Raw genomic sequence first — 118,362 nt, forward strand, 5'->3', positions numbered from 1 at the left:
ACACTTCCAATTTCGTGCAGTTTTGTCTATGTTAGGTCACAGATATCTTCAATTACAACACCTCATTTTTTTTTTTTGTGTGGCTATACATGAAATGAGTGGTTATGGAATGGGTTGACATGGCCCCTTGAGATCAACATACAAAAAAAAAAATGGTCCTCCTAAACCCCACGGTTTTGAGATATTCACAGAAAACTGTGTCTGCCCTACCCTCCTTTTCGGGGGTCCAGTCCAGCGGGGGCCTACAGATCAAAGCGAAAACGATGGTTCCATGCTATCCATGTGGGGTTACATGCCCACCAAGTTTCGTGTACCCGGTCTTTCAGTGTCCGGGAATCATTGACGGAAATTTGGGCATCGAAAAAAAAAAAAAAAAAAATCTGACTAAACCTATATGACCGCCGGCTTAAGCTCTTGGCGGTCATAATAATTGTACAGCAACTGAATTTATTGTACATGCATAATTTGGTTTAATCCTATCTTTTATTGATTTTGTAGCACATACGTTTTGAGTTTAATGTTAATGTATAACGTTACAAACCAGGGAATGGATTTTTATCAAATTCATGTTAGCTGATGTGATGCTTGGTGTAGCTTACAATGCCTCAGAAAACTGTCATTATGTGATGCATGTAACATGCTCTAAATAGGCAGTGGTTTATCTAACCTAGTCATGTACTTATTATCTGTTTTATTTTCAGAACCACACACACGGCCGAATTGGGGCTGAACCGAGGACTTTTGGAGCTGAACTAGAGAAATGTTAAAAACAGACCACGTAGCATTTGTTTATAGGGTTGCCTAGCAACAGAAGTGACTTTGCTTAATTTGTAAAGCAAAACGATCTACAGATCTACGTCCTTTAGATGTCCCGAACACAGGTACGTGGGACGTCAAGGGAACCCTACACAATGTCGAGGAGGTGACGTTCGCAAGGGGACCTTAAGGGGACGTCGCCGGGACTTTATTTTGTTTACTGGGCTGCTCTAAGTGATGTTGGGTAGTGTCACTTCTATTGACATTCAAATAAAACAGAGAGCTAGCTCACCCCTCCCTCCCCCTCCCATGCAACTGAAACTCTGTCAGACTCTCTGTTTGTAGATTGTCCTCCTAGAGTTTTGTCTATTTTTCCCCCTCTGCAGGAGCTGTTATGTACCACTGCTGTTGGTCTGAGTCTCTGCCCTTCCTCTGTCTGCTCCTGGTTCTCACCTGCTTCCACTGGTGTCTCTGATCTGCCTACCAATCAGCTTCAATCAGCCTGTACCTGTTTGCAATTTCAGCTGGCTTTAAAATCCCCATTACCAGTCTGCAGCCGTCTTGGCTCGTGGCTTTCTGTTTTTGCCTGTGTTTTTTTTGCCTTTTGACTTTTGTGTTTCGCCTGCACCCTCTCTGAAGTGTCCAGTTGCCTGTGCCCTGTTTTTCTCCTGCCGGTGTTTTGCCTTCTACGACTGTTTTTCCTGAATTGTTTTTGTTCATTTTCTAAAGACTTTTTGTCGAAGAATTCTGGGTGTTTGTCTTATCTGAACCTGAGTCCCTTTCTCTGAAAACGTGACACTCTCCTGAACGTGCATCTCATCAGTGATTGGCTGGAACAATTTCTTATGTTTCATGGTCCAGGCTGGACCAGGCTGTTTTTGTTGGCCGTTTTTGGAGCCTGCACTGTCCAGAGACTGCGTTTTTCTTACACAGTGTATTCAGGGGACAGGCAGCTAGCAGATGGTCAGGTGATGTTTGTTGTATGTGACAAAAAAAAATTTCACTTATAAAAATCGCAGAGCACCTTAATTATATTCATGGACAGGGTCAATTGTAGCCTGACTCCGCCCTCCTACGTACTTTCCGCTCAATTTTAATTTCCCTTCAGTACATCATCTGGGTCTGCGGTATTTTCGCGGGTTTCCTCCTGCAAAAATGTGCAGGTCCAATCAGCGAACAGAGGGAGTAGCTGAGAACGATGACGTAGAGGTCGTGCACTAGTTTGAGTTAAAGCTTGGCAATGGAAAGTGGCCAGTCTCCCTGTACAAATGAAATGTACGTACGAGAGTCTGGATATTTCCAGGCTAGGTCAATTGTAATATATGCTTACTTTCTTTTATATTCATGTTTTTAAAAATATATATATATATATCTTTTCTGTCGCTCCAGCCTGCAACAGATATAGCCGGCCTTCTAAAATCCAAGAATGAGGAATGCATAAAACAAGGAACAACTCAGCAGTGCATGTGAACGTGTTTACCTGTGTGTGTATGAGTGTGCATGTGAGGGTATGCGTGTGAGTATGTTCATGTATGTGTGTGGGAGTGGTGGGTGTGTGTGTGTACAACTTGTGCTCTGATTGTGCAACAGTTTGCTTATGGTTAGTGTTAGCCTGTACACTTTTTGTTTTGTTTTAGGTGGGTGAATATTTATGTGTATGGGTGTGTGCTGTAATGTATGTGTTTGTGTGTAAATCCGTTGAGTTTATATCAGATGAGGGCAACACTATGCCAGTTTGCTCATGGTTATGCGTTTAAATGTATGTGACTACACCTGTTTGTATGCTTATGTATATTAGCCTGTATGCTTTTTGTTTTGTTTTATCTTTAAGCAGTAGACTTGTTTAAAATACCTAAAGTCATTAGCAAGGGCGCAGAAAGGGGGTGCTGAGGGTGCTGCAGCACCCCCTGCTGGCAGGAGAAAGATTTTTAAAAATTATTATATATATTTTTAAATAATTACTAATTCCCTGTCTGACATTATTTATATTTTTGTATGTGAAATGATGAGTCAAATAGCAAAAAAGGGTTATGGATAGGTTCGAATATAGGCTACTAAAAATTAACAGTTATAGAGATCAACGTGAACGTGAGTCAGTTACTGTAAGAACCGTAGCGTGGTTTCAGCTATGTGATAGTGATCAAGTTTGTAGGCCTACGGTTGACATAGGCCTACATATTCTATGCGATTTGCACGTTCAAAAAAAGCATGGATAAGCTGAAAGAAACTTTAATTGTGTTTTACAGTTTTGCAAAATTAATAAATGTATAGCTAGTGAAATCATTTCACTATCCTAGTCGCTAAGATAGAAATTATTAGGACACATACTTGCTGTGGAGACAACACACTTTAGGCTATTCAGAAATTGATTACTAGCCTGATTACTAGCCTATATTTAAAGCCTAACATCTCTGGTGTGGTTTTGACGATCAGAAAAGTAATTTTCCTTAGCTATACTGAAATAGGCTAATGATGTCAAGTGCGCTCCTGTGGGGTTAGGGTGGGGTTAGGGCTAAAGTCCAATTTGTGAAGGGTGGGCGCAGTGGACTCGGGAGTGCTGTCGCGGAACATTGGAATTTGTGGCTGCCCAGGACTTTTCTAAAACTTCTCGCTATCACCCGCACACCGCACGGGGGGGGTATCGTCGGACATCCATTATTTTTGTTATTCAGCACCCCTGGTCAAAAATAGGTTCCCGCGCCTGGTAGCCGGTATCACGAGACTCTAATCATGTATATAATGGGCACTGCATTAATCAGCGTCTCCATGGCACACATAGAAAAGGCAGCGCTGTGCACTTTAAGAATTGCATCGCCGGTTTGAATCTGGCCTGATGTACCGGCCGCCGTTACGGCCGTTTTCCCGATCTCACGTAGTTTTACGCGACGCCGCCCGCTGGTCATCGCGTTCCCGATGGCACGCGACATCTTATGAAGCCAAGAACCTGACTGTTTGTAACTGTTTGCGTCCTGTTTTTTTGTGCTTTTTTACTGAGGGCAATCATATTAATCATTGATATCAATTGCAACACCCAGAGGAATAAAAATCAAATTTTACAAAATAGGGGGATGCCGCGAGCGGCGGACTTTGACTTACACCGCAGTAGCCGAGTTATTTGTCAAGAAACTATGTAGTTATCAGTTAGTTGGTTAATAAAGCCTAGTTATATTGGTTAATTTTTCTGAGAAACTAACTGAGAAAAATTGGTTGAAAATGTAACCAATCTGCTTGACTAATATGTTAATCGGACGCATATTACATAATCTAATGGTTAAAACAACCTAGTAAGATTGGTTAATTTGTCAACTGAGAAAAATTGGTTGAAAATGTAACCAATCTACTTGACTATATGTTAGTCGGACACATATTACACGATCTAATGGTTAAAACAACCTAAGTTAGATTGGTTAATTTGTCAACTAATGAAAATTGGTTAACATTTAACTAAGTCAGATCAAAGTCATTTGACTAATATGTTAGTCGGACACTTATTACACAATCTCATTGGTTAGTCGTTAGTGCAACCTAGTTAGATAGGTTAATTTGTCAACTGATGAAAATTGGTTAAAAAACGTAACTAAAGTCCAATTTGTCAATCTAGAGCAATAGAGCAATCAATTTCTTGCAATACTTTTGTGTTCTCTCACAATATTGTTTTTCCGTCGCAATATTTAGGCATTTCCTTGCAATAGTTTTGGGTCCCCTTGCAATAAGTTTTGTGTTCCCTTTCAATAGTTTTATATTCCCACACAATAATTTTGTGCTACCTCGCAATACTTTTGATTTTGGAGGAAAGGCAAAACTATTGGTCTGGAACACTCTCCTTTGCCCCGACCCACTGGCCCCTCCTGCGCTTCAGGTCACCTCCGCCCACCCCGAAAGCACGCCGCAGCAGCCCTGGAAGCCCTGGAAGCCCTGGCAGCGAGGGGGGTGAGGAAGAGAAATAAATGTGGCACATTTTACATGCACATGCACACACACACACACACACACACACATACACATACACACACACACACACCATACAAGCAGACAGACATTATGTACACACACACACACACATATAGATACATACATACATTCATACCTACACACATACATACATACATACATACATACACATGCACCACATATAACCATGTGATGTACAAGCACTGGCACAAAGATAACATGAAATGCACTTTGCCTCTCCGACTCAAATACATTCACACACAGAAACAGTAGCTCCTTAGGTGCGTGCGTGTGTCTTCAAAACTAAAACTCACATATGTATTTATTCCTGTACTGCATGTACAAACTTGACAGATATATTGGATATTGGATATTGAATTCCTTTATATTTACATTTTTAACTATTATTTAAATTATTTAATGTAATATAATTCATATACAGTATGTAATTATCATGTAAAGGTAAGCTGGTTAAAGTCATCATACCTGTTCATTTTTAGTTTCAACATTATCTCAGACATGTCATCAATGAGAAAATGCTTTTCATTCTAGGACTAAAGAATAAAGAATAAAAAACAGAAAAGAATACAAAGCAGAACAGTATGAATGGAATGAAGAGCAACTAATGATTGAAGTATGGTATTACCATGTGCCACACCACACCATCTTGTGTTTTGGAGATTATGACGTGTATGTGCGTTGCAATTTGCAAAGAGGTTACCGGTAAACAGTCAGAGAACTCAGTGTGAGATTTATGACACATTATCTTGTAATGTTGCTATTACACTGAACCTTAGTGATACATGATTTAGATTTCCTTCTGCTTGAGATTTTTTCCATCCTTGTTGAGATATTCAACCTCAATTACATCTTATAATGACCAAGACTGTGAGGAATGCTATCATTGAAGAACACTGACCGATATCCCTGATATCTTATCAACCCTGGTCTGTGGAGGATAGCCTGTTACGTAACTTTCTTACAAGTCAAACCAACAAACACACTACCAACCGCTGTGAGTGGACCATTAAACAATCTTAACAGAGCTGAAGGAGTTTATTGCCCAGTATGAAAAAACATCTTACCATTTTTAAACTTACTTTTACATTTATCTGAAGTGACTCACAACAAACTTACAGTGCAATAGGAGACAATATTTAACCTGACTCTCGCCAGATGAATTTCGTTCTGCCTAGCTCCACTCATCCATCTGGGGTCGCTCCATTGGAGAGGTGTTTCAGAAGGCTGGGCCATATCAACAATCCTTGCATAGGATTGGATAAGCCACTTGTCTGTCTTCTTTATTGACGTGCTACTTCAACCATTCACATCAAAGTCAACCCGTGACGCTGATGACGCTTGCTTCCTCGATGCGAGCCGCAAAACAGTCTCACAGTCGCTTCTCCGCTACGTCACATCTATGAAACTCCCGCCCTGCGTCCTGATTGGCTCTACCATAAAATCTGGTGCCGAAATCACTCAACGGAACCGATCCCAGATGGATGTGAGTGGAGCTAGGCGGAACAAAATTAATCTGGCGAGAGTAAGGTTAGACAATATTACCTTTACTTTGAAATCAATAACCCATTGTATTTACTAAATTGTAATGTGCACATCAGTTTTACATAAATTAAGTGTCTAAAATTGATTCTGCATTTCTCTTTCGGTTTATTAAATTCAAGCCATGATGACCCAATTTGAGCAACTTATTCCAATGCAATTGTTTAAATTACGTTTACATGAAATATACGTGTTACTTTAACATCACTGTGCTATACAGCTTGAGACTCAAGAGATTCAGATGTTGCAATTAATAATAATAGAACACTGAAAAAATAACTCATAGAATTTACTTAAAAAAATCTTAGTAACAATTTGCACTCAGCCTTGTTGCTGTAACCTTGAGTGCAACTTACTTATGATAATCAAGTAAAATTTACCTTAACATATATATATATATATATATATATATATATATATATATATATATATATATATATATATATATGAGCAATCAGAAATATTGAGTAAATGTTAATGAATTATATTCATATTGGAATATCACTATTAATTAAATAAATAAATATTACTTAACTTCTTACGTAAATATTGCTTAATTCTCTGTGATGAATGTTAATACCACAAATTACAATAAGATTCTTCACCATTTATTTTTTAATAGGTCATCTTCAGCAAATTAAAGTTAATACTGCCAAAATAATCATAATAAAATAAAACAAATAAAACTTGCAGTCAAAAGGGGCAGTCAAAATGTACATTAAAGGAATATGCCACCTTTTGGGCCAATTTACTAATTTTCCACCTCCCCTAGAGTTAAACTGTTGAGTTTTACCTTTCCCCAGTTCATCCAGCCATTGTCTCAGTTTGATGTTAGTGTTTTTAGCTTCTGGTTAGCATAGATCATCGGATCCTTTGTTGCTCTAGCATGTCACCCATTAGCATCCATCATGGGCAAGATGCTAGTTGGCAACAATGATCTATGCTATCCAGAAGCTAAACACTACCGTCAAACTGAGACAACGGCTGGATGAACAGAGGAAAGGCAACTCAAGTGTTTAACTCTGGGAGAGGTGGAAAATGAGTAAACTGACCCAAAACGTGACATATTTATTTAAGATCATGTTAACAATACAACTTGTTCAATAGAGAAAGATAACAGAATGCTCATTTAGAAGCTGTGAGCTGGAAGTATTAACGTAATTTGGGATTTCAATCCCACTATTTTGGGGGACAGCTTCAGGAAATCTAGTTCAAGGAAAACTTTCTGAAATGTCTCAAAAGTATACTGCAGTCTTTTAGGATATGCCAATTCAGGGCATAAATTACCCCCATGACCAAAGCACACACTTTCGCAGGATTCCCGCATCCATGCAAGATCTCCTTGCCTTCTAGGAGGATGGCTACATCCACTGGATCTTCCGCAGGACCACAAGAATTTTCAGGATGTGTTGAGTGACATCACTGCGAAGGTGGTCCTGCATACAATTTACAAGAATAATAATAAAAAAAATAATAAGCATAAGACTCTCAGCCATAAGGACTTTTAAAGATTTTGTTGTTCAAGATCACTATGAGCTAGGAAAAAGCATGGCCGCATTTGCCAAGTAGGCCGAGTTACGAACAGGCAGAGGCTAATCTAATGGGGCATAGTAACTGAAACTACTGTAAATGCTTTATGCCTCAATAGGTTAGCTTTAGCTGCCTATCCATAATACGCTGTTGTTCTTTAACCCTTGTGTTATCCTCAAATCTTACCGACACTCTTTATCCTTGGGGTCAATTTGACCCCAGCTAAATAAACCCTCAGAAAATGATTATAATTAATATTGTTACCCAGTTTTTTTGTGACAGGTACTTAACAAGAGTGTAATAACCAACATCAAAAGCCCTACAAAACAATCCCACACCCCTTTATGAACCTTGGAACCCTGGCTGGCAATATTGCCCATCCAGTGTCAGCAGCCTAAAGGCTTGCTGTTGCTTCCCCTTTTGACTTATACAGTCCTGCCAAAATGACTTATATGTAATATGTACTTGTGTATGTAATAATGATAACAATATGTTCTCATACTATTCAAATAATAATACCCATAATGTGTCAAATATTCAGGCATCCTATGTTTCATACAGCTGGGGTCAAACTGACCCCAAGGAACATCAATGTACAAAATATGTGTACAGGACATTGAAAACAAATTATTGTACAAATTTCATGCTAACTCTGTTGTACCCTTCAATTGAGGAAAAGTCATGAAACATGAAGCAAAAAAACCATATATTTTAAAGAACCATATATTTTATGATGTTAAACGTTGCTTGGGGTCAAATTGAGGGTTAAATCGCGTGCCTCTGCCTCTGCACAACTGTCCCAACACTTTTGTTAAAACTGGCTTTAACTGTGCAGTAGCAAGCAGTGATTTTGCAGAGAAAGGCTTCAGAGTTATACGATATTGATTGAGAGGCAAAATCTGATACTTCAGCAGAAGGCTGGGAAATTATGCTAAATAATTTTTACTCATCTTACCTGGCAATCTTCGAAAAGGTCCTCCTCTTTCTCTCCAAGATACAAAATGAGGCCACGGATGACTGCTTCACGTCTCTCCTCAATGCTTTGATTCTGTGGACAGATTAACAAGAACAAAAATACAAACCCTTATTGTTACAGGAGCACATGGAGTGTTGAAGCCATCAAGTACAAGTAGCAGGGGAGGTAAGACTAAAATAAAATTACAAAATAATAAGCTTAATAATAAAAAAAGTTACACAACACAACAAACCTGAGTCAGTTTGTCCACAAATGGTCTTAGGTTATTACCCACTGCTCCGCCTTTAGCCTTCATCAAGGTGATGAGTTTTGGAGTATAGTAGTTAAGTTTGACCATGAACCTCTGCTCCAGCATAATTCTTGAATTCCTGCATGATCTGCATCAACAAAACCAAATATCAGGAACCGTTAAATGCAAAATGAAATGAGTCAACTGAGAGGATTCATGTTAACATAGGACGTATTGAATTAATCTTAATATTGGATTAAAATTGTATGCTGGATAGTGTATTATAAGTGTCTACAGATTCACTTACCCAATCTTCACAAAACAAGGCAGGCCACCTCTTTCTGAAATCATCTGTAGCTGCTAGGTAGATTCCCACTCACATCCTCAAGCCTTCGGAGAATGTTTTGGGCATTTTTTTTTTCATGAATGACTTTGGTTTTGTTCTTCGTCATTGAGCCTGGATAATGGAAAGACAAAGTCTGAGGCTTTACCCCATACAACAATGTTTACCCCGTAGTGGAACAACGCCATGCCACCACTGATTTTAATGTTTTTACTGAGGTAAATGTAGCAAAGTGGTCCCTGGTGGTCACCTGCTGCGCGTAGACCTTTACGGCACAGGACACGCTGCCTGGAGTGGCCCTTGTCTCCAAAGCCCGTCTCGTCGCAGTTGTATATCTGGGCTGGGGTCCCGCCGAACCAATGCTGCTGGTAAAGGGCCTGGCAGATGTGGAACAGCTCGTCCACCCGTGCCACCGTGGCCCCATGGACCCTCTCCCTATCCAGGGGATCAGGCCTCCGCGAGGCCACGGTGGGGTGGCGAGCTCGGAAGCGAGTCCACCACATCTTGCTCAGGCCCTTCTCCATGTTCACCAATGGTGAAGTCCGTCCCGACGCCTTGCAGATCTCAGTGGCCAATAACAAGGCCACTGAGCGGGTGATGGGGAACCTGTGGGCCGCCATCCAGAAAATGTAGCCCACCAACGCCTCCTCCTCCTCCGGCATGAGGGCCCGGTTGGTGTGGGGCAAGTGGCCATACTTGCCCTTCCTCCAGTCCTGGAAGGTGGTGTGGGGGATTCCGTGAATGAAGCCATTGCTTGAAAAAAATTTTGGTCCTGGATGTAATTCATTTTTTTTGGAAAACTACACCGGTACCGATATACAAGTACACAGAATGTCATTACAAATTACTAGATAGATAAAAATGTCCCTCACACTGGAACCACGTGCTTTGCTGACTCAGGCTCCCAGTAGCATAAAAAGCATCAGTCTCGAGTCAAGGAGGCAGCCCTTCAGAGACACTCTAAAGATCTACAGCTACAGGTGAGTGTTGACTTTTACAAATTGTAGTTTGTCTGTAGAACAAAGACACACATTATATAAATATTGTTACCTTCATGCTTGGTGAGAAAGATGATACTCTATAAGCTTATTTGTGTGTAATTGATCATTACTGTATATGTTATGTATAGAACACGATATAACTATAACCATATTTGTAACTGAGCTGCATTTGATGGTATTTTCATTTTTTGGTTTGGCTGGCTTGGTTCTTTTATTCAGTTGGTGATGTTGCAGTCATATGGCCATTTTGTGTGTTTTTTCTTGTTCTTTTAAATAATGCATTTTCAATTACTTACATAATAAATGTATATAAGCTAGATTGTTTTTTCACACCAAAATGAGAAGAGAAAAACTCAATATGTTAGCTACAGTGTACAGTGCACATTGATTATTATGTTATTTTAATATGTGTTAATTTTACACTGCATTATTTTGGCCCAACAACCTTTAGAATCGGACCGAATTCCCCTTTAATCTGATTTGCGGTTTGAGCAGGTTCACAAAGCCTAGACAATCCAGCTCCGGCACGTCAGAATTTTTTGTTGGTGCATGCTTGCAGTGTGAGCAGTGTGAGCGAGAAGTAGCCTGCTGTATGAGCACATCATCATGAGCAATTATGTGAGGTCATGTGAGTTGCTATGTCCTATGTGACTTAAGAAAAGTGTGTGTCCTGCTTTAGGCTTTATTCTTTGAATTTTCTATTGTAACATTTCGACCCTTTGGTGTGAGTAATAAAGCTTTGTAAGAGAGAAGCACTGTCACATGTTGTTTTCTTTTCTCTTCTGCTGGCCGTTTTCGGTGCACCTGCCTTTTATAATCAGGTCTGTCGGTCTGCCTGTGTGTCTGCTCAATGGTCCAATGTACTGTGTACTGGTCCAATGTACTGTACTCTGATATGATGCAGAGGGTCACCATATCTTTCGATTCCTCCCAAATAATCATGTGTATCTGACTCAGAATGCAGATACTGGAATTTGGTTTCACTTTGGATAATATTGCGAGACGAGGGTGAGGCTCGATAGATCTAACATTTTTGGTACTGAGATATGGTTAGCAGAAGGCAGTAGTGCTACTGTTCTCAACGAGACAGCATCAGCAAATTTCAGTCTTATGAATATAATCCAAACTGGCAAGAGAGGTGGTGTAGGTGCTTCACATGCTGTCCAAAACCTTTAATAAACGGGAAGTACTATGGAGAAACACCATGACGACAGAAGCCATGACAAGAGAATGCAGAACTGAAAGAGAAACTGTCAAAAATGTTTCAGACAGATCTCATGCAGTCTCTATTGAAATACAGTATACAGTATATTACTACACTGCTCCTATACACTGCAAATATCCTAATGATGATGTTTATCTTATTTCAAGAGTATCCGTACACCCCTGCACTAAGGATGAATGACTGTAAATGTAAAATATAATAAAAAGTGAAATACTCAGTTGGAGGATGTTCAGGAGCGTCAATCTAATCGTCAATCTAATCCAAATAATGCAGTCAAAACTTTGACAATCACAAATATCCATGATCACATCCATGCATCAAAAACAGCACAAAGGAGGCAGATAATGTAAACTGCATATTGTGCTGAAAAACACAACAGCAGCATTAGATATTAAACGCTATACACATGATGTGTACTGTATATAACACATACACATGTCAACATAATAGTTTATGTGCCTAAGAATGTTTAAAGTGCAATACAACAACCTCAGTAACATATCCATATTTTTGACTGACACAGCCATTGTTAAATTAGTGTAAACTTCATGAAGCCTCTAAAACTTTGGCATAACAGATTTAAATCTCCACCTTTACATCCACGTGTGCTGTGTTCACAAAAAAAGAAAGAAAAAAAAGTGAGACAAACCAAAAAAAGCCTAGGATGTACTTCCACCAGCATCAGTAAAATAGTATGTAAACAAATATAAGTAAACAAACATTTCCATTATTTTCTGTTGTTGCAGGCATATAGTTCATTGCTACATTCTATGATCATCATTCTGTTTAGACAGCTTAAGTTGTGTTCCTGCATTCAGCAAGCTTCTTTACGGACTCTGCTGGATATGACACCATGGAGACGTATGCGGCCCTCCAAGCCCTTTGTGTAACAAACTGGCAGTGCACATTTCAATCACAAAAATAAATAAATGAATAAATGCTAACACAATCTCTGCTGCCTGGTAAAGTTTATCGGTTTGATTTGTACTTGTGAGGGTCACTGCTCGGGTTGCTCCAGTCATCTGCTTCAGGGCCTGTCTGGTAGTGCCGCCAGGCTGACTTGTTGAAGACCGGAAGACGTTCAAAGGACTCACTTGACAGGGCCTGTGGATTAATTACATCATAATAATGGACAGACGACCATTAGAAAAACAACCAACAGTAAGGATAGAAATACAATGCTAACATTTTATGCCTACTAGATGCCTACTAGTCATAAACAAATTATATTTTGTATTGTAACACTTCTAATAATATGTAACAAACAATATGTGATATTTTAAACCTTTAGGTAAATGACTGCATCAGTCCCCACTCCTTCCATTGAGTATAAGTTGAGGTCTCCTTGGAAGTAGCGTGCATACAGCCTGGAAATGGGCAAACCATAGCCAAATCCTGCCTAAAAAAATATAATTACAATAAAAGTGTATTCAACTGAAAGAAAAAATCATTCTCCATCAATCATTCACACACACAAACACAGAGGTGGAGGTCAGAATTATACATTCAGAAATGTCCCCAACCTTGTGATCATAGATCATGATCATGAATCATGTCAGTATGAAATCTAGCTACCAGAGGGACTGCAGACTGTGAGGAGTCCAGACTCGGCGCAGGTGCAGTTGAATACATGTAGTTAAAGAGCCTGTCCATTTTCCTGAGAGGCACTCCACCACCCATATCACTGATCTTGAGAGAGAATGAGAGAGAGAGAGAGAGAGAGAGACTGTAGCCATATGGACTTTTACTTGTGGATTTGCATAAATATTTAAAATTGTCAAATGATTTGAATAAGTGGCATCATTAACACTAACCCTTCAAAACCTCTCCCTTCTACGTACTAACCTTTATTGAAAGGTCCTCTTTTCCAAGGGTCACCAAAGCTGTGACTGGAGGAAGCCCTTTGTCATTGTCCTCATGCAGCTCCACTGTGGCTCTCATGGAATTCTTTCCACAGAATCAAACACATCAACCAAGGTACATCACACAAAACAACATGACAACACATAGAAGAACTAGCCTATTCAAGATCAATAGAGGTAGCGTTGTCTCTTGTTGGAAATGGTTTATCATACCTTAAACAGTTCAAAGAGCATGTGGAAGAGATGTGAGGGAACATACACCACCTGGATAGGCTTTTCTTTGGATTTAGCTAGGGGACACAGAAGTGGTCATTATGAGTCCAGCACTGAGGTTTGGAGAGTTGTAAGGAATGTAGGAGATCCAAAACATCAAATGAAGAGATACAATGAATGCAAAACAGAAAATCCAATTCCTTACACTCACTGTTGAATTCCTGAATGACAAGATCTGGCGCCATCATGTAGTATTGCTCACAGAGCATCTTGGCTGTGTCGTATGCATCTGGCAAGTTCAAGGCCATGAATAAGGATCCAAGGGAATACACGCTTACATAATAGAATATTAACTGTATGCAATGTAATGTGGACGTAAAATATTAACATCCCATTAGTGCATGTGTAGGTATGTTTTCTGTACCAGCATCATATAATTTTCAACTTGATTTTTAAACTTTAAACTTGGCCTCAAGCCTTGTGCCTATGGTCGAATCACAGCCGTGAGTAGGCTGCATCCTTCCGCAGCCCCACTCTAACTCGTGCCCTATTGCTCAAGCACACACAAGACACTGTCAGTGTAATCCAGTTACCTCTCACCACTTCAGGCACGTTGCAGGCAGGGTCAATGCCTCCTATATGTTTGGGATGGGCAGTGGCATCACCGAAGAGGAGTGCTGCCATAGGATATCACATTTTAAACAACAATGGTTAAACAAGGACAAATGAGCTCATTTCTGATTGCATGCCATAAACACTACTATATTGTAAGGGTATACAAATGTGTCCAATCAATAGTTGTCAGTGTTTAGTCAAAAGTTGTACATTCCATAAGGGGGAAACTGACAGTATCAATTTTATATGGATTTCACAATGAGCAACATTCATAGAAGAAGTAAGACCAGATCATACAGAGCCTGCGAAGGGGGATTTATTTAGAGCAATAGTTTTACGTTCCCTTGCAATACTATTGCGTTTTCTTGCAATATTGTTGTGTTCCCTCGCAATATTTTTGCATTCCCTTGCAATAGTTTTGGGTCCCCTCGCAATAAGTTTTGTGTTCCCTCTCAATAGTTTTACATTCCCTCACAATAATGTTGCATTCCCTTGCAATAGTTTTTTTCCAAGGGAATGCAAAACTATTGGGAGGGAACGCAAAATCACTCAGTGGGAATGCAGAAATGATTGAAAGGGAACGCAAAAACATTGTGAGGGAACATTCAGTTACCTCGATAAACAGAGATCTATATAAAAAATAGCTGGAATTCTCTTTTAACTCTAGATGGTTAGATGGAGGTACACAGCAACCCACATATGTTTATAGCTGGGCAAACAGAATACAAAATGTATGTTAAAATTCACCCACTATGCTGGTTAATAAGCATGCGGAAGGATATTCGGTTGGTATAGAAACGATCCAGGAAGTACTGTACGTTGCTGCTGATGAAGGGGTCAAAGCCATACTTATCCTTGTACTCGATCACCCCCTGGGCCACTGTGGGCACTACATCATTGTGCCGATTGCGTATCTTATTAAGGGTGTCCAGAAAGCTGAAAATTAAAGTTAAAGATACAGTCCACCATTCAATTTCAGCTTTGTGAAAGGTTGTTGATATTTGAGGTCAACAACCAATCATATTTCAACCTTTCAGTGCCCCTGAAGCACCTTTTTGAGCCACGGGGTCTGTTCGAAACGGGTAAAACTGCTGCCTTTTAAGATATCTAACTGGGGAGCAAAGCAGCAAGTGAGTTTTCAGTAATGGCTGCTGAATCTGTTTAAAATGTAATTTTTGTGACATTATTTTGCTTAGATTTGCAGATTTGAGAGGAGAAATAAACAATTTACTATCTGATTATGCCATTGCTGTAACCATTAATAGCGTCTGGTCTGATATATCTGCCGGCTGTAAAACTAATTTATACGGTAACGTAAGCTAATTTAGTTTAATGCCCAGCCTTTGCTAACGTTATAACATACAGTAGTGTTAACCAAAGATTCTAGAGTGCTACGCTCATTTTTAAAAGATGCATTTAATCCAAAGTCATGTCTAGTGAGACAGCTCTCTATATAGGGAGGGAGGCAGCAGGCAGCTGTCTTCTGTTTTGAACAGACCCACTGTCTTTGTTTACCTCTTACAGAAGCAGGACGGCTTACAAGCACAGTGTAAATTCTGAATGGACAGCTAGAGGACCATAACAAGCAATTTATTTAAAAAAAATATATATATATATGGTTATAATTGCGGACTCCACCTTAATAAATTACTTAGTACATTTGTGTTATTACCTCAGAAGCATGATTAAAGATATATATGCATATGTAATTCACACACTCATTCAGTGTACGACCACTCTCTGGGCTTCGGGCTTCAAATTCTAGCAGCTCCTCAAAACTCTGCATATACCTGAGGGGAAGAAGACACAGAAACACACTTGAGAAGCACTGTGCAACCCATGGTTCAAAATAGAATAATAAAAAGACTAAATGAAATAACATACAAATCAATAAATAGTAATACATATAGATAAGATCTTCCGTAATAAATGCACTTTTTACCAAAAGCCTTCAACTATTAGTTTAAAGTGAGTTTAATAACTTGTATTATCACCCCTTTTAAATTAATGCTACTGCCCTGTTAAGACACCTTCCTAGTCACAAGGTAGTTGAGTTGTAAACACTTCGGTACGTGTCCATTATTGCAGCGTGAATACGCTTGCAGACGCCTAGCCCTCTCCCCGTTGCCGCTTGTGGGCGTGTAGTAGGCTAAATTATACTGCTCAAAGAAATTTAGGGAACACTTCAATCATACACTGGATCGGTACTCTGACACTGTTTGGTTCTGAGCACAAGTAAAACTTTTGAGGCGAGTGTTTTATTTTGCAAGAACTGTCAGACATTCTGTGAATGTATCTTGAAAAGACAAAGAGGTCCAGGGTGCTCAGGAAGTTCCAATCAGAAATTTGAAGGTGCTCTTTGGGTTCGGGAATCCAGTAGTAAATAGAAAAAAGGGGGTCCAAGGCACTCTTCTTCAAAAATATAAAAAGCCTTTATTTAACTGGCTAATTCATCATAGAACGTTTAAAAACATAGGGAGAAGCAACCCACGCGTAGCGACACAAGCAGCCTTCTTCAGGGTGTGCTTCACAGACAAACAATTTTGAGTCTTTCTCTAGACTCTGACTTTGTTAGTGTGTTGTCTAAGGGACTTTCTTTCTCTCCCACTTACCATACAAATGAGTTCAATACCAAGATGGATCTATTTAGATTCTACCGCAGTCTTCATCTCAAAGTTTGGCATCACCAATACAATCAGATAAATGAGAACACAGCCAAAAGATCTCCCTTTAGACCGAAATCATACTTAATGCTTCCAGTTTCAAATGTGACGCTGACTGCTTTTACAAAAAAGGTGGACTTCGACATTTAAAGACTGTTCCAATCATCAAACCAAAAAATAAGAGAAAATTTGACCAAAACTCAAAAGCTGGCCATAGATTACTTGGCAAAGAATAAATCCATAATTATCAAACCAGCAGACAAAGGGGGAGCTGTCGTGATATTGGACAAAGACAAATATGTTGAAGAAGCCTTACAGCAATTGAACAATCAAGACTATTATCAACGGCTGTTATCCAATCCAATTGACAACACAAAAGAGCGCTTGAAAAAACTGTTGCTCACAGCTAAGGACATTGGATGGATTTCAAAACAGGAACATAGTTTCCTTTTATGTCAACATCTGAGAAAACCCACCTTCTACATGCTCCCTAAGGTTCATAAGTCTCTTGTATCTCCTCCTGGCAGACCTATCATATCGTCCAATGGATCTCTTACAGAGCCAGCCTCGCAATTCATGACTTTCACATTAAGCCGCTGGCTCAACAGCTTCCTTCCTACATACAAGATACTACTCATGTGTTGAAGGTTGAAGGTTGAAGTGATTTGAATGTTCCAGACAACTGTTTTTAGTCACGTTAGATGTGAAGTCTCTTTACACTAATATTGCTCATGACGATGGACTGAAAGCCCTACAGCATTTTCTGAAGAATAGGCCTACAGACTCTTTGCCTCCCTCTGAATTTATTATCCAGCTCACCGAATGGACATTAAAAAACAATGTTTTCCTTTTCCAAGACCTTTTGTACATTCAGGTTCAGGAGTACAAGAAATGGGTGCGTGCTTTGCCCCTAACTATGCTAACCTGTTTTTAGGTTTATGGGAGAGGGATTTTGTCTATTCAAACAAATACAGTGACAAGATAAAATGGTGGGGGAGGTATATTGATGATATTATTTTGATATGGGGTGGTTCTTATGAAGAACTGTTGCTGTTTTATGATCATCTGAACAACAATAACAGGAATGTAAAATTGTGTATAGAAATATACCAAAACTACCATTAATTTTTTAGATCTAACCATTTCTCATTTTTAGATCTAACCATTTCTAGTGGCAATGATGGTAAGCTCCATACTACTGTATATCGTAAAACTACAGATAGGAACACCATGTTGAAAGGAGATAGCTTCCATCCAAATTGGCTTAAAAATAATATGCCTTTTGGCCAGTTCCAACGTCTTAGACAAATTTGTGATACTGATAATGAATATGAAGTGCAAGCAAAAATAATGTCCAACCGATTTTTACAAAGGGGCTACCACACAGAAACTATACAAAATGCCTATAGGAAAGCTCAGTCCATTCCTAGATCAGAGCTACTCCAGAAAAAGAAAAGGTGGTCCTCTGAAGAAAAAAAAAACAAGCATATTTTGTTACAAAATACAGCTCTTTAGCTAATCCTATAAAAAGTATAATACACTCAAATTGGAATCTCATCGAGAGTGATTTCTGCACCACCAATAATCAGCTTTAGGAGGGCTCCCACACTACGTGATAGGCTAGTACCAAGTCATCTCCCTGCTAAAAAAACCAGGTTACTTGGTTTCATAGACAGTTAAAAGGTACCTACAGATGTGGATCTTGCAATCATTGTTCCAACATTAAAGAATGCAAACAATTCTGTGATTTTAAGACAAACAAGATGCATAATATAAAAACATTCATTAATTGCAACACTACGTTTGTGGTATATAGGCTATCATGCAAATGTGGATGCTTTTACATTGGTCGAACCAAGAGACGCCTTAAAGATAGAGTATGTGAGCACAAAAACGCCATTAGAAAAGCTAATTTGGATTACCCTATGGCAAAACACTTCCAAAATGTGCACACCTGCAATCCAGAAGGCCTTATGGTAGAGGGTTTAGAAACTATTAAAAATAACATTCGGGGTGGTGACCGATTAAAATTACTTTTACAAAGAGAAACATTCTACATATACAATCTACAGGCCACAGTTTACCCTGGGTTGAATGAAGAAATAGATTTCAGTCCTTTTTTGTGATCATCTTTTCTCTGTATGTATTTGCTTAGGCTTAACTGGTAATATTCTTTCTTTATACCTTGTACTCTCTCTGGAGGCTTATATTTACGATGTATAGCCACCTAGTGGATTATTTTTGTCTTCATTTTTTGTCTTTTTTGTATGTGAACATTTATAGCCAGCCACCTAGTGGACTGTTCTGGCATGTTTCATTCAGGTGTTTCCAATTAGCCTACAAAAGGGGAAATTGTTTGTCTGTGAAGCACACCCTGAAGAAGGCTGCTTGTGCCGCTACGCGTGGGTTGCTTCTCCCTATGTTTTTAAACGTTCTATGATGATTTAGCCAGTTAAATAAAGGCTTTTTATATTTTTGAAGAAGAGTGCCTTGGACCCCCTTTTTTCTATTTAATTCTGTGAATGTACTTTGAGAATGGAGAAAAGGGTGGAAGGTTTCAAAAAATGTGTTTTAACAATTGTGGAAAACTTTAAGTGTCCCCTTAATTTTTTTTTGAGCAGTATATATGGTGTAACATTTTATTTTATCTAATTACACAATGCCAGCTAATGTAGGCTACTAAAGTGGAGGTAGCCTACTTAACACATAATACTGTTAACCAATATTGCAAGGAGTTTTGCAAGGAATTTTAATATATTTATTGAAACACTCACAAATATCACTGACATGTTCCTCCAAAGCACCTTCTGTCTTGGTTCAAGTTACCAACAAGGTCTTTTAGATAGGGTGCAGTGGCAAACCTGTTCTAAACTTAATGGCTTAGCCACTATATAACTTAATATATTTTCATTAAACCAAGACGATTATCAGGTGGAACAAATATTTCTGGCAGGCTATTGTTCAGGACCAGTAGACTAGAGCAAAGGAGCAAACTTGTTTACCGAAAATGTACTTTAATTGGCGCCATAGTCGCCTCGCGTTAACTGCTTTCATTTGCATAAAATTCAACATGACCCAACATCTTGACGCACCGCCTCTGCTCAAATGGCTGCGACGCCTTCCTGAGGTGCATTGTGGAAGCGTTAACGAGGGTTATGCATATAACCACAGAGTTTTGGATGACCGCCAGAGGTGGGAGGTGTTGGGGGGGTCTCAACCGGAGTGCCTTTCAGGAAACGGGTCACCAAGGCATGGGAACCTACCGTCCTCCCCTCAATTCTGCTATGCCGCGCTGAGATGGCAGCTGTATACAGCTTGATGGTGGAAGATGTAAGTCCCCTGTCAAAAAGTGACTGAAGGAACTGCAGGATGGTTGGTAGGGATTGCTGACCACTGCTGGTTCACTTCAGCGGCCAAACCCAGAGCTGCAGCCGAGCTGGATCCGGGTGCCAGATCTGGCCACCCAGCTGTGACAGCAGGTCCTTCCTCACTAGAAGGCCCCAGGGTTCTCCGTCCAGTAGCCGCAGCAACTTTGGAAACCAAACTAGCCTGCCGACTCAAAAGGCGTTGATGGGCCCACAGCAAGAGCTGCTGCTACTCCCAAGCACTGGTGTCTCCCTGGCGGTTGGTGTAGTAGGCTACACCGTTGTTGTATTGTCGGTCCTCACCAGTACATGTCGGCCTGCCACTTCCGGGAGGAAGTGTTGTAGGCCGAGCAATACTGCCTGTAGTTCTAACACATTTATGTGCTGCTGCCGCTGCAGCAGACTCCAGCAGCCTTTGACTGTTCAACACTGCCAGGCCACACCCCATCCTTCCCGGGAAGCATCCGTCTATGGGCAGAGGAGCCATCTGCAGCAGTGACCCTCACTAGCCTGTGTCCGTGCTGTGCCGGATGAAGGTGGAGGTTGTTCAGCCACCTCTGAAGTGGGTAGTAGTGGTAAGAGGCCCAGCGGGACCAGGGTAGAGGCAGCAGTGAGCATGCCAACCAACTGTTGGAATGTCCTTAGAGTTAGTGACCTGCCCCTTCTGGAGTGGCCAGTCAGCTGGCGGATATTGTGAACCATCCTCTGGGAGGGGGTTGCCCTCATTGTCCGCGAATCTAATTGCATGCCTAAGAACAAGGTCTCTTGACTGGGTACCAAAGAGCTCTTCCGGTGGTTGATCTTGAGCCCCAGCTCTGAGATATGCGCAACCACTGCAGCAGCATCTATACGGGCCTGTGCCTCCGACTGGGAGCAGGTCAGCCAATCGTCGAGGTAGGGTAGAATACGTATTCCCTGTGCCTGCAATGGTCCCAATGCTGCTGCTATACACCTGGTGAACACACAGGGTGCTAGCGCTATGCCAAATGGTAGGACGCAGAACTGGTACGCCTGTCCCTTGAAGGCAAACCGAAGGAACTGCCTGTGATGTGGTGCAATTGGGACATGAAAGTACGCATTCTTCAGGTCGATGGTTGTGAACCAGTCACTCTCCTGAATGCTCTGGAGAACTTCCACAGTGCACAGCATATGGAATTTCAGGACCTTGAGGTGGGTATCGAGAGGTCTTAGGTCTAGAATCGGGCGGAGACCACTGTCTTTTTTGGGAATTATGAAATATGTTGAATAAACCCACCTTCCTATGTCTGCCTGTCGACTGGTGTAATGGCCCCTTTTTCTAAGAGAGCGTTGATCTCTTGTCTCAGGGCTAGGGCCTTCCCTGGGTGGCAAACGATGGTGTTCTTGACCCCTCTGAATCTTAGTGGTCGGCATCGAAATTGGATGCTGTAGCCCCTTGACAGGGTTGCTAGCACCCAGGGGTCTGGTGTTATCACTTTCCAGCGTTCGAGCTGCTGGCTGGAAAAATGGCCGCCCACCGGTGTGATGCGGTCATCGTCTGCCTGTCTGCCCCCTCTGGTCTCTAGAGAGGCGACGCGCCTAGGTTCGGGTGTCCTGTGCAGAGCCGTGAGTCCGGGAGGTGGTGGGGCGACGAAAGCCATATGTGCGTTGTGACTCCTTGTGGGTAACTGGCCACAATGCAAGTGCTGGCGCTGGCCCCCTTGAGGTTGGAGCCCTGTGCCTGAGCTGGCTCACCTGGCGGAGACTGGCAAACTGTTGTCTTGCCTGTACTACCTAAGCGCTTCTATCTACTGTAGGGCCTGCTGTGCGGCCTGACCAAACAACTCCCCGGGGAGGACAGGGAGAGAGTGAAGTACCCTTCTGTCGGGCTCTGCCAGTGGGAAGTGGGCTAGCCTTATTTGGCGGCTAGCGAGGGTTAAATATGCCATCAGTCTACCGAGTTCTCTAGACATGTAGGCGAGGGCCTGGAGTGACGTGTCACACAGCTCCTGAGACGACGTCTGGTCTGCCCCTTGCAATGTCTGGGCGAGGGCCAGCATCAGGTGGGACATTGAATTCCCAATGCATCCCATATGTGCTGCCGTGTCATAGCTTCTTACGATTAAGTCATCCTTGACACGTCACTATGCACGGGGGCAACTGGCGTAAGGTGTTAAGTTTTCATTGGGTGATAGAACCAGGGCTGTCATTGACGGCTCTATGTTCGGCATGTTCTGAAGACCATAGGTGGATGCGTCCTGCATGGCCGCTAGTGCCCTGCAGTCCCTGGGGAGATGGGAAAGCCGCAGCTAGGCTAGCCCAGGTGGACCACCCAGCATCTCTGCAGCTTTTCAATATATGGGGCTGAGGGTGGCACTACCAATGTGGAGGGCTGCATGGAACCTCTAAAGAAGGCATTCTGCCTAGGCACGGCCGCTGGTGCTGCATCCAGTCCCAAACGGGCTAATGCCGCCTTTAAAGCTGGCTGAATTTATGGTCAAATACTCTGTACGAACTATTGATGGTCGAATACTCTGTACGCTGTACTGACTTGTGGCTTGGGAGCTGGTCTGAGAGCCATGAGAGGCAGATTCATGTGGCTTAGGTTCACCCAGCACCAAGCTCTCTGAAGCCCTGATGGAAAGTTCGTCCTCGCCCTGGGCTTTGACTGCTGGTGACAATGATGGCAGTGGTAGCTCAGCCTGCCAGGCTGATGGGGTTTCAGCGAGAACGCTGCTGCCCTGTACACTCTGTGCTGGTGGCTGCAAATTGGTGAGCAGAGCTAGATTGGATTCGCTTGAACTCCGCGGTCATCTTGTCTACCTTTAGAGCTAGGTCACTCTTCTGTTTCTTCCCTCTAGGGGGCCCGACAGCTGGCACAGGACGAGTACATGTTCAGCATGTAGATTGCTGTTAAAGCTGGAGATGTGATACACTTGGCCCGTCTACTAATCACGTGCCACCGATAACTCTGCTTTAGGCAGCTAGGCGGGAGAATACCAGGCTGGTTAAATAGATAATGCTAATATACTACACTTCTAGTTCTAATATACTACACTTCTGCACAGTCTCTCCACTGGCTATGTCGCATCTACTCACCACTTCTGCACATGTTTGAGAGAGGGTTGACTGAGCAGATTTTCTGGCAACAGAGTGACCTCTCGCATGGTGTTGGCCAATCGGACAACGAGCTCCTTCCTCAGGAACATGTAGGAGGTCTTCTCACATGCATTCTCCCGACCTGCAGAATCACATTGACTTAATGGTTATGGATGGTACAACAACCCATTCATATTGAATCAAGACACTTTTTGTGAATGAATGAAAGAGCAGTGGGGATGGCTTTACTTGCTGAAAAGTGACACTCATTCAGTGTTTTATAAAATCCAAATCCCACACTTGAGTAGAAGTACAATTATTTGATCAGAAAATGACGAGTAAAAGTAATCTATAAGCATACCACTTAAGTAAAAGTCTTAAAGTATCTATTATTTGCAGTATTTAAGTATGACAAGTGCCCTATTATAAAACATACTTAAGTACTGAAAGTAAAAGTACAAAGCATAAGTAAAAGCTTTCAAGGCCAGGTAGGGTGACAACCCCCTCCATTCACTATGCTTTAAATAAAAAAGAAAGCAGTCAGAACTTAAGATAAGCTATTAAGTTCATGCAGCACCTTAAAACGTGGTGCCTACACTTCACACACAGTGTCTTTGAAGCCTTAACACTGGCTGCCATTCACTGTTCACTGCTGCTTCCTTTTATAGGCCTATAATGAAGTTTATCCAACCTGTTTAGAAAGGCAGCGACATCACACTCCATAAACACACTTTGAAAGCCTAAACAAAAGTGCTATTAATGCAAGCAAGTAAGAGTTGTAATTGAATTCAGCTTCTTACAAAAGCCTGCAAAGGCCTTGGTGTGCTATGTCTTAACTATATTTGCTAGGTCTTAACTCTCTGTCACTATGTCTTTATTCATTTCTATGGTACCTTACTGAACAAGGGATTTTCTGTGCATGGATGTTGACCAGTTCTTGGCCCCTCAGTGTATGATGTGGCCCCTGTCTCAGAAAAATCCTAGAACCGCCACTGGTTTATAGGCTAAATAAAACATAATTTTGCCAAAAAGTAAAAAAGTTGACAGTGGATTATGAAAGTTAATAACAATTAAGTTACTCGAACTTGTTTCATTTTCTTTCTCTCCAGACATTTCCCATTATAGAGCAGATGGTTCTGTGCAACCTCTCCTAAAGGTATTCCGCAAGATACAGCATGGAAATAGGAAGAGGCCACTAAATGACTTCTGATAAAAAGGCTTCAAATGGTTGGAGTATTTCATCTTTAGTGTTTTGCTACCCCTTCCGTAATTTTTTCGCTTCCAATTTCCCCATTGTCTGTCTTCAAATCAGAATCAGGCTTTTCTAACTGGAAGCAAGACAGTGCCTTCAAAGACCATTCCAAATCAGACCATTGTAAAAATAATTGTTGAAAACAACATTTGTGTAAATATGATGTAGTTGTTGCTTACATGCTGTGTGTGTGTGTGTGTGTGTGTGTGTGTGTGTGTGTGTTTGTTTATTTAAATGTATGCAAACTGGCAGTGAAAGTGTTTTTTTCTGTGCATGGATGTTGACCGGTTCTTGGCCCCTCAGTGTATGATGTGGCCCCTCTGTGGCCCCTGTTTCAGAAAAATCCTAGAACCGTCACTGGTTTATAGGCTAAATAAAACATAATTTTGCCATAAAGTAGGCCTAGGCTATATAGAGGGAGTGCAGCTTCACAGAAGAGAACTTCTGACAGCAAATTTGAGGAAAAGTTGGTAAACCACCCCTCTTACCTAATTTTAGGGTGCTGATTCTGAATATTTTGTTTACCAAGCTCAATTCTGAGATCTAAGCTGCATAATCAGCATTTTAACATAAAATAGCGATTTTTTTGATTATTTTTCCCTAAATTGGGTTGATTTCAAAAGTAATCACTAAAACCAAATAAAAGTGCTCTCTAAATACATGTTTGAGCATTAAAAAAGCCATACTATAGTTTATTAACATATTTAATGGGAACATGATTACAGTTAACATGTAATAAACTCGGAAATTCTAATCAAAACACAACCATAATTTTTATTGCTAACATAGTGTCACTCATGTGGTGTTAAATGCATTTTATCACAATAACAAGATGCACAGATAACCTTCAACTTCAAACTCAAAGAATGTTAAATGCATTTTATCACAATAACAAGATGCACAGATAACCTTCAACTTCAAACTCAAAGAATATAGCCTACAGTACATATGAACTTAAATAGCGGGAATAAGTCTAATGCAGAACTGCATCTACCATCAGCAACAACCGACAAGTAAAAATTTTTTTTACTTCCAGTAACACTGGATATATATATAAGTATATATACTCTTTTGATCCCGCGAGGGAAATTTGGTCTCTGCATTTATCCCAATCCGTGAATTAGTGAAACACACTCAGCACACAGTGAGGTGAAGCACACACTAATCCCGGCGCAGAGAGCTGCCTGCAACAACAGCGGCACTTGGGGAGCAGTGAGGGGCTAGGTGTCTTGCTCAAGGGCACTTCAGCCGTGCCTACTGGTCGGGGGTTCGAACCGGCAACCCTCTGGTTACAAGTCCAAAGTGCTAACCAGTAGGCCACGGCTGCCTCCATGTGTGCTTGCCTTCATACTAGAGCTTGATAATGTGCTCTTCTAATATGCCATTGAGCAGCATCACTTGTTAGTGGTAGAGCCTCTGATCCTCAACATCTAGAAAACAGAGTGGCTCTGGCATAGTGTTGTCACAATATCAAAAAGTATGACTTCGATACAATGCCTGCCATAAATATCTTGATACTCAATACTGAAACAATATCCAAATCCTAAAATATCTGGAAAAGAAAGTACGCAGGCCTCCTCCAAGTGTATTGAGTCATTTTGGTCAATTCTGGGTTTTAAACGTCTAAACTTTCTACATAATTATTATTTTTGCAGTCAGCAAAATAGTAGTTTGTGTGTGATTAAGTCCTTTATTGTTTGTTATAGCTCATTTATATTGTGTGGTGTTTTGGCAATAAATTACCTTTAAATAGCCAAAGTAGGCTAGATCAAGGTCAGTGTTCAAATTACAGCATGCAAATCACTTAATGCTGCTAATCTTTAGGCCATCTGATCTAGGCTACCCTAGGCCTTCCCGTGTTTATGGGATTTCTTTGACAGTTGCAAAGGGGAAAAAAGTGTCTTCTTTGCTCCCTGTGTAATTTAATAAGTATGTTTCAACCACTCAGGTCTTAATCAGATAGGCCTATACACCATTATCTGTTTTGCTATCATTTGCACACATAACAAATACCAAATAACAATACGAAAGTTTCTCACAAACTTTCCTGCATACCCTTAAATGTGCTGTAGTCAGATGGGTGTCCTAAAGACATACTGTAACTAGATCTTGAGCATCTATTACCAGTGTTGAATGAGCAGTTTTTGCAGTGATCACTACTGGACATTCCACGTTGCTAGACAGCACCTGTGAGGATAGACTTATTTCCACTTCACAAATAACCATCACTATCTGCAATAACTACAGTACAGGGACATTAATCAGTTCATAGCTGAGGATTTGTCCTAGGTCCACTTTCCTTTCAGCATCATATGCAGTAATGATGCACTGGAGAATGTTTCTTTTTGTTGCACTATAAAGGATATCTTGTCTAAATTCTTTGCAAATAATGCAATCTCCATAGCACTCTTCAGCACTCCTCAAACATGCACATTCTTCCATTTTTCTGCAGTGAGATGTTTTAACTAGGCAAGCACATTTCAATTTATATTTTAATTTTAGCTTATTTTCACTTGCTACTTGAGGGTCATTGGGGTAATTCCTGTCCTGTCCTACAACATATATGATACATAAAGAGTATATTAATGCCTTATTTTTTGCAATTCCTATGATATCTGATGGCAAAACCAAAAAGTATGTGAATTATGCTAATTATGCTAATTAGCAAGCTTAAAACTCAAAATTGAGCTTGGTAAACAAAATATTTGAATTCAGCACCCTCAAATTGTGTGAAACAGCTCTTTTACCGACTTTCCCTCAAATTTGCAAACAGGACTTTTTCTGAACGTGTTAGCTATCTGCTCTCCTCTCAGCCTTATCCATTGTGAGCAATAGGCAAAAGGACGTTATGAGAACCGTTTAGACTCTTTTAAAGTGACAATGCACCATTTATCAATACTTATCAAGTATAACATCAAGTTAAACATCAAATTGGCAGCATTTCTTTAAAAACATATTCAATAGACACTAATGCACAGTAATAGTGTAAATTATTGGCCTTTTGTTTTGCTTTCTTTTTTCTTTTTTTTTTTTTTTGAGGGGGCGCCAATATTGTTGTTGCATACCCCTCAAAAAAATGGGTAGCTGCGCCCCTGGCTCTCCCTCTAATAGGCCTAGCGTTACAAGTGTTCGTAGAAAGGCCTGATTTACAGACACTGTTAAAGTGCCATAGGCTGGTTTACCAAAGTTCTGAATAAAACGAATTGGTGCAGTTTTAACATCTTAAACGTGTAACCCCACACAAGCGCACGTAAGCAACGTGGTTGCAGGGATGTCCTATTTTGGAATTTTACCCGGATACAACGAATACTATTTTTTGATTGGATGTCGGTGGCTTTTTATTTTTTTCCAGAGCTATGCGGACTTACTCCTATGTCAAATGAATGACGCACAATATACAGACGGCGCCAGGTGTTAAAAAAGGATAGGCTACAACATTTCATACAAATTATGAAAATAATAATTTCTGCCGAGCTTCAAGCCACTTTTAGCTGAGGCCTGCTGGTAAGTTCACCTTTAAAATAACGTGAGCTCGTGCCAAATTAGGTTTCTGTTTTCGTCCGGTGCCTCATACGTGAAATCAGAGAGCCAGGCGACCTTGAGGCTTGAGTTTAGCCTACTTGTCAGATATTCAAAATATTTTTTTCCCACTCCCACCCACTCGTTACATTAACTCCCTTATCACGTAGAGACATGTAGGCTATGTATCTAGTAGCCTAGGCTACGATATGAATTAACAGCTTCAGCGTTTGAACTGAATCTACTGTTCGAGTAAAACTGCACGAGACACGAGGCTAGAACTTTGCTGTATCCTGAAAGCCTATTGCTGGATGGGCGCGTTTATGTACTTACCGAAATCGAGAAACTGCTGAATTGACATCGGTGAAGGTGAAAATCTGGAGTAGTATTCGATTTTAGTGTTGACATTTTTCATCAAAAAGTTGATTAACCTCATTGCTGCTACAATGCCCTATTAGGAAAACTTGGAAATGAAATCGTTCTCGAGTCAAAGTAGCCTAGAGTGTAAAATTAGCACTCGTCCAAAACATGAAATCTTGAAGATCTCAAACATTAATTCGTAGAAATATGCATGTCGTCATTGTGTTCCCTTTTAATTTATTGTAGTTAATCGTGCATGCATGAGACTCTAATCCTAAACACGTGACATGTTCCAGCAACTGTTTGACGTGCACAGCGCTATTGGGCCAACAACACTCCACCTCACAACAACTTGTCACAAGACCAATTTACATTTTGGTAGTCAGAACCATTTTAAAACGGCAACGTCTTATAAATAGGCCTATAGGCTAGATGTCAACGGTTGACTTTGTCATTAAAGGAACCGTATGTAAGACATGTATTTCAATGAATCATAAAATGGCCCTGATATGTCACTAGACATTAAGAAATCATGTTCATTTCAAATACTTATATCACTGACAACAGTAGTCCGGCCAAGATATTGTCATTTAAAAAGTGAAGTTGCAGCCCTCAACTGATGTTGATGTGTTTTGTCATGTCATGTTGTGTTTTGGCCTGATGCACCACCCTCTACCTATCTACTAATCACAAAGTCAGTAGTGTTTCGGCATCTGGGTGGGCAACCTTGAGTCAGGGGGGAGGGGGAGGGGATACACTGCTCTACAGTAATTTGAAAGTGATTGCAGTACCAGTTTTGGCCACAATTTTACATACGGTTCCTTTAACAAAGGCAACCATCTGGTATTTTTTTTTTTAATTGGGGCCAAGCTGCGAAGGCACCCATTGTGTTTCTATGTTTTCTTCCCTATTATTATTACACTTCTGTCATTGAAGTCAATGGCAGCCCATAGAACCGTCTGGTGAAAAGTTGTGAAATTTGGCACACTGATTAGGGACAGTCCCATGATTAAGTTTCATGTTGGCACCTCCAGGGCTCTAGCGCCACCAACAGGCCAAAGTTGGACGTGCGTTCACGCACGTAACTTTTGACCTGTTGGCCCGATTTTGGAAAATGAGGTACCATTGGAATCCTTGGACCAGGCCGAGTTAAACGCACCCTATGACGTAATTTTCCGCCATGATGGATTTTCCGCCATATTGGATTTTAGTGAAAGTGAAACTAAAACTTCACAGGTCACAAATTTTGTCCAATCGTCACCAAACTTGACATACATGATCTTCAGACCAAGCCTAACAAAAGTTGTAGTGTTTTGTCTTCGGAACTATAACCGTTCACCCGTAATATCCAATCGAAATTTGCGGCGAAGCCGCCAAACAGGAAGTGAGATCATATCTCAGCAACCCATTCATATATCATAACCAAACTAAGTACATGGACTCAGGATCCAATCAGGGGGACGCTCAAAAAAATCTGGTGACCTTTGACCTCTAGGGGGCGCTGTAATTTAGGAACATGCCTTTTGGCCTGTAGCTGCTGTTGTGCTTAGAATTAAAATGCACTAGTTGTGTCTGGTAATACTGTTGGAGGTCCTTAGGCCGACCCAAGCCAACTTGTGATGTCATCGTAATTGATTCGGCCGCCATATTGGATTTAATCAAAACATTACAAGTTTTCGTGAGGTCACAAATTTCAGCGGATCCTCTCCAAAATTGGCAGAGACCATCTTCAGACCATGCCTTATTAGTGCATTGCTTTCTGGAACAATTGACAAAAGCATTGGTCTGTAACAGCCTATCGAAATTTATGGCGAAGCCGTCAAACAGGAAGTGAGCTCATATCTCAGCAAAGTTTTCATGTATCAAAACCAAACTTAGTACATGTACCTCAGACCCCATCGGGAGGACGCTCAAGAAATTTGGTGACCTTTGACCTCCAGGGGGCTCTGTAATTGGCAAAAATGCATTTTGGCCAGTAGTTGCTGATGTGCATTATTCTGCAATGGAAGTCAATGGCAGCCCATAGAACCGTCTGGTAAAAAGGTATACAATTTTGCACACTGATTCGGGACAGTCAAATAATTAATTTCACCAAGTTTCATGGCGGCACCTCAAGCGCTCTAGCGCCACCAACAGGCCAAATTTGGACGTGTGTTCACGGACGTAACTTTTGACTCGTTGACCCGAATGTCAAAATGAGGTATCATTGGAATCCTTGGGTCAAGCCGAGTTCAACACATGACCCTATGACCCTATGACGTCAATCTTTGACCTCTATGTTTAAATCACAGCAAGTGTGATCATATCTCAGTCGATCTTTTATTTTTGATGTGAAACTGATTACAGCAAGTTCTATCGAGTTCATTCTAATGCGCGTGCAAAGGGTGGGGGGGTGGGATGGGCAGGGGCGGTTGTGGCGGTGGGCTGGCTGGGGGAGGGGGCGCCGACACTCAGCCCTGGTTCAGCCCCACAAAATCAGCTATGTTTTGATGTGAAACTTGAACTTGTAACTCAGCCAATCTTGGGTTGTTTGGCATTGAACTTGCTGTGACAGCTTAATGCTATATGTCTGATGCAACGGCCTTGAGTTACATGGCAAATCTGGCCTGCTGAACTGCCTGCTTGGCCCCCTCATTGCTGCTTGCAGCTATATTTTGTAATTTATATCGGGAGTACAAGGACACTTTCCGGTGTCAGAACTCCTGGAGAGAAATAGCACAGACGCTAGGGAAGGATGAACAGGCATGTCGCCAGCGATGGAAAGTTTTGCGCGACAAGTTTGTCAAAGCAAAAAAGAAGGCCAAAGGAAGGAGTGGTGGTGCTGGTGACCGTGTCAGCAGAGCCCCTGTCCTTGCACAGCTTGGCTGGTTATCCAGTTGCGTGAAACACCGCCACACGGAGTCAAACGTGCCACCTTTGGTAAGCGAATTCTTAAAACTTTGGCTGTTTATTTCTTTGTTTACATGGCTCTGTCTGATTATGTTGGAATACAACAAATCGTCAGTTATTAAGATATTTTGTCTCATGCTTTTTTGTATTTTATTTTTAGAACGACAGTGTCACCCTGGACACCAGCACGCTCGACACCACACTCGAGACCACACTCGACCCCGGTCTTTCGATTGCAAGCTCCATCCCTCCCTCTCCTGGTGCCGATGTAGAGCCAGTGTCAAGTCCACTGACACAGTCCACTGACACAGATTCGCCGGCTCCTGCTTCTTCATCCCCATGTCAGCCTGCAGCCGCAGCCACAACAGCGCACAGAAAGAAACGCAGGCGGGAACCACCGATGTCGGCAGTGCAAGTGGCATTAACCAAGCGTCTCGAGAGGCTCGATGCCAGCATGTTGAATGAGGAGAAGTCATTCACAGACGACATTGGCAAGACGCTGTCGAGGATGCCACTGGTGACAAGGGGACAGTGCAAGATAGAGCTGATGCTGTTGGTCCAAAAGTGGTTCGAGCAGTGCCAGCTGGAGCCAGCAGAACAGTAGACCTAGCATAGCCTAGGCTTAATCATCCTTGGACTTTGGACGTTTATATTGTAAAGCATTTTTATTATGGCACTGTTCACATTTATTTTATTAAAAGCATGTTTATATTTCACATCCGTTGTCATGTGTTGGTCCGTGTGAAAGAACAAATAAGCTAGGCGGTTTATAAAGAACATAGGCCTGTGGGATAATTATGAAAAGATAGGTGAATTCCCACCTGTTCCAGAAAGCATCATCGAAAGTCCCCATTAACACTTTGTTGATCGAGGTGCATTCTTGCCTGGCCCGGACATAATGCGTTATCATAATAATAAAGGAAATGTAGCTCAGACTACCTCCGGCTGCAGGTGCAGTCATTATCACCTATTCCTGAACAACGCTGAACTAAAACATCGAAAGTCCCCATTAACACTTTGTTGATCGCGGTGCATTCTTGCCTGGCCCGGACATAATGCGTTATCATATGACATATAATGAACATGTTCTGAAGACAAAGAGTTGCTTCTATACTTTTATTGACACGTCATATTTACAGGTTTTTGCTTCATAGGCCAACTTTTTGGTGTGGCAGGTGTGAAGGCAATATAGGCTACAATCAATTGAGGAGACCTCTGCGCACAACTCTATCTTGCCTGCACCTACAACTGCACCTTGCTGTGTTTGGAAAAATGTCTTAACATTGTCTCGCACCAACATTGCTGCTCGAGCTGCGTTCTCGCTGTACCGAAGTCGCCGCGGCCTCTAGGAGGCCGTTGTCACCAGTAACAACTTGTCGCCACTCTCCCGGCTGCACCTGTCCATCAGGTCGCTCAGTGTCAGCGTAGTTGGGTGGGTTGTACCGACGACCGTTTGAAACATCCGTACGTGTAAGGAAATTGTGTAAAGCAACACATGCCTTAACAATGTGAGTGGCATTGTTTACACTGCAGTCAATGGGCTTGCCCAGGATCCTCCATCGTGAGGCCATGATTCCAAATGCGTTTTCAATGATCCGGGCGAAAGCCTGTGAGTGGCTTATAGTTGTACACACTCTGATCTGCTCGAAGGTTATGGCCTACATAACATAAAAAAACATTAGTGTTAAAACCCATAGACTTTTTCAGCATCCAGTTGAATATACAAATCATGAAGCAGTTGTAATGCACTTACCAGAGTATGGTCGCATCAAATTCAGATGCAGCGGAAAAGCAGCATCCGCCACAAACATGTAGGGGCTTGGAGTGTCTGTGCCAGGCAGTTTGGCTGGAGGTGGTAGACCCAAAGTGCCCTCGAGGATCCTTGCTCCATACTCACTTTCTTTGAAGACACCACCATCGCCTTCCGACCATATGCACCAACATCCACCATTGTAAAGCCGATAATGAGCATCGCGATGTAGCCATCAGAACAATTGAATGTGTCCACTTGTAATTAAAATAATCACTGCCGGGCGCTTGGTGGGGCTTTAATCTGGACATGTTTGCCATCGATGGCACCTACACACAGAGGGAAATTCCAAATTCGCCAGAAATCCTCCGCAATGTTAGCCCATTGTGCTTCAGATGGAAATGGCACGAACTCCGGCTGGAGACCTTTCCATAAGGCCTGACACACCTCGGGAATCAGCTTCGCCACTGCACGTGTTCCCAGCATGTAGTCAGCTGCAACTGCTTTCTGTGACGCTCCCCGCACTCAGGTAGCGAAAGTGACTGCCAGTCTCAGCTATACCAACAGGTGTGCTGTGAGTGTTCTGGTGGACGATAAATGGAGAGATGCGACGAACCAGCTCATCAAACTTTTCAGCAGACATGCGAAAGTATTCGTGGTGCTTCTCCCTCATCTAACAGCCGCGATCTTTTGCACATAAGTGTTGAACATTCCTTCCTGGCTCTTCCTTCGCTCAGTGGTCGCGACATCCCACCTTCTCTTCTTCATGCGTTGCTCTTCTTCCAACAACAGCAACATGCAACACAGCTCCTCTTCTTCTTCTTCATAGGTCGACATGTTGACAGTACCACTGCACACCTGCTAAAATGTGAACTGTCTTCCTGCTTTTAACTTCTTCTTTGGTGGGAGTGTCCTACTTTCAGGCTCAACGTACCGCCCCCCATTGGCGGGGCAGAGTATCACAGTTCATTCGTAGTGCGCATGCGCTAACCTTAACAATTTAACGTGCATTCAGGACAGCAGAAATTGGAGTATGCTTCACGTCCACGGCAAAAATGACGCACGTCTTGGACACGCGCAAATGTGACGCAGGACCATGCCAGAGCCTTTAGACTCGCCATAGAGAATGAATGGGGGAAATTGCGGAGGTTATAGTTTGACGATGTCGTACTCCCGTGTGGGCCAGATGCTATATACCACAGACATGTTTTGGGGGGCCACCCAAAATGAGGTGGCGGGCCGTAGTTTGGGGACCACTGTCCTAGACGATTGATCCGATTCATGTGAAATTTGGCAAATATGATGCCAAGATGTTGCTGATGTTAAATTGCGAAGGGATTTTTGATATGTTGTAATATGTCACGATTTTAATAATTCACCATATAAACAGGAAATGTGTCATAAAGTCACAGTGCATTGAATGAATGGTTTGAAACTTCTCAGGTTAATAGATATTACGATTATGTTGATATCCAGACATCTAATGGGCCTGCCTGGCACAGCGCCACCACCTGGCCAAGTAGGAAATGTGCCAGAAATGGACAATGCCTTAAGTGATTGATCTGAAACTTTATAAAATATTAGATATCATTATTGTGGTGATATTCACACATATAATTCACATGCCTAGCATAGCGCCACCATCTGGCCAAACAGGAAATATGCCAGAAATGCTCTATGCTTTGAATGAATGGTCTGAAACTTCTCAGGTTAATAGATATTATAATTATGATGATATTCAGAGATAGCCTGACGAGCCAGACCCACATTAAAATGTAGGGTCTGGGCACTCGCCATTCGCAGTGCTCAGTCCGAGGGGCGGGATAATCAGTTGTCTTTCAAATTCCCTCTGCACGCAATAGGATAGCGGCAGCGCTATGAGTCCCATGCGTTTCCCACCAGCAGAGCTAGTTGGCTAGTTCAAACGTTTGCCAACTTAATAAAAGCTTAACTCGTGTCACACTGTTCGCCAACAGCAACATCCATCTTATTTGTTTTCAAGTAGCAGGGAATTCAAGCCAAACTGTTGCAACTCTGCCATCAATCATTATGTTAAGCCCACCTAACGACTCTATACACGATTTCATTGGCCTGATTGAGTTTCGATTTCTCTCACAAGCCAACAGAGAGTTGCTAGATTAGCCGCTAGGGGAGCGTCTAGATTTCTAGGCTAATCCAGAGACCCTATGGACCTGCCTGGCATAGCGCCACCACCTGGCCAAGCAGGAAAATGTGCCAGAAATTGGTAATGCTTATATTGGTTGATCTGAAACTTTGCAAAATATTGGATATCATTATTGTGATGATATTCACATGTGTAATTCAAATGCCTAATATAGCGCCACTATCTGGCCAAAAAGTGTATCAGAAATTTTCTTTGCTTAAAATGAATAATCTGAAATTTCTCAGGTTAATTTATATTATGATTATGATGACACACAATTGGCCTGCCTTGCATTGCGCCCCCACCTGGCCAAGCAAGTAAATGTGCCAGAAAATAACATGCAAAAACAAATAGCACACACATCAAATATGTACATTTTACAAATGCACCACGTCGGTGCTTTGTTGGATTCTGAAATGTCACGGATTGCGGGTGCTCGGGCCCGCCATTGCCGCTTGCGACTATATTTCTCAATGATCTTCTGCCTGCTCCGCTATGGCTAGTGCTGTACTGGGCCCTCACAGTTTTTAAATGATCAGTAGTGGGAACTACTGTTGCCTTCATGATTTCCTTTTAAAAGTTTCTTATAAGAAGGAGATATATCAATTATCAACAATGACAAGCCAGCTGGAACCTGCGGCTCTCTCTCCCTCTTGTGAGTGCAGACACGTTCCCAATTAAATGGATCGCATAATGTTCACGTTAGATCTGCTGCAAAAGAGATAACTAAGAGTTAACTTAGTTTAACATGATGTTATCTCTATTAAACATGATGTTTTGACATTGACATAATGTTCTCTAAGGAGAGTGAAAAGCAGTTTGCAGTAAAGCTAACCAACGTCGTTTCTATCGCAGGAAAATAATAGCGAGCAGCCTGATAACCAAATGAAATGCTTGGCGGACCGGATGAAAGTGCTTGGGAAGTAAAAATACTTTTATTTTTTATTTGAAATATCTGCATTGATGGGGGCAGTAGGCAAATGTTAGACCTACTTTCGTTTTGCACTTCAGCTTGTATTCGGTGTAAACAAACAAACATGCGTGGAAGCCTGGAGTTGTCACTAGCGTTCTACCTTTGAATAAAATGGGAGTATTACAGTATTACAGTATTACTTTTGTGCCTGTTTGCTACAGCCAAAGATTGTTAAGGCTCCGCCTTTACAATCTTTGCTACAGCTATATTTTGCATATTGCAGCCAATAAGTCAACTGGGCTAAAAGGCATGTTAGGTTACCTTTCCTTCTCTCACTGCATTCTCAGAATCTCATCCTGTTCCTCCTATATCCGATGACTTCGGTGGATAGAAGAACTAATTTCTTCAATCTTTGCATCTTGGCTGGCTAGTCTAAGGGCTTCTACTTACTCGACCAGAGAATGTCTAATAAGGGGAGAACTGCCACTCTCGGAAAACTTCCGGTTTCTGAACTGGTTGCAGTTCCTTCTGTGGTTCCACATGAGGGCCATTCACGAAAGTGCAGAATGCATGGAGGTCTATGGAGCTGTACCCCTCAAAATCCACTTTATTCGGGATATAATTTTTTTTCAAGTAATTTGAGTATTGTATTCGAAAGGGGAGGCAAAGAAAATACACTTGGTTGAGTATTATATTTTTTAAAGTCACTTAATTGTTCTTAAAAGCCTTTCAAATGTGTCAATGACGTCATTCATTAGCACAATGCTAGCGTGTTATGTGCAACAACAACCCAACCTGTAAGAAATCAAAAGGACATAAGTACTGTTCATTCAACTTTTGACCTATAACCCATGTTGAAGTTATACAAACTACAATCAAATCTGAGATTTGTCAACGACAATCAGGTGAAAGAGACAATTTTAGCCGCCTAGCTCCATTGACTCCCATTCATTCTGCACTCATGGCGACGCCCCCAGTGGAACTCTGGTGGAACTGCATCCAAAATTCGGTACAATGGGACTTAATACGGAGTGGCAAGGCTCTCCGTGAGACGGCTTTGACTCGACGCGACCGACCGGGTAGCGCGACAACGGACGCCAAAATGGCGTGATCTTGCTGGCGCCGCCAGGATTGAAGCCAGGTAGCGCACTCATTTTTTTTTTTTTTTCAGACGAAGCGACAAAGCCGGAAACAGGAAGATGGACTAGTTCGAGGGCAAGTTTAGAGTTGCAGTGTTTTTGTTACAGTGAATTTTTAAAAGTTTGCTGGATAAGTTAACAAAGTTACCAGTGAGAGTTTCAACACATGGAATTAAGAGGAAAGAATAGAAACGATTTATTTTCAAACAGTGGCTATCTATTAAGGCCTGAACAAAATCTCTTTCCACTTCAGGAAATTACACAAACTCAGCCAGCTGCTAGCTAGCTAGCCAGCTAATTAAACTGTTTAAATTATTAAAATTTCCCTCGGGATGACTAAAGTATCTATCTATATATCCATCCATCTATCTATCTATCTATCTATCTATCTATCTATCCTTCTATATATCTATCTACCTGTGCACACACCTTGGAAACTAGATGATGATGATGATGGTAGTTGTGAATAGTAGCAACCAAAGTCTGAAGTACCATCACAGAGGCTAGCTAGGTAGCTACTAGTGTTTCTTACTGCAGCTTCTTCTGCTGTGTAACGTAGTTAGTCTTTTCACAACAGCGACACCTCTGTTCAGGAGAATATTGCAACTAGTGTCGCGACCACCACGCTCGAGTATTATGGTTACGGCGCTTCTGTGACGTCACATTGTCGCGCTACTGGTCGGGTGCGGGTCATTCGCACCAGTGCGCCTAAATATTTTTTTGCACTCGCACGCCATCATTTTTACTCGTATGTGCGAGTGAAATGGGCGACACTGTAGAGCCCTGATCACTAATTAGTATAAAGAAAAACAAGCCTAGACTTTTTTAATGGTTGCTTCTACTCATGATTTAGACACATTTTATTGGTGCTTTATGGTACAATATCAGTATTTTGGTGTTGAACGCAACCAGAGTTTTCACATATTGTGGCATATCTCAAACATTATTTATCAAAATGAATAAATAAATGAATTTAAAAAATCATGCATATGAATGAAATGTTATCTGAACTAATGAACTGCATGCACACATTATGCATATATATGCATTTCCTGTTTTATTTTGCTTAATGTTTACCTGTCCCATGGTTTAGCCGTCATTACCAGCACACTCTACATAAAGGCACTTTGCTACTGTTTTTTCATCAAAAAAATATTTGGTAACCATGGTCACCTAATATCACAGTGCAATACATGGGTGTCAAGCAGAAAGATTGATGCCTTGATGTCCAGAAACATAAGAAAATCTACTCTTTATCCCTCGTTTTGGGCATGTACACTTATTATGTGTCATTACCATACGCATTGTATTTCTGTATTTTTGAATATTCCTGAAATTTTAAAATAACTTTAACAGTTTAAATGGTGTACATTACATGTAGAAAGCTAGCTACACCTGCATGGTGATCATTTTTGCTTCTCAGGGTAGTTTTTCGGTATAAATGTCATCACCAACACAGTCATTACCAGCACATTATAGCTTGAAATATAGTGGTAATGACGACTGTGTTGTTGATGACATTTTTGCCGATACATTTAAAGCAACACCAAAGAACTTTTCCTCTGTCGCACGCACGCTATTTGTTTATCCAGGAACGGCTTTGCAAATAACGATATCCATAGACAAGGTAGAATATGTTGCATGATTTTATGAAAGTACGATGTATTGCGACATCATGCAAGTCAAATTTGTAGTTTCTTATGTCTCATTCCATCGAACTACAAAACCGCTACCCGATCTGGCAAGCTTACATAGTGCGGTTACAACCGCTAGAGGGCCGCGAAGCGAATGCAGAAGTGCCGTTCACCCTTTTACGAGTTGATGAACCACGGAAACAATTTTGGAAACATTATTTTAAGGTACAAACAACTCTTTGGTGTTGCTTTAAAGTACTCTTTTTAAAAGAAATAAGTTTTTTTTTTTTCACAAAGTCAGTTCAACTTGGGTTTCTAAATGATAAACATTTAATTGCAATAGATTACGATCAGTGATTTGTCATCACCTCAACAAATGTCATTACCTGAACTGCAATGTCATCACCATCACCATGCATATTTTTGCCAATAGATTATGTGTAACAATAAATTACAATAAATTACATTAATTAGATATTTTTGACAGTGTTGGACAGTCTAAATTGCCACTGGATGAAAACAAATATGATATATGGCATTTATTTCAAATAAATGAAATTCCAAGCCAGGGTCAAGTGAAAAAAAAAAAAAAAAAGATACTTAAACGACTATAATTCATGTTGTAAGTAAAATTCAACAATTCTAATACAGTACGTTCAAGATAAAATAGACTTCATGTGAAACCATAATTGATGATTGATTGATCGTTTCATCTTTAAAATGTACATATTAGATGATGTAATGGTAATGACATTTACCTGAAAAATTACAAAAAATCATAAATTCCCTTATATTGTGGTCTCAACCAAGCTCACAAGATTACTCCTATCAAAATGACTGATAATTTGATGCATACCAATTAGTCAAATTTTGAATTTTATTTTTCAAAATTTCAGTAACCCAAATAGGCCCGAAATCTGAGAAATACGTTTTAACACGTAGACATTGAGATGGAATCAAACATTACAGCACAAAGTAACGTTAGAAGACTTTCAAGTATGGTGGGTTTAGGATACTAACTTGACTCTCGCCAGATGAATTTCGTTCCGCCTAACTCCACTCATCCATCTGGGATCAATCCATTGGAGTGTTGCTTCAGAAGGCTGGGCCTAATCAAAAAATGCTTGCATATGATAAGCCACTTGTCCGTCATCTATTGACGTGCTACTTCAACCACTCACATCGAAGCCAACCCGTGACGCTGATAACAGTCTCACAGTCGCTTCTACGGCTATGTCACATCTATGAAACTCCCGCCCTGCATCCTGATTGGCTCTACCATACAATCTTGTGCTGAAATCACTCTCAATGGAAGAGGTCCCAGATGGATGTGAATGAAGCTAGGCGGAGCTAAGCGGAACGAAATTCATCTGGCGAGAGTCAGGTTATTAGGATACTGGAACTTCCGAAAATCAGACAGAGAATGTGTTGACAATATTACCGCCAGAGGACGCGAGAGTTTAAGCTTGTGATAACATGTAATGCAGTGAGGCAAATGACAGGAGGCTCATGAAGCTCATGACATCAGAAAAAAGGACATTGTATACATTAAGCAAAAAATATGTATGAGGCCATCCTTAAAAATATTTTCGTTTGCCGTAACCCGACCGACCCTGTCAATTTAGAACCGAATCCAAATATTTACTTTTTTTCCCCTTTTAGTCCGACCGACTTGTCGGTTGTAAACTAGCGTTAATACCGACCGATTTTTTTTTTACTCTAAACAACCAATACAAATGCAATAAAATAATATTTCTTTTAGTAGGCCCAAGTATTGTGAATATAAATTGCCTACATGCAAAGCGTGGCTCACTTAAAAAAAAAACCTGTGGCGTCATCTCTACACCATTGGTTTTACGCGATGTCACACTATGGCTCACGCCGTTTTCATTCACACAAACTGATAACGCTTTTACTTGGCACGGTTCTGGAACAACTGTGGCCAGATCTTTTCTCATCCCTCCTCCCGCTAGTCTAACGGTGACCGTGGTCGGAGTATTGAAATTGGTTGTGGTCTATTCAGCATTTCTCAAAATATGGGTCCATAACATGGAGACTGCTGGTCCGCTGGAGTCGCGGGAGTGAAATTAGGCCCGTGCTTCATCTGATAATTTGCTGCGAGTTGATCAAGAAACCAAGGATCGATCTAAAAAAAAAAAAAAACAGACGTTTCTGCTATCGATGTCATTAAACATGGAGCCCTACAATTAAGTGGTGGTATGAGCATTCATTCAGTGCTTGGCGTCTGCGAGAGAAACTGAAACTAATCGATAGCGTTGGTATCAAAGCTCCGCTTCAACCTGTTGGAAGGCTATTTATTTATTTAACTAAAACTTAATAGAACGGCGTTGTTTTTGGAACTTCCTTAGAAACAGAGCAGAGACTGTATAATACACTGTATAGCATTGAGTATTGTATAGTCAAATTTCAATATAACATGGCCAAGAGCTATTGTAGCCTTCTTTACACAGCACATTATTTCATCAGGAAGCTTCTCCAACACACATATTGCACACTGCCCTCTCCCCACATACACAGCACACTATCCCATCTCCCCGTCATCCCCCCCCAACACACACACCAAGACCCCTGGCAGTTGGGTTAGCCCTTGAGCCGTGGATCTGCCCAAGGTTTCTTCCTTGGTAAGGAGTTTTTCCTTGCCCCTGTTGCTCTTGGGTGCTCCTTGTTGGTGCCCCCCCACCCAATCCCAATCCTCCCCCACCTTTTTTATGCAGCCCTTGCCACTTAATCTACTAAACCCCTCTTCTACTGCACTTTTTACCCCCCCCCCCCCATTAATGCACAAATAGGCTGACACCAGACATAATTTCACTGCATTTCTTACTTCCAGTAACTATATGCATGTGACAATAAACTTCCTTGTATCCTTGTATCCTTGTATCTTTCTGGGTACATGTAGATGAGCCCTATGACCCAAAAGTCTGCCATGACCGGGCCTCAGGTCAAAGAAGTTTGAGAAAGGCTGGTCTATATAACCTGCATCAGAATGAGGTTTGCAATGAATGCGCCCTGAAGGCACGGGTTGAAGACCCAGTCAGTTAAATCAACGATATGCACATTTGTGTAAATTCATTCCTACGTAATCACCATGACCAAAATTGTACTTTTTTTTTTTTTACTTTGAATCTTGAAAAAAAAAATATTGACCTACCGACGACCCATTTTTTTTTTTTTTTTTGGCTGTTACTGCAAACAAAAATATTTTTAAGGATGGCCTGAAAGGATATTTGTATTTTGTATCATTGTGAATAGTAGTGAGTAGTGACAGGAAATGCTACATTATTTATTGCAATGTGTATTGGAATCTTGGTGATTTTGCACAGATTATAAATTGATTCATTTACTAATTGATTAATTGACTGATTGATTTCAACATTATCACTCTTACCCCTCTTAAAATTCAGAGGCATGCATCTCTGATGGCTTCTCCCACACTTCCCATATCTTAGCCCAAACACTACACTGCCATTACAATTTAGAATCTAACCAAACATTATTTTGAACCATAGCCTTCACATTATTTCCTGACTTCTAGTCTGAGTGGTAGTGTCAACAGCAACCTCTACAAATTCTGTCTTCATTTTTTGGCTCTTCTGCTGGAACACTAGGCTTAGGTCTTTTCACTGACGTACCACTAGAGTTGATAGGGATGGACATTCTACCTGAACAGAATTCTCTGTTCTATGTGATGGAAAATAAGTGCATATAACACTTGTTGCACAAGTTCTGTTTATTTCATGAGTGTTACAGCCCTAGTGTGTTTTGGCCGTCTGTCTCCGAGTTTTGCCTATGCCCTTGTTTAGGTCCCACCTACTGCTGATTGCCGGAAAAGGAGTTCCTAATTGGGGTTGATTGGACAGCCCTTAAAAGACCCAAGATGACGTTAGTTCAGTGCCTTTGAGCCCACCAGCATCCACGGTGGTGTGAGCGCCATGGATGGCTGTGTATATTGTGTTTATGTTTTATGATGTGTATTGTCCGGAGCTGTTGTCATGCTGGTCTTGACCAGCTCATTTTAAAGGAATTATCCGGAGTAAAATGCACTTTAGATCATTTTACAGATGATTGGGAGTACATACGTTGAGTTGACATCAAAATCATGTCATTCGGATGTGTTTTGAGAAAGTTCGATTTTACCGTTTTTAGTCAAAACTCGTTAGCCTGTTAGTGACCAGGGGGGTATTCCAGAAAGCAGGTTTACTGGCTTAACCCAGAGTTGGCGGTAAACCTGGGATTTCAGTTCCAGAAAGCTCAAAAATGATCAGGCTATGTAAGTAACTATGGTAACATAGGCTCTGAACTTAACCTGGTAGGGGGTAGGTTTTGTTCAGGTTATGTTCAATTATGTTCGGTTATTTCAGTGCATGTTCAATCAGGCCGCTATTTTTACACTTGTCACACAATGGCGTTTCATTTTGACGAAGGTCCGATTGACAAAGAAGCACAAAATCATGTAATATTCATCCGTGCAATTCACCGTGAGAGGGCGATAAGACCACGACATCACATGATAGCCCATCCATTCTTTTCCAAACAAGTTTTTCAAGAGCGCTAGAGTTTTTCAGCTGAATCCTAAATATAGGCTACTTGAAAAGCAGCATGGTGGATTAGAATAGAATAAAATAAATCTTTAATGTAGGCTAGCTAGCCTACACCATATGGACATTTGTGTTTGGCTCACCAGACAGATGGACAAACAACATCTCAGACACATTGAAGATATAGGCTAATTAAAAACAAGTACAGTACAAAAAAAGGGGAAACATAGCCTATAGAAAATTAATAAATAAGTTTAAATATAGCTGTACAGCTCAGCCGGGTATGCATGTTGTCACTAAGTTTGGTTAAGAATGCTGATGGCATTTGGGATAAAATATTTTTTAATAGGCTACACACGCTCTCCGACTGGGGGAGTTTTTGTAGTGTTGAGACTAGAGCCTATCGGCAAGCTGTCGGTTGGTGCGTAAAAAAGTTTGGCTTTGGCGCTAAAGCAGTTCCTGCGCAACTTCATTCATTTTTCCTGGACACAAACCCACAAGGATCATTAAAGTGTAGTTTCACCAACTGGCAGGTCAGCATCACTTATTAAATTTTCCAAATGTGCACCGAAATGTGTCCAATAGGCTACCCATGCCTTCCGACATTCACCCTTCCGATGATGGAGCGCAAAAGTTTAACTTGGCCCGCAGCTGCAGGACCCACGTTAAAATAGAAAATTACATTTGGGATTCTCAAAGAATTCTATGGCCCACTCAATCTGTGACAACTAGGCTAGTTTAAGAAAGCATCATTCAAAGCAGTCAATACAATACGTGATGTCCAGTGAATTATTTAATTGTTCTTTTGACATTAAATAGGCTATCTTAAACATACGCATTTACATGGTCAGTTAGGCTATTCTCTGCCAAGCAAGGTCTCGGACGCAGGCGCTTAAGTATTGCTCTTTTTTTGTTATTACAGTTCTCTCCTCCTGGTAAGCCTCGACTACTCCGCCTCTAAAAAATACGGTGCTCAATTCCTTTCGCCGGTTTCACTCATGATTTCGACTCTCAATAGATGATGCCTTTATAAGTTCGGCGTGAACGCAAGACAACTCTAGGTTATCTAACACAGGGTTGATTGAACTAACTGGTAACCGGTGTTTTGGAACCGACAGCTCGGGTTTAGTCGCCACAGGTTCAGACAACCCAGAGGTTAAGTTTTATCTCAGTGTTTGTTAAACCTCCTTTCTGGAATACCCCTCTGGGCATGTCACAAAACGCTATTTTTATACCTCTACAGTTCCAAACAACATTACACTTATGTGGTAGTGAGTAGAGGGTCCCTAAAGCCAAACAGAAGTGTCCCGAGGTCTTTATGTGGTCGGATAGAGTCCAGAATGAATTTCATCAAGCCAGTACCTTTCCGGAAATGTTGCTGCTGCAGCTAGCATCTTTAGGGGAAAGTCTGTAGGAGTCGATTGCATCACGTCGTTGCACGACATCACGTCACGTGACATTTCAAAATTCCAACCTGTTAGTAAGCTAGGGTTTGCTGTTGCATACAATATTTCGAAAGAAATACTGGACTATGTTTTAAAAAAAAAAAAAAAAACGGTGACGAAATTGTTTATTTCCAGAGCGTGTTACTCCACACCTACGGACTTTCCCCTAAAGATGCCAGCTGCAGCAGCAACATTTCCGGAAAGGTACTGGCTTGATGAAATTCATTCTGGACTCTCTATACGACCACATAAAGACCTCGGGATACTTGGCTTTGGCTTTAGGGACCCTCTACTCACTACCACGTAAGTGTAATGTTGTTTGGAACTGTAGAAGAGGTATAAAAATAGCGTTTTGTAGCGGCGAAATGACATGCCCTGGTCACTAACAGGCTAACGAGTTTTGACTAAAAACTGTAAAATCGAACTTTCTCAAAACACATCCGAATGACATGATTTTGATGTCAACTCAACGTATGTACTCCCAATCATCCGTAAATTGATCTAAAGTGCATTTACTCCGGATAATTCCTTTAAGCTTAGGCTACTACAGTGGTAGTGTGTGCCGAGTGCGGCAATTACTCCCAGTGGGGAGAGTGACTACGATGTAGCAAAATACTGGCTTAGTGTGGCCAGGGTGTGCCGGGTTCGGCAAAACTACTATCAGTGGGGAGGTAGTTTGTTTGTATGTTTATGTGTTTGTTTGTTACTATCCATTTGTCTTAGACCTAGCTTCATACTTTTAGTGTGATTGTCTGTTTGAACTTTTGATTCATCAATAAACCGGTCATCTCAATCATTTACTTCCTTGTTTGTATTCACTTTTCTCCTTTATTTAAGTTAACTAGTTACGCAGCCACATGCCCCTAGACATTTTAACATCCAGGCACAGAGATACTTGATAAAGATTTACAACAGATTTACACACACATTTACTCTCTCTCTCACACACACACACACCTACACACACGGTGATATGTTGTAGAGGTTGATGTTACTTTCTCAGCATTCTTGCTGTCAGTGCCCATTTGTCAATCAACTGTGAGGTCATCGGCCATGCAGGAACCAACTTTCACTAATGTGTCGCCCTTTACACAGTCCATTTCCTGACGTTGGGCAGTAGCTAACTAGAGACGTCTCCCCACCACTCCTTGCGCCTTTCTCCATGCACACACACACACAAACGTGGTGGTATGTTGTAAAGGCTGATGTCCCCACACCTTTCTCCATGCACACACACATTCCGAGCATCAGTAATGTTCTCGGAATGACTCAGGGTAATTGCAAGGTACTGCTATTAAACACTAAACCATACTTACAGCAGGGATAGCAAACTCAAAGTCCAAAGAACTGCCACAGAGCAAGGAGGTAGTACAATATTTTACTACAGTATAAAGGCAAACTGAACAGACATTTACATTTTATAATACTTATTTTGTCAAACGTTATGTGTGATAACATTTAGATTATACAGTCAATAAGTAAACTTCCTGCACTTTCACACAATCTTTCACACTTACATATATTATGTTCAAAGGTTTGGAGTCACTTAGAAATGCCCTTGTTTTCATCATAAATGTTACCATTGTAGAAAGAAATGGCTGCTCTAATACAATATCTACATTGGCCATTACTAGCAAACATTCATCCAAGGCACATTCTGTTTACTAATCTGATATCATTTTAAAAGGCTAACTGAGAAAACATTGGAGAACCCTTTTGCAATTATGTAAGCACATAATGTAATCTGAAAACGGCTGCCCTGATTAAAAAAACAATGCAACTGATCTTGGCTGGTATTCCGTCTATAATGGAGTGGAATGGAAATGTCTACTGTAAGTGACCCCAAACTTTTGAACGGCAGTGTGTATATCATTATATAATTGCCTATGCACATTACCAATGAAGCCGTGGGCTTTAAAATATATCACTGTTAAATAGAGTTATCATGTACCAAATAATATTATAAGGTAGAATTAATGTAAAAAACAAACCTCTACATTCATGAATAGGTATATTTTAAATCCCATTTGGCCACACATCCACACACACAAGGTGTGCTCTCTCTCTCTCTCTCTCTCTCGCTCGCTCGCTCGCTCTCTCTCTCTCTCGCTCGCTCTCTGTCTCATGCAGCATTCTCCCCTATTGCAGGACTCTGGATCATTTTAGCATTCAGGCCGTTGTCACTCTCATGTTGGTCCAGGACAAGAGGCTCATAGGTCCGACGATAAAACAGCCGGGTCACCAGGGTAACAATGAACATCTCCACAATCATCAGCTGCTGGCTCAGCACTAGAACAGCAGGACATAGTTAGAATCCATGCAGAATAACTCTATCTATTTATCTATCTAACTATCTACAAATTGTTTTAAATTGGTCTAGAATTGTTGGGAGAATTGTTTTAAAATAGCTTTAAACTGTTTACCATGTAATGTAATCTATCTTTCTCATCACTGCCTATGTTGCACATATGCATAAGTTTTTCTCAGTCGCTTTGGTGCTTTTCTCACATCACTATTAACATTTGCACAGCAGGTAGTGCATTTCTCAAAACAATTAGTGCAAACTGCAAAACCTAGTGGATAACCTGAAAAAGCACGTCACTTGCTCAAAATGGATAGTCCATTCCTCAAAAGCAATGAAACTGCCAGTGTCATCAAAATGAGAAGTCTTGACACCATCGTTTATGAACAAGATAGTCAAATGGCTTTGTCATGTTTTCATTATGACAGTTTATTCTCTCAGTGTTTTCCAATGCAAAATTAATCATTGCTGTAGTTAGGGGAGTAAGTGAGTACATTTCTTACACGTTTCACATTTTTACTGTATATGCTCTTTGCAATTCTACCACATTGTGACAGAATTTGATAACTAGTTTTGTATTTAATGCAATACAATTTTGTATGTAATGACTCAAGCAATGGAATGAAGACTATTAGTTTCATTGGGAATGACTATTTAGCATCCATAAGTATAGTTACTTTGCTTATGTCATGTTTTGATTGACATGACATTACATAAGCAAATGATAATGTTATAGAATGTAAGAATTGTACGAAAGCAACTGATACATGTCCAAAAGCATTTGCAATTAGTTGAGGAAGGAGAAATTGCTACTATGATGTGCATAAATGATTAAATGTTGTGGAGGTTGAACTTATAGTTATGAGAATTTTCATTCTGATCTGAGAAAAGCACCAAAGCGACTAAGAAAAACTGTAATTTGCTGTCAACAGGTGCACATCTCTGGTGTGGCATACTTACTGGACCCCCGGGCAATGGATGAAAAGGGTGGAGAGCAAGCGATGGTCCCGTCCAGAGACAGGATGCTGATGATGGCCGCCTGTAGCTGGCTCAACACCAACACCAACTGAACACCCACACAGGAATTAGCCACAGCAGTGTCAGTCTAATGTCTCTTTACACATCACAGTTCACGTATAAGATGGTCTTCAAAAATATTAAAGTTATTCATGCCGTACTGAGGTATGGTAAAGGAAGTCCATTATGTTGATATTATATACCTCTGCTCAGTAATGTTTTGTGTTTTTTTTATATGTTAATGACAAATTGCACTTATGAACAGCAGTCTGATTTCACACACTGGGTGTGAGGATATGAAGGTGTTAAACTCAAGCTGTGCAGTAAGTGACTCAGACAAACCTGGTACATGGCATACTTGGGGATGATCTTGAGACTTTGCAGGGTTTTTACCAGATGCATGAACATAATGGAGACAGGCCACAGGGCTGTTATGGTAAGGACTCCAATGAACGGGTTTATCCAGATCGCAGCTCCTGTAATCTCAAGCTGAATGCAGAGGAACAGATGAAGTGGAGACATCAGTAAGGGAAACTTTGACAGCGGGAAAGAGAAACTCAGTCACCTGGACTGCAGATGGAAATGATCTTATAGCTATAATCTGATACGAGGCATCTTCTCTCACTCCTGAGATTAATGTATGGTCCCTGATACAAATAAACCATATCAACCAATCGATCAGAAACTGAGACTTTTGTATCTGTATGGATGGCTTGAGACTATTACAATAGCAGTATGTTTTGTGTAGTAGTGTGCTTTGTTGGTTCAATTCCTGGCTTGTGGGTTCAATTCCTAGCTTCCAGCATTGTGCCCTTGAGCAAGGCAACCCCAAGCTGCTCCGGGAACAGCGTAATCCCTTGTAATATAATTGACGTACAGTATGTAAATCACTTTGGAATAAAAGTGTCTGCTAAATCAATAAATGTAAATGTAATGTAAATGTTTCACAGAGTGTTGATGGTGTGACAGTACTCACATCAGAGAGATCAAAGTTCCCATTAGTCCAGAGCACAATGGAGAATATGGAAAGGGCAGTCTTCATAATGGCATACTGAAGGGACCCCAGCTTCAGCAGGAAAATTGTACGCCTGTGCAAAAGAAAACCAAGCATCACAAATATCCCTGCTGAAATATTCACAGAAGTGGACTTGTGTTTTCCGATTGACTGAAAATCAGAAAGGTAGGACACTTCAGCTAATAATAATCAAAGAAAACCTGGAGAGCACATATTGTTGAAAATGTTGCACTTCCTCTTCAGAGAGTTCCAATTCAGAACGTTCAGTGAGTGCTACAGTGAGCTGCAGCTGAGTACAAATCAGTCATTGCAAGGAATTGAGTAAATTCATCTAATAGAGTAAACCAAGGGCTCAAAGCAAGGAGAAATTCTGTTCCTGGACCAGACTCAATATGTATTCTAAAATCTTAAACAGCCTGATCCACGTCTGAAATCAGGCACAATATCTGAGAACTTTCAGCCTTGGGTAAACCCGTCTATTCTGTTGTATCATATGGGTCAACCGTGGCCTACTGGTTAGTGCTTCGGACTTCTAACTGGAGGGTTGCCGGTTCGAACCCTGACCAGTAGGCACGGCTGAAGTGCCTTTGAGCAAGGCACCTAACCTCCCCGAGCGCCGCTGTTGTAGCAGGCAGCTCACTGCGCTGGGATTAGTGTGTGCTTCAGCTCACTGTGTGCTGAGTGTGTTTCACTATTTCACGGATTGGGATAAATGCAGAGACCAAATTTCCCTCACGGGATCAAAAGAGTATATATACTATACTATACTATATACTATATATATATATACACAAAATACAATCTAGAATTTATTTATTTACCAGTATTTATTTTTACTGAGATGTAGTTAGAAGAAGGCAGCAGTGCTAAACAGCACCAGTATTTTTTCCTCTGAATATTGTCTCACTGATGTTACACTTTGTAATATTTTTTTTTTTAATACCTTAGCTTTCTCAGGGTGCTCCAAAAATGTACAAAAGCCCTTAAATATTCAGCAAAATGTATTTATATTATATCAATATCTTGGCTGACTTCAACTTTTTATAATATGGGATTAACATCCACAATATCAGGGACAATAACACCAAATAGTATTTTACACTATAACACTTTAACATCAAAGTATGCCATGTCTATGACCACCCAGAAATATGACAATATGATGTCACAACTTAATACAATTGACCAAAAACTGGATTATAGGCTACAGATTGGCAGATGTCTGGACACACTGTCTTCTGGTGTTTTGCACTCGCCCCTGATAGGGGACACGAGCTATTGTAATCAGATCTTTCGTTCATCTGCCTTTATTTGCAGCAAATAATGAGTCACTGCTATCAGGCACTTTCCCAAAGTCAGTAAAAACAGCTTAAGCCATCATGTTATAAATGATTCTTATATACTGTAAGTATTACAGTAAATGATATACTGGTATGTCTGCATGCAAATGTTATAGCAATATATATATATATTAGGGGTGTAAAGATTAACCGATACGTATCGGTATCCGTTTTTAACGTATAAGATACGGCTACATCGATATGTGAAGCCCTGTTAATGTTAAATAATAATTGGGCCCTTGCTGCTAAAACGATGCATAAATTATTAGCCAATGATTTTGTTCATATTCACTCAATGATTTTGTTCATATTCTCTCAGACTTGTGGCATTTTAGGTTTCTGCATTAGGTCTACTGTTGGAACAAAATAAGCTCAGAGAGTTCATTGATTTGTAGGCCTATTTTATTCTTGTAGGGTAGGCTAGGCCTATATGAGAAAAGGCCAAGAGTGTCTTAAGCACTGTTTTATTTTATTTCGGTATTGTCTTACCTCAACAAGGCTACAGCTCCATGAAAACAATCAGATATAACTCTATAAAATCTGTAAAGTCTATAAAAATGTATTTTTATGTTGTATTTGGCTGCTGTGTTTGACTGAAATGTAGACTATTCTTTTTTCATTTCAATACAGTATATGAAACAAACCTCAGTTTAGATAATCATATTCACACATTTTGTTGCCTAATTGACAACCATGACCATGATAATTGATAATATAAAATGAATGTGCACCTTGAGCAAATTATACAAAATCTTTCAGAATGCTTTCCATTCTTGAACTGCATCGAATTGCATCGCATCGAATCGTACTGAATCGTTTTTTATAAACATGTATCCGAATCGTGCCCATGTATCTAGATGCGAATCGTATCGTCTTTTACATGAGAGATTCACACCCTATATATATATATATATATATATATATATATATATATATATATATAAATATTATGAATTTGACTGGCCTGCACCTCAACCCTATAGAACACCTTTGGGATAAATTAGAGCAGAGACTGAGAGCCAGGCCTTCTCGTCCAACATTAGTGTGTGACCTCACAAGTGCGCTTCTGGAAGAATGGTCAAAAATTCCCATAAACACACTCCTAAACCTAGCCTTCCCAGAAGAGTTGAAGCTGCTATAGCTGCAAAAGGTGAATCGACATCATAAACCCTATTGACTAAGAATGGGATGTCAAGTTCATATGCGAGTCAAGACAGGTGACCCAATACAGATTATGACAAAGTTATGACAGCTAGTTTGACACATTTGCAAGTAATTACTCAAGCGATGAAATAAGACAATACGGCAATTTGTTTTATGGGGTAGGACTATTCAGCATAGAACCAGTATAGTGCATTTTAACCAACATAACATTAGCCATTGAAAATGTCAAAACCAGCAGACATTTAACAAAATCAGTTGCATGGACATATCGGTACTAAAGATGTTTGTTGAGGACAAACTGTTATAAAGATGTGCACAAGGGATAAGATGGTATGGAGTTTGTTTGTTGGTGTGTTTAATTGTGCCTGTCTGTCATGAATTTCCTCAGTAACAATAGAGGTTTCTAGAGTATGACTGACTCATGAACATGACAGAGATGATGAACCAGTGACTGATAGGCCAGCAAAAGGCAGAGAAATTCACTCAGAGCACAGGAGTTGGATAATCAGTTATTGTGTTCTATTGTAAATGGCAACACCCAAGGCCAACTATACACACAAAATGTTTGTGTGTGTGTGGGGGGGTGGGGGCACTATCAGACTTTCCCTGAAAGTCCTTTTGTAGCAATGTTCTTACAGTTTCATACCATTAAATGTCCCATCATGGATCCTAAATATATGTGATGGACTGGTGGCTAGTTACATAGGCCTATAGAATTTATTCTAGTTAACAATTTGGGATTAGGCTACAGCTAAGTGATTATTTTGAACAGTGGTGAGTGACAGGCTATTGGCATAACAATTTATGTCTTTATATGGGGGGATATTTTAAGCATAGTTGAATATGGGGGGGTTGGAGAGTTGGACAACTGGTTAGGATTTCCCAGAGCAGTACTTAATTCGTTCAGGGAGACTGTTAAATAGCTGTAGCTCATTCAAATGCTGCTGGTACAGTTTGTTTTACCCAGGACCCAAGCACGCGTTATCTCTGTGTGCACTTCTGTATATTATATGTGTCAGATTTGTCTCTGCGAAACCCTTTTAGAAATGAATGAATGAATGAATGAATGAATGAATAGGTACCTTGTGACTGGCACACGAGGCAGGCAGGGGCAACAGCAGCAGCAGGGCCCGGTGCTGATCCTTAGAGTCTTTTTCCCAGAGTGCTTCAGGAACGCCTCTTCGCCACCGATCTCCTCCAACATCAACTTCAGGAATTTGTAGATCACTACTGCAAAATAACTAAAGGCACACAGAGATATGATCTCTCACTGTCTCTTTCTCTCTCTCACACCCACACACACAGAACATACACCTCATTGGTTATACAGTGTGTGTGTGTTTAGACATTTCTAATGTAATCTGATGCTCTCTGTTACTTACGAATTTGATGTCATGTCTGTAAACATGGTAGACCTTGGAATCCACATTCCAAGGCAGGACATTATGGCAATGACCTGAGGGGCACAGAGAGCATTTCACACACCTTTAAATTTACAGCAATCGATGCGGTTAAGTAATTGTGAATTAGCATGTGATTGGACGTGACTGGCTGGTTAATGATATATCATGGCAATTGGTTGATTTGGAATATTTAACCCTTATTTTTTATTTTATTTCAAATACTCTCGTTACTAGATGAAATAATAGCTGATACTAGTGTTTCATTTAGGATTGGAGCAATATACTGCTGTGCTTACCGGTGCTGCTCCATTCACCCAAATGATAGTCATCTTCTTGGGTGAGGGCACCTTCTTATACACATACACACATTCTTCCAGGTACACCACCAGAGACACTGTGGCCATGAATGTCAGAATGGAATACAGGACCATTCCAAACATATCTAACTCTAGAGAGGGAGAGAGAGATGATGATGATGACGAAGAAGATGCTGGGGATGATGATGATAATGATGATGATGACGGCAGTACCAGTTTAACCTAATGAGTGATTAAATATGACTGGTTCCTTTCTGTTAGCTAAACAATCGTGGAGGGGTACAAAATTGCAAACACTTGAATAATAAAGCGAGCAGAAATCTAGAAAAGGGGGTTCAAGAGAAGTTCGTAAGCTGTGTGCCAAGCTTTTCATGTCAGGCAAAGACAGCAGCATGCAACCCAAGCATTGATCCTTTGATGTCCAATGGGCCATACACACTTAGGTTACATGAATCATTTATCATCAATCATTCACAAACGGTCCCAGCTGCAACAAGACCACTTTCACTATTTCACTCATTCTCACATATATTCCCTCTCTCATAACTTATTCTCAGGCATACACATTAGAGGGAATAAACACACAACATAACACACAATACAAAGCTCACATAGTGTAAACAGAATAAATAAACATTGATAAATAGCAAAATAATTTAAAAGCATTGTAGCAAATTCTAAAATGTCTATAGTTTTGTCTGTACTGTTGTGCATCCTTTTAGCCCCTTGTTTCGAAAATATTAAGATTTTTGTCTTAAAATGTCGCCCTTTCAGATATGTTTCAAAGCAAAAAATAACATGATTTTCCACATATTGTTTAATGAAGCTTAAAACATCTGAGTCACAAAGTTCACTGGTTTGACTAAAATGAAAGCAATAATATCTCACGGGTCTCTTTGCCCTGGCCAAACCTACAGCATAGAATAGGCTATTAAATCTCCCGGTCATATGTAGGCCTATTGCTCGCTGCGTATAAATGAAAACGTTGAATCATTGGCAAATAGACAGATAATAAATATGGGTCACTCACGGTTTATGACATCAATAGCTAGCGGTGGATCCTGTAAACAGCTGGGCTCAATGGTGCCGTTTAAATCTTCCATTTTCAGCCAAAAAAGACGTTCCTAATTAGTACTGGAGTAAAAGTAAGTAGAACAATCTGACCTTTGAAATATCCTCAACGTTAACTTTATTCCGGTTTCAATTATGACAAAGGCTTGAAAGTCACTGCCTTCCTTTCACATGCTCTGCTCAACTGATGGATTGACTGCGGACGAGCTCTTCTGTTTGACCATTGTGCATTCGTACGGTGTTTCATCTGTGGCCAAGACCTTAATTGCGCAAATGCTCGACGAACTTCCCGGTGACCAGATGTCCATGTAGCACTACCCACGCGTGGCTCGGTTTGAAAAATTACAGTGTAGCTTAAATAGGCGTAGGTAGTTTCTTAGCTTAAATAGGCGTAGGCCTATATAGGTAGGTTCTTCGTGAGATGGGTGTTTCATGGGTGTCTTAGGTTAATATTTGAAACCATTTACTCCACAATTGAAGTGAACTTTGCAAGGACCAAGGGAAGTTGTTTTCCTAGTCTGTCCCTTCTGTCCATGTCCTTAAGTGATCCTGGAACATGTTAAAGGTTATGGTCTTCAGTAATAACAGCGGAATCATTAGCTAATATGGTTGAAATATTGCTTTAAACTGTGATAACAATAGTGCATGTGTGTGTGTGTGTGTGTTTTATGTGTAGGCTACTTGAACAAAGTTAAGCTTGTCTTAGAAATGTTGGCAGATGATGTCCATGGCAGAAATAGAACCACCCAATCATTAGTTACCTTTATAGGGATTCAAAGGCAGAAACATAAAAGGAGCAGAACACACACTTTGTACAAATGCCAATCTTTTAATCTTTCTCTCTCTCTCCTCACTCAATCTGTTCCAGGTGTGTACTCTGAGTGCACATCACTGAGACAGTCTTGGACAAGGGCTATTCTTTTACTTTGGACATGCCAAGGCTACACAACATAACAGATGTGTCCTTGTCTGGATTTGTTATTTATGTCAGATCCTAACCTTGGTCATGTTTATCTTGCCACTTTCCCCGTTTGTAAGTACAAGCACTACAAGTACAGTAGAGGCCATTGATGTCTATCCTTTCCAGTTCTGTCCATTAGGCAGTAAGGATGCAAGTAAGGATGACAATGAGACCAGAAACAATAATCAGATAAATTAATAACTAGACACTATTAGAAACATAAAAGGTCCAGATATGTTAACTGTTGGAGATTACCACCAATGTAACCTTTTGTCTGCTCAGATGTGTTTCACGCCTTCACTGCGGCTTGTGTGTAACTCCCAGAGCTTTGTCCGAGAGGTCATTCTCCCCTCAGTGCCATGATGCTCTCTTAGTCCCTCCACGTTCTTTTACAGTCCCTTTTCAGCAGGGATGCCAGCCTTAAAGATACAAATCAAACCTCTGCAACTGTGTCTTTGAGAGAGAGAGAGAGAGAGAGAGAGAGAGATAAGCATCAGAGGCTCTATGGGCAAGGGGTGTAAAACAGACAACCAAGGTCAAAGTCAGCACTGGTCCCCAAGGTTTCAACTTGCCCTCGACACCTCGTTCACTGACCTCAGGGTGTGTATCGAGGAGTCTGTGAATGTCTTTGTGCAATGTGATTTTTATGTGAAAGAGAATAGTAATTCTCTTGATGTCTCACATGTCACTGATTGTGCCATCTTGTCAGATTGTTACTGTTAGGGTTAATGTTTGCCATAGTGGAAGTCCATGACATTCTGACAATGATAGCTTTCTCTCTAAGCACTCATGTCTTTTTATAAGCCCATGAGGTTTAGAAGGGCTGCACTGTATGAGCTTACTGCCTTAGGGTTTTACTGTCTGCACTAAACCAAATGGTTCTCTATTATAAAAGAAAACTATGTGTTCGTACTAAACGTGTAGTGCAATTCTGATCAATTCCATGGACAATTTACGGCAATCGGTATTCTTTTTTAAGTATCTGTAAGAATATATGTAATTCTGACATAAATGCATGTTATATTTTTGTGTTTAATTTAATTTTAAAGACAAAATCAGGAGTGTGCACATAACGTCTCATAATGTCTCATAATTAGGGGATTGGCATCTATTATGTTACCTATTATGTAGATGTTCTGTCATTTACACATATACTGTATATAAATGCTTCAAATGGGCTAGTGCTCAACCCCATTCAATTAGCCCATCTTTAAGACACAATAATGGGTGGCATATCCCTGAACCTATAGAAAATGTATTGAGTACAACCCCATTTCCAAGCAAAGTTGAGACGCTGGGTAAAATGAAAGTAAAAACAGGATATGAAGATTTGCAAATCATGTAAACCATATATCTAATTGAGAATAGTGCAAAGACCACATATCAATTGTTGCAAAAGAAAAATTGTATTCTGGAAATGATGTGTTCTTAGCAACATGTCTCAAAAATGACTGAAGAGGGGTAGGTTTGTCGCTGTGTTGCATCACCTCTTATTGTAGCAACAGTCTCTAAACATTAAGGAACTGAGGAGACCATCTGCTGGTGCTTTGAGAATTAAATGTTGTCCCATTCTTGCCTACTGAAGGATTTCATTTCAGTTATGCAACACGTCAGGGTCTTCTTTGTTATGTTTTTTGTCCTCCAGATGTGATAGGTCTGGACTGCAGGCAGGCCAATTTGTTTTTATTTTCATTAAAGTGACTTATACTGCAGTGTTTCCCATACATTGACTTATTTGTGGCGGCCCACCACAATATCAACATTGACCACCACACAATGATTTTCCAGGTTGTACTAAATTGTGCTTAAATCTGGTTAGTATTATAACCACGCTGCGCTAATTTGTTAAAAACTGTTGCATTCAAGTTAATTCTGCAAATCTACCACCACACATAGAATTCAATTCTGTGGGAAACACTGTACTGTATATGTCAGTTCTATTACAAGAGACTGCATTGTCTCCAGAGCAACTTGGGGTTAAGTGCCTTGCTCAAGCACAACGGTGAAAGCCAGGAATTGAACCCACAATTTTTCAGGCTGCTGCTAGCCCAGCTCCTTCACCGCTATGCTAGCACTTGGACTCTTTTGCTAAGGCACCATGCTGTTGTAATGTATAATGCAGTTTAGCATTGTCTGAAATATTTAAAGCCTTCTCTGAAAAAAGGGGTTCTCTGGATGGCAACCTATGTTGCTCCAAAATATGTATCATCACGGATGCTGGCTTTTGAACTGTGTGCTAATAACAAGTTTGATGGTCCTTCTCGTCTTTAGCATGGAGGATGCAACGTCCTAACCTGACTCTCGCCAGATGAGGACAAGTGGCTTATCCAATCTTATGCAAGGATTTTTTAATAAGGCCCAGCCTTCTGAAGCACCACTCCAATGGATCGATCCCAGATGGATGAGTGGAGCTAGGCGGCACGAAATTCATCTGGCGAGAGTCAGGTTAGCAACGTCCATGATTTTTGGACAAATCTGGATTGGTCTGACCACAAGACAGTTTTCCACTTTGTCTGCGGTCCATCTTATGCATGTCAAGGATGTGGTTGGAACATCAAACTGTGTTCTTAGACAATGCTTATCGGACGTCTTCCTGAGCCCATCCAATCATTTTCATTACAGAAACAGGTCTGTTGTTAATGCAGTCCCATCTAAGGCCCTGAGGATCACAGACAGCCAGCATTGTTTATCTGTCTCTTGCATAGATGTCTCTGGATACAGTGAATATTTTAAAGATATATACTGTAGATGATAAAATCATCAAATTCTTCACAATTTTACCTCGAGGAGCATTATTTTTGTATTGTTGCATTAATTGCCAACACGTGTTTTCACAGAGTGATGACAACCTCTGCATTTTTACTTCTGAAAGAATCTCCTTCTGGGATCCCTTTTTACACCCAATAATGGATAGATAGATAGATAGATAGATAGATAGATAGATAGATACTTTATTGATCCCCATGGGGAAATTCAAGGGTCTCAGTAGCATACAGACATCACACACAGCAGAAATGGTAATCATAAGTATAAGTATAAACATATAACTAAACTCCACTGTACAATAAAGACAGTAGAAGATAAGAAAGATAAAAAAACTAACAAAACTAAATACTAAATACACTATATAAATTAAATTAAGAAAGTCCAATGTGCTTGAGGGTGATCAAGCATAAGACGCTTGTAGTGCCAGGGCCGGGACTGGTAAGGTGCTAAAGGGAGTGAGTGTCATGGTGAAGGTGCAAAAAGTAGTCCAACCATAGTCCTTTAGTTATGTGTGCATGGCAAGGTGCTCAAGAGAGTGAGTGTCATGGTGAAGGTGCAAAAAGTAGTCCAACATTAGTCAAACAGTGCAAGAGTAAGGTCTAGAGACCAGCATAAATAATATGGACAAATAGGAGTAAAGTATAATGTAGACAAGGTAAAATAAAAAAACTATTTCAGTGCAAGAACAGGTTGAGGTAATAGGGTAATAGCCATTCATTCATTCAGTATTGTAGCAGAAGCCTGACCGCAGCCATTGATCATGTGTGCTAATATAGCATGAAAAACAGTGTAGCAGTAAAACAATAGTGAAAACATTAGGCTGTGTACATTAGTAAAACAGTAGTAAAGCAGTAGTAAAACAGTAGTAAAGCAGTAGTAAAGCAGTAGTGGGCAGTCAGTACTCAAACATGGAGAGGGTGGAGAGGCAGACAGACTAAGCAGAGAAGTCTATCTCTCCTCTTCCCTTTAGTGAGGCATTGAAGAGTTCAATGGCCCTAGGAACAAATGACTTCCTCAGCCTTTCAGTTGTGCATGGCAGTGAGCGAAGTCTCCAGCTGATCAAGCTCTTTTGCTTTTTGATAGTGCTGTAGAGCGGATGACATTCATTGTCCAAGATGTTGATCAGTTTGTTTAGGGTCCTTTTGTCAGATATTGAAGTGATGCACTCTAGTTCAGCTCCCACTATAGAGCCAGCCTTCCTTACCAGCCTGTCAAGTCGCCCAGCATCCTTCTTCTTTGTGCTTCCTCCCCAGCATACCACTGCATCAAGGACCGCAGCCTCCTCAGCCAATTAACTAGAAATGTTCACACTCCTTGTATTTTCTTTAGCGTTACAGAACTTTTCCCACCTTTGTTGTCCAAACTCTAAACTTTTGAGATGTGTTGCTGGCATCAAATTTCAAACAAGTGTATATTTTTCATAAAATAGTAGGCTGTTTCAGTCAGTTTCAACATTTGATATGTTGTCTCTGTTCTTTTTGCAAATGTATAAGGGTTTACACGATTGGCAGATGATCATATTCTGTTATTATTTACATTTAACATAGAAACAGGGTGGTACTAATAATGCAAATGAGGATTTTGGTTTATTTCTGTATGATCTATGGTGAGTAAAACTTATTGTGACATTAATTCTACTACAGACTTTTTATTGTCTAAATAACACCATATGTAGGATTTTCAAAGAAATAGTGTACTTGAAGGCGCACATGGTTATTTCAAGGAATACCCACATGATGGCAGTAGCATCCTGCAGTGTATATTTAGAATGCAACTGTCCATCCAAGTTAAGAGTGATATATCTGGACATTTGTGTCTAGACTTTCCTATCTCATAGCCTACAGTTCATGTCACAGTTTTGAACTCTGGGCAGAATTGTGAGTTGGGGTGCTGGGATCATGAATACAGTCAAATAAAATCAAGGGTGTAAGAGGTGTTTTTAGTCATCAAAATACACTACAGCAGTGGTTCTCAAACATTTCACAATGAGTACCACCTCAGAAAACAATTGGCTCTCCAAGTACCACCATTATGACTAACATTAAAATACAGTATAGGCCAATTTCACTACATATTTTACATTGTTGTTTTGTGTCAGGTTTTTCTTTTTCAAGTAAGACGAAAACTAGTTTAAATGTAACTTCAGTGATTGTGTGGTTAAGGATTTTGTATTATATATATTTTGATAAAATTTGACATGATTATTTTGTCTTTATGAAAAAAAAGACATCTCAGAGACTCCCAGAGTACCACTAGGGAGAGTCCACGTACCACAAGTAGTACCCGTACCACAGTTTGAGAACCGCTGCACTATACAGCATGAGCTGCCAAGGACCTCCACCCCACCATCCATTTCTTTGTGGAGTTCATTGGTTAATTGTGGTGACATCAATCTCTATGTCTGTTGCAATTCATTAATTTGAAATTGACACCAATTATTATTGTGCATTCTATAAACCACCCCTACACAGTATATTATATCTTACTGAAATACACAAAATCTGCTGTCTGCTAATAATACCCATTTTATGAATTCTGTTATGTCAGCGATCATGAAGAGACAAAAGATGAGAATCATGTGCAATAAACAAAGCAGCGCTTTCATCAATGTAACACATCGATATAATCCGATGCCATTGATGCACAGTACTGTTGCATCCTCACTCTTATTAATCAGTTGGGTCGGGGGAAACACTCATTTGCAGTCCATCAGTCACGCTTCATAACAAGGGTTGCCATGGACTCCCCCCTCACACCCCATAATTGCTCTCCTGATCAATCAGCTGCTTCCTGGTTTTCTAGCAGCAACACATTGACTTCAACTGACATTGGTCACTGGCGAAGTCAGTTACACTTTCACAGTTTCAAGTATTTCAATAATAAGCCCAAATAATATTTGTTAAATGTAAGTTCTAAAACCTATAACTGTCTATAACTGTTAAAAAAAAAAAACACTGTTTCAGTCACATACTAATATTTCAAATAGTCAAAATGTAATGTAAATGTATACTTGTTGGATAACACAAGTAATTGTACCATTGTCCCCTAAAAGATTTAAGAAATCCACTGTAAATTGTTCAATTAAACATTCAATTGCAGAAGCACAACATATGGGGGTATTCACCACTGAATGAGAGTTTTTCAAATGCAGCCATTTTCTATGCTGTATTTTTCCTCTGCAACAGTGACCAGGAGCACGGTGTATGTGTGTGTGTGTGTGTGTGTGTGTGTGTGTGTGTGTGTGTGTGTGTCTGTGAGAGAGAGAGAGAGAGAGGGAGAGAGAGACCTTTCGTGTTCACCTGAAGCCATCTGCAGGCTTTAAGCCTGAGTAAAAGTGCCACAGTGAGACAATGAATACACCACACCCGATGGCTGAAAGCACAGTGGGCTCTGTCTCCACAAACATCGGCCCCGTGAGCTGAATACCCAATTCAGCAGTGGACCCTTTCTCTTTTTCATAGCCTCTATTTGTGGCACCACAGAAAATGTGGTGTGTGTGTGTGTGTGTGTGTGTGTGTGTGTGTGTGTGTGTGTGTGTGTGTGTGTGAAAAAATGAAATCATATCACATCCACTGCAGCTCCACTCAAGGTTACCGGGCGACATGATGGACATGATGGAGGACTAATGGGGGCAAAATTGCAATTTAAGTGTTTACCTCTGCAGTAATCACACTCAGATAAATACACAGATACACACAGACACTGAGGTGGTGTGAGATAGAAAGAGAAAGGGAGAGGAAGGCAGACAGACAGAGAGAGAGAATGAGAGACATCCGTTGAATCTGAATTAGTTTAAGCAAGCCTTCTTTGTGTCCCAGTCTGCCAGCCAGCAGGTATGAAATTGGCATATGCAATTCCAGATATCCTCAGTTATGTCAATTAAGCTTCATGTTGGAGAGTGATGAGTGGCTAGGGGCTATTTACATCATCACCATATGCCATGGTCTCGCAAGACAAATAATGGTAAACCACTGGCCCTCTGTGAGTATGTGTGTGTGTGTGTTGGGAGGGGGGGAGGGTACACTGTATACAGAATGGAATATTATCTGAAATTAACTGAAGTCCTTTGCTTTTGTCAGGGTCAGAAAGATTTGTTTATTTATATCTGTGTGTGTGTGTGTGTGTGTGTATGTGTGTGTGTGCGTGCGTGTGTGTGTGTGTGTGTGTGCATGTGTCAGATTTTTACCACTTTAGATAGTAGAAAATAATGGACAATAGGGAATTCTGTTAATATGTGGATGCAAAAATGTCTTGAACTTACTAAAATGCCCTGTGATAATTATTATCTGAGTGAGTATCTGACATACAGACACATTGTGTTTCATTAATCTCTGTTTAACCACTCTAACATAACCACTGTAAATGGCTTGTCTATTTCCATAGTTAACACGTTTTTAATCAGCACTAATGAAAATGGAAGCTAAGCTCTTTGACAGAAACTGGAACGATTTCTATTCCTGTCAACATATGTATCGTAAACGTACTAGTTACCAACCATTTTGTATAGAAAATACTTCAAAATAACATTTGATAAATTAACCATACATTTTTCAGTAGCCATAGCGTAGATTTGAACAAAATCTAGTTTGGTTCTTACCGGGGCTTTTACTGCCTGAAATATCCGATTTTGTTTACCACGCTCAGAGTTTAGTGCTGGCCTGGTGGGTGCCTATTCCCAACCTTACTCACGGCACATCAACGGTTAGCCCGAACATTCTCGTCGCAATTGAAAATTCCACTGGAGCTCCAAGCGGATTTGTTTGTTGTTTGTTGTTTGTTTACAGCTCTTCGAGTCACGGTAAAATGTACGTTTTTGTACATAGCTAATTAAGATGGTGTGGGTGCTTACGTTTCTTTAGGAATCTACTGTCTTGGTTTGTATAGGATATACATGAGGTCACGTTGACCTTGACCTTTATGTACTTTATGGAAGATATATGATTTAACCATTTTAGAAAAGCAATAAGTCTCACAAGGCCGTAGGTTACAGTGAATTTAGAACAGCTTAGGGACGTGGTTATGCACTACGCAAAGTGCCTTGTTGCTTACCATATTTTCCGGACTATAAGTCGCACCGGAGTATAAGCCGCACCAGTCAAAAAATGTGTCACGAAGAGGAAAAAAACATATATATATAAATATATATACATGTTGCACCTGAGTCGCAGGACCAGCCAAACTATGAAAAAAAGTACGAAAGTACGACCAGTGTGGAGGCATCGAAGCAGCTAATTCACCTCAAAGGAAGAGAAAGGCATTCAAAATACAACCCAGTCATTATTTGAAAAGATATGCAATTGATTACAGGCCTATAACTGACCAAGCTTTGTAGTCATTGTAATCATTGAGTTTGAAAAAAAAATTCTCATCAAAAGGGAAATGCAAGTATCGTTAAAGACAGCATCATCATAAGACTATGAAAAACGAACAGAAAATGACCCAATTCAGCTTTAATACTAGGAGATTTTAAAGCCTGCTGATGTTGTTGAAACAATAAGCATTATGAAATGTTAATAATTAATTAATTATATTATTCATTATTTAAATGGTCTCAACTCTACAGTCTTTGGAAATGCAAAGAAAAGTGAAAACTCCCACAGGCTCTTGAAGACCATCATTGCATATCAAGGAGAGAAAGACAAAATCTCCTAAACTTACTCCCTAAAGCCGATATCCCTGTAAGCATGCGCAAATTAAATATGAATGAGGAGCAGGCATTTTGCAATTCAAGGCGTTTTATATCCTCTCTGCTCTAAATTATTTATATCGTTTTTTTAATTTATTTTTTACTAATGACTAGTATTTAATTCTGTGCACGTCATGAGGATTTGCAAATCAATATTGAATATAATAATATAATATAAGAATATAATATAAATATATATATATATATATAAATATAAAAATATAATAATATCGCTAGTATAGGGGTTAAGTTTGTAACTTTGGTCTCTCGAGTCTCAGACATGGCAGTAGTGTGTGTGTGAATGTGTGTGTGTGTGTGTGTGTGTGTGTGTGTGTGTGTGTGTGTGTGTGTGTGTGTGTGTGTGGTATAAATCAAAATATGACAAACCCCCCTCCTTTCCAATAATGGGACAGCCTATCAGGGTCTATTCTCATCATGAAACATATATTGGCCATAAATTCAACATTGCAGGTGAGTGGGGTGAACAGGTACAGGAGTTATCCTGTGCCTGCAGGATCGATCTGATCGACTCCTCCCCCCTACCTATAGTCATGAAACTGGAGGCCATTAGAGAAGTAGCCCTGGCAAAGATACAACACCTCTTTGCAAATATTCACATCCCACAAGATGTCCTATGGGACATGAGCAATAAAACCATTGAGGCCGTCAGGAAATGGCTTGGGACTGAACTCTCATACCACCAGGGACATACCAGTGATCCACACTGTCACTATATTTATAATATCAAAGTCAAGTCAAAGTCAAAGTCAGCTTTATTGTCAATTTCTTCACATGTTCCAGACATACAAAGAGATCGAAATTACGTTTCTCACTATCCCACGGTGAAGACAAGACATATTTTACCAATTTTAAGTCCACAGACAAACATAACATTCAAGTAAACAAAAAAGTAAGTAAATAAGTAAATAAGAGGGCACATATAATAATGAAAAAATAAGAGCAGCAAAATTTTGTTGAAATTGTGCATAGACAGTCAATAAAAAACTAGTGCAAAGTCAGGCCAATAAGAGGCTTGGGTAGTTCTGTTTGACCTGAGTAATGAAGAAAGTGGCATAGTGGTGCAAGTTATGTAAGAGCAGCAGAAGTGTTGTGTTTTCAGGACAACAACACCAAGTTGTAAAGTGTACAAGTGTGCAAGTGTTCAAGTGTGCAAGTGGAGTAGTGCAGGCGGCCATTGTGGGTCCAATGTCCAGGATGTTATGTAGCTGAGGGTGGAGGGGGAGAGGAGGGAGAGTTCAGCATCCTTACAGCTTGGTGTATGAAGCTGTTGGTGAGTCTGGTAGTGCGGGAGCGCAGGCTTCTGTACCTCTTCCCAGAGGGCAGTAGATCAAACAGATTGTGAGCGGGGTGACTTGCATCACTCACAATTTTGGTCAGCCTTGGGGGTGAGGTGGGTGGTGTAAATGTCCTTCAGGGAGGGGGAGTGAAGCACCAATGATCCTTCCAGCCAGGTTCACTATGCTGCAGGGCTTTCCTGTTGTATTCAGTGCAGCTTCCCACACACAGCGATACAGCTGGAGAGGATGCTCTCAATGGTGCCTCCTCGGTAGAATGTGGTCATGATGGCTGGTGGAGCACTTGCTCGCCTGAGTTTCCGCAGGAAGTACAGGCGAGTCCGGTGTTGTTGCAGGCCGGAGTAGTCCGAGTTCCTTTAGCGTCTCTGTTGCAAAGTCCAGAACGCTGCAAAACTTGCTTTTGCAGATGTCAATTAAAAAAACTGCCTGCTGTACTTGTAGTAACGTAGTAAGACAAGGCGAACACGTAAAACTTTCGGACAAACACTTTTTAAACGAACAAAACACCATACGGTTGGGACAGAGAGAGGTCGCTGCGTGTGTACGCGCCGCCATCTTGGATCAACCATGGGGGTCATGGGGGTCATATGGTAATATTGGGTATGTTTCTTCATTGTAGACTATATGTTCCTTTGACAGAGTCTAGGTGCACATATATTCTGTTATTGTTGATTTCTGCCAGTGATGTTTTATGATTTCAACTGCAGGTCCTGATTGATTTAGTCTGTGTAGTTGCGCTTGAGGCGCAAAAAGGGGTGTGTGCTCCTGGGTACCCAAATTGGCAGATTAGCCTTACAACCCCTGGCATAAATTATGGAATCACCAGTCTTGGAGGATGTTCATTCAGTTGTTTAATTTTTTAGAAAAAAGCCAGATCACAGACATGACACAAAACTAAGTTCATTTCAAATGGCAACTTTCTGGCTTTAGGAAACATTAAAAGGATTAAAAAAAAAAATATATCAGTAACAGTTGCTTGTTTTAGACCAACCACCACTCAATTCCAAGGCAAAAACTATGGAATCATGAAAAACAAACTGACAAAAGAACACTTCAACGCACCACTAGTACTTTGTTGCACCACCTCTGGCTTTTATAACAGCTTGCAGTCTCTGAGGCATGGACTTAATGAGTGACAAACAGTATTCTTCATCAATCTGGCTCCAACTTTCTCTGATTGCAGTTGCCAGATCAGTTTTGCAGGTTGGACCCTTGGGATGCACCATTTTCTTCAACTTCCACCACAGATTGAGATCCGGACTATTTGCAGGCCATGACATTGACCTATGTGTCTTTCTTCAAGGAATTTTTTCACAATTTTTGCTCTATGACAAGATGCATTATCATCTTGAAAAATGATGTCATGTCATCATCCCCAAACATCCTTTCAATTGATGGGATAAGAAAAGTGTCCAAAATGTCAATATAAACTTGTTCATTTATTGAAGATGTAACAATCGCCATCTCCCCAATGCCTTTACCTGACATGCAGCCCCATATCATTAATGACAGGAAATTTGCATGTTTTCTTCAGGTAGTTGTCTTAAGTTTCAGGCAGTTGTCATAAATCTCATTGGAACGGCACCAAACAAAAGTTCCAGCATCATCACCTTGCCCAATGCAGATACGCGATTCATCACTGAATATGACTTTCATCCAGTCATCCACAGTCCAAGGTTGCTTTTCCTTAGCCCACTGTAACCTTGTTTTTTATGTTTAGGTGTTAATGATGGTTTTCGTTTAGCTTTTCTGTATGGAAATCCCATTTCCTTTAGGCGATTTCGCACAGTTCGGTCACCAACATCTTTTGCAACATTGAGTGATGATTTGCCCTCTTTAAGGAGTTTGATGATCCTCTCCTTTGTTTCAATTGACATCTCTCGTGTTGGAGCCATGATGCATGTCAGTCCACTTGGTGCAACAGCTCTCCTTTTTAACTGCAGATTAACTGGTGATCTAATCTGGTGATAACCAGATCTAATCTGGTGCTGGTGGGAAAGGAAATTGACAGGGTGATTCCATAATTTCTTCCTTGGAATTGAGTGATTCCATATTTTTTTCCCTCTGCTTGGTCTAAAAAAAGCAACTGTTATGGACTAACTCATTTTTTTCTTGATTTCCTTTAATGTTTCCTAAAGCCAAAAAGTTGCCATTTGAAATGAACTTAGTTTTGTGTCATGTCTGTGATGGCTTTTTTCTAAAAAATGAAACAACTTAATGAACATCCTCCAAGACTGGTGATTCCACAATTTATGCCAGGGGTTGTATAAGGAGGTGGCCTGGTTTTTCAATTAGAGAGGTCACCTGATAACTTTAAATCCCTGTGGAGGGAGAAGGTGAGTCCTCTGGATTGCACATGTTGTGCTTACCTGACACTGCTGTGAGTGTTTAGGAAGATTGTGCGGCTTATTATAGTCAATGTGTGACTCCACGTTTCTTTGTACTAGTCTATGTGTCTTTGTTTTTGTAATTAATATTGATTATTTTTCATGGGTGTTTTCGGATTATATCCGCCGAATTTATTTATTAAATAGGTTTTTTATTAAATAGGTTTTAATAAACCTATTTTATACCAAAACCTGTCTGCTTCTCCTGGACCAGAAGGCTACATTATCACAGGTCCCAAATGTGGAATGGACATACTATACACCACTACAAGACTAACACACCTCATCAGCATGCTCAACAGTGATGGTGCTGCAGCCAGAGAACTAGCCAGAGCTTCCCTCCTATTGGACCTCAGGAAGAGAAAGGTCCCTTTGGCCACAGGAAACCAAAACAGCTTCCTAGGCTTTAGGAGGAAAAGCAATGGCAAACTGGGCATACAAGCCGCAGGTTTCGGAGTTCGTTCAGACTGGCCGGACCTAAATGACCTGTGCAACATAATGGCAGTCAAAGTAAAGTGGACACGAGGCAACTCACACACTGCACCAGAGGTATCTGATGCAGTGGTCACAGACCCATCTTTTACTGTGGAGGCTACAGTATCACAAAGAGGCACAACACATACTCAACAACACAACAGCAAGGAGATTCCAACTGAACATCAAACAAATGGACACAAAGCAACACTGGACTGGACTAAGAATGCAGGGAAAGTTGGCATGCCTCGACTTTGCTGATCACTCTGCCTTTTATTCTATGTACACAAATGCTGCGATAGGGGAGGACATTCTCTGTTTCACTGTTAATGCCAGACTACCAACCAGATACAACCTAGCATTATGGTACACTGAAAATCACCATCCACACTGCATAATGCATTCTAACTCTGACCACCTTGAATCAGTTGCTCATATTTGAAACAGTTGTAATATGTACAAAGGCCTCTACACTGCACACCATGACCGTATTGTTGATATTATTGGAAGTTCTTTTAAAGACATATTTCCCAAAAATATGCCTATGTACAAACACTCACGCATAATGCCAGACAGCTGTGATGATGTGAGTGTAACATCCTTAACACCCCTGATGTTGTGCTCTTGGATAGAGATAGAAAGGAGGTGCTAGTCCTGGAAATAGGCTGTGTTTATGATCTGTATGGACATAGCATTTTGTGAAAAAATGACTAAGCCCTCCTTGCAAAGATCAGTGACCTAGACTATGCATGTAAGTTTGTGGCATTGATATTTGCCAGCTTGGGGCGTGTGTGTGTGTGTGTGTGTGTGTGTGTGTGTGTGTGTGTGTGTGTGTGATAGGTAGTGCTTAGAATGTCAAAGCTATATCACCTCTGAGAATCTTTGAATTATTTCTGTAAGAAATTTTATTGGTGGACTCAAATAAAGAATTCAAGTGTGTGTGTGTGTGTGTTGCATCACTCCTACCCTTACTTTTCCCAGAATCTCATATACAGGACAACTATGATCAACTTAGACCTCATATACTGGGCAGTTTCAATCAAATTAGCAAAGGCTATTCAGAAGCAGTTATTTGTCGGTGGAGTGGGATCAGCTGTTCCTACACTCATCTGAGACTAGTGAGGGCCTACAAGGGCTTCAGTCTTACCTGGACTCAGCTCCCACACCTGCTGTCCTCATAAGTCCCGCTGCGATGTGAGAAGTGGTGTTAGACTCCCCAGATGGGAGATGTCTGTCTGTCTGTCTGTCTGACTGTCTCTCTCTCTCTCTCTCTCTCTCTCTCTCTCCCTCCCTCCCTCCCTCCCTCTCCCTCCCCTGGACTGACCTGCCCTGTGTGTGGGTTCAGGCTGTGTGTAAGGTGATTGGAAAAGGTTGAGCTCATCTGGCCCAAGTGAGGTATTGAGAGGAAATGTGCAGTTATTCTACAGACTTCTCTTCCCTAAGTAGCATTTTGCCAAATTTGGTTTAGGCATGAAGGCAACGCCCACAATTGGTGAGTATTATGTGTCATTCATCTGCAGTATTCATTTGTGTTCTTCAGAATGTTTTCTTTATGACCAAATCACAGGTGTACTCCATATGAGAACATAAACCCTTTAGCACATGCCCTTCAGCTCTATCATGTCCCTTGTAATATGCATGTGTGATAGATATATACTCCTATAAGGGATCTCTCAGCTGCATTACTGAAAGAGTGCAATAGTGTAATGTAATGATGCATGCATGTGGTGTCTAAAATGCACAAAAGAGGGAACAAAAGTGTTACACTAAATGATACGAGACGTGTATTACCATCGTGGATACACCTCCATTCTCCCACTGTGTGGTTAAGCAGGCAGACAGTAATTGTATTCTGTCTGTAAGGGTTTCCATGGTCTTCTTCCCCACACACCACTGCACACAGTAGAGCACTGGCACCGGCGCCGCCGTGGCAGACACATTGATATTCCGCTCCTTTCCTCTGCCACTTATTTGTGATTGGTGGTCCCTACAGCAGGGTGCAGTGAAGGGACTGTAAATATGCTTATAAATTGGACTGCAGTTGTCAGCTATCAGCGTTTGTCGTCAGACACGTTATCTCCTTAGGTCTCTGAACTACATAAGTGTTCATACCCATGAGTGGGATGCAGCTAATCAGATTTAGACTCCCAGAGGATAGAATATGATATAAAATGTCTTAATACATAAGAAAGGACTGCTGCTTTTGCAGGAGAGATGACTGACATATTAATGACCAAATCACATAAAAGAGTGCTCTGAAGCACGATGTATTGGCATATATCTAACAAACACAAACACACACACACAAACATCATATGTACACAAACACACACACACACACAAACAAACAAATATCTTAGACACACACACACACACATAAAACACACACACACACACACACACACACACACACACAAATATACGCACACATACTCAAATATTAAGAGAGATTCATCCCGAGTGCATCTTCTGAGGAGGACCAGCAGGAGACAGTCATTCAACCAGCACTCTCTCCCAGCAAATGAGCGTCCACCTCTCATTATGACCCACTCAGCTGGGAAAATAAAAACCCTGACAACAAAGAGCGCTAGCCGGTGAGAGGCCCTACAGATGCATCCCTGGCCCAGAGGTGGTGATTAGCCCTGTCAGATTGCAAGCTCACTGGAGCGGACTGCTGAGGTGGAGGGAGGACACCATCTTGTCAATGTGAAGTGCTTCCGCAATAGAAACTTAATGTTGTTGTGGATGTAGAGAGAAGGTTGAAGCATAGTCATATCACCTAATTAATGTTTGACCTGACCTGCTCTCATGAGATGTGGATTTGTTTGATTTGAATTATGTTGTGCCAAGTAAAATGCCAAAGTAGAATGTTTAATCAAAAGCATATTGTGAGTTTTTGAATTATGGAGTTTCTCCAACCAGGAAAAGAACCTCTGTGTCTGTGTGTGTGTGTGTGTGTGTGTGTGTGTGTGTGTGTGTGTGTGTGTAAACATAGAGGGCATAGCAGGGGAGAAAGAAAAGGGTGAGGGATCACTCGTGGGGACAGAGGGAGGTTGTGATAAAGGGGGAAAAGAGACAGTCTAAGAGAGAGGGATTGAGCAGGGCGAAAAAAAGAGATGAAAAACAGAGGAGACACAGGAAGCAGGGTGAAAGAAATGCGCAGAGAGGGATGGGGAGGGAAGGAGAGAGTGGAGGAGGAGGAGGAGGGAGGGATGGAGAGAGGGAGAGTGAGAGAGGGAGAATTCAAGCAGAACAGCTGTACGGTCAATATCCTGTGCACAGTTGTGAATCAGTGCTATAGAGCAAGTGCTCTCTCCCTCTCTCTTTCCTTCTCTTCCCTTTTCGTTCGTTTCAAGGCAGGCTACCAGATACAATGGAACGATACAGAATGGACTTCAACATTCCTCAAAGCAGAGTCGTCTGTTAACAGGTAAGTGTTCACTTTTTACTGTCATTCGTATAAGCAATTAGGGGATGTTGTCAACACTGCCTGTTTCATGTATTCAGTATGTTTTTGTCACATATGAGGTATACCCTCTAGATGGTGTAATGTGTTTGGAATATGATAACATGCAGCAATATTGAACAAAGCAATCAATACAAACAAAGTACACACACCCATGGACACACACACACACACACACACACACACACACACACACACACACACACACACAAAGGTGTAGGACATTAGCAAAATGATAGGTCAAATGTTGTTACTGCTATGTTTTATCCATACCCAGCCATCCACTGAAATTCTTCATTTAAATACAACTGTTCATTTTGTATTACAGTCACTGTCCTTTCTCTCTCTCTTTCTCTGTCTCTCTTTGTCCATCTCTCTCCTTCGCCTTCATTCACTCCATCTTTTGATCTCTTGTAGAACTGTTTCTGTATGGGGTCTCAACATAATGACCACATTCCCACTTGAGTCATGCAACCCTCCAAAATTAAATCTCAGCCCACAGACCTTCCTCTGTAGTGCTGGTGGGGGGAAAAACATCCTCATCTCTCTAAAACTCCAGCTGGGAGAAAGTAAGAAAGGATGTGTGTGGGGAGATTGATAGATACAGAGGGCATGTTTAGAAGCAGGGATTAAAAATCACGGCTGATGTGAACATTTTTTAAAAAAAGAAAACGTGACGCCATGCTTAGAATAAATCCAAAACAGATGATGTCATGTACGTCAAAGATATTCTTGAAAGGGATGATGAACACAATACTTGTAGGCAGGAATAGATGGCCAATGGCTGGAGAGAGAGAGAGAGAGAGAGAGAGAGAGAAAGAGAGAGAGAGAGGAGAATGAAGTGAGGGAGGTATGAAGAGACTTGTTTGTGCTCAGAAATTCAATGGGACAGAAAGGGGGGAACACATAAAAGACGCCCACTGTGTCAGTCACATAGCTATTTGAGGACTCAGACTCCAACTCACACCAGCCAACCGGGCTATGAAAGCATGAGAATGCCACCACAGACATAACATGCAAGTGCTTTAATTTTAGGGAACAAAACAGACCACATGAAAGAAAAGCGACTCAGGAGGAATTCCTGAGCATCTGGATTCGATTGCCACAAAAAAGAGAAGAGGATGAGGGATGAGAAAAAAATACATATGGAACACGCTTTCATGCCCACATCTGCACAGATATGAACCATGGTGGGCACAGCCTGGAAGGACCACATCTGCACAGATATGAACCATGGTGGGCACAGATATGAACCATGGTGGGCACAGCCTGGAAGGACCACATCTGCACAGATATGAACCATGGTGGGCACAGCCTTTCATGCCCACATCTGCACAGATATGAACCATGGTGGGCACAGCCTTTCATGCCCACATCTGCACAGATATGAACCATGGTGGGCACAGCCTTTCATGCCCACATCTGCACAGATATGGACCATGGTGGGCACAGCCTGGAAGGACCACATCTGCACAGATATGAACCATGGTGGGCACAGCCTTTCATGCCCACATCTGCACAGATATGAACCATGGTGGGCACAGCCTTTCATGCCCACATCTGCACAGATATGAACCATGGTGGGCACAGCCTTTCATGCCCACATCTGCACAGATATGGACCATGGTGGGCACAGCCTTTCATGCCCACATCTGCACAGATATGAACCATGGTGGGCACAGCCTTTCATGCCCACATCTGCACAGATATGGACCATGGTGGGCACAGCCTTTCATGCCCACATCTGCACAGATATGAACCATGGTGGGCACAGCCTTTCATGCCCACATCTGCACAGATATGAACCATGGTGGGCACAGCCTGGAAGGACCATACATGATACAGTAACACTTTACTTGGATAGTCCGTCGACAGAGACTTAATCATCTATAAGACTCAAGTTCAGTATGTATAATTATTGTCAAACAATTACTGAACATCAACTTTAAGGCATCCTATGTGTTCATCTTAATATAACAGCTTCAAAGTCATTTTGATGGTAAACTAACTTGCATTAGGGAGAATGGTGCATCTTCCCAGCTGTACCCTACCTGTCTATGGAGAGCCAGCCTTTCAAGTTTGTTCTCTCCAAGAATCACAAATTGCTTAATTGTGCAATAGCCTACTATTTGTAAATTGTATAAAATTATCGTGTCAGTCAACATGACTCTTTTGAGATTATCTTTGATGGTTTGTAAACAAATGCACATGTATCATGTCTAGGGGGAATTTACAATTCTCCTTATTTTTCACATAATACCACTCATCCCTTCTATTCAAACAAAGATCAAAGTTATCACATAGGGAGAAATTACCAATTATTATGACCGCCGCTAGCGAAGCTAGCGAAGCGGTCATATAGGGATTGTCAAAGTTTTTTTTCCCCCCCCGTCATCTACTTCCTGAATTTTTGGTCAACGATACCCGGGACACCGAACCACCGGGGCACATGAAATTTGGTGGGTATGTAGCCCCACTAGACTTTTACGGAAAAATTTTGTTTGGTCCCTGGGGGCCACTCCCCCTCTGCGCTGGGCCCCCCGAAACCCAAAAAATGCAGTTTTTCCTAAATAACTACCTGAACCGTGGCACAGAGGATGAAGAAATGTTTATGGTATGTTGGTCTCAAGGGCCCACATCAACCTAGCCCATAATCACTCATTTGTGATTTGCACCCCCCCGGTAAAAAATTTAAATGCAATATCATTCTGCTTTAATCGCCCCTCTCTTCAGTTAAGATGTTCAGAACTGCACCAAATTGTATGTGTATGATTAACCTGACATTCTCTGGGGGTATGCCAAGTTTCGTAGAATTTCATCCATGGGGAGGGTCTAAAAAAATTAAGTTATGTGTACATTTAGTGACTGTACACTCATTGGCCTGTAGATGGTGGTGCACACATATACACGCGAACACACACACAGACACGTATACCATCAGTATCGGCAATTAGAACGGCCGATACATAATTACAAATTCGGTAGGATTAAAGGAAAACCAAATATTCATCATATTAATAATTTGGCTGCATTTCCAGTATTGGCGTCACGTAGTCGTTTGTCCACTAGATGGCGCATCGTTGCAGTGAGAAGTAATTTTGTCGGAAGTTAATCTAAAGTGGGTTGGAAAGACACTACGCTTCCTACAAGGACAAGACCACGGTAGTTTACCGCAGAGAACGTCTAATAAGGGTAGGATGCTTTCTGCATGACATGTAATTCCCATTTCCTCTTGAAGCCAGAATAAATCTGAGAATGTTTATCAGACATGCTTGTTTTTTACTGCAGGTAGGTAGGCTACGTTAATCCTATCAATAGCAGGTAAAATAATGTTAATGTTACCGTTAGCATGGTTGAGTGATGGAGGCCGATTTGATTATTGATTTATTTGTAGAAAACCATAAATGCGTTTATAGGCTACCAAGCAAATTGATAACAGCACTAATTGTATCTTTCGACTGTCATCTCATTTGCTTATGACCATAACCTAGGCTACTAACAGGAGCTAAGTGAGTTAGCTGCTACTGCTTCTAATGGAAAAATAGGCTACCTGAAAGATAACCTGTCTATGATGCATCTTAAACACATGGCACATTTCTGCTCAAAGTCTCAAAAAGCATCTGAGTCAACGTTCATTCCCAAACACCCATAGGCTACTTCAATCCTCTATTTTCAAAGGTGATTCAAGTAAGTAAGAGCATGGCTCAAAGTAAAGTAACTGAAACTACATAAATTCGTCAAAGTTAATAATTAGTGTCAACTCGCCGCAATGTAGATTTATTATTAACGCACCCGTGACCTACATCTCCAAAATGCGTCAGCCTAGTGTAGCCTACATTTAAACGAGATGTTTTAGAGCGCACGTTGAGATGTATTCAGGGCAGGGCTGTACCTACACATATTTGTTGCATGTGCTACAAAAATCATTCTTTGCGATGGATGATTTAGTACCAACGTTACACCGGTCAGATACAGTTTTGCCTATGGCTATACCGTGAGACTGAGGCGCTTTTTGTTTGTTCGAAGTGCGTGTTTAGGGTGTGAGAGGGGAGTCGATGTGCTTTGATTCCAGCTTGGTAGTTGTAGTCTATGCGATTAAAAACAAGTGTGTCTGAGTGGGTTGGGTTCCATTTAGAAGTATCCACTTCATTCACCCTTTCCGTGATTCACACAGCTACGTGAATGTATTAGCCTAGCCTACTACTGATATGCAAAACTATTAACTTTTCGCCAAGAGGTGGCAGCTTAAGTCCGCTTGATACTGTAAGCCATTGGTTCCCAAAGGAGATTTTCTTTGGGTCGCCAGCATAGCCTAGTGACAATTTGGGCCTACCTTATATAGCTTATAGTTTGTTAACAGGCACGGTTTTGTCCCTCTATGCATTTTTGCATTTAGAATAGCTCTGAAACCGGGGGGCGAACACGTCGCAGGGGCGCCAGTGCGTGGATATCTCAATCGCAAAATTAAACAATACAGTATTTCTATCGGGCGCCTACCATGGACTCGGCTGGGTGAAAATCAAAAGATTGCGTCAAAAGATTGAGCTTGGTCTGGCGAAAGCCAGACTAACCATGGACCTCATAGTTGCAAAATGCAAGGGAACATAAATCAGTATATTATTTGCACAAACAATAACGGAGTTATTGTAGCTCTTCAACTTGACCCGTTAAAATGTGTATGAACAGTCTCGCAACGCATTTCATGAAGACCCTTTTGGACATGTCAGTTATTTGCACCACTGGGTAAAACGGCATTTTGTTTTAGACTACTGGTATTTAATGTGTGCATTGACAATAAAGCTGAATGTCATATGAACTAGATAACTTGATAGCTGTTGAAAACTGCATGGAACTGACAGGGATTGTTTTGTTTAATAATAAATAAATAAATACATTATGCTGCTACCTTCTGCTTTTCCCAAATACAATTTAGCCTACAGGTGTACCTTTCAACAGTCCAGTTGCAATGGATGGACTGTGATGAACTGCCCTACTTGTGATTGTTTAGAGATTTTAAAGGTTTTATAACAATGCTACAATTTTTTTGGCAAGTGCTACAAATCTATTCACCTTTGCAGCGCCAGTAGGCAACTTTGTGTGCGGAATGTGTGCAAACACACATTCCAAACAAGCATACACAAAAGTTTCAAGAGTGGGGAATGGAGTAGAAGATGGAGACAAATTCATTAATATGATTTATTTTCGCGGAATGGATGTACAGGACTGAGCGGCGGTCATATTTTGTACCGCTATGGGGTACATCTAGTTTGTTAATGAGCCTTTTCCCACAAAGCATACCTCTGTTGAGTGATGCTCATGACTCAAATTCAACTCATTTTATAAGCTTCCGATGAACTTTTTCTTGAGTGTTTGCATTTGAAAATGGTTACCAGGAAAGCTGCAAACAATCACGTTCCTGTAAACGTTCCTTTCCTGTTAGACGATCATCCTCCCTTTTGTAGGCACTTCTGTGAGCAAACACTGGCGTGGGCCCGGGCCCTTGTCACGTAGCTGGTTTGGGATAGGTCCCACACTTACGTCTGGAATGTCATGACATTTGCCCACTCAGATGCCTCGCCATCAATTATTCATGACTTGCTAAAACGAGCGTGGAAAACAACGAGAGAGTGACCTTCTCTCCCCCTGACACAAGCTCAGCAGTCACTGCCGTGCCCTAATGGACTATTACTGCTCGCAAAATCAGTTAACAATCAAATGATCACAGAAATGTTCACGTTGCCAGGATACAAAAAGCATAATTAAACATGATTATTACCCTCTTCACAGAGAGCAGAGTATACAAGTGTTTTCATAAACAACAACTGAATCTATACACAACGCAAACTAGAAAGTCGGATAGAGATTGGAGAATTTTAAAAGGATAACACAAAAGGGCTTTAATTTGGCACATCACAAACATAGAAACTGAACATGGGAGATGATTGGTCCTTTTGCATTCTATTGTCATGGTGGAGTTCCCGCATCTCACTGGTTGTGTACATGCTCACTTGCACTTGTGCTTGTTTGCTTACTTTGTTTACTACAGGTATACACTGCAAATGGGAGGTGATTGGTCTTTTGTATTTGATTATAATGGTCACATCTCACTGGTTGCATTCCTGCTCACTTGTGACTTGTCTTATGTGAGAATGGTGTGTGTGGGGGTAAGATGAGCCATTTTGTTTCATCAATTTCATCATTCTAATGTGTAAAAGAGATTTTGTTTTGTAACCTTCACACCAAACCAAAATGCAAGGTGTACAACTTCTGTAACCAACAACTCTTTGATAACGTATAAAGGTAAAGAGATATGCTCTCTGCACAAAAGTGGGTCTTCTGGCACATACTGAGTGAGCATGTGTGGTAAGTTGATCCAAAACAAAGATTTCAGGTAAAACATTTTTATTTTCTTAAAACAATAATTTAATTTCTACAAACAGTAACAAACATAACTGAGAATTTGGCAAATAGATTTAACTGAAAAATGGCCAAAACAGATTTAGGTCTATAACATTTTTTGTTGCCTGCTTACCTTTGAAATTGCCCATTTAATTGACTTAAATAAATCAGATTAATTTGCTGCACTAACCATACAGAATGAGGTCACACAATCAAGGCAAACTCAAAAATCTTACAGATGCAATACAAGTACTAGTTAGCTGGCTCAACTTACCCCAGCCCTGGTGGCTCATCTTACCCCACACAACCACCATTTTGAAAGAAAATGCTTCTCACAACAAGCCATGGTAACATTCATGATTTTATTTAGCCCTCACATATAGCTTAAAAGAGCACCAATTGAGGTGTAATGCATCTGAATGTTGTTCTATTCATGTTTTCTCTAAAACACCCTAACTCATGAGTATATTTTTTACCACATTTGCCATGTGCTGTACCTTTCCACAGATTGTAAGGAATGGTGCCCTCTTCTGTGGAAGAATTCTTAGCTTAAAGGTCTGTAAAAACTGAAATAAGGTTTGTCTTTCTTGTTATTAGTTTATTAATCTCTGCGCAGAGAGGTCTCATAAGCATCAGGCTATCAGGATACAAAGACAAAGTCTGTGCACCCAAGAGACAATCTGTTGTTTTCTCACACACACATTTATACCTCGCACAGTATCATAATCTCATTGTATCATTGTATCATTACACCCTCTCTGCACATACATGTACACATGACTTCAGTACAATGGGTTATTTAAGAATCAAGGACATTAAGAATGTTTCTAACGTCATACAACACATGATTTGCCATCGGACCATTAGTTATTGAAACAGAAGTATCAAATAATAAGAACTTTAAGAACTAGATTAGTGTCAAACAGAAAGAGTGAATTCACACTGCATTAGAAGTATCAATTATACGGAATATCACAAGCTAGGCTAAACACAGAAGAGTCCATTCAAAAGTGTGATCATACAGAAACACAAGTATCAAATCAAAGGTTAAGGTCCCTCTTTGTCATTATCCCCTCACACTTCCTTAAAGTGCCGTCACATGATCAAAACATTTGTTTACACACAATCTAAAGCATTTAGGGCATTTAGTACATTGTTTCTCATAATTTCTCATGAAGACCAATTACATTCTGATGATGTTATGAATACCTCCAAGAATGCTTTAAAAAGTAACCCATATTATAATGTTAACTGACTAATTTATTCTAACTTTTTGTGTCTTTTTTTAAAGCCTGGAAGCACATAGGAACCTAGGAACCATCCCCTCAGTTAAGATGTCGGGGCTGGAACTCTTGGCTGAGGAACTAAATGGAACAGTATTAGAAAACGGGACTTTTCTGAACTTCTCCCCGACCTCTGTCTCCACGGCGGCTGCCACCTCGTGGAATCGCCCAGAGAATGTCTACATTTATGTGTCCATCTTCCTCAGCCTGCTGGTCTTGCTGCTGAGTTTGCTCATCATCGCCCTCTACAGGCTGAAGAACATCATCTCCTCCAGCTCCTCTTACCCCGAGTATGCCAGCGAGGGAGGCAGCACCTTCACCAACATGGAGATCTGCAGCCTGTCCTCACAAAGGTCAACCATTTCCTCTCTGTCATCCTGAAGGACTGCTAAATGTCTGTGGACACAGAAAACATACATGCACACGAGGACACACACACACACACACATAGCCTTCACACACACACACACACACACACACACACACACACACAGAAAAGATTTACATTTGGGAGACAAAGGATATCCGGCGATGTGGATGGCAAAAATAGCTTGCTTACATCTGTTGTTCCATAATCCATATCAATGACTCATTCTCTAGCAATCAACAGCCTTTGTAACTGCTGCAGATTAAGTTAAGAGAACAGATAGAATAGAATATTGTTTTAACAGACCTTGATTCATAAGGGAGACATCTAGAGTCATCCAGTAAAGTTGTCTGCCATCTTAGGTCATATATCAGTTAATATATCAGTTAATGTCCTATATGTCAATGTTAAAAGCCAGTCGATTAACTCTTGAAGCAAATATGTCATTCTTGAAAAGGTTTTGCCTGACCTCAAGGCTACAACATTGTGAATTTAAAATTTCAGTTGGTTGGAAAGCATGGCAGGAATTAAAAAAGAAAGTGTTCTAATCTTGGTACCATTGAATTAAGTATAATGTCCATGAAGATTTTTTTAAATGCCAACCTACAATTTGTTTTTCCTGTTAAGACACCATAATTAGTTCTTGGTCTTAGCTCAGGTCATGAATTATCTAAGTAGATATTTCATATTTGTTCGATATTTGTTTTGACGATGTTCTGGTAACTGATGAGATACTGTTTCTTTGCACTGACAGTTTAACGTTTGTTAGTTTTTTTCAACAGATGAGTTAAATGTATTTTTGATCAATGGTCATTAACAATGCCATTACAAAATTCAATACAATGTTTCCAATCACAAAACACTGAGATGATGCCTGGCTGAAAATGTATTTGAATATGGATCTAAACTCAAGATTTCTTCTGGGTTGAGATAGGAAATGACATCATATAAATAAACACATTTGGTATATTTTATAATATTTGATGCCTAACAGAGAAAGGCGTCCTCTTATGATTTATTGCTGTGCATGTCCTCTTATTTGAAACAGAAAGAAGCTGATTTTGTTACTTAATGATTCAATCAATTATCTTTTTTTTCTTCTAAAGCAATTGAATATAACACAGTTAATATTTAAATGCATATAATCTGACTTTACTAATTACTCAATGTTGAAATTCTTCTAATCAGTAGACCTACATATTTAAGAACAGTGTTTATACCGGATCTGTGTTTGCATATTTAATACGTTTCATATACGTGTTTTAACACTGCATTTCGGTCGTTGCTTTTACCTTACCATTACCTTACGCATGCCAGTTATGTATCCGCCAGCTGCCTGCCAGTCTACTTCCAAAACTCCAAAGTTGCTTGCTGTCAGATTTGGTTCCGAGGGCACAAGTTCAGCGTATCAACAACACTCAATAACAGTTTATGTGATGTGTTAATCAATTAAATTCCCAACAATTTCACAACAGCTAGTTCTGGAGTAGGCTAGGCCATTCAATATCCCGCTTGCTTACGACGAGACTCAGGCTACGCAGTCGGCACCCGCTTCCTTATTTGGATTATGGGTTGCCAGGTTTTAGCCTATGACAAAACAGTTGCAATTGAAACTAAGTGATAGTGTATGTGTAGGGTGTATTTCATACACAATCTGGCAACCTGAATGGATCAATGATTTTAAAATGAAGTTTGATGGCCATGCAAATTACGGGAGTTTTCCGGGAGAAATAACAAAACGGGAGGGTGCTGGGAGATGACCTTGAAATACGGGAGAAACCCGGGAAAAACGGGAGTGTTGACAGGTATGCATTAGCCTGTATATGGTATTGCAATGCATATTCTGGTGCACTGATCCAAAAGGCTATGTTTAATGGATCTCTAGAATGTTTTCATTTTATTGTCAAGAGCCTGTTCCTTACCATGCAAACGACCATGATAAACTTTAAATTCTACATAATCAAGTAGGCAAGGCTACATAATTCCCATGACCAAGGAAATGCTCCCAAAGTTAGTTCTTCATTAGGCATAGGCCTACAAATAAATTGAGATGCCAAGGAAGGCCTGATCCAAAATAAGTTCTTTCTGCAATTTTGTTTGATTAACTGAGCTTCAAATATTTTACAATAAGTCGATATATTTATTACAAAAATAACGATTTTCTGAGCCAGCATGAGATTATGCAGAGCATCATTTTCAATAGACTATCGCTTGAGTGTTGGCAACATTCAACAGACTCTCTCGTTTGAGTGTGATGGCACCGCTGTTCCACACGAGGGCACCCTCAATTTGGCAATCCATTTAATCGGAGACGTTTCCTTCCTTCACTGCAAAAGTAGACATGCTAACGTAGGTATCTCACTGTTTGTCCGAGACGTTTGGTGTCTTTCTGCTAGCGAAAATGTTCGGTCTTACCGTTATCGGTGGCAATCGTGAGGATTGACAGTAGACTGTTATATGCACCGGTAAAATACATCTAGCACATTGGATAGTGTCTGTCAATACTTGTGCTTTTCGTGGATATCTAAATCTCTAGTGCATATGGCTAGCTGACAACGACCAAGCTAACGTTAGCCAGGGTGACATGTTAAGTCCATGTTAGATGTAATATCTTGGTCACAAGTAGGGCACTGTTCTGTTTAATCTGATATCATTAACCAACAATAGCAACATAAAGTGAAGTAGCCTACGTTAGAGTGAACATTTCAAAATGAGTGAAGAGGACTCCGGATGTCAAGCTAGCAACAAAGATACGGGGGAGTTGCCCACCAGTGGTGTGGAAAGCAGGAATTTGGTTACACCACACGAACAAGAGAGCATGTTCGATGATGATGATGAGAGCGATAATGTGGAAACATCTGATCCAAGAGACAGTGCCGCAAGCCCCGAGGAACTCAACGACGAGGAATCTTTTGGCGACAATGAGAATGTGTCGAAAAAGTGCACATACAGCGGGTGCACGGAAACCACTACGCAGGTGGCTAAAGCAAGAAAGCCTTGGATGTGCAAGAAACACCGTAACAAAATGTACAAAGACAAGTATAAGAAAAAGAAGAGTGATCAGGCAATGTCATCAGGGAAATTAGACGTAAGTGTTTTTCTTAGAAGCGTACCTTGACACTGCCAGGACAGATATGCACCTTCAATGCACATTATCTGCTCTGTTTTTAGTCATGGGATTTTCACAGATTCGCAGTGTTACCTTGCCTGTTTGTAAACAGTATACGTTAGGCTACATGGATTTCCCTTTCTGATGTGTTCTATTCATAGCATTGGGGTTTCATAGCTATGATGGAGAGATAATCTGTGTCACGGGAACACAGGAACTTCTAATTCTATTTTGCGGTTGTGTGCTGTTCGAAAACAAGGTTTCTAAAATGGATAGTTCCGATCCTTATTTATGAGCCTTCTAAATATGAGCTGTAAATAACAATTCCCGTCTCGGTGATGGCCAGGATAAACCTAACTGCCTTGGTTGTTTATTTCAGGAGAGTGGAGAAGACAGACCTGTCTCTGTCACAAAACAGCGTCTCGGGACGATGGGTGACCGTCCGGCCAGACCATCACTCATTGAACAGGTTTTAAATCAGAAAAGATTGGTAAGCAAGAGATGTACAACTTGAATTCCTGTCGTAACTTTTCTTTAGGCCAGTTGAAGGAAAACTGAAACTCCGCTGGTGCTGTTATTGTTCTATACCCTGCTCTTTGCGTTTGCGTCAGTGTTTTTTATTTGGAACTTTATGACAATGATATAGGCAGTTTGTGACTAAATGGGATTTGATCATATTTCACATGATCGTTCAGCAGCCATGAAACTTAACAATACCAGCAGGTCAAGCACATTATCAAGGACCCTGTGAGCAGAATGCATATTTCACCATTTTTTAATGACTATGTGTGTGTTTGATATTTTCTAGTCTCTGCTTCGGAGCCCGGAGGTCATCAGTTTTCTCCAGCAGCAGCAAAGGCTCCTGACTTCCCAGCCCAAAACACAGTTGGACTATTGACCGTAATGGCAGGGCCATGGTCTGTGGTATGTCTCCACTCCTGCTTCCCCCATGTCCCTCATAAATCTTCACAATCAATCTTCTCGAGACTACAGAGGGAGTCCTGTTGATGCACTCTTTGTTTAACCAAGAGCGAGTGGAGTACCTAGGACTGCCATCTATGTCACATTGACATGGCATTATCAGTGGAGGGTAACGGGGGTGTACTGCACAATGTGTAGTTTGTATTATCCTGTGTAAAGCAACCCGTGTGAAGACTGTTAAGCAGTTTATTTTTTATTTAAGTTGTCATTTTTAACCGCATCATGAAGCTGTACATTTATCATGCAACAGTGGTTATCAATATAGTTTGCTTTTATGAAACAGAAAATACATATACATCCTATACATAGGTTCTTTCTAGAAATGTGTGCCTAGGTGTTCCTGGCTTAACTGGTGTGCACTGCAGGGTGGCTCTCATCTCATTCTGGCCTGTTGATTAATGGTTGTGATACTCCCAGCACCTCTGACCAAAGTACTGGTGCAGTCAAACCCCAAACTTTTTAAATATTTGTAATTCATTTGAAATCCATTTTGTTATATTGAGTGTTACTTGATGTACTGTAGGTTTCATTGAAATCATGTTGTGGTGTGATCTGTTTTAGGCGTATGCTCTGTGTGGTTTTGCTGTTAGACGTGGGCATGAGCTTGTGGGGGAAAAAATGGAAAGCTGTTTCATGAATTTGTCTGGTTGGCATCATTCACTAGTAGCAACCTTTTCATTTGCTCTCGATGGCAGCACCATGATGATAATGATGCCAAGCTCATGAGATTGCAAATGAATAAAACATGAATATGAGTGTCATTGACATTGAGTACTTGTGATGCTTAATATTACTTACTGCTACATTATATTGACTGCATTGTGTTGGTATCTGACTAGCTGCTCCAGTCTGTCCTATTAAGTGCTGACCTTACTGGGAGAGTGGATAGAATTTCATTGGCTCAGTAGTCAGACTTGACGGGGGGGGGGGGGTGCTGAGGCAGTCAGCCAGTCCTCTTTTTTTCAATATAATGCAGCAGGTAAAAAGAAACGTTACTTTTACGATCAAAACACTTGCTTCAAAAAGATAGAAACTCCGTTGAAGAAATTAACTTTATATATTAAAAACAATCCAACAAAACAAATACATGAAATGTTACACAGGTTGCAGCTCAGTAATGTAACCAACACAAGCACCATCTAACAAAATACCAGGAGTTTTAGTACCTATGTAATGATCCCATCCGTCTCCAGGCTCTTGGAGTGTTCATTGACTGCATTGCACATACAGCGAATTTCAAGCCAGAAGTAAAAATTCTTTAAAAATAAAACAGAAAGCTTTTCAAAAGCTACTCTACAACTGTTTTGGAATATCAGTCAGTTTAACTTTTGTTGTCTCGCATTACTGAAATGAACATGAATTGACTTTGACAGTGAAGTGGTCACAGACCTAAATTTAGTGCATTTTTCCGTATTTGAGAGGAACCGTATTTCAGTCTCAGAGAGCAATACAGTTCTGAAATATGATACTTCAAATATCTTGATTGTGTCCACCACAAATACCCACACTACATGCTCCACTCAAGACAGGGTAATGTGCTTGCTATAAAACAACACAATGCCGATGGCTTCTCAGCCCCCCCTGCACTTTTGCTTGTCATGACACGGAGGAGATGGGATTGTGTGGGGAGCCCATCTGGGTCAGGACCTTGTCTAACCACTGCAAAGGTCCGTGAAGGTGGATTTCGATCCAGCAAGGGGTGCTGGTGACATCCTGGCGGTGGTACTCTGCACCCCAACCCTAGGAGATAACAGGAGATATCCAGTTGACTCATGGAACAATAACTGTCTGTATAACTGGCTGAAGAATATCTACAGATATATATCCAGCACATGCACACTGGAAGGTCTGACAAATCGCATTTTAGACCACTGTAATTAGATAGTAAGGACCATTAGTGTTTTGGCAGTTGAGCCTTCCAGCAGCAAGCCAAAAATCAGTACAGCATGCCCAGTAAGCACAGCTACACACACTGGCATGTCTTTCAGAACTCCTCCCAAAGAAACAAAAACTGCATGCACGGCCCAATTCTCAGATTAGATGACCTCTAACAGTATAACAGGGACCACTTTCAGAGATCACTGAGGGCACAACGTTTGATGTTTGTCTCCAATACCTTGACGAAGCTCATGCGGATGGTGCACATCTTGGTCAGTTCGTAGACCACCTCAAAGCCGTGGTTGACAGACTGGGAGAGCAACTGGGCAAACAGCTGGTTGTTGAAGATCTTCAGGCTGCAGCCGCTGGGGATCTTACAGACAGTTGTTGCATGGAAACCGTGCTGGTAGTTGCAGTTCCGACTCTGCACAAAGATGCTGCTGTCACTCAGGCATTCCGCATACACCTCTCCACCCACATAGTAAAGATGGACACCTACAGGTAAAACAAAAGGAACAATCAGAATGTAAATAATGGAACTACATACATTTATAATTATGCTAAACAACTTTTTACAGATAAAGTCGTGTCTTGCCTAAAAATAACCAAGAATAACTAAGGAGCCAGGACTTTATTTAAATCTAAGTGACATACAAAACAATTATATAAGCTACAGAAGATTTCAAACATTCATTTTCAATAAATAAATCACTATCAGGAAAAAAACAGATAACACAGCTAGTCAACAGGAATGCTGAAATGCCATCATGTTGAAGTAAAGCTTTGAGGTTTTACAAGTTTGAAAGAAAAAAATAAATCTGGTCCTAATATTTCAAAGTGGCTTGAACAGATTTATGACCACAACCGCAAAACAGGAAAAAAATGCATCTGACCTTCTCGAGCTCTCTGTAGCAGAGTGGAAATGAGACGGTAAATCTAGTAGATGTCTTTAATCAATTTATTATTTACAAACCTCACTTTGCTTTTTCATCGCTTGCCAAGCGGAAACCTTAATGGCACCCATTCTCCGTGAGCGCGGACCGTCTGGCTTATGTCACTCTTCCTGGCTTCGATCCACAGAAAGGGGCTCAAGCTTGCGGACGAAATGCAAACTTGGCTTCCCTCCTGCCCCCCCCCCCCAGGCGATTCTTACTGTCACTGCCGTCTCCCGTGGCAACGTTTTATCTTTACCCAGCCCTGGCACAGGGGCCAAGATCTAACACTGCGAGAAAAGCCAACATTTGGATAGTCTGGAGTTTCTCAGTCTAACGGGGCTCCTTAAATGTGGCGTCGACAGGCCAGTGTGGACTGGCGCCACACAAAGCGTGACAGACAACTATTTCTTTTTTTCCTCTTCCCCTTTCCTTTCTCTGTACCCTATTTGCAATAATAATGAGGTAAAAAAAAGCATATTCTACAATCCAAGGACTCAGATAATGAGTTCGAGAATATTTTCCATCTGTGTCAGTTTATTTATTCTTTTTGAAGTAGCCCCCACCCTCCCCTCAAAAATAGACAGAGCCAAAAAAAATTCACAAGGTCAACTTGGGCAGACACACCTTTGCCTATGTGCCGGCGCGTGTGCTCTATCGTGGAGTTGCGGTTGACATTGGAGAGCAGGCCGAGGCAGAAGCGGTTCTTGTTATTGGACGGGTCGGTGAAGCCGTCCACCAGGATGCTGCGGGACGAGGCGTGGAAGGTCTCGCCCACGCGGTTGTTCAGCTCGTAGTAGGCCACAGAGCACCAGTACTCGGGCTCCTCGTAGCACACTGGCCGCATGTCTGCGAGGTCAGAGTTCACAAGTCAGACATAGCATCACTCACCGAATAGTAGAAACAGCCGTCAGACACACTTAAAATGTTAGGAATTGAGAGAGAACCTCAGATTTAACATCAGCAATTCATCAAAGAGTCTGCCAGCATGTACATGGAAGTGAGGGATCACGCAAGTACAGAACCAGGATCACCGGCTGCAGCTCTGTGAGCAAAACTAAAGAGTGGAGAACTGAGTCCTACCTCTGTGTGGGGCGGAGAAGACGAGCTTGTTGGGATTCTCATCCGGCTTCACATCCTCCGGAGTGATAGTCTCCATCATGGAGTAGGGAGGAGGAGGAGTCTCTGCTGTTTGGGTGGTATAGAGATATTTAAAATAAGAGGCCTAGTGAAGGAATGACACATCATACAAGGACATGTAAAGGAGAGGCAAAACAAGTTTCTGGGAAAGGTGAGGAGAAATGTTTTTTAGGAAACCACACAGCTGGTTCCATGAGATCTGCTTGGATGATCATGACAATTTGCCTACTGATGACTAAAGTTCTCCAGACAAAAAAGGTTGCCCAAATCAAAAGGAATGTACCAGAACAGCAATACTCAGGAACACTGCCCAGCAACATTGTTCAAAAAGTTGGCTTGTGTATCATCAGTTTAAGACAGCATGACAGTAACTGTCAATCTCTGTGGTCACATCACTTTAGCATCAACAGCTGCAAAAATATGACAAATAAGCATCACCAAGCTTCTGACACAGCTACACACATGCACTTGACTCCATGAACTTCACATGTCATTCTTATAAATGATCTGTTCATAATGACAAGCAAATTAAGACTACAGTGCTACGAGGTTAAGTAAATATATATATTAATCATGTTAAATTGTTGCCACATGTAGAGTTTGGACACTTGGAGGAGAGGCTTACCAGTGATGTGGTAGGGGCTCCCAGGGTCGGTGGCACTGCTGGGAGAGTCCGGGTAGCTGGCGGCATTGGGCGACTGTGTGAGCGACCCAGAGGGGGAGGAGAAGGAGTTGCACGGCATTGTGGGAAAGGACTCGGGGTAAGTGGCGTTCTGGGGCATGAGGGGCTCGTTGTGAATGGAGGCGTTGCGGAACTTGGCCAGTAAGCTATGCTGCGGGTTGAACTCGCTGTGCCGAGGCACGAGCACTGGTGGCAACACTGGCATAGAAGACAAAAAAGGGCATTGGTCAGGGGTACAAAAGGGGGGGGCTGGTGTCATGCACTTTTGAGAGCCATATTTTCCTAAAGGAGTTAGCCTTTAGAGCTTCATGCCAGTAATACCAGAACACAACATACAAACATGTCCTCCATATGCAACATGTTACGATGCAACATCTCTTGTATCTATATTTTGTGCTTTACTTTCAAATGTAACTCGTGAACATCAACATTTTAGAATAAGGATATCTATTCCATAGGTCACATTCTCTATACATCAAGGCAGGAGTGAGTGGGCAGACATATTCCTCCAGTATACACATGAGGCATCTCAAAGATCTTTTGGTGTCCAAGAGTGGCTATGGAGTAGTGACATTACCTGGTGTTTCAACACGTCGATAGTGGTATGGGTTGATGCAGATGTCCTTCTGCTTGGAGCCGAAGGGGAACTCGCAGCAGTCCAAGGCCTTCAGCTCGTGGTGAGACTGCAAGTCAGGCCAACGCCACACGCGACAATAGATGACGTGAGGGAGGCCCTTTCGGTGTGACACCTGAAGCCTTCCGTCCAGTGAGCGTGGAATGGTCACACATTTCGTGGGCTGCCCCGGGCAGCTCAGCGCTCTCTCCAGCTCCTCCATGGCCCCTTTCTTCTTCTTGAGTTTCTTGACCAGGGAGTCTACGGCCTTCTCGGCCCACTTCTCCTCCTCGTCGCCCTGCTTCCAGCCCAGGAGGCGCTTCACAGCCGGGCTGGTGAAGGAGAAAAGTGAGGTGATGGATGTGGTGGAGTGCATGCTTGTGGTTGTGCAGTCTGTCCGCAGGGGACACAGTCAAAATGGCAGGAAGGCCAGAGGAGTGTTTGAACTCTGCAGCAAAAGAGGTTGCCTGTTCCAGGGATCCACAAAACAGCAGGTGAGAGATGAATGAGAGCAGGGAATAATTTTTTTCCAGGAAATATCTGGAGGAAAAAAATATTTTTCACAAAACTGATGATAAAGTTAATTACTTATCAGTTACCATTAAAACATGATCCGACATTTTGACCTTCTTTTTTGACCTTCATAAAAATAACTCTTCACATCAGGAGATATACACGACCAGGCCAAGATTCTTACTTTTCTGAGTGTCTCCAATTTTGTCAGCTTTTAAAACACATAACTATTTGCATGCCATCTCCTTAACAAGTAAAGAAATAGTGTCTTCAAATTCTGCCCGTCATTCATCAGTGACTTGATAAATAAATCAGTGTTGGGCAGATTATTTTCTCCCTTTAAAAAATATATATAACCACAAACACGGGCAGCTCCAGCAATGACCGCATGGACTCATGGCATCTAAACTCCTGCATAAGACTATGCCTTAAATACTCTTAAAAAACCAAACAAATAAAACCAAACCAGCTGAGCAAAACGTGACAGTTATTTAGTCGTGAGTTGCATGACTCATGAAATCTTCGTTATTTCCAAACGTTCCTGTGCTATAGTCTACAACAGCAGGACAGTAGCCTCAATGTATTCTGTTGGTAAGAGGAGGGCGTTAAAGTTCAGTGCGACATACTTTTGTTCCATTCTTGTTTTCGTCTTTATGAAACTGGCGTCACCAAGTCTACGAGCCGAGATAGGCATAATCACCTAATGCTGTATCATAGGCTGCCTGGAAACAAGCTCTTGCATTGTTAAGGTTTACTAAAGGTTTTTAAGACTGTTCATGCTCATCGTCAAAGTAAAATGCTATAAGATAACTTCTCCATACAGGTAGGCTATATAATTCCCAACGCTATCTGAGACTGCGCGCATCTCATTGACAGACAATATAGGCTGTAGTCACACGCGCTTTAAGCTTCCACAAGATAACCCAGTCCTTGAAGTTTTGGAATAAAAGTAGCAAAATAAGTTAAGATATAAGTCACGTGACACCCACATAACGAGACAAATGATGTCATATTACTAGCTCAGGGTATTGCAGTGCCAGAATCATTAAAATTACCTTAACAATAAAAAATATATTTTCGTCTTTCTCCAACTAAAGAACATGATATGGATAAAGGAAATGGAAACGTCAGTTTATTTCTTACCTCACGTTTCTCCAACTTGACAGTCTTCACTTTCAGAATCCCTATGTCTGCCCAGAGGTGTACCGCGTATGTTTGCAGGGAGACGGAGACGCTCCAGTCGCATAAACCGGCGTCAGCCAGACGGGAGCCTCTCCGCCTTTGTGCGGAATTCATCCGCTGCGCTGGAACGTTCCCAGAATGGCAGACGCGGTGTGATAGTTAGGCGTGCGTCAATTCTTGTTCAGTATATCCACACACAAATAGCCAGGTTCAGCTACTTCTTTACAAAGAGGCAGCGTTAGTCTTGTAATAAAGGTATTATTCGCCTTCTGCCACGAGTTCTAAATGTAAAAAAATGCACCTGCTCAGTTGAATTGTTTGAGCTGAGCTGTCTATAATAAAAACGTGTGCACACTATAAAAACTAGGCTATTCCCAACAACGCATTAATGCAACCACCACCAACAAACTTGTTTGCCTATTACAGGTGCCTGGGAGGAAACAACGATTTACGCTAGACGGATCTACACATTGGTGCCAGTTAAAGACCTATTTTTTACAGTCCATGTTAAAGACGTGGTTATTCTCAACAGCGGTAAGATAAAAGGGGAAATCAGGTGTATAATAGATAGTTATCTAAACCTGCAACTTTCTTCGGTGTAATGTCAGCGCTAGACAACCAGCAAGGAGTTCACGGTCTTTTCCCCATTTAACCACACTCAATTTGACCCGGTCACTGGCTTTGGCGACGAGCCAGAAATCATCGATCGCTTAATTTCTAGTCCCGTTCATTGCGGAGGGATACAGTTTGATTGTATGTGCGCAGAGTGGTCCAGTTAATGACGCAAGCCTGAATGGCGACAGAAAGTCTAGGAGTTTGACATTTTCACAGTTTACAGCTACACCGAGGGGACCTAACAATACAATAATGTGGGCAAACATTTGTGATGTGACGTGTCATCTCATTGTTGGATTAGAGTTATTAGTTGATTCGTTCGCACAAAGGTGGAAGTAGGCTAAAAAAAATATTCCACGGTGGCGGTATAATAGGCTACTAACCCACCTTTGTAAACGAAGGTAGGCTCTATATATTTTTTTTTATATATACCTGTGTAGTTTTAGGTTTCATCATTTCAAAAATAACCTCCAGATGAATAGAATGCCAACAGTCTAACGTTACACAAACAAGTGCACAAACTGCAATTTCAAACCGGCCAGAGACAGAGAGGGAGGGGGTGTGGAGGGATAGCTTCCTCAGACAGACTGACTGGAGAGGAGGAGGACGGGGCAAACAGGATGTACTCCCCACGGTACGCAGCAGTCCACAAAGTGATCTACATTAACAGGCCCTTAATCTTTGCCAGACCTCAAACTGGTCTAATAGAAGTTAACAGGGAGATTTAATTTGGATTCAAGAACTGTAACAGTACTTCAAGAGATGAACTTCCCTTAGCATTCCAAAAGTTGCATCACATATTTCACAGTCACTAACATGGCCATTAAAAAAAAGTAAATAAAAAAGTAAATAAATTATATATATATATATATCACAAGGATTGCAAGGATACAATTGTTGTCGGTGCAGTCAGCCATTGTGCAGGACCACGTTGGTTTATGTTTATATATTTCAATTTCTTAGCAGACACTTTTGTCCAAAACAACATACACTGTACTTAAATCAAGGACCAAACAAATCAAAACAGAGAGGTAGCTCACCGCTGCCCTCAGAATACCCAGCGAAACTCCATAAAGTTTTTCATTGTTGTTTATTTCAGTTTTCTGAGCCTGAGCTGCCTGCAGAGACCTTTTTTTTTTGACAGTGTACTCACGGGATGGGCAGCTAGCGGATTGTGAGATGTTGTTTACTGAATGTGACAAAAAATGTTATGGGCTTGAAATTACATATGATCGCTGACTGCACCTTTAAGGTGAAGACATTGAAAGACCAACATTTTCCACATTTCAGCTTTTATTGTTTATTATTTGGCGGATTGCATTTGGTCTTTCACCAATCAAAACATTCTACATTTCTAACCCTTCAAAAAAGACAGTAAGGAAAAACATACAAAAATTATGATCTCATAACAAGCTCTACAGTGTCAGTGTTTGACACATAAAAAGTAACTGTTCACTGACTGAAAATACAGTGCATGTAATTTGTGGCTATGTCACCAAACATGATACCTTGGTGCAACTCACAAACATCTGCTTGTGAATTAGCATGAATTAAGGGCAGGGGCTCTACTGGGTCTTTCTAGGAGACTCAAGCCTCCAGGCACCAGTGATATAACGCAGTCTGATGAAGATGAGGTCTCTGCCCATCTGCAGCCAACTCCAGAAGGGTACCAATTTTGATCCTGACAAGAAATTGACCATAGAACATAAAACACACAAAAAAAAAACCCCACTGCAGGTGATTACCAGGGGTATTGCAAGTGTGTGGTTTCGTGACAAACTTGTGTAATTTAATCAGAATAAGTGACAACAAACAACCACAAGTGATAACAAAACTGTAGAGCCATTTCTTATGAATCACATACTTGGAATACCCCCTTTGGACTGACATTTACACAGCAATACTTTTTAGGATAATTTAACTTCAGTTCTTTTTAACTCTCTATTTTCTAATAATCTGCTTTACCATAACCATATTTTCTCAAAATGTGCCTAAACAGACCAAAATAATTTGCAAAGTTACAGACAAAATAGAAGCAGCATACAGTTAAAAAAGTTAACCCGTTTCAAACTCACCTTCAATCTCTGTCCAATTAACAGCCACCTCTGCTATTGGTATTTTGAAGCACTGGGCAATGTACAAAAGTTCAACATCAAAAGCCCTTTAAAAGGAATCACAGAAAATAATCTAAGTCCACACATAACTAAATAACATGGAGAGAAATCTCTAATCTCCAAAGCCTTTCAGTAGGAAATACTTAAATGAGATAAACTACACCACCATACCACCACCAACAGCCTATTTACAGTTTTTCTCAGTTGCTTTGGCACATTTTTCATATCGAATGGTAATTCTCAAAACTGATTGTTCAAACTACATATCATCTTATCACTTGTGCACATCACTGTAGCAGTTTCTCCTCATTTTGAAAAAATAGCCATTCTTTTATATATCCATGCAACTGATTTTGTACAAATGTCTGCTGTTTTTTTACATTTTCAATGGCTAATGTCATGTTGTTCAAAATGCACTACTGGTTCCCTGCTGAATAGTCCTACACCAGAAAACAAATTGGCCTTATTTCATCGCTTGTGTCACAGTCTGTCTAGCATATATAAATATATGTCACCTGACAGACAGGAACGTCAGGATGTATAGAAAGATGTAAGTGCACAGTTCTGACCCAGAGGTGTTTTACTGTATATTGGTCATTTTTAATTTGCACACTGCTGTAAAAGCCTTTGTTTACTTTATACTGTTACAATGTATTGTCAACAGAAACAATTTTGAAACATATCCATTGTCATGATATGAACCCCCTCCACACATAACTTTGTAGTTTTGAAATAGAAAATAGTGCTGCCTTGCACATTGCCCATTAGAAAATACTTAAAGAGTAAACTGTGATATTGACAACAAAACAAAACAGTTTGACTATCTAGACATAAACAATGACATCATGAATAGTCATTTTGATTGCGTTTTTTTGGTATACATTTGCTTTTGAGGCATAAACTAAAGCTTTTGCAGGTTATCCACTATGCGGTGCAGTTTGCACTAGGCCTAATTGAGTATTGTACTAACTGTTGTGCAAATCTGCATTATGATTCCAGAAATGCACCAAAGCGACTGAGAAAAACTGTAACACTGGTAAAAGCTTGCTAACATGTTGACTGTCAGCTTTTGGCATTATTGTTGGAGATGGCATGCATGATGGGTGTATTCAGGTGTTCCTCGCATGGCCACATATACCATCAAAATGAGTTTGAAGATGATACCTAAACTAGCTGCTCCTTCAAACATAACTCAAAAATTGGCAAATTGTTGCTTTCCATAGTTTTTATTTTCTTGCAACTAAACATTTAAATGTATAATGATGTTAACTATTCATAACATCAGTTTGTATAGGAGTTATGTGCAAATGCTGATGAACAGAGATGGCATACCAGCGTTCTACGTGCAGACTGCAGAACGTTTTCAAGGCTGCCTCTCGTGTGAAGAGCTTGAAACCACACTGTGTGTCCCTGATCCCCCTCACACAGAAGAACCAGACCAGGAAGTGGAACCCATACATCAGGAATGTGCGGAACATGGACCGCTGCAACAGGGCAGAACAAAGCAGACCGTATTACAGATAAAAGGCTACAAACAATGCAGCGGGAGGAAGCAAATGAGCAGGGCTGGAGAAATGTTAAGTGGTGTTTACCTGAGCAACCGACTTCTCCTCTAAGTGGGCTCTGGATCCACAGGCTATGGCCATATTATCCTGCAATAAACATCAGCATGTTAAAACAAGGAAGAGCACGGTCACAGTGGCAGGATAGCACACGGAAATAACTGGAGGAACCATATCTCACATTATATCCGAGGCTTAAATCCTCTAAAGTGTAGTCTTTCTGTAAATTCTTTAAAATTCTTCTCAGCATATAGTCTTTAAATGGTTACTTAATGGGTTTAGCACACATACAGGCTTGGGACTGAGGTCCTTTAAGCCTGCCTCCACCTTCTCAAGGTCTTCAAATTTGGTGGCCCCATCGGCGTCGGCCATGAGGATAAGTTTGCCACGGGAGCTGAGAGTTCCCTAGGAGACAGAACATCGTAAACACGGCTCGGAGTTACTTCACAGCAAGAACCTTTGGGTTTCCTCACTCCTGGTAAGCTCAATGACATTTGTTTTAATACAATAAGTCAACTGTTGTGACAAGTATGACATGAGCCATGTCTGTATTTATGTCTCTGACCTTCTAGAATGGTCCATTCTTACACAGCAAAGGAGGGTGTATGTGACTGTCAAGATGTTTGATGTGTAAGAATACCATCATTATAACAACAATCATAAGGTAGTGTGCTATAATATTCTACAGAAGTAAACATATAGAAAGTAAAGAGCTACATTACCATTCTGACTGCTCCACCCTTGCCACGGTTCTTCACCAGAGTTAAGACTCTCACTTTGTCTGCGCCATACTTCTCTGTGTAACCTAAGGCAACCTTAAAAATAATGAGTATTTGAATTAAACAATGAGAGTCATGAATTTGAATAAATGAATAAATTAAATTTCTCTTAGTCATGGTTAATAGACAGTTCCCATTAAAGGCAATGCCATTTTTACATACACTCTAGCAATAATGAATGACAACACCATTGATTTTACTTGCATACTTACTGAGATTTGAAGTGCCTCGTAAAGTGTGCATCCTTTGATAATTAAGATATGGGATATTCTGTGTCAAATCAGATAAGACTGTTGCTGCACCGTACCAAGTACCGGTAAGTGTTTTTATCTATGACTTAAACATGGTACATCATTGGCACTTTATACACAAAATGACTATAACTTGAGCTATTCCCACATTGACTTTCATGATCCTACTAGCTATACCACATACCATCTTAGTCCTATGAAATTTACCAAAATGCAACCACATCTCATTTTATATTTAATATATTAATGTGTATTTGTTGTGAAGGCCTCACATATTGCCTCAACATGAATAAAGTATTGTGTTTGCTAACAAAATACTGATTGATGCCATGTTGGTACAAAAAAATAGTTTACAAGACTCTCAATACCACCAGTTTTGCACTTTGTTCCAAATCTAGGGCCTTATATAAAACTAATGGACGATGTACACACGTTTAATGGTCCAGTCATACTGAGAACCTGTTTGTCTTCCATCCTACTAAGTCTGGACAGGCTAGGAATAATACTTTTTAAGATATATGTGCCCAAACATGGCCTCCAAGATAAGGGATTTATAAGGGAGTGTCAAAATTATACAAAAATGAATTAACAAAAATATTGTACAGGTCTTAGTTTTGGGACGTAAATATTAGGTAGACAAACTTTGAGCAAAGTCTGAGACGGTCCAGCAACCGTGTTTTCTGGATTCTGTCTGATTTGACAGGGAATGACCCATATATTTAACTAAAACATGGATACTACCCACATAAAAGGCAATTGACTTCTGAATCTACTATCTGTGAACACTGTTTTTCAACATTTCCCATCAATACTGAATAACAGAATGCAATCTTGTACCTTGGATGTCTTGTCTTTGCTGCCATCATCAACAATAATGACTTCATAAGAAAAGGTAGGCTTCTGCTTCTGCAAAGACACATGGAAAATGAAAATGAACTACATGCCACTTGTTTTCTGTGCATTACTGCCCCCTAAAGTTGGGAAGATGCATAACATGTTTCTCCCCAAGTTCCCCCAAGGGCAGATTCTTTTCAAATTCACACAAGATCTGCTTACATATAAACAGCAAGGTCTTGGTTGTTCATAGCCTAATTATGATTAGACAGACTATACAAGTTATCCTCTGGTGCACTGCTGTCAAGGTGCAGTCAGGGATTTTACGCAATTTAAAGCCATAACATTTTTTGTCACATTCAGCAATCATCTCCTCATGACCACTAAAGCTGCCCATTCTGTGAGTACACTGTAAAAGAAACCGGTCTCTGTAGGCAGCCCAGGCTAAAAGTGGGGGCAGCCTGTCCCCCAAACAAAAACGAAACCCTGCATTTAATTTCTCTGGGAATACTCAAGGTAGGGGGTGAGCTACCTCTCTGCTGCGTTTCATTTGGTCCTTGATTAAAATATAATGTACATTTTTCTGCACAAAAGTGTCTGCTAATAAATTTCAATATAAACATAAACAAACACCACTTCCTGCGTAATCCCTGACTGCACCTTTAAAAGAGCCAGTATACACACCTGTCTTTTCTCCAAGTACTCCATAGTCTCCTCCATCATCACAGGCACTACAAAAAGGAGCACGGGCAAATATACAAGTGAAAAAGATAACATTAAAATAACCTACATGTGGTTGGCTATATATGTGAAGATGAGAAAACATCTTATACAAGAAGGTATAAGAATTATAACCAGTGGTGGACGAAGTACACAAATCCTGTACTTGAGTGAAAGTAGAGATACACATGGTCAAATGTTACTCTAGTAAAAGTAGAAGTCCTCCTTTTACATTTCCACTTGAGTGAAAGTACAAAAGTACTTGCCTTCAAATGTACTTAAGTATCGAAAGTAAAAGTCCTGAAATGTATAACTAACAGTTGCATTTACTTTTGTTGAAATTATTCGGCACAGACATAGGCAGAGCCTTTCTCCTTCATTCAAGGACAAATTCAACTAATAATTGTTGTATGTAAAAACAAACTAATGTGATATCTTATCTTAGATACTTCCAAGTAACCACTTTTTGCTTTGTTGAATGCTTTACACTTTCGGACCAAATCAAGACGTTCCCTTTTGTGTTTGATAGATAGATAGACAATGATAGACAATCTGACACTATCATTGTCTATTATTGTCTATCAGCATTTGCTCGATGGCGTCATGAGGCTAGTTATGATCAAGGGGTCAACAAGGTACAGTAAATTGTGGATATAACAATAACATAGGTTAGGCAACACCATTATTTAAAGCCTAGCTCACTTAATAGAAAATACAACACATGTTGTAAGTACACATGTATTTGGACAGTCTTTTTTCCAAAAGGAACTTCAGCGGTCACAAAATGTAGTCGAGTAAAAAGTAAGATATTTGGCCTAGAAATTTACCGGAGTAAAAGTAAAAAGTTTAACAAAATTGAAATACTCAAGTAAAGTACAGATACATAAAAAGCGACTTAAGTACAGTAATTGAGTAAATGTACTCAAGTAATGTCCGGCACTGATTATAACCAATAAAAAAATATGCTGCAGATATATTCCTTACAGAAGAGATAAAAAATATAGTATTTTGATTCATGAGAACTGTCTCTGAGAATTTTCATCATTTTACAGTTGAGTTTTATGCTAAAACAACAGTTGCTACCAGCACTACAAAGGGCTTACAGAGGCTTATATTGAAACCAACCAAACAGGTTGCACAAACAGTGCCATGAATGAATATATGAATGATCCATAATGATGAACCATAATATGATGAACAAGGTTTTGTCACACCTAAGGTAACTTACACCGAGTAAGGTAACTTACTTACATCTTTGTTCCTCATTGTAAGAGGGTACTACGATTGACAGCTCCAGTGAATGAGGGTCAAACAGGCTGGGGAAGCTCTCCTCCTTCCCCTGGGCAGTGAGGAAATATTTCTCCTTCTCATGACGACCTAAATCAACCATTCCAGAGGCACTGACGTGCGCTATAACTACAACCTGTAGTTCAAATGAAGCAAGACAGTTCATTGTTTACACTGAGGATGACCTCTGACATGCACTGTTGGAGAGTTCTGATACTTCCCAATGATTCATTTCTATTCCTTGAAATAGTCTACTCACACATTGTTTAACCCATATAAACCAACTTAAAGTTTACTTCATGATTTAGTACAATATGTTTCCAAGAGACAAAATTTTGTGGTTAAAGGTAAGACAAATGTTTAATCTGGCTGAGGGGAGGTAGCCTACTAATCAAGAGTAGAAACACTTACCAACAGTAAAACAAGCGCTGCCAAAGAAACCAGACATTGAACTAATTCACAAAGACAAAAATCCATTCTCCATTCCAAAAAGACACCCGTGGTGAATATTGGCAGCAATCTAGCAACCTAGATTCAACTGATCAACTAATAGCGAGTGACTAGATAGGCTAGTCACTTTCTGCTAGCAAGTTTTTTTCAGTGGTTCAAAAACACTCATTGGTGACAAAAATATCTACAAAAACTACCAGCTAATTGATAGTTGGTTATTCCCACCTCTGCGAATCTCTAAAAAGCTCACATTAAACTTGAGAAAGCCAGCTATGCAGTCACTTCCATTCCATTCACAGAGAAACACCTATGCGGAAGTCCATCATGTCATGACAAACCACATCATCGCTATCAGCCAAGAGGGTGAGCATGATGGAAACTTTGTAGCACAAGGGGAACTGCGACCACTAGTGCTTGGAGATTTACCTACACTACAATATACACAAATGTACCTTAATGTATCGAGGTCTGGTAAAATGAATCATGATAAATGATATCTACTTCGATCAAATACAACGTTGGTTATGCAACATGCTGTTACTGATCATATCAGGATAGTTAAAAAATCAGCAATGTTTCGTAATTTCAATTTATATTTTTATATCGCTTTTTTTTTTTTTTTTTTTTTTTTTTTTTCATTACCATAGGTTAGAACATATGGTAAAAGCCAGCGTTTACACCACACACATAATCCGACTGTACGTGTCGAATCTGCAGACGCAGAATCAACGTGCACTCACGTGGTAAATCAAAACATCATGGCGGAAGGATTCAAGTAGGTGTTACACCTCACACTAAATAGATATTTTTAAGTCAATGTGAAAAGCTTAGCTTTAATGTTTGTTATCGTATTAAAGGGGAGAACAACTATGAGAGAAGCATAATTAAATTCAAGAAACAGTGCCATGCAATAAAGCATCTTAATTTAAGCCTTCCGTTTGGTCACTTAGCTGTCAGCTAACGATAGCTAAATAATGTGTGATCAGTGATCACTTTTTCAGTAAAGAATAATGCGTAGATTAGTAATTTGGTTCCATTTCTTAATTTTGTTTAGGACTGCAGACCCGTTGGAATATCACAAGAGTTTCTTGGTAAGTTCCTCAGACACGTGTGAACATTTGTGCTGTAGTACTCGTTTGTGCTGGTTGACAAAAAGTGATGGTTGACGTCAAAGCATGTTCTCTCGTAGAAAGAAAACTGTCGTCCTGATGGACGGGAACTTGATGAGTTCAGGACAACAACGTTAAATATAGGTATGCCATGCTTGGTGTTTGTATATAGTCGTGTCAGGTTTGTGTGTGGTTTAAAAGTGGCATATTCGGCTTCAAATACCCTCTCTCTCCAGGTCCCATATCAACAGCTGAAGGTTCTGCCTTGGTTAAGATTGGAAACACAACTGTGATGTGTGGCATAAAAGCGGTAATCCTCTAATTCGTTTCAAATCAATATGTTCTACACCACCCACAAACACATAAAAAAAAAAAACATGCACTTCTGATTTATTTTGTGTAGGAACTGGCCCTTCCTCCATCTGATACACCAGATAAGGGCTACATAGGTAAGTTGTCTATGAGTACTGATTGGCATTACTAATTTTGTGTTACCACTCAGTGTTTTCTCATAGATATTTTCTGCCATTTGTTTTCATGTTTCAGTGCCCAATGTGGACATACCCCCACTTTGCATGTCAAAGGTCCGGTCTGGTCCACCTGAAGAGCAAGCTCAGGCTGCTAGCCAGTTTATCGCTGACATAATAGAAAGGTATGTGATGGTCTCACCCCTACTAACTGCTGTGGTTTGCTGTTTCACTCAGTTTTAGTAACAATCCTCTCTTGTTCAGTTCAGAGATTATCTGGAAAGAAGACTTGTGTATTGAAAAGGAAAAGGTAGAGCTGAATCATTTTTAAATAGTATTTGAGTTTTGAAAAGTTGATGAAGACTAACATTACACTTTACTGGGTTCACAGCTTTGCTGGGTTCTGTACTGTGATATAATGTGTTTGGATTATGATGGAAACTTACTGGATAGCTGCATTGTTGCACTGCTTGCTGCCCTTAAGAACAGTAAGTTATTTTCCATGCCAAATGGTCGAAACCATAGTCTATAGTCGAAACATATATAACAAAGAATACATTCTAGCTAAGTCTGTACAACTGATTTGTCCATTAATTTTCAGCACTACTCCCAAAGGTCACAATAAACAAAGAAACAGACTTACCTGAAGTGGATCTCTTAGAGAAATGCCCCATTAATATAAATAGACAACCTGTTGGGTCTTCATTTGCTGTATTTGACAAGTAAGCCTGTCTTTTTCTTTTGAGAAAGTTATGCACACACAAAATTCTATAGAAATGTTGTCATATTTATGATTTTGTATGTGAATGTTTTACTATTGTGGCGATGATGGACCTCAGATGTAGGGCCAATCTATTTGTCAATCTACAAAATGTAACATGGTAGGTGGGACATGAGTCATAGAGCAACCCGCAAACCTTGTTCCTTTTTTTAGCACGATCATCGTTGATCCCACGGCAGATGAGGAGAGCTTAGCTACTGCAGTCATGACTTTGGTCATAGACGAAGAGGGCCGCCTGTGTACTGCACACAAACCAGGTATGAACACCTCTTATAAGTATGGTTAGTATTTCTATTCACATTGCAGCTTCTGTATTTTTACCATTAGCTGTGTACTCGTTGTGCTGTAGTTTGTAGGTGTTCAACTTGTGTAAAATTGCTTTTCTAAGCTATATAATGATGGCAAAAAAATATATTAAAACAAATGATGTTACAAGTGCAATCAAGGTTAAGAGTTTCTATTCTCTCCATTACAGGCGGTACTACACTCTCTGGGGAGAAACTTCAAGACTGCATGGGTCGGGCAGTCACACGGCACCGAGAGATCAGCAAACTGGTGGACAAAATCTTACAGAGTATGAAGAAATGATGGGACACATCAGATCTGTTTTTCTTTTGTCTAAAAATTTTATTTTCCACTGTCAATATATACTTTGTTTTCTATCACAATAAAACTGCTGACAAAGACCATTTATAAAAATCTGTCTTAGCCACCAGATATTCTTTTTTTTTCACATAGACCATTCCCTTCACCATCAACAGCTCAGGAATATACACAAGCTTTCTGTACTTACAATAAAATGGTGGGATGTGCTCCATTTACAAAAAAAAAAAGAAAATAGTAATCAATGCATGCTATGAACAGGCCCTTCATTCAGTTAATGACTCTACTGTATTCTCAAATACATGAAGTTGAGAAACGGAAGAATCAGGCACATCTGTTAAACTCTACAGTTAACTATAGTTTTACTCCTCATTTCCACTGGAAGGGCTATTTGTGTGCTGAAATGAAACAATGCTGTAATGAACCCAACAACAGTCTGAAATTCAGCTTTGGACTACATGGTAAAACTGCATACAAAAACGCAGAACAGTTTCTTTTGTCACATAACAGCAGAGCAAGAATCAACAAGGCCCGTTCTTAACACTGTTTATGAAATTAGGCCAGGATTTAAAAGAAAGAGTTTAAAAGTAACCTTCTATCAAGAAAGAAACATAATTTCTAACAACTACTATCTGCCTGGTTTGTTTTGACCATTTCATCAGTTTGGTGTTAGGCATTTGTTTGCCTTTGATAACCTAAACCTACACCTCGAGAACTACTACATCCTGGACCTTGTTTAATGTCAAAACAAATGCCATTTGGTGTATCAAGTTCTTTTGTTAAAAATGTATTAAGAGTTACAATCATAATTTACATACAAAAAATGCACAGCCTCTCTAAATATAGGTTCACCCTTTTAAAATGCTTTTGTCGAAAATGTACATAATGAGTTTGCCACCTGTTTCTAGGACTGTGGATTATAAAAATGATAAAAGGTTGGTCTCTGGGGACATTTCCACAGACACATTTGTCTTTATTTAGAAGAGAGGAGTTGCAGCGGCGTGACTGAATTTGGAGGAGGTGTGGGGTCTAGGGTGTGCTGCGCTTCCGTTTACTTCTTGCTTGGCTGGCGGAATGCTGCTGTTGCTGTGGCAGCCCCACCTGCGGTCCCGCCCCCGCTGCCATAGCCATTTGCTGCTGCTGCTGCATTTGGTGCTGCAAGAATTGCAACTGAAAGGCAAAGGACAAAACAAAAGGTTAACAGATGCAACCGAGCTAACCCTTATCAACAGGCAACCATCTATTCAAGGGATGTGATGACGAGAGAGAGAGAGAGCAGCAAGACAAAAAGGTTAGTGTTGATGCATGGATGAGAGCGCTTTGAGGCTGGGGGAAATGGAGAGAGGAAGGGAAGGAAGGAAGGAAGGAATGGTTGGGGAAGAAAAACAGGCTACACACACACACACACACACACACACACACCACACTTGAGGCAGTGGCCGAAAGTGCGCAAAAGGGGTATAGTCAAGCAGCACCAGTGGCACAGACAAATCTGCCACCAGGCCTTGTGCAGACCTCTGTGTGAGCCACAGACTAACAGAGCCCTGTGGCCATGCCTGGAACTGCAGTAAGTCAGCAACTTCAACTCATCACGCTCCTTAGCCAGGCTTTGTTTTACAGAGTGCAGGAAGAAGGAATGACTGGGTTCTTATGTGTTGGTTTATCTTTATGTGTGGTGGGTAAAACAGGAGTATATAACAGGGATTCATGATATATGACCTATTTGTTTAAAAAATATAAGATCCTTATTTTAAGTTTTTAACTTTTGTGCAAACATGCCTTGCAACCTTAGGAAACATGCCACATGAGCAACTGCCATTTCAGTAGTGAGTGCCACAAGCTCTGCCTGAGTGCATTACAGGAAGGAAGGGTTTTTTGTGTTACAATACACAATTTAGCTTTTACACCTACACAAAGAGTACAGATAACTTCGATGTATATCATGTGACTTATTGGCTGCCGATGATATCTAGATTGAAACTAGCCATCCCATTAGGACATAGCTTTCTATTGTACAGAGTTTACAGGTTTACAGTGTGAAGAGCGTGGGGAAAGGATGAAGAGACGCGTATCAGAACACCTCTAATGATCTCAGCAGCCATCCTCATCGCAGCAGCCACAGCAGCTGGGGAGGGTTGAAAGCACATGGCAAAACACAAGAGAACGTCTAACAGGTGAGCTCAGTCAAAGTTGCTGCATTACTTGGATCTGTGGCTGGTGCTGCTGTTGCTGCTGTTGCTGGAGCCTTGGAGACGGCAGGCTGGGCCCAGGCCTCTCCAGACCGCAGCCCAGCTGCGACAGCACTATGGGCAGGCACCCGCGGTGGGGGGAGGGGGCAAGGGGTGGTCGGGGTTGTGGTAATGGGCCAACAATAGGGATGGGAGGAGAAGAGGGATGGGGAGGGTAGGGGATGGGGGGGAGGCAGGGTCAACAACAGAAACTCAATACAGAATGTAGCAGAAAAAGGATACATTTTTTTTAGATATGTTTGAAAAAAACAATGAATCTTCCGATTCATTTTTGATGAGCCTACTTAAGCTGTTAGACTAAGATGTATTAGTCTATTTTTGGGCTGTTAGTATATATTATGTTTAAAATACAACTCCACTACAGTTGTAGGCTAAATGTTTACTACAGTATATGTACTGTTAGATGGAGTGTGTGGATGCAACTAAACAAAGCTGCGAAATTTTAAGTTCAGAAAGGAAAAGTCCTTCTGTGTTTGGGCTCTTTTCCTGAGCACCGAAGCAACAGATTTACTGTACCATTACTACAGACAGAAAAGTTTGACAGCAGCAATGACACTTTTTCCTGAGACATTATAGGCAAAAACAAACCACTATTGGAAAAAATAATGGAAAATTACTACGGAAGACTGCCATGCTTAACATGATCCTGATGAACTGAAAGGCCATTGTTGTCAGATATGGCATAACTGATGTTTTGCCCCACCTGAACAGTTTTCACAATTACCATAGAAATTGCCACACTGAAATTTTGTGCACATCTAGGGAGCTCAACAAGCCCAAAAAGTGACTTAAAAATTATGTTTCATTCATTTAGGTAGCATCCTTGCTGTATGTCCAAAATAGCTGACTGTCACCTAAATGGCTGCCAAGTGCCAAGTTTCTGAACTTGGGCTTTCCAGCGCTGGTAACAAGAATGACATTATATAGTGTAAGTGCAATGATATGTGTGTTTGTGGCCATACCAGCAGCCTGCGAAGACATGAATCCTCCAACTCCAGTCAGGTTGATGACGGCTGTTTGCTGGGCTCCAAGGCCCTGATCAGCACCAGTTTGATCAGTCTGGTCAGACAACAGACAACATTTAATTTGTTGACACAGCTTTGTGAATATATGAAATCAAAACTCCTGAACTAAATACAAGTTTAGATTCTTGTATTGTCAAAGCAGATGTAATGCAATTAGGAAACGGTATTATCACACTGGTACCATGTGTAAGAAGGTTCTGAAGTATTATGGACTTTTGGCCTGATCTGAGAAGAGCGTTATTACAGAAAGCCCCTGACTCACCAACTCCCCCTGTTGTTGTGGGCTGGATGTGGTCGACTGGCTATTCTGCTGCTGCGGGGAAAACTGGGACAGCTGTGGCTGTTGCAGTGGGTTGAAGATCATCTGAGGGATCTGAGTCACAGGACAATATCATCAGCATAACCCTCTCATGGCAACAGAGGAACCCAGGACTCTCCTTTCACAATGGTATCCTACATGCTGTATTTCTTAGGGAACAAGAGCCAACGTCTCACCTGGAGCAGATTCAGAGGTCTTAATCCTTGGGTGTTGTTCAGACTGAATGGGTTCCCTGTTTGACACAAAAAGTAACACTCAGACCAGAACTCAGCTCTTGGCTGTAGAAACAATTAGGGGTGGAACAATACAGTCAACTCACGATTCGTTTTAATACGAGATTCAGGACTATACATACATTCAGGAGTTTGATACACTTACTATGCAGCCTATTCAACACAACTGAAATCAAACTAGGATCTCAAAGTTAAAGTAAACTACAAATAAAATTGATCAAAAACCCTTCCTAAAAATTAAAGGAAAAATAAGAATAAATCATGTCTTCACATACTGTCATACTGTCTTCACATACTCAGTTAAATAGTTTTTCACAAGAACTTGTGTATTTTAAGTCAATTAAGTATAAGTATAAGTATAGTATAAGTATATATACTTTTTTGATCCCGTGAGGGAAATTTGGTCTCTGCATTTAACCCAATCGGTGAATTAGTGAAACACAAACAGCACACAGTGAACACACAGTGAGGTGAAGCACACACTAATCCCGGCGCAGTGAGCTGCCTGGTTCAACGGCGGCGCTCGGGGAGCAGTGAGGGGTTAGGTGCCTTGCTCAAGGGCACTTCAGCCGCGGCCCACTGGTCGGGGCTCGAACCGGCAACCCTCCGGTTACAAGTTCAGAGTGCTAACCAGTGGGCCATGGCTGCCCAGTAAATTACCGGTAGGGTTGGGTATCGTTTCAAATTGAACGATTCCGATTCCAATTCCGATTTCTTATTTCGATTCCGGTTCCTAACGATTCTCGATTCCGTTTTTTTTTTTTAAAGGCAGGGTCAAAAAAAGTTTAGGATATTTTAAATGAGCTAGCTAACCAACAGTCTTTCTCAGGGTATCTGCACATTTTCCAAGTGCAAATTTAAAGACTTTTTAAGACCTTTTCAAGACATCTAAATGAAAATTAAGACTATACCACGGCAAAAAGATATATATGACTGTTTATGAAATAGTTGTTTTCCCTACTAATTTTAACCCCCACCCCATTTTGGATGTCTACAGAAGTTACCAAATATACTTTGGCGAAAGAAAAATAATTGTGTGTGAATTACCTTCACAGCTATAAATGCCCAATTTTAGGGTCTGGGCTGCTTGCTTTTGAAGCTGGCTGTACATATTTTGTTTTGCTTACTGCTGAGGCTGACTGTTCTTCACCTGTGTCTGTAGTAGCCTAGGGCTACTTGCCAAAGACATGTGCACTGGACTGGATTCCCTTCAATATTTTTTTCAAAGTTAGACTAAGCTATTTACATATTTTAATAAGCCTACTTTATATAATTTACTATGTGCATCTATTGTCCAATATGCAGCACAGCAAATTAAAGTTAATCCACTACTTTACATTTTGCATACCAGTTGTATCTAAACCAACCAAAGCTTGACTGAAACATTGTAAAACCATTGACTTGTTTTAAATTAATTAAGAGACAGGTCCTCCTCGCATGATCCTGCTGAAAACTGCTGGTTTCATCTCAAGCACGCACGTATTATGAACGCACATATTTTTTTTTTTTTTTATGTAGCAGTCGCCGATATTCAAAAAATATGCGGTTATATTTCAACTTTTGCGAAGTAGGCCTAGCCTACTGGGAAACGCTGGTAAGCAAGCTGCTGGCAGATATTACAGGTAGGCTATTATAACTTAGACAGATATTTTCTTCCGTAGGCTAGGCCATCAACACACGCTGGAAAGATGCAAACGGATCAACTTAACATATACAGTATTTCCTCCTGATTGCGAAGCACTGAACATAATTTGACCAGCAGTCTTCGCGTCCAGAGTTTGTGAAACGATGCTGCGTCCGAGCAAAGACTTTAGATGCCAAGCGCAACTCCAAAAAGAACAAATGAGCGTCTGGCTTCAGGCTACGCCGGACAGGGCTTTTAAAATCCATATGTCTGGCCTAAATTTGAACATGAACCTATCGCTAACTGGCTTACCAACTCTTTCTCCCGCTCATTCTACCATAGGCTCCCTCATTCCACGTAGGCTACCTGTCTATCTCTCAGGCCTCAGCTACACCACGAAAACGTCAGGCATCTTATTTTGTACATAGGCCTACTGTATTATTACCGTTTTCACACCTTTAACCAAACCCGTGAAAAACATCTTTCTCCCCGTAGCCTAATAGCCTAGTCACTTATACAATTCTTGAAACTGGATGGAGACATCACTCGCTCTCTTGCACTCGCTGGCGGTCCCATACGCACATTTAATACCTCTCTTTCGAAAATTCAGTTGTATTTAAGACGTTTTAAGGATCCGCGGGAACACTGCTTTCTGAATGAAATAGTCTGACATTCTCCATGAATTTTTATTCTATGAACTATGGGCTTCTTCGTTGGTGTTCAGCCGTTTCTTCTTCCGGTCGGCGGCCTGAGATTCGAAACTAGGAATCGAAATTTAAACTTTTCAACGATTCCGGGTAAATCGCAAAGATAGTCCCGGTTCCAAACAATACGCGATATTCGATACCCAAGCCTAATTACCGGTACATATTTTGTAATAGCCATTTTACATTTTTGGACCGTGAAATGCTATGGTGCATTGTGACATTCCAAGGTTCACATTGTTATTCTTTTTACCATTGCGGTACAATTGTGCATTGTTACACCCCTAGAAACAATATCTCCCTGCCAATCTCAATGCCATGTTGCACAGGTACAGACACTGTATAAAGAGTAGCCACATCTTCCCTTCACTTTTAAACTATGTTAACCACTTTCTCTTCTAAGCTAAAATAAATACTTTAAAAGAGAAAGTACTGTGCATCAACTCTCAATACGCTTCACAACACTACCCTAACCAGCCCCTCCGTTTTGGTGTGTTTCAGTTCTTTTTCTTTTTGTCCCCCCACACTGGCTCACACATGTCAACTATGCTAAGAGTATTTAGTGAGGGGAAGTGAAGGTGTCATACCAGCCTGCGCTGCGGACTGCATGGTGGGCAGAGCTCCTGACATGAGGCCACCAGAGGGCAGTATTCCACTCAGGTTGATCCCAGGACTGCAGCCCAGCATGGGGTTGGAGCCTCCCATCAACGTCTGCGGACTGCTGTGTACAAGACAGACAAGCAGACACACACGCATGAAAAGAAAGAAAGGAAAGACACACATACAGGAACATGTGAAATAAGGTGAAAGCCTGTTCAATTTCAGTGAATTTTAACTTACGTATAAGTTAAAATTTGGATAGATAGATAGATAGATAGATAGATAGATAGATAGATACTTTATTGATCCCCAGGGGAAATTCAAGAAATATCTTTTTTTTTTTTTTTTTTAATTCGTATCAGAATCTCTTGAGTACTTAACTAATTCCATTTATGAAACAGCCTGACAACTGACAAATGTGTCTGTACGGTTCAATTTAACTGTATTTCTTTAGTTTGTTTGAGTTCCTGAGTGGTCATCATTTAGTCACATTTGACACAAATGTGGGGCTCATTTGTGTGTCCTCCTCAAAGTGCACAATACCACTGACTACACTCACTTACCAAACGGACCCGACCACGTTGATGAAGTTGAGCCCGGTCGGGCTGGCCATGACCTGGGAGGAAGTGGTGCCGGTACTGATGGATGTGGGCAGGGGGATGGTCATGACGGGCAGGGCCTGGCTCAGCGCCATCTGCTGCTGGGCGAACGGGGCGAGGAGTGTGGGCGGCTGCTGCTGCTGCTGCTGCTGCGCCGCCGCCACCACAGCTGCGTCCTGCGGCGTGGGCGTCACCGACGGCGTGGCACTCTGGCCGTCCGCCGGGTGTGGCGTGGAGCACGGCGTGTTCGTGGGGGTGGGCGTCGAAGGCTTTGGCGTCCCTGACCCTGGAGACAAATAAGCCATGATGAACACAACTGCACAAGACTGCACACATCAAACCCCAGCAAGATAAGGGGCCAAAAGCATCTCTCAACTATGCGCATTCATACACATGAATTCATTACGAATGTGTCGACAGTGCCTTTGAGACAGTCCACATTGTGGTGTCTCAGACTATCAGCATGTGGACAATGTCCAGAGGTAGGCGTCACAGGGAGCACTTACTCTGTGATGAGCCCATGGGGGAGAGGGCGGCCGGGGACAGCAGGCCGACCTGATCCATGGAGTGCTTCCGGGTCAGGGACTGGTTTTTAGCAGGCGGGGGAGTTGGGCACTTTAGATGACCTGAAGAGGTCTGTGAGCTATATGGATTACCTACAGGAAGGACGAAACATTTGTTCTCAATTTGTTCAAAGAAGAGCCTGCCAGTCTGGGTCAGTAAATTACTAAATATATTGATGAGTGAGGGCAAATAGATGCTGAAGGAGATTGCTTTTGTCACAGAGATGCCAATTCAATTGTTTTCAGGTCTGTTAGCTATTAATGTGGGCGGTGGCAGCGTAGTGGTTAAGGAACTGGGCTAGCATGCAGTAGTCAGAAAAGCCGTGCGTTCGATTCCTAGCTTCCACCGTTGTACCCTTGAGCAAGGCACTTAACCCGGAGTTGCCTCTGGGACAATGTAACACTGTCCTTGTAATATAATTGACATAAGTAAGTCGCTTTGGGAAAAAAAGCATCTGCTAAATGAATACATTTAAATGTAAAACAGCCTGCTGAGGTATTGGGGAGGGTTACCTGAGGTGCTAATGGCTGGCAGTTTGATGGGAGGTGGTCGGTGCCTAACTCCCTTTCCCAGAACTGAGGACTGCACAAGTCCTGAGAAAGTGTCAGTCTTCACACAAAGAAAGAGGGAGAGAAAGAGAAAGAGAGAGACATCCATACACAGCTAAGTCTGATAACAGCATACAGACATTAAGGTGTAAGACTCAACATTGTGGGACACTCCAGAGTTTTGTTAACGTTTAATTCAAAACGTTGGTGTGCGGTCTACAGTACCACTACAGGCAATCTGTAATGGTGAAACAAATGTTGCTTAGACAGCTTTTAGGGCTGTTTCCACTGCGGTGGCTAGCATAAGTGCTCCTCACCTCTGCCTCACGGTTCGGAGAGAGCGGCACCTGGGACACGGAGCTTCCCGAGTTGTGGGACATCTTCACCTGACACTTAACGTCCCTCTCATACACTTCCTTATACTGCTTCAAAAACCTAACGCACACACACACACACACACACACACACGTCAAAGACTGCAAAGACGGACAGACCACAAACCTATAAAGTAATACATGAAGATGTATGAACATAACTGAAACCTACCGGTCAGCATCAATCTTTGAACCTATTAGGAACCTGGACCCACATTTAGAGAAAAGAAGAGACAGACATATAAGGTCATTTCAGAGGTATGGATGCATTTGACCACAAGTTTATCACATGTCTTTAGATGGCTGAATAAGTGTCTGAGTACTCGGTGTTAAGAAGTGGCTATGTATATGGTTTGTAAACCTGCGTCAATGTATACTAATCAATTTACATTGCTGTCGTAAAAAAAATGTCAATCGATCAGTTTCGACAGACTTCAACATGTACTATACGACCATGTGTACTATACACAGCAAAGGCGCGGCTTGCTTACGGTGGATGGATGAGGTGAAGGTCCGGAGCGTCCTCCTCACTTTTGGAGTCTTTGGCGCTGTAGATTTTCCCATAGAACAGGGGATCTCCCACCGACTGGAACATGGTCACCTTCGTCTTCTGAGTCTGACCGTTTACCTCACACTCAAAAATGTAGTCATCTTTCACCTCCTGGAAATGGACAGATGAAAGCAACAACGACAAGGGGGAGTGAATTGTCAAGGGCAGAGAGAATGAGCAGGCCTCCAGCCATAGATGGTATAGCCATAGACATTAGGATTCTACAGCCTGTCTCTAGAAATTGGGAAAGTACAAAGTTGAACACTGAATTCCTAAAGCTTAGGCCAAAACAATATGGCTTACCTTTGCTGGCCAAACCATAGGCTGTGATTCTTCTATTTTCACTGACTTCTCCACCACTGCATACTTCTCCACCTTCAACCAAAGGAAAGGGCAAGTTGTGTTAACTCAGATCAAACTGGGAAAACAAACAATACTGGCCTTGCTTTGAAATTATGTGTTACAAGTGAGAGAAAAAAAAAACCCACGTCGATTTCTGACGGGACGGTGAGCTGGCAGGCGCTCTGTTTCCACATGTCAACGCTCTGTCCATGACATGACATGACAGGAAGGAGAGGAGGAAGAGCAGAGACAGAGAAAGAGAGAGAGAGATAGATAGATAGATAGAAAGAGAGAGAATTGTGTCAATAAGCAACATCTTCACTACAAGACATTTTGCACGCATACTAGACATATCTGGAGGTCGGGGTCTCACATTGCCGGCCTTGGAGATCTTGAGGTCTATTGAGGGTGCTGGTTTCCTCTCCTTCCTCTTCTGCAGGTAGTCAAAGAGCCGGAGCTGAGGCGGCGTGGGGAAGTGGGCCATCTCCAGCTGCCGGTTTAACGCAGCGCGTGAGTGCCTCTTGAAACACCTGTCAACACAATGGAACATGAGTTTTATTATTACAGTGAATAGCTGGAGCAAACATGTGGTAGGAGTTCTCCACCTCTGTGAGTGAGTTATGCTACAACAAAGAAGGTTCATGTTCAGAGTGTTTGCCTATCTGAAGTGTTTACCATGCCATCATATTCTAGGCTATGTCCATATGTAGCCGGGAATTTTTAAATGCAGAGATTTTTGAATGCGTTTTGGCCTTTTGTTCATACAAAAACTCTGTTGTGGGTCACTGAAAATTATCTCTAAAAACTCCAGGCAAAATTGATATGTTCAAAAAGAGCGTTTGCGTGTGCACAGGGAATACAGAGTTTTGGGATTGTGATGTGATTTCCTTTGTTTGAAATGTCAACAGTTTTAGCAGGCGGGGGAGTTTTTAGTCAACCATCACCATCTGTTTGTTTGATTACTGTTGACAACCTTTCCCTGCTGTTTTTGTGCATCAGTGTGAGCGGAATTATTTTGAAATGCTAGCATTTTAAAAATGCCCAGCTACATGGGACATAGCATAAATGGCAAAAAGATTTGTTTGTAAACAACACCTTGAATATGTTAGAAAACTACAAGGATTGAGAAAAATCTGCTTTCTGGAGTAGATTGGCACAAGATGCATTGTGTGGACATCTGCCTGAATAGGTGTGTTTTTCTGAGTGGTTATTGACATTCTTTTCTGTAATTTCACTGAAACTGAATTAAACAGTTTTATGTTTTGCTTACAGGGACTTTAAACCACAATTCTGTATAATTTGCCAGATGTGGGATTTAGATAAATAAAATTAAACTGAGAAGTACTGTTTGAGTAACTTAGATTGATGAAGACAGAAAAACACTCAAGGAAAAACAAGATGCCTCTTTTATCCTCTTTGAAACTCTTGGCATTACTGTTGACAAACAAACAGACCACAGTCTGTGCAGACAGCCAGACAGCTAAGCCAAGGACCTGGCCACTTATTTCTCACCGCTACAACAATCACCACCTCATCTGCAAATCAACATTATACCAGCGTCTCTACTCGCAACATTCATAGAGTGCACCAGCTTGTTCCATACCCACAGCAACATGCATCATTCTTCCAATAAAATTATCCTTTTCCAATGCAAGCTGACTTTATAAATAGGAACACAAAAGTCTCAAACAAACACAGACACACACACCGACACCAAAACAATGTCTCAGATCCTTACAAAACATTCCCCCCTCTTACACAAAAATAACCCCTATTTTTTCCAATGTGGGGTCAGAGCTCAGACCACACTACAAAACCACAGGCGGCTCTAGACCACACACACTAAACTGAAGACAGACATTAGCAGTATTCGCACACTGCATGTTACCGTTTCATGGAGCGCGTGTTCATCTTCTGTTTGTTGTAGAGAAGGCGGTTGGCTGTGCAGGTCACAGAGATGGAGGGGTCCAGGCAGAGAGGCTCTGCTGTGGCCAAGATCAGCTGAGACTCCAGCTGCAGCTTATCATCCTGACAGGGGAGACAAAAACAACAAACATGCAGGAAAACTACAGTTGGAATGCACTGCTATACAATTTAATATACAACCAATCCCAATCTAAAAATTGAAGCAGTCTGTTGGATATGTACATATCAGGCATTCAAAGCTAATGCTTGTTTATCTAATTTTTCCAGGGCTCTAAGAGTTCTGTGGCAAAATTAGTCAGTTAGGCGGGGATTACATTAGCCAGCGGCAAGCGGCAGGTTTCCTATTGTTCTCTATGGTTCGGCAGCAGAACGGTGGCAACGCTGGCGTAACGTTAGCGATGAACAAGCTGAGCGTTGAACTTGGTTCAACTTTCAAAGCGCAACGCGAGCGTATTTAATTGACAAACCATTTGTGTTGCTTAGGAACGTGATAAAACTTATTACGGTCTGAGCGTTGCGTTACGTTTGCCACTGGCTAATGTGATTCCCACCTTAAAGTCCATACTAAGTACAACTGGAAGACTAAGATTTAACATAACAGAACTCATGGAACAACAGCCTTTGTCCTGCAAAATCGGACTCATATAATGGTTGGGGTGACCCTTCCAGGGCGTGACTCACCTGGGTCCATCTGTGGTGGTCACTCGTCATCGAATGGACATCACAGATAAGGGTCTGAAAAGACCAGAGATGGAGTTCAAGAGAAAGTGTGAGGTGAAATGATTTTGAAGTGAGGCATCAGTACATGTTTGATGCCACACAACACCCCAAATGTACATTTAGGCTAGGTCCTCGAGCAGGGTGATGCTCTGAAACACGGCTTGGTTTGAATTTCTCCTCTGAGCTGATAATGAGGATAATCACCTGCATAGTAGGTCGTAATAAAATGTGATGGGTTTGACAGGAAGGAATCTTGGTGTTCCCAGACTGCCTGTAGTCTCGGACCTCGGCAATAACGCAGCCACAGTGGAATATATTCACCTTTACATAGTTCAAGAGAGAGGGCACCGGGAAATATTTGCATTAATACAGCTGACACACACCAACATGATGACTGCATTAGGAAAACAATACATTAGTACTTTAACTATACTGATCATTTAAAATAGAAAGTACATTAGGACTTTTAACTATACTGAAGTGGAAAAAATGTCCCTTCATCAGTGCAGTTCTTCCTTCTTTTTTTAAGTACATTACTAGTGATTACATTTAAAAACCCACTGACAGCACAAACACTGACAGTTTCCCCTTTATGACTGGGCAAAGATGACAGTCACCTGTGATTTTTCCAGAAGGTCAACTAGGACAGGGGGCAGCTCCTCAGCGTCGAGGTACTCCAACAATTCTGCCTCTTCATATGGTAGCCGAATCGTCTCTGAATCTAAAGGCAGTGAAGGAGACAAATATGTTTGTGACACTAGGTAAGGTAACAGAGACTACAATAGCACACTAAGACACCCTGACTGTAAGAATAGAGTCTAAAGTGAAGTGTATTTAATAAGTCCTGACTATCTTGATGAAACAGATTAAGCAAGAGCATAACCTACCAGATCCATTCTTTCCCCTCAGCATCAGCGAGTACCCATCATTCCCAGGGTATAAGTTAATCACAAGGCATGATATGGACTCCTGTGCAACCAACTTCTCAAGCAGATTGACATTTCTTCTCAGCTTCTACAGAAAATCACAACTGAGCATGAGCTTGTAGGGCATTTTAAGCAGGTGTGGCCACAGTTATGCAACCACTAGGGTTAAGTCTTTATTTGGAGGACTGCTTGACTGAGGTGCAAAAGGGTGATGGAAGTACAGCCAATTCAACTATACCTTCAACTCTGGTTCTTTTTCACATTCTTCAATGTATAACTCGTAGAGTTTCTGATATAATGATTTCCTCCCACTAGAAGAGGCTCTCCTCTTTGCAGGTCGCTGACGAGCGCTTTCAACGATGTACTGAAGAAAGAGGCAGCGTTTTATGAACATCTTGCATTGCAACAATGCTATAGATTTTTTGAATGCAATGCACATAGAAATCTAGTAATCTCCACAAGTAACATCAACATTTACCTCGGCCCGATCCAATGCATATTCCAAACACTGATGCTGTGGATTCAGAGAAAGCTATTAGCTACTTTCCTCTAATGTCACGGAGGACTTTCTTACATTTATGCCAGAATAGGTACAAGATCAAAAATTCCAAATTCAGAGACACTTACCATTGTTGTACAACACCAGTTGCTATGTGACAGGAGACGTTGCTGCCCTTTCCCCCGACACTGTCACCTCTGCAAATTTACCATCCAAGCCCTAAGACAAGCAAGCAATATCTTAAAACGCGATACAGTTTGTCTTTATGCCTTTATTTGCATTGCAACGAACTTATCTCATCGTTGCCTTCCAATTGCAATAGGCTACATCGATGGCAAACTGTAACCTTTCAACTATGGAGCGACTAGGGTTAGCCAAAGACAGTATTGCTAGCTAGCGAGACATGGCGAGCAAGTTCCCAGCCATCACTGTACTGCAAAGATTTGAGTATATATTACAAGTGCTGATGAAAGTTGAATAATCAATAACTGTGACAAGGAACCCTACGTCAAACCGTGTAGCTATGATGATGCCGTAACATTGGTCATCCATGTGTGATCATTCTGGAAGTTATGTTAACAAGAGATTGGCCGTTTCACAGGCTAACTGGTATGCCACTTACCCTGCAATGTCTTCAGGTTAGCAAGTTAAAATGGTGGAAATGCACAAAAACCAAATATGAACAAAAACGCCCGGCGCCATCAAGTACTTACACCGTGGATCGTAATCCCATTGGATGTACATTCCGTGCAACAAGCAAAAATATTCCAATTCCTTCAATGAAGTGAACTCGCGGCAGCCATTTCTCCAGCGTAACAACAAAGCCAAACTTCCGGTGTAAAGGGGGCGGGTCTTGAGCACAAAACTCAAACACCATCCGCTGTAGTTTTTCCTACTTCTCTCTCCTTGGGAATCAACGTTCTACCAGAATGACAGTCATAGACCAAAGTGATTAACTAGTCTTAGCAAAATGTGTCCCTTTTCACGTGTGTTAGAGGAATAGTAGCCTACTTAGGCCCACTAATTATATTAACAATAGTAAAAAGTGCCTACAAAATCTGTGCCAATGAAAAAGATTACAATACAGACATAATCATACTATGAAATGCATCCCATTCAGGTTGATGAGACTGTGAGACAGGCAAAAGGCAACAACCATCAGGAAAGGTAAGAACTGCAGTATACATTACACTCACAATGGCCATTCCAGAATCCTGTGGAATTCCAGAAGCATGGTGTAGTATTATTTTACACATATGCTTGTCTGCAGATGTCTCATGTCAGTTTGTAGAAAACATCCACACAAATGGGTCTATCAGTTCCCAGAGTCAGTGAGAGTGATGCAATTTTGAGCATATAGCAAGAATACAATTAAAAACATATTGCTAAAAAAAAAACACACTATCCAAGACCTATGCTGGCTTGATCTGCTTCCATGAGGTATTGGTGCAAGGATGGAGTGTCATTTCAAAATCTGATTACACTACAGTATGTGTTATTTAAAAAGTGGGAGGTCTTTGTGTTAATAGCCCTCAGCCTTCTACCTGATGGAAGGATCTTAAGGAGGTGGTTGGCAGGATGAGTTGCATCCAGCATGATTTCATGCCCTTGCGTTGCATGTGGGCCTTGTAGATTTCTGATAATAATAATAATAACAATAACTTCAATTTATATAGCACCTTTCAAGATACCCAAGGTCGCTTTACAAGAGTGGGAGTAGGGGGGCAGGGGCAGGGTAGCGGTTTAGGGAGGGTAGGCAAGAGAGAAGAGGTGTGTTTTGAGGTGCTTTTGGAACTGTGTCAGAGAAGTGGCGGAACGGATAGGAGGGGGCAGGGTGTTCCAAAGGGTAGGGGCAATTGTACAGAAAGCCCTGCCACCAAAGGTCTTGAGTCTGGTGCGGGGAGTGGAGAGTAAGTCCTTGCTGGTGGAGTGCAGGGACCCGGACTGGGTGTAATGGGTGGAGGAGGTCAGTGATGTATTTGGGTGCCAGTGAGTAAAGTGATTTGTAGGTGAGGAGGAGGATTTTGTAGCTGATGCGTTGTTTGATTGGCAGCCAGTGGAGTTTCTTAAGGATGGGGGTGATGTGCTGCCAGGGCTTGGTGTGGGTTAACACCCTGGCAGCTGAGTTCTGGACATACTGCAATCTGTCTAGGGCTTTGTTGGGCAGCCCAGACAGGACACCATTGCAGTAGTCCAGACGGGAGGTGACAAATGCATGAATGAGAGTTTCGGTGACTGAGTCGGTGAGTGACTG

At 41.0% G+C, this 118,362-nt stretch overlaps 8 protein-coding genes and 1 long non-coding RNA gene across 19 annotated transcripts; 4 read left to right on the plus strand and 5 right to left on the minus strand.

Annotated features, from left to right (window-relative positions):
• Positions 1-10,156: 10,156 nt before the first annotated feature.
• LOC125310649 (pyruvate dehydrogenase (acetyl-transferring) kinase isozyme 3, mitochondrial-like) lies at positions 10,157-28,936 on the minus strand. Of its 4 annotated transcripts, none has more exons than XM_048268273.1 (12): positions 28,451-28,936; positions 23,347-23,488; positions 15,980-16,051; positions 15,013-15,197; positions 14,240-14,323; positions 13,852-13,935; positions 13,647-13,723; positions 13,417-13,518; positions 13,147-13,260; positions 12,857-12,970; positions 12,560-12,675; positions 10,157-10,357 (listed from the first exon to the last, which is right to left on the minus strand). In XM_048268273.1, the coding sequence occupies exons 1-12, from the start codon at positions 28,551-28,553 to the stop codon at positions 10,306-10,308; spliced, it is 1,245 nt and encodes a 414-aa protein (XP_048124230.1). In that variant the 5' UTR covers positions 28,554-28,936; the 3' UTR covers positions 10,157-10,305. The 4 variants fall into 4 exon arrangements, with proteins under 4 accessions (XP_048124230.1, XP_048124238.1, XP_048124254.1 ...); XM_048268281.1 differs by having other exon boundaries at positions 10,236-10,357; positions 13,858-13,935; XM_048268297.1 differs by lacking the exon at positions 10,157-10,357 and having other exon boundaries at positions 11,486-12,675; positions 13,858-13,935; positions 28,451-28,929.
• A 16,295-nt stretch (positions 28,937-45,231) lies between these two features.
• Positions 45,232-48,965, plus strand: LOC125310730. Its single transcript, XR_007196346.1, has 3 exons — positions 45,232-45,273; positions 47,119-47,216; positions 48,205-48,965. It is a non-coding gene; the product is annotated as an uncharacterized LOC125310730 (long non-coding RNA).
• Positions 46,707-54,943, minus strand: LOC125310671 (organic solute transporter subunit alpha-like). Its single transcript, XM_048268309.1, has 8 exons — positions 54,559-54,943; positions 53,508-53,659; positions 53,191-53,264; positions 52,891-53,049; positions 49,266-49,377; positions 48,632-48,778; positions 48,233-48,338; positions 46,707-47,259 (listed from the first exon to the last, which is right to left on the minus strand). The coding sequence occupies exons 1-8, from the start codon at positions 54,629-54,631 to the stop codon at positions 47,093-47,095; spliced, it is 990 nt and encodes a 329-aa protein (XP_048124266.1). The 5' UTR covers positions 54,632-54,943; the 3' UTR covers positions 46,707-47,092.
• A 16,467-nt stretch (positions 54,944-71,410) lies between these two features.
• LOC125310709 (serine-rich and transmembrane domain-containing protein 1) lies at positions 71,411-80,678 on the plus strand. Of its 3 annotated transcripts, none has more exons than XM_048268363.1 (3): positions 71,411-71,619; positions 78,562-78,630; positions 79,346-80,678. In XM_048268363.1, the coding sequence occupies exon 3, from the start codon at positions 79,389-79,391 to the stop codon at positions 79,716-79,718; it is 330 nt and encodes a 109-aa protein (XP_048124320.1). In that variant the 5' UTR covers positions 71,411-71,619; positions 78,562-78,630; positions 79,346-79,388; the 3' UTR covers positions 79,719-80,678. The 3 variants fall into 3 exon arrangements, with proteins under 3 accessions (XP_048124320.1, XP_048124307.1, XP_048124315.1); XM_048268350.1 differs by having other exon boundaries at positions 71,412-71,619; positions 78,562-78,609; XM_048268358.1 differs by lacking the exon at positions 71,411-71,619 and adding an exon at positions 74,813-74,847 and having other exon boundaries at positions 78,562-78,609.
• A 1,336-nt stretch (positions 80,679-82,014) lies between these two features.
• Positions 82,015-84,559, plus strand: LOC125310701 (regulatory factor X-associated protein). Its single transcript, XM_048268341.1, has 3 exons — positions 82,015-82,792; positions 83,193-83,303; positions 83,622-84,559. Exons 1-3 carry the CDS (start codon positions 82,415-82,417, stop codon positions 83,709-83,711), a joined length of 579 nt encoding a protein of 192 aa, XP_048124298.1. The 5' UTR covers positions 82,015-82,414; the 3' UTR covers positions 83,712-84,559.
• Positions 84,560-84,832: 273 nt separating this feature from the next.
• smad9 (SMAD family member 9) lies at positions 84,833-91,735 on the minus strand. Of its 3 annotated transcripts, none has more exons than XM_048268219.1 (7): positions 90,696-91,735; positions 89,004-89,579; positions 88,370-88,624; positions 87,688-87,789; positions 87,232-87,453; positions 85,911-86,167; positions 84,833-85,534 (listed from the first exon to the last, which is right to left on the minus strand). In XM_048268219.1, exons 2-7 carry the CDS (start codon positions 89,413-89,415, stop codon positions 85,391-85,393), a joined length of 1,392 nt encoding a protein of 463 aa, XP_048124176.1. In that variant the 5' UTR covers positions 89,416-89,579; positions 90,696-91,735; the 3' UTR covers positions 84,833-85,390. The 3 variants fall into 3 exon arrangements, with proteins under 3 accessions (XP_048124176.1, XP_048124168.1, XP_048124159.1); XM_048268211.1 differs by having other exon boundaries at positions 87,688-87,792; positions 89,004-89,506; positions 90,696-91,733; XM_048268202.1 differs by having other exon boundaries at positions 87,688-87,792; positions 90,696-91,733.
• An 889-nt stretch (positions 91,736-92,624) lies between these two features.
• alg5 (ALG5 dolichyl-phosphate beta-glucosyltransferase) lies at positions 92,625-99,694 on the minus strand. Its single transcript, XM_048268321.1, has 10 exons — positions 99,308-99,694; positions 98,861-99,032; positions 97,574-97,620; positions 96,893-96,961; positions 95,748-95,840; positions 95,317-95,430; positions 95,056-95,115; positions 94,796-94,947; positions 93,425-93,510; positions 92,625-93,030 (listed from the first exon to the last, which is right to left on the minus strand). The coding sequence occupies exons 1-10, from the start codon at positions 99,371-99,373 to the stop codon at positions 92,915-92,917; spliced, it is 975 nt and encodes a 324-aa protein (XP_048124278.1). The 5' UTR covers positions 99,374-99,694; the 3' UTR covers positions 92,625-92,914.
• A 348-nt stretch (positions 99,695-100,042) lies between these two features.
• On the plus strand, positions 100,043-102,402 carry exosc8 (exosome component 8). The gene is made up of 11 exons (XM_048268331.1): positions 100,043-100,121; positions 100,401-100,437; positions 100,536-100,599; positions 100,692-100,765; positions 100,859-100,904; positions 101,002-101,107; positions 101,187-101,232; positions 101,314-101,410; positions 101,524-101,644; positions 101,857-101,960; positions 102,179-102,402. The coding sequence occupies exons 1-11, from the start codon at positions 100,105-100,107 to the stop codon at positions 102,289-102,291; spliced, it is 825 nt and encodes a 274-aa protein (XP_048124288.1). The 5' UTR covers positions 100,043-100,104; the 3' UTR covers positions 102,292-102,402.
• Positions 102,403-103,246: 844 nt separating this feature from the next.
• supt20 (SPT20 homolog, SAGA complex component) lies at positions 103,247-117,017 on the minus strand. Of its 4 annotated transcripts, none has more exons than XM_048268110.1 (24): positions 116,822-117,017; positions 116,237-116,327; positions 116,088-116,123; positions 115,848-115,973; positions 115,571-115,697; positions 115,301-115,404; positions 114,888-115,004; positions 114,645-114,698; positions 113,926-114,065; positions 112,411-112,567; positions 112,184-112,240; positions 111,999-112,070; positions 111,637-111,806; positions 111,318-111,350; positions 111,089-111,206; positions 110,736-110,832; positions 110,166-110,315; positions 109,624-109,945; positions 109,048-109,178; positions 106,076-106,131; positions 105,843-105,953; positions 105,518-105,614; positions 104,509-104,609; positions 103,247-103,476 (listed from the first exon to the last, which is right to left on the minus strand). In XM_048268110.1, exons 2-24 carry the CDS (start codon positions 116,237-116,239, stop codon positions 103,336-103,338), a joined length of 2,520 nt encoding a protein of 839 aa, XP_048124067.1. In that variant the 5' UTR covers positions 116,240-116,327; positions 116,822-117,017; the 3' UTR covers positions 103,247-103,335. The 4 variants fall into 4 exon arrangements, with proteins under 4 accessions (XP_048124067.1, XP_048124050.1, XP_048124060.1 ...); XM_048268093.1 differs by having other exon boundaries at positions 109,048-109,181; XM_048268103.1 differs by having other exon boundaries at positions 109,048-109,181; positions 116,731-117,017.
• Between the last annotated feature and the right edge of the window lie 1,345 nt (positions 117,018-118,362).

This window comes from Alosa alosa, chromosome 2, assembly GCF_017589495.1.
Source record: "Alosa alosa isolate M-15738 ecotype Scorff River chromosome 2, AALO_Geno_1.1, whole genome shotgun sequence".
Classification (NCBI taxonomy): Eukaryota; Metazoa; Chordata; class Actinopteri; order Clupeiformes; family Clupeidae; genus Alosa; species Alosa alosa.

What these genes read in the sequence shown, in the direction of transcription:
- LOC125310649 (XM_048268273.1), bottom strand. Translation starts at nt 28,553, where the DNA reads ATGAGGTTAATCAACTTTTTGATGAAAAATGTCAACACTAAAATCGAA. An exon ending in AGTGGTCGTACACTGAATGA is followed by an intron (nt 15,198 to 15,979) that starts GTGTGTGAATTA and finishes TTTAATTTTCAG; the next exon opens with CTTTCTGGACACCCTTAATA. An exon ending in CCGAGCAGTGACCCTCACAA is followed by an intron (nt 10,358 to 12,559) that starts GTACAAATCAAA and finishes TTTGTTCTACAG; the next exon opens with ACAAACTACAATTTGTAAAA.
- LOC125310671 (XM_048268309.1), bottom strand. Translation starts at nt 54,631, where the DNA reads ATGGAAGATTTAAACGGCACCATTGAGCCCAGCTGTTTACAGGATCCA. An exon ending in ACAGACATGACATCAAATTC is followed by an intron (nt 53,050 to 53,190) that starts GTAAGTAACAGA and finishes GTGTGCCTTTAG; the next exon opens with TTATTTTGCAGTAGTGATCT. An exon ending in GGAACTTTGATCTCTCTGAT is followed by an intron (nt 48,779 to 49,265) that starts GTGAGTACTGTC and finishes CTCTGCATTCAG; the next exon opens with CTTGAGATTACAGGAGCTGC.
- LOC125310709 (XM_048268363.1), top strand. Translation starts at nt 79,389, where the DNA reads ATGTCGGGGCTGGAACTCTTGGCTGAGGAACTAAATGGAACAGTATTA.
- LOC125310701 (XM_048268341.1), top strand. Translation starts at nt 82,415, where the DNA reads ATGAGTGAAGAGGACTCCGGATGTCAAGCTAGCAACAAAGATACGGGG. An exon ending in TGTCATCAGGGAAATTAGAC is followed by an intron (nt 82,793 to 83,192) that starts GTAAGTGTTTTT and finishes TGTTTATTTCAG; the next exon opens with GAGAGTGGAGAAGACAGACC. An exon ending in TTTTAAATCAGAAAAGATTG is followed by an intron (nt 83,304 to 83,621) that starts GTAAGCAAGAGA and finishes GATATTTTCTAG; the next exon opens with TCTCTGCTTCGGAGCCCGGA.
- smad9 (XM_048268211.1), bottom strand. Translation starts at nt 89,415, where the DNA reads ATGCACTCCACCACATCCATCACCTCACTTTTCTCCTTCACCAGCCCG. An exon ending in GAGCCCCTACCACATCACTG is followed by an intron (nt 87,793 to 88,369) that starts GTAAGCCTCTCC and finishes CCACCCAAACAG; the next exon opens with CAGAGACTCCTCCTCCTCCC. An exon ending in CTTCTCCGCCCCACACAGAG is followed by an intron (nt 87,454 to 87,687) that starts GTAGGACTCAGT and finishes CTGACCTCGCAG; the next exon opens with ACATGCGGCCAGTGTGCTAC.
- alg5 (XM_048268321.1), bottom strand. Translation starts at nt 99,373, where the DNA reads ATGGATTTTTGTCTTTGTGAATTAGTTCAATGTCTGGTTTCTTTGGCA. An exon ending in AGGAGAAGTCGGTTGCTCAG is followed by an intron (nt 94,948 to 95,055) that starts GTAAACACCACT and finishes GCCCTGTTGCAG; the next exon opens with CGGTCCATGTTCCGCACATT. An exon ending in TAATTGGACAGAGATTGAAG is followed by an intron (nt 93,031 to 93,424) that starts GTGAGTTTGAAA and finishes ATTTCTTGTCAG; the next exon opens with GATCAAAATTGGTACCCTTC.
- exosc8 (XM_048268331.1), top strand. An exon ending in AATATCACAAGAGTTTCTTG is followed by an intron (nt 100,438 to 100,535) that starts GTAAGTTCCTCA and finishes GTTCTCTCGTAG; the next exon opens with AAAGAAAACTGTCGTCCTGA. An exon ending in GACAACAACGTTAAATATAG is followed by an intron (nt 100,600 to 100,691) that starts GTATGCCATGCT and finishes CTCTCTCTCCAG; the next exon opens with GTCCCATATCAACAGCTGAA.
- supt20 (XM_048268093.1), bottom strand. An exon ending in GCAGTCCGCAGCGCAGGCTG is followed by an intron (nt 106,132 to 109,047) that starts GTATGACACCTT and finishes TGTGTCAAACAG; the next exon opens with GGAACCCATTCAGTCTGAAC. An exon ending in CATGTCTTCGCAGGCTGCTG is followed by an intron (nt 104,610 to 105,517) that starts GTATGGCCACAA and finishes GCCTGCCCATAG; the next exon opens with TGCTGTCGCAGCTGGGCTGC.